We start from the raw sequence: 144,179 nt of genomic DNA on the forward strand, positions 1-144,179 counted from the left end.
AGGAATGGCCTCCACATTCTCTGTCGCTTCAATCAGACAAAGTAGCGTTGTGCGCTTCACTGAAGTATTTAAATTTGATATCTCATTTTTACATTTGTGCCACTATCGACTGTCAAGAGGTAACAGAGGTAACTTCTGCAGCGACGGAGGCCTTTTTTATGGACACACTTTTATGTACTCTTTATAATTACTAACTCAAGATATTCATGATTTTGATTTGATTTTTTTAGTTGGTTTTGATTGATCAATATCAATTCACTCTTTATTTTAACAAATCAGGTTTTATTTAGTCATTTTTGACTAAATATTTCACATTTAAACACTGTTAGAGTGGTTTAAGATTTTGTCTTAATTTATTTGAGCTGTAGAAGGCACTTTACATGATATGAAACTTAAAAGTTATCATCGTAAATGTTGTATGTCACATATAGATATATATAACATATGCCATTATATATGTTATATATACGATGGTGTACATTATACACATAACATATATAAATATGTTACTTGTTATATATAAACAATACAAATGTAATATGTATATAATATATATAAATATATATATATATAAATTTTTCCCTCACTCATGTTGTGCCAAGTGAGTAGTAATATCTACTCACACTCTGCTCTCTTACCCAAGACCTTGGAATTTGAGCACTCGCCTCAAATCTAAGACGTTCCAATTTGCGCAACTTTCTACCACTTACTCATGTTGACATGTATGTATATAAAAACCCAAATAAATGTATATATCTGCTTTTGTTTTGAATTAAGTTATTGTATAATTTGTGAAAGCGTTCGCCAGCAAAGATTGATATGATCTGTTCCCTTATTCCCAGATCAACTGCACAGTCCATTTCGCTGGCACAGATGTTTATATGCACATTGCTGCATCTCATCAAATTTAAAGCAAAGTTAGGATTATTACAGCAAAACCTAAATCAATAAATTGCCCAATTACAGATTTTGGAAAAATTATTTCAAAAGGAATGGTTAAGCTGCGAGGTAGCCAGCACCAAGGAACATATCATAGTAACTGCTATTTAACCATCGGCTCGCTTCTACAGAAGCCAACTTTTGTGTTTAAATCCAGAATTTGCTCTATTTTTGCATTTTTATCAAGCCAAAAGCTCCAATCTCTACACTGTACAAAATCAAACAAACATTCAAAAGTTGGAAATCAATCAGTAATGCTCCCAATCTGTCGGGCTGTTGACAGCTTGATGTCTGTGGTTTTTGGTTAAGTGCTGTTTTAATGGCTTTTCAAAACCTCAATTGTCCTTGAAATCTAAACTATCTCAAGTAACACAGTAATAAACTGCTCACAATAAATCGTAATGGGCACTTATCCAAATATGGGCACAAGCCAAATGAATACGCAAACTTTAGAGACATATTATGTAGTATTATAGATACATATTATGTAGTATTATAAATACATATTATGTAGTGTTATAGATACATATTATGTAGCATTTGGTTAAACCTCAAATCTGATTCCCAACATGGAACCTTCTTGAGATTTCACTCTTACAAATTAGTAGCCGCGCACACAGCTCTCATTTGCATAGTTTGCTTCTACTGTGAATAATATTGAACAAGGCTCCTTGCCTCTTATTATTTTAAACTAAACAGCCAACAATACTAATTACATTAATGATGAAAAACAAAAAGGTAATGCTTTTGAATATCTGAAAGAAATAAGGGATTGAAAGAAAAACACAGCACTTATTTAAATATTTTCTTCACTATATGGTAGCATTGACATCTGAAGGAAAGATAGTATACTCAACTTGTGTCCGTCACTATAGAGTTGGCAATCATACTCTTGTCCTGAATAGCAACTCTGACACAATCTAAAAGCTAATATTGTAACAAGACACAACGCCCACTCTGATTGCCTGTTTCATTCTTGACCAAAGGCTGTTGCAGAATTTTAAAAGGTTCCTTCAAATGTCACGTTTGTTATGCATATTATAGTATATATTATATTGCTATCATAGCATCAAAAACTAAAAAACAAAACATGTTAGCTGTCTATTTTGCTGCTCTCTCGCTGGCAGCTGGCATCGAGGTTATTACAGCGACGTTAAGTGCATTACCACATGATACGCCGTATGACGGAAACTGTAATCATGAATTGAATTGATGCGACTACCAAATATTTTACCACAAAATGCCGATCAATTAGCTGTGATATCTGGCAATGCCTTGTCTTGCCAACTTCCGCAGGCATCCTCAATACGTATCAATCAAAATCAATCAATCAAGTAGTCAATCGAAGTTTGTGTGTATGTGTGCACTTCAATTGGTGTAACTATAGCTATTAAAAATATTGGAATGAAAACTGTATCACAGAAGATCTGATCTCAAAACCTCCCATACCCTAGATGATACAGTTAACTATTGAGCTCTGCAAGATGCTTTGAGTGCAGAGGAGATTTGAACGTTATGAATCACGTTACGCAACGCGATGTGACTAAAGCTGTCTCTCACGGCTCATATTATTAGGATCCTAAGGCTAGTTCATATTAGACCGCCATTTGTTGTCAGCGCTTTCCTTTCCATATATGTGAACCATGAACCGATGGCATTTACGAAGCAACACGGACACGTCGGAAAAGTTTGCAGCTGTCAAACTTTCCCGATATTTCGCCAATCATCGACGACCGCCTTTTAAATGTGAACCATTTCGGCAATAGTAATTCACAGTCCCGGTTAGCATGATTTATTTATATCCGTTTACGGTAGTTGCTGCGGGACCATTATTTAATTCCAGCACATGAAACCAATAAGATTTCTTCGCAAAAATTTAAAAAGAAAAATGAAAACACTCAGCCGCGGAGTATTTCCTGATGGAAATGGGATAGGTTTGTGATAGTGTGAACATCTTCATCATTGACAATCACCAAAGTATTGTGGCATCAACGCCGCGATACGGCGATATAGTGTGAACCAGCCTTAACAAATAGTACTTAGTAAGCTTATTAGCAGTCAAATTAGCCATTGGCAACGTGCCAGGCTAATGGCAAGTGGTTAGCAACTATATTAGCTGTCACTGTTTATAAGTTGATTTTTAATACCTGTGCAATGCCAGGCATTCCGCTAGTCTTTACTATAAAAAGAGCCGTGTCCATTCGCCCATCTAAAGCCACACTAAGGTCATTAAAAAAAGATTGAAATATTTTGTATTAGGCCTTCATTACTTCCAAGGTGTCAAGATCTGGTTGCATATGGCATCTAAAACCTTCTACAAGGACAACTTGACAATAGTTGAACAAGTTGACAATAGTTGAACAGCTTTACAAAAACCCAGCATTAATAATTTTTATGTGTTTATCTTAACAGTTTGCAGCCGGAGTATGAGATAACTTAGAAAACGTTTGTTCCTACGCCTGAGTAAACTCAGATTTGTAGTTTCGCTTTGTTTTTCTTCACTTTCAGTTTACATTGGATTATGATGTTTGTGCAGTATAGGTTTTCAGTGTAATTATGAAGTCTCCAATCAATTGAGTGAATAGTTCTTAGGATATCGCCAAAATATCAAGGGCACGTCTAGCTTATCGAGAAATGAAAAATGGCTACCAACAGAAAATTAGTTTTTAAAGACACTAGTTAAAATTCTTAGTAATGATTATACAAACAAACAAACTTAGAATGTTTCTTCTTAGCAACAAGAGCTTAACACTGAAACTATATAGGTCTCCTTAGCTACAAGAGCTTAACACTGAAACTATATAGGTCTCTTTAGCAACAAGAGCTTAACACTGAAACTATATAGGTCTCCTTAGCAACAAGAGCTTAACACTGAAACTATATAGGTCTCCTTAGCAACAAGAGCTTAACACTGAAACTATATAGGTCTCCTTAGCAACAAGAGCTTAACACTGAAACTATATAGGTCTCCTTAGCAACAAGAGCTTAACACTGAAACTATATAGGTCTCCTTAGCAACAAGAGCTTAACACTGAAACTATATAGGTCTACACACTCTATCAGACTCAGTGCACCACTATCATGTTTCTACTGTTACCTATAAAACATCAAATCTTTTAAAGAGTAGGAAAAAACTATTTGGTATATTTGACTTTTGTTTTTTTAATCGAGCTCTAAGTTTGAAGAAGTCACTCAGTTCAGAAGGAATTGTGCAATTCAACATTATTAGAATCGATGTAAAGTTGGTAATACTGTCTAGGATCAAGGGACCTGCTTGTATGCATACAATATTAGTTTTAAAGTGTAAATTTGTATATATATACATGTATATATATATATAAAAAATTGTTTCCTCACCCCGGATACCCTGTATGGGTGGTAATTTCTGCTCTAACTCGGGTCTCCTACCAGAGACCTGGGAGTTTGAGCACTCGCCTCAAGATCTTAGCTGTTCCCAATAGCGCACTTTTCTGCAACTCACCTGAGTTGATTGCTGTTGGTATTTGGGCAAGCCACATTTTATGCGCCGGTGTTATTGCGCCCAGTGCCCCAATGACTACTGAAATTACAGTCGTTCTTACATTCCAGCATTTTTCTATTTCTTCTCCAAGAGGGAGATATTTCTCTACCTTTTCTTTTTCTTTGCTGGCTATATTGTAGTCATTAGGTACTGCTATATCTATTATAATAGCTCTCTTGTTCTCCTTGTCCACCACCACTATATCTGGTTGGTTTCCTAGGACATGCTTGTCAGTCCGGGTGTAGAAGTCCCAGAGGATCTTAGCGCGGTCATTTTCATTGACCTTACCAGGAGCTTCCCACCAGTGTTGTGGTTTATTAAGGCCATACTCATCACATAGACTTCTATACACAACACCTGCGACATGATTATGCCGCTCAGTGTATGCATTTCCTGCTAGCTGCTTGCATCCACTGATGATTTGTTGGATGGTCTCAGGTGCATCTTTGCACAGTCTGCGTCTAGGATCGTCTCTAGTGTGATAGATTTTTGTTTGGAGCTGCCTTGTTGGGAGCACTTGCTCCTGGGCTGCCATGATTAGCGAATCTGTATTGGCCGTTAGGTTTCCTTTGTTCAGCCACATATATGTCTGGTGAAGACCGCCAACCTTAGATATTTGTCGGTGGTAAGCACCATATATATATATATATATATATATATATATATATATATATATATATATATATATATATATATATATATATATATATATATATATATATATAGCCTTTGTGCAAAGCTCATCACTTTTGTGATTTGAGCACTCTGGTGCCAGCACATTGACTTTCTTAAAGTCTGTGAGGCAACTTAGTTGTTTCATGGCAGGAAGTCAACTCTCATTGGTAATGGGATTTGTGTCCCTTGCCTAAGCTCTGAGCTGCACTGATGAGGCTTAATAGCCGAAACAGTACTGTCTGTAGCATGAGTATATATATATATATATATATATATATATATATATATATATATATATATATACAGTCAAACATGGATAACTCGAACTTCAAGGGACCGAGCAAAAGTGTTCGAATTATCAGAGCGTTCTAGTTATCAGAGCACTGTCACAAGTCCATATATTTACTTATTTATTAGTAGATACATGTACATCTACAAACTGTAATATAAATCAAAAGCACAAATGGCTTGTTTCAAATTAAATGCTTCTAATGTAAAGTTTAAAACGTTTTCATGAAAAAGTATAGAGATTTTTCTATCACTTGAGATTGGTTTGTTGTTTGAGGTGATGTTATTGCCAGGACGTTTTTCAGATTGACATTGGCAAAACTTGATCGTTGTTGAAATGCTCAAAAGAAAAGACATTTTTTTCTTTTGGGGTTTTACCCACGATCAATTTTGCCGTTTTTTCTTGAAGTTTATGCAGATTACCTTACTTTACCTGGGATTCGTTCAGAGCAACACTCCGAGGCAGTTCAATTAGAAGTTTTACGAGGTTTTACGATACATTCTATATCACTCACGCTTTTTTAATAGATACTTATTGAATGTACACACGTATTCTGTGTTTAGGTCAAACGATGAATAGTTTCTTCTAGCCGGGTCACGCACTCAAGGATTTTCGCCATGCACATACAAAACAACATGCTGTTTTTGTTTTGTATGTGCGTGGCGAAAATCCTTGCGCGCGTGACCTGGCGAGCCCGTGCTATTCATCGTATCGCAGTATAAATCAAATTTCACCAAACTTTTAGAAAAATCGTTGACAAAAATATTTTGCCGATGGTGGTAATAACGACGCTTATGAATTACGAAAAGATGAAGTTTACCTCTATGGCTTTGAATAAAGTGATTTTCTAAAGCGATAACAACCGTTTCGGTACCGTTGGGCAAAAAAACAGTTCGAATTAACAGTGTTGAGTTCGAGTTATCTATAGCAATTTATCATTACGTGGGAACGGACCAAAGGAAATGTTTGAATTAACCATGTGTTCGAGCTATCCGTGGACGAGTTATCCATGCTTGACTGTATATATATATATATATATATATATATATATATATGATATACGAGACAGATGGTGCAGTTGGTAAGGTATTGAAACAGTGATCATTTGGTCCTAGGTTCAAACCGCAACAACTACACCCTTCTGGCAGGTCCTTAAACAAGACCTTGCCTGTATATTGTCTACAACCTCTATTAAGAGTGCAATAACCAAAGCCAAGCCGGCTTGAAAATCGCCTGACTAAAACAAGGTCTGCATTGCCTGTAGCTGAACCAGAACAAGGCAGTGACAAATGGGCTACTGGTTCAAAATGGTTGAGTGCTCAAACTCCCAGGTCTCTGGTAGGAGACTCGAACTAGAACAAAAATTACCACCCAAACGGGTTAACCGGGGTGAGGAAACAATTTTATATATATATAGTACTTTATTGGCAATAATTTCATTTCACAAATAGAAATGTTTTTCAAATTAGGCCATACAACAATAATAAAACAAAAGAAAGGGGAAAAAAGCAACAGTTAGCCATTAAACTTGAATAAATAATCTGACAAATAGTGTTTAAAATGTCCTTGTAAAGTAGTATGCTTTATGACTTCACAAGTCAATGCCCATGTAGTAGTCTTGTAAACATACTAGACTACTATATGGCACTTGAATAGTTTAACACATGAATATTTTTCTCTTTTCTAGCTCATCTGCTTCTGTGCGATTGTCTAGGAAGGTGTTTAAAAAGCACAAGTATAAAATGTTTAAAAAGCACAAGTATAAAATGTTTAAAAAGCACAAGTATAAAATGTTTAAAAAGCACAAGTATAAAATGTTTAAAAAGCACAAGTATAAAATGTTTTCTGCTCGTAAAAACCATTAAATATGAACTAATATGAAGTTTTACTAGCTTTTATCAAAACTTATGTTTATACTTTTATTATTTGCGTTTGCTTTTGATGTTACGACTTTCAGGATGTTTCAAGGTTAAAATCGACAAAACTTGATCAGGGTATTAAAATGCTCAGATGTGGTGGGTACGAGTAATGAAATAATAAAACCAGTTGAACCCGCGGGTTTATCTTCTCTCGAGTCTCGGGTAATAGAGATTTTGATCTGGCGGGTTCGGATTTTGACTTGTGAGTTTGGGCTTTGGTACATGAAACCGTCGAGTAGAGTGAACAAAAACTCGGTCTAATGGGCCCTGCTTTCTAAGCACTGTTTAATAACCCGCCTGTTAACGCTGCGAGCACGAATATCGATCGATAGAACATAGTAAAGGATAATAAATAAATTGAATAGAATTCTAATAGAATTATTAGAATTTATAATTGCGTTATAAATTTTAAGATATGTCTGATGTTTGGAAATTTTAGACATGAAACCCGTATCAACAAACCCGATACCCAGAAAACCTGTTGGCCAAGAAGAACTCGTGCCAAGCACTACCATATACCCGATACTCGAAAACTCAAACGGAAGGGGCGAGTCTAAACTCGTTGGCCAAGAAGTACTCGTGCCCTGTACTACAATACAGTACATCAGGGTATAAATGACATACCAGTTAGGGTCCAAGGTCATAAATAGCCAGTTGCTAATTGGTTACTGCACTTCACGGATGGCTGCATGGGCACGTATAAGCACACTTTTAGCCCGATGCAGTGTTCATCTACATTGGACTTTGAAGTGTGTGCTTCTTACAAGGTAAGGGCAAGTTTTATCAGAGTTTGAGGCTCTAAAATAGATAAGTAATATTGAATATATTGTCTTTATTTATTGGCTATACGACAAAGTAAATTACCACAAAGCATACATTTGATAGCAACTTGAAATATATATGAAAAATCATAGCGCTTCCTGATTAGAAGTGATCACACTCTTGAAGAGCTGAGGTTCGCGCGGGTTCAGGAATCAATTTTTGTCTCTTCCGTACATAAAAAATAAATATTGATATAATAGATTTTCGCATTTCACTCACTCACAAAAACCACGCATTCCTAAGAAATAATCAGTGTAGAAGCAGGAAAAAAGTCAAAAACTATCATGCTGTCCTTCGTTTTTTTTGTGGCGTCATTCTATCGTTGTCGGCCATCTTTATAGACAACTTTTATCGTTGAAAATACCAAGCTTTTGCCATGAATTTTTGAAAACGATGCTTTTGTTTGCAATTTTTTTATTATAGTGTCAAAAAACGCCAAAAGATACTCTTAAATAAAGGAATGACAATCATTTTCTACAAATATGGCAGCATTTTCATGAACGAGCGCATGTGAAAACAGCTTGATGACGTTAAAAAAAATGAATAAGTTGCTGCTGCGTGAAAACATTAGACTCTCCTTAGAACGACCTTTCAATAACATATTATTTTCATATATTCCAAATATAGGTCTGTTTTTCATTCATCCTTTTTGGTTTTGTTCCAAACACGAGAGTGCGAGGTTGCCGTTGCCAGCCATAAGGGTTCAGTGGTGCAAACAGATCAGGAAGCCCTGGACATTGACATCTCTTTGGAAAAAAATGGCTCAACTTTTAAATACAGTCTCAAAAATTTCAAAAACCGATTACGCCTTGACTTCCTTTTATAATATAAATGTTATTAGTAATCTTGCTTTGTCAACTGATATAAGTAATTACATGTATCTGTACTTTCTACATTATAGCTTCTACATTGACCTTTAACCTTTTAGCTTGCCAATTAAGCTAAATTCATTTAAGTCAGATTCAGCATTAAGTTAGCTTTCAGCTTAAGTGAGATTTAGCCATTACTTGCTAATGATTTCACATTTTCACATTTTTAAACATCTTAACATTTAAACACCTTTACAGTTTTATTTTTCCTCTTAATTTATTTCAACCAAACACTTCTTTTATGATAGGAAATTTAAAATTTACAAACATTTTCAAACCGGTCGAACAGTTTGAAAACCTTTGTTTGTTTTATTTTTTCTCCTAATTCCTTTGAACTGCACAAAAAACACTTTTCTGGTGATATGAAGTTAGAATGGTAAATGTTGCTTATGTTAACCGGAAATAAATTTTCTGTTCAAAAACCTTTTTATTAACCCGGCAATGCCAGGCATTCATCTAGTCTTTATTATGATAAGAGGCTGTCTGTCTGTCTGTCTAAAACTTTGTTCAGAGGTGAGAAAAACATTGCTACCCCCTGCACCAATCATGAGCATGTTTGAGATTTATTGTGCACATTCTTATTCTCTGTGCTTTATCGGCACACATGACAATCTCTCACAGCACAGTTGACAGCCATCATTGACAGCCACACAGCTACTGATGACAGCCACACAGCTACTGATGACAGCCACACAGCTACTGATGACAGCCACGCAGCTACTGATGTTACTAACTAATAATAGGCCTACTAGTAATAATAATATTTAAAGCATTTTGGACTCTTACAATAATTTCTTTAATTTTTCTAACTCCAATATTGAATTTAATTGTCATTCACAATATCTTCCATGTTTGTTCTAAGGTAGCTATCAATATTGAGATATTTCTTTATAGTATAAGGTTCTTTGAATTTATTGGTAGCTTAATAAAACAGGACTCATACAATCATTTTTTTTAACATTTCGAAAGAGCCGCACCAGAATATATTGTGATATCAGTTAATTTATGGCAGCAGAGGTAAGCATCAAAAACTGTGTGATCTGTAAAGTTGATGTGAGTCGCTTGTCTCTTTTTCAGGAAGATGAAACTTCTAAGCCTCCTTGTGCTAGCTTGTTGTGGACTTGGCCTCGGTAAACCATCAACACCTAACAGCTTCTCTAATTGGCTGTCGCTTGACCCACATGATAAATTCAATGTCAGCTGGACCGTTGAAGGGGAGACAATCACCTTCACAGTACGTGTTTTATGAATTCCTTCATTTACGGTTTTTCTTGCACAACTGTCGAATGAAACAACAACAATGCAATCTTACAGTTTAATAATCTATCTATATATCAATTTTAAAGTTTGTCGTCTGTCATCCGTACAGTTACCGCAATAAAGTTTTAGCAACAAAAAAATCACATTTAGACTGGATTTGAACTCGGGATATTCATAACGCAAGTTAGCCAACAAGAGCGCGCAACCACAAAACTAAGCCGTTCTTAACACTCTGTTGATCTTACCATACACTGTGTATCTTTTTTGTGATTGCACATGCTAAATGTGTACTTTTTACTATTAATTAATTTTACATTCTGTTTTTAATTTTTAGTTTAAAAAAGCTAGTTTTGTTACCGATACCTACTTTTTTAATTTGTAATTTTCAAATGTGCTTTTCAAATTATAATTGTGCCTCTGCACTCATATTTCTGGTTTTAGTAAATCTGTAAAAGCTAACTGCTTTTCATGTGAACAATTGTATTTTCTGAAATAGAAGTTGCCTCTACATTTTCTCTCTGTTCGGTCAGACAAAGAACCAGACAAAAAAGTCCGCTACCTCAGTTGTATGTTTGTACCAGTATTGAGGGGTACCAATAATTATTGTCTATCAAAACTTTGAATAGAGCGAGCTTCTACTGCAGCAGCAACTTTTTTATACACACACTTCCGGGGATTCATTGTTTATTTTTTTCTTAATTTATTTAAACTGCACATAAACACTTTTCTTAAGATATAAAATTTAAAAGCTAAAGCTGTGAATGTTTTATGCGTTTGATAAAGCTGAATTCTTTGTGCAACGCCGAGAATTCAGCTAGTCATTACCAAAAAAGAGCTGTGTTCCTCTGTTCTCTCCAATGCCATGCTAAAAGCATTAGAAAAAATTGCCTTGCTCAGGAATCGAACTCAGATTTTCAGTTTAGTCAACGGGCATGCTATCAACTGCATATAGTTATTACATCTGATGTTCTCTCACGGCATACTACTAAGGATACTAAGTGATTTAATACATGTAATCTACATAGCAATTAATATAATAGTGATATTACTATAGGCCTAATTTTATTTCTGAACACTAATTAAAATTTATCTTCTATTATTTAACAATTGTAATAGATTTATTTTTAATAACTTGTTCTAAAATTTTTAAAGAATTTCAAGCTGCACGCTAAGTCTCAACTCACATTTCAATGTCAGCTTACACTGTGAATCCCAGCTACAGGCAAGAATATACATCCTTGTGTCCTTTTAACGTGAAGATTCAATGTGAACTGTAAACACAGCTGGAGGCTGAATTCTTGAAGTGTTGAGGTTTAACTACTTTGTGAAGCTGCAGGCAAAATGATTGCTATTGTTGTGTGAAAATCTTCTCAGAGTTGTCTTTGGATCTCAGGTAAAAAGGACCATCAGGCAATCAGGGCTTAAATGAAGCACTAGCCAATTAAAAAGGAACATACAAAATGTGTTAATTTGATTGTAATGAGCGGCCTTTGCTAATAATTGTGACAGGCCGTATCATTTTCAATACAAAGGAACCATTTCATGAAATGCACACCGAGCTCCGAAAATGAAACTTGCCCTTGTGGTTTATTTGGCTTCTGCGAAGCCAAATAATTCCCAAAATTCATGAAAATGTAATGTTTGTAGCGTGTGGGTGCTATGGCCTTCCTCAACGTCAACAAATAATATTGTTATATAATCCAATCCATCCTCTTTGAAGACAAACTTTTCAGTTTGTTGTGTTGAACATATTGATCAAAACCACCTTCGATGAAAAGCTGTACATGTACCTTCTTAAAATGTTTCGATTTTAATTCTGAAAACAGTTTTGAAAAGCTGAGAATTTTTTCTATTACATAGTGTTAAAACTATTTTTTGATTCAATCTCAATTGTATTGAACATGATACGAACTGTCGCATTATTATTTTTTCAAATATGAGCTACTGCAGGAAAAAACACTGAAACTTTATAAATGGAATCTTTAGATATTTTTGGTGACAACTGATTTAAAGAAACATCAACAAATGTAGTCAGATAAATGGTAGAATTACTAATACTTTTACTTCCCTAATTTGATGATGAATTCACACAAAACTTTAGTAATTATTATCAGAAAGTATCGGTATATGTTCATCATTTTCGACTGTTTTGGTGTTTGAGATGATATGACAGCCCGGATGCTTCAAGTTTAAAATCTACAAAACTTAACAATATTAAAATGCTCACATCAAGTGAAAGTTAGATTATGACATCTATAGTTGCAAAGGGGCCAATAGAATAGAGACACGTAAGGCTGCAACTTAAACCATAACTGTCACGTACAACTTTTATCGTAATTACTGGGTAAATCAGACACACTGATTCCGATTTTGTACTCAAAATAAAGATTAGTTGACTAACTTTAAGAGTAATGAAGGCTTTTTACAGCATTTTAATATCAGTCTTGAAAACAACACGATCGGCGCAACAAGCTCCGCCCATAAATACGTGAAGTAACCTAGCTTTTTAGGAACAGCAGTTACGTAGGGATGTTTAGACCGATTTAGAATAATAGAGATGGGTGTTTTAAAATGTATTATTACCTAAATTCAGCCTTAAAAATAATATCAGTCTTTTCTGAAAGGTAGATAAGCTATTTAACATTGCATATTTAAAAAAGCGCGATAACAACGCTAGCTTGTGATAAAACCGTGCTTTTTGAGCTCATTTTTCTCAGCGTTCAGCCTATTTAAACATCATGTAACAAGCTACGAGCATTTTTAAATAGTTCATATACCTTTCATAAAATACTGAGATTATTTTACAAGCTGGATATAAATAATAATAGGTTTTAAGACACCCATCTCTATTATTCTAAATTGGACTAAACATTCCTAACTTTCGTTCCTGAAAAAGCTAGGTTTCGTCACATATTTATGGGCGGAGCATGTAATGCCGATTGTGTTGTTTTCGAAACGGATATTGAAACGCTTTAAAAAAGCCTAAATTACTTTGAAGGTTAGTGGACCAATCTTTATTTTGAGTACAAAATCAGAATCAGTGTGGCTGATTTACCTAAAATATACAATAAAAGTTGTACGTTACAGTTATGGTTTAAAAACGCAATGGCTGATATCAATTATTGCAACAATAGATATGGAATCAATTTACACGAATTCGTTTTCTGAGCTTTTTAACCCGATGAAGTTTTGTCCATTTTAATCTTGACACACCCTGGCAGGCAGATCTTCTCAAGCATAAAGATTTTTCAACTCATAGAGAAATATAAGTATTACTATATATATAAGTATATATACTTATATAGTATATATACTTATATAAGTATTTACAGAGAAAAATAAGTACTTTCTAATAAGTTATACTGCAATTTTATATGAGCTCATCTTTAAAGATGGTTTCTAGTTTTTTGTTGACAAACATTTAATGTGGAAGTGTTCACAACACTAATAACAAAAACCAACATCACGGAGCCACCTGTCAGGATGCAAAATTGGCTATAAGCAAGTCGATTAACTTAAGTCCATAAAATTTTATACATACATACACAGATATATACGTACATAAATACATACATACTTACATACATATGTCCGTATGTACATATGTATGTATTTATGTACGTACATACATACATACATACACACATACATACATACTTTTGTATGTTCATACTAGCATACGTACGTATGTACGTACATAGGTACATATGTGTGTGTGTATGTTTGTACATACAAGCGTATGTATCTGTGTATGTACATACATGCATACTTACATACGTATGTACAGATGTACATACATATGTATGTACAAACATACATATGCACAGACGCACATATGTACATCAGACGTACATACGTACATTCATAGACAAAAGTAAGCACGCATTGTCAGAATTTTACAGCAACAAAACACTTATGTTCAATGAGCAAAACATTGCGGAGCAAAACATTGCGGTGCAAAACATTGCGGTGCTAAACATTGCGGTGCTAGGGCTCGGAGACTCGTATAAAGTTGCTCCACTGATTATCGCATAAAAATGGCCGCTCACACCAGTGCTTACGACGTATTTGGGAATAAATATTTTTACAGTTTATGAAGCTTTGAACTGGTCTGTTTTGATCATAGAGACAATTAAACCATTTAATGTTATCAAGCGCCACAGACTACCCATGGTTGTGACCATTATGAAAAAAACATTAATGGTCATTGATAAGCACCACTCACTGATGCCTAGATGTAAAATGCATCAAAGTTTGTCTGGATATTCATGCAGTTGCATTAGCAGTGCAGTAAGCATATCACAAGCATGCAGATATAATCGCACTACATACTTTTACTGTTGCTCAGTACACAGTCTACTTGCAGTACCACTATTTTCTAATGCGCAGTAAGCGGTATTGGGGCAGTGGTAGTGTTGTCTGATGCAGGGTGTCCAGTGCTAGATGCAGCAGGGGGAGGGGGGGGGGGTGTTGCTAGAGCACATTTTGCAGTGGTAGATGCAGTAGGAACCACTGCATTACACTGTACATACATCCAAGCATGTTTACGTAAAATTTCATTACAGAATAAAATATGGAGTTGACTGATGCAACCACAACAGAACTGCAAGGTGTGAATGCTGCTCAAACTTGCCTATGGGTTTGCGATGAAATTGATCACAATGAGTGTGTTGCAAATGGTTAAAATGAGAATATATTATAGTTTTAATGGGGTTTTAATGGGAATGACAATACAAAGACCCCCATTTCATCGGAATGGTGATAGTGCTTAACTCTCTATTTTGAAATGATATGGGTGTTAGAGTGCAAGTTCATAAACTTGCTGAACACAGCACCAAATAACTTTGTGCAATGCAAATGCTTGCAAAGTCAGCAGTGTCAATTGATCAGCAGTTGCTGCCTCCGTGCAGTTTCCAGATGCAATGAATGCGCATTCGCAGTACGCATGGATTGCTGGGTTTCAGCTAGTCGAAGTAAATGCACAGTACATCGTAGTAGGAAATTTGTAGTAGGATCCCGACTGCAGTGGCAATAAATTAGAAACATTAGAGATTAGAAAGTTGTAATGCGCTACAACATTATACTGCGTATGGTACTGGAATGATGCAATGCAGTTCTAATCTGTTACAACCCTGGTAGATTTCTATGTTCTGCTTATATCTTATAAATATACAGCTTTCCTAATATCTTGGTATGATATTATATAGTATGTAATACTTGAAAAATATTATATAATTTATATTTATTGATGTGTTATTTTATTGTATAGCGGTAACCGAACCAACTGTGACCTACAGTACTGTTACCTACTGGTTTAGCACGTCGATCTGCAGACCTGTAGATTCTTAGTTCAAATCCTGTACAAAGTGCATTTTTCGTTTTTATAACTTTATAGTTATAACTGGACATCTACATGACAAACAACACACATTAAAGTTTATATATATATAGATAGAATAGTTTTGTTATTTCATGTGCCAAAGGCAACAAAAACATTTGGTTACTGCAAGGGTTCCAAACCAGGGAGGAAACCCCCCTAGGGAAGAATTTTGAGTATACAAGAGGGAACAGAGAGATGTCTGATTTGATAAATTTTTAATTTATGTCCTGCAGTGCCATGTGAGCTTAGGTTTCATCCCTTAACATTTTGGTTTTATATATAACACTATAGTTGCTGATAATGAGCTACTAGCCAGAACCCAGATATATGTGATCATATCTATCCAGATTTCGATTGGATAGTGAGTTAAGCTAGTCATAAACCAATTCACCCTCATGCCGAAGGTCGTGTATTGTTGTGTGTTGTATGTGTGCTGTAAAAAATTAATAATATATTGTGATATGTTTAGATATGTACAATAAAATGGGATTATAATTTGTATCAGTTGTTTTTGGTCATGTGAGTTAAAGGTGCGAGGGAATCAAATTCATGAAAAGGCAAAAGGGGAGAATTGAAAGAAAAAGGTTGGAAACCCCTGGGTTACTGCAAAGATATACAGCCCCCAAGGATAGGCGACAGCTATCATATGGGCGGGGTTTAATGATTGTGCTCTGTTAGGATTGTGCTAGCTTGGGTTTCGATGTTAACACAATTCTCGCAGGGCAGCTGCGTTGCCTTGTTAGATTTTGATTTTGGAAAACAGGACTCGCTATTATCATGTCATTAGCTCATTCAGTCAGTATGCCCCCGCGGTTTGCAATAGCAAACTTTGAATTTCTACAATGTAAGAGTAACATCTAACTAAAAAAATGGATTCAAAGAAAATAAAACATCTCAAATTATCTACTTTTACCAATTTTGAAATTGGTAGGTGTCGTAGTATATGCTTAAAGTTAAATATAATTTACCCAAACTCATCCGAACATTAATCAATTACGATTAATGTTTTGCCACCCCTAATATAAAATGACAAAGTTTTTTTGTCATTATCACATTGTTTTACCTGGCCAATAAGATGGGACAGCAAGCAAAGCTGTGCAGTGTAGTTTTCATACTCAAAATCTAAATATAAAACCGAATTTGGGCTATTTTACTATTGCGACTATTAATATCATGAATGCTTGTGAATGGCAACTGACTGATCATAATGGTGACACTATTGGGCAACTATATTTTTTTGACAACAAAATGACACCAACAGATTAGTAAAATAACCACTATTGTTCATAATATTTGTAAATTTACAAGAAGCTTTATTCAGCATAATTAATTGTTCGGGTTCATCCCAATAGAGCTTGGTCATTGGGCCCCGCCCACATAATGCCGCGCCTATCCTTGTGGGAGCTGTATATCATCGGTTACTGTGGACCTTGACATTTTGTATATCAATCACAATGGAACAACTTGTTTTAGTTGTGAAAGAATCTGGTTCAGATAAACCTGCACAAGATTTAATAAAACCAGTTGTAATCATAAGCATCAACTTATCAAATTGTAAAGGTGTAAACACACTAGGCGATTTTATCGCGAGCGTCATGAGGAGGGCGGAGATATCGCTAGCGTGTGCATAAACACACTTGAGCGATTCACTAGCAAGCGATATAATGGGCACGCCCACAAACTGCCAATAAAATTCCGTATCATTAGTTTCTTCGGAGTTGTTAATAAATTTAGGTCAGTCAATATGGCGCCGTCTAGGCGACAACGCAAACAATTTACGCATTTGTTATTAAACCTATCTCACTTTCGCGGATTGTACACTGCCTACACTACAAGGAGACATAAGAAAAACGATTATTGCATTTTTAACTGTAATATTTTTTACTATATTTAAACATGTTTTATTTTGTAGTGGTTTTTTTTTATATTTAGGCCTAATGTATTAAATATTTACCGTTCTCAAGATGGTCAACCTGCGCAACGATTGACTCCAAATGTTGGTTTTCAACTTGGATTTTTTGTAATTTTTGTTTGTTATGGTGCACATGACTGGGAGTGCTATTATTAAATTTATGAATAATTCAGTGCTCGTTCTGAAGATGTTTCAATATTAACAAAATAGCAAATTGTCGCTGCTGTACGTTGGTTAACATTGATAAGAAATAATTACCTGCCATAAAATTACATTCTGGTAAAATCCAACCAATCGAAATGCATCTCGCTAGCGATAAAGTTGTGCAGAGAAAGTCTAACTTTATCGCTCTGGATGAGCACGCTGGGTGAATTCTAGCGCAGATTAGCGCCACGCAGCACGATGTCGCTCTAAATATCGCCTAGTGTGTTTATACCTTTAGTCTCTCCCATCTACACTGAGGTCTTTGATTGCATGACTACTCTGTGCTTTTATAGTTAATAATCTGTCACAACTTTTGGAAGGGGCTTTCTATATACCTGATATTGTCGTATGATTGTTTAAGTATCGCTCTGTATACCTGCAACACTGCAATAACTTCAAGTTAGAAGTTCATAAAAAGTGTCCAGAGGTAAAACCTGCATTTGAGATTACTCAAGGTCATGAGATAAAATTCTGGCTGGTTGACTTTACATTTTTAGCGAGCTGCCAATATGACTCCAATTAAAATTGCCATGACATGTAAACTACAATCTGGTTTGTATTCTGGTTACGCAAATTCTGTTTGATGCTGCGGGAGTCCTCTAAAATATTTAGTACCAGACATCTGAACAAGTTTTACAAAGACGCAGACACTAGAAACTCATTTATCACATGGCCTTGGTGAGTAGAGACTATATAAATATTCACCAAGTACAGATGCAGTTAATATGTCTGTAGGTGACATGTGAGACTACCGGCTGGGTTGGACTTGGATTTTCTCCTTCTGGCAGCATGGCGGGTGCCGACCTTATAGTAGCATGGGCAGCAGATGATGGTACATCACACTTGTTGGTAAGCTGCTTTCATTAAAACTGACACCAATATCATTAGTAAAAATAATAGTAATGTTTGCTGTCACATTGCTCCACACGTAGCTCTCTCTTTCATATGCTTTATATAATGATATGAAAGAGCACTTGTTTTCACTTATATCCTAAAGCAAAACTGTAAAAAGTACCTGTTGACACTTGCAAATTATGTATGATGCTATAAAAGAGCATATGTTGACACTTGCATTCTAACACAAAACAACAAAAAAGTACCTGTTCTCACTTGTAGGATATGTATGCTGCCAGCAACACTTTACCTACAGAAGATACCTCACAAGATGTCACACTGATATCAGCTTCAGAAGCTAATGGAGTTACTAGAGTTCAGTTTAGGAGAAAGCTTGACACGTGTGACAAAGCTGGTGACAACATCATTACAGTAAGAAGAACTTAATAATGTTTAAACTGCTCTCGAACCCTGACAGTTTTGATTAATTTAGACAGTTGGATAATTTCAAAAGTTTAAACTCACAGAGAGCAAACTGAGACTAGTTTAGCAGCAGATACCATATTTAATTGTTCTGTATTAGTGCTGCTTTCACAATAAAAAAGTTCTATAAATACAGTAAGTTTTTATTTTTAACAAAGAAAGTGTCTGAGCAAAAAGCTTGTATCATTTTTGCTTCATAAAAAGCTTGTCTGTGGAGAAAACATTACAAAACAAGCCAAATTGTTTTATACAGTTGCCACACGTTACATGGCTGATAAGCTACTATAGGCCAAGGCAAAATAAAATGCTCAAACTTTGTTATAGAAAGTTGCGTAAAAAAGTATGGCTTATTTGAAAATGATCCATTGTATGTTTTAAAAAATCACAGTTGAATAAACGTCTATTTAAAACCATATATATCTGTCGCTCAGTTTTTCAAGTTTTGACTGCAAGAAGTAGACAGATGTCTTGAATGGCCCTGGTCTACTGTAACAGTTATAACAATACCAGACTGAGATTCAATACCTTTTTATATAAATGAACATCCATTAAACAACAACTTTGTAAGTTAAACTAATTTAAACATCTGACTCAAATCATGTTTGGCTTGTGTTTTCTTTTATAAAACTTAAAAACGAACTTGTTTGAAGTTTTTAGCAAATTTCATCAGAACGTATCGATTTTTTTTATCATTTGTGATAGTTTCTGCTGTTGGAGGTGATCTGATAGGTAATATGTTTTTTTCGATCAAAACCCATAAAAGTTAATCGCGAAAAAAATGCTCAGATCAGGTGAAAAACAATCACAGACAATAAAAAAGTACTGATACTTTCTGATAAAATTTACTAAAATTTGTGTAAATTCATCTTTAACCTTTAACCTTTTACTTTAAGACTTCTACTACCCGCCTCCTCTATGCCTACCAACTCTGGGATCCAGAAGACAACAAGCTCACCAGTGCCGACTATCACGGAGCAACAAAAAAGGGGTCCAAGAATATCTACCTACTTGACTCTAAAACTGGAAAAAGGGTCGCGCCCCTACCAGATGATGTTCAAACCTTTGATATTACTGTCAAGAATGTGAGTTCCTTACAATTGCTAAGCCAGCACTTTCTTAAAGAAATATGTTGAATAATGTATATGTAATATGAATGTATGAATAATATTAATAATAATAATATATAAAGTAATAAATCTAAAAGTAAAGTATAGTAAATATTTATAAAGTAGATATTTACTTTTTATTCTTATTACTTATACTTTATTATTATCAATACATGCTGCATTTTAATTTTTTTTAAAGTTTTTCAAAAACCATTTTCAAATGTATTACCTATTTTTTAGGTTCGTAATTTTCAATTGCGCCGTTTCAATTTCAATGTGCGGTTACACTCCCAATTCCGGTTCTTTACGTTTGTCCCAGTATCAAGAGGTGCCAGTGTCATTTATTCAATATTTTGATAGATAGCCTCTGCTGCAGCAATGGCCTTTTTATACTGTACAGACACTTCTATGTACTCATTGTTATTAATTATTCAACATATTTATGATTTTCATTATTTTCTCTGTTCGTAATAATTACATCAGTATCAAATCACTTTTCAATGTACAAAAACCGACTTTATCTAGCCATTACTTGCTAATTATTTTACATTTAAATACGTTTACGGTTGTTTCATTTTTGCTCTAAATTTATTTGAACTGCAAAAAACAATTTTCTTATGATATGAAATTTAATAGTTAGAAGGGTAAATGTTGTAAATGGTAAATTAGAATAGAATTTATGTGCAAAGATTTATTGATTACTCGGGCTATGCCGGAATTACTGAAAATTCAATAGTTTAAACAATGTCAGGCTAGTAGACAATCGTTATTGTGGTGCAAGCAAATTTTGAAATTGAAAATATTTCTGAAATACAATCAGGTCTTTTTGGTTGATACTAACAAGAATAGAAACTATGTGATGGCACCCTATAAAATTCAAAAAATTTCAGATAACTTTCGCTGTTAGTCTGATTTGCAAGACTGTATATTTTATGACTTTAAAATGATTTTTAAAGTAATGCAAATCAGGTTTTGTCACGTGTTTATTGTTGGCTTGTATTATTTATAGAAAAATATAAAGCAGAGAATTCATTTAATTTGGTGTTATATCATTTTACCAAGTCAATCAATATGCGGCACTTTTATGAAAAGTTCTGCCATTTCAAAACTTTTTTCCGTCTCCATATAATTTAAAATAGATTTTAAAGAGATTATATCTTGAATTTTTCTGTATTGACAAAAGCCTTTCATAAAAGATGCCTTTTTTACTTGCACATCTGCTTTCTTTTCTAGTGTATAATAAAAACTATTTTAATTTGACGTTATTAAATAAAACTTGAAAATTAAAAACTTAAAAAAATATTGGAACACAGAACTTTGTTTATTTTTAAATTCTAATCAATTTTTTATTGTAGTTCAGGGCAAGACTACGTTTACTGCAGATTTACCTCTTGAAACCGCTCTTTATTGGACAGTATATCAGAATACTGCTGCCTACACATGTTGCTGTAGCTTAATAATCCATACAAAACAAAAACACTGAACTCTATTAGTTTAACAACAACACATTAACAACGTTGTATTTCTGTTAATTATAGATTGAATAGCACAATGCAGGCTTAATTTTAATAGCATTTGGTTCGTGAAAAAATATCTTCATTAAAAATACATCGGAAGTCATTTCAAAGAATTTTGTATTCATAGTTTCAGCGGCTACTCATTGTTTTTATTTTATTTTTAAATTCATCAAATGTCTATCTCATTGCGTTGAGGTTTTACAAGACTATATCTTTACCACAGGCCATAGCTGGTGTTGCCATCGCATTAAGCTGTCAAGGTCACTGACATTTGCTTTCGGGTGATTTATGTTTTGATTCGTGGAGCATATGGCGCATATGGCGCCATTATTTTTGTGGCTTACCAGCTTTTGATAGCTTCTAGTGTTGGCTACTGAGTGCATAATAGTGGATTTTTACTCATTAGTAAAAAGGAAGTCAATCATTTAATTTCCCATGTGACCTTGATTTCTTTTTAAAGCAAGCTCAGAGGTTTTCAGAGTTAATTAATCATTTTGTGTCTTGCGAGAAAACTCGCCAAACAAAAATATGCGAGTAAGTATATTAATATTGTCCTCGTTGAAATTTTTTTTTAAGTTTCCAACTAAAAAGTTTCTAATTATACATTTCCTCAAAGTATATACAGTTGTACTCCCTCGTGTTTTATTTCCGTAAATACCCACGTATGAGACGCACTTCTTTTTTAAGAAACTGACCTAAAAACCCAAGTGCATCTTATCCATGGATACATTCATTATAAAAATTACGCATTTATCGTAATATCGAAAGTTTATTATGAAAATTTTAATCTGACAATATTTATCCTCGTGGTCACCATTGGCAGATCGTAGGCATTTCGACTTTCCTCATGTTGCCGCCCTTGGTGAAGGTATGAAATACTAGCTAGAATACTGTTCACGCTGCCGGTCGCTAGAATACTGGTCACGCTGCCGGTCGCTAGAATACTGGTCACGCTGCCGGTCGCTAGAATACTGGTCATGCTGCCGGGGATAAAGATGAGGTCTGTATTGTGCTGCTTTAATTTTGGTTTAACATTGTTAGTTGTACGGCACCGGAAAGCCTCTAACATAAGCACTGATCGCTGTCACCAATCATGACGAATGTCAAATGATTTCACGGAAATTTACATGAAACACCCCCGCCTCTATAAAAACTAATATAAATTTAGGGCTAAAAATAGGATGCATCTTATACACAGGTACACAGGTTTTTCATTGTTGTTTTAGGTCAAACATTCACTGCATCCTATCACCGGGTATTTACGGCTAATCTAAATATTATAGATAAATACTATTTAACTAAGAAAGCTTGTAGCACTAGACATCAGTGAACTCTTCAACTCTAAATAGTTAAATAAAAACTGCTTTACTATATTGATACCTCCATAGTTGACTCTCATAAGCGCTTGATTGCAAACACAACAGCTGAGCATAGGTATATATTCATCTATCGATATGCTACTCCTGATCAAAATGGAGTTATCTGTCCTCTGACCCTTTTCTCAAATTTTCTGCCTAGCCTTTGCTACTGTCCAACTTTACTAATAACAGTACATGTATACTTGTTAGTCACCAAAGAATAGTGCATTCTTGTCACGCGATTTTATCGACTGTTGGTAAAAAAACTGTTTGTTATAACAAGTCGATTTTAAAAACCGATGCTAGGCAGCACATTGTTTATATAACGATGTTGATGTAGTGTCAAGAAAAAATTTAGGACAACCTTAATATTACAAGTTTGAATAGCTTTCTCTTTAAAACAGTCCCAGATCCTTATAAACGTAGATTTTTAACATTGGACACATTGATATTTTATATTTAAAATAGGATTCCTGCACTGATGATATTTTATCAGTTGTTAAAAACTAGACGAACGAATGAAGCCTAATTTTTCTGTCAATATTTTTAGTTTTATTTTCTATTATTTGTGTAGAATTTTATGTTGTTCAAACATAAATTTTGAACAACAAACCGTTCAATTTTTATGTTTCTGTTTACCAAAATCTTTGCTCAGGTTCAGTAGCAGCTCATGTTATACAAAAGAGGGTTTGTTTCCTTATCTCATATTTGTACTTATTGATGAAAATATTAATAGTTTAGGTTTCTGATTTCTTGTCCCTAAGGGAGTATCTTGTATGAAATTTATGACTTCAAAGGAAAAATTGAAAAGAGCTTGTGGGTTCAGTTTAGAAATATTTCAGTTCATGAATAAAATAGAAGAATATGAACTGTATCTTAGTTTATTTTATTTTATAGAATCTATATAGGTCTTTATGAATTTGATATTGTCAGTGGTTATTGTCTGCCCATGAAGTAAGAATGCTCAACTTGTTTATCCATATTATCAGTTTAATGTTTCTGGTCTGGAGCTGTCTATATTTCATATGTCTATTTGTTTGTATCTATGTTACACTTGTCTAATGCTATCGATGTTAAGTCTTTCTATTTATTTTTGTCTATGTCCCATGATAATATCGACATGTATTGCTATCGCTATTTAAATTGTCTGTATGTAGCCGGCTACATCCCCTCTCTCTACTGATCGTTATCTATATTTTCATTACCCAGTTGCTGTTACCTTTTTCATTCATCCATTCATATATCTATTGCTACCTATATATTTATTCATGTTATATGAGTATATTTATATCATGGTCCTATTTAAATAGCTCTTCCTATCAATAGTCTACTTGTCTAAGAATATGAATTGCACTCAGCACTCCATATGCCTCTAAATCTTTACTTATATTCCAACCATTTTTCTATAGCTATCTATACTCCACTTATTCATCTTCAGCTATCTAGATTTCACCATCCACTGTAATCTAAAACTAGTCTAATGCTTCAGAGTTCTAATATTTAACAGGGTGTTTTATTGGTGCTTTATTGATTACAGAGACTGAGTATGCTTGCTGGAGTTATCTTCTTTTGCTTTAAACATTAATAATAATTATGGTAAACTTTCAATGAAGTAGTCGGTCTAATCACATCTGTTACTTGTAAAAGCAATAATTGCGCTTGTCTAGAACTTGCCTGCAAAAAGCATTTTAAAGAACAACACAGAAGTATTTTTGTAAGGCTAATCACACACAAATACTGAACACTATCGGTCAGTGCTAGCCCACAACTGTCTACTTTGCTTCAACTCTCCAGACTTAATGTATAGCAATAATTCACTTACTCAGACCTAGTGTATAGCATTTATTAATTCAATTTACTATATTACAGTACACAGTAGCTGCTCAGCGCACCACTTACTATTGTGGCTTCACACGTCCTCTGGCATTGGATGATCTGCACCACATCATTGCTGTAAGCTCAACTCCTTCTGTAAATGTTTGTCATGTTGCCAAATGTTTCATCTGTTTTAGTTTTTAAAATTAATTAACACTTTAAAACCAGAGTCCAAGATAATTCTGGGAGTTGTTTTCTCATTAGATCTTTTTCCCGAGACAACTCAGTTAAAGATTTCGCTAGCTTATATTTGGTTTAGCTAAAAGAAAATTTGTCCACTTTGTGTGTGATACACTCTCAGTGTAATTCCAAAGTTTTAAACTAGTAGAACTATTAATTCTTGGAATATTGCCAAAATACTGAGAAAACTTTGAACTAGTCTACAAATTAAAAATGGCTGCTGAGAGGACACTAGCTTTTAAGGGCACATGTATTACGGACATAAGAATTGAAGGTCTTTGTAATGAATGCTCAGATATAACCAAAGTCAGAAAACTTCTCAGCAACAAGAGATTTACAATATAACTATTAGTCTTTCTATTCATAACAGACATACAGACATACAGACATACAGACATACAGACATACAGACATACAGACATACAGACATACAGACATACAGACATACAGACATACAGACATACAGACATACAGACATACAGACATACAGACATACAGACATACAGACATACAGACATACAGACATACAGACATACAGACATACAGACATACAGACATACAAACATACAGACATACAGACATACAGACATACAGACATACAGACATACAGACATACAGACATACACACTCTATCAGACTCAGTGTACATAACAGACATACACACTCCATCAGACTCAGTGTACATTACAGACATACACACTCTATCAGACTCAGTGTACATAACAGACATACATACTCTATCAGACTCAGTGTACATAACAGACATACACCCTCTATCAGACTCAGTGTACATAACAGACATACACACTCTATCAGACTCGGTGTACATAACAAATATACACACTCTATCAGACTCAGTGTACATAACAAATATACACACTCTATCAGACTCAGTGTACATAACAGACATACACACACTATCAGACTCAGTGTACATAACAGACATACACTATCAGACTCAGTGTACATAACAAATATACACACTCCATCAGACTCAGTGTACATAACAAATATACACACTCTATCAGACTCAGTGTACATAACAGACATACACACTCTATCAGACTCAGTGTACATAACAGACATACACACTCTATCAGACTCAGTGTACATAACAGACATACACACTCTATCAGACCCAGTGTACATAACAGACATACACACTCTATCAGACTCAGTGTACATAACAGACATACACACTCTATCAGACTCAGTGTACATAACAGACATACACACTCTATCAGACTCAGTGTACATAACAGACATACACACTCTATCAGACTCAGTGTACATAACAGACATACACACTCTATCAGACCCAGTGTACATAACAGACATACACACTCTATCAGACTCAGTGTACATAACAGACATACACACTCTATCAGACTCAGTGTACATAACAGACATACACACTCTATCAGACCCAGTGTACATAACAGACATACACACTCTATCATACTCAGTGTACATAACAGACATACACACTCTATCAGACTCAGTGTACATAACAGACATACACACTCTATCAGACTCAGTGTACATAACAGACATACACACTCTATCAGACTCAGTGTACATAACAGACATACACACTCTATCAGACTCAGTGTACATAACAGACATACACACTCTATCAGACTCAGTGTACATAACAGACATACACACTCTATCAGACCCAGTGTACATAACAGACATACACACTCTATCAGACTCAGTGTACATAACAGACATACACACTCTATCAGACTCAGTGTACATAACAGACATACACACTCTATCAGACTCAGTGTACATAACAGACATACACACTCTATCAGACCCAGTGTACATAACAGACATACACACTCTATCAGACTCAGTGTACATAACAGACATACACACTCTATCAGACTCAGTGTACATAACAGACATACACACTCTATCAGACTCAGTGTACATAACAGACATACACACTCTATCAGACCCAGTGTACATAACAGACATACACACTCTATCAGACTCCTTCAGTATGATATTATATTATTTACCGCAGAAATATTGAAGTTATTTTAAGTACTTTTACAGTCGATGTAAAGTTGTTAATATTGTCTAAGATCAGGGGACCCACTTGTATTACCAAAACTAGACTTAAAACGGTCAAAGATGCCTTAATAGAAATACAATCAACCTGGGTGATCAGATCTTAAGGATAGGTATAATTTTATCAATTTGTTTCAAAATAAAAATATTTACATATTAATCTAAAAGCACCTCTACAATCCATAACTTTAACTATAAAACATTATTTTCTCATGTTAATATCTGCACATAGACTGATTTCATACAAAATGTTTAGCCTTCTTTCAAACACAGCAGCTGTCTAAAATTATGTTTATTCATAAAATTTAATAAAGTATATTCCTGAATTGAAATTGTGTTGTGTACGCTCTAAGTTCAAGGTTGATTTTATCTACAGATTGAACCCCTAGTAACTAAAGGAAATGAGGGATTAGCACATCACATGGCACTATTTGGTTGCTATGGAGTTAGTGAAGAACAAATTGATAATAATAACATAACTGAAGGAGCTTGCTATGCCGACAAGATGCCTGAGTTTATTAGCTCTTGTTCTCACATGATACAGGGATGGGCAGTCGGAGGAGGGGTAAGTGATCCTGACACATTAAACTATCTGCATACCTTTTCTTCAATTTACTAGACGTTTTTTCTTTGATTGCAGCTTATTTGGAGTTGATTTCTTCTTTGTTTTACAAAAAAGAGTAGCTTTATTTTTGTCATATCTCTACCGGTAACTCGTAAAGTTTTGTAAGTTGCCTGCCCTCTCTGTCACTACTAAATAAAGTGTCACCCTATCATGGGCTAACTGTTATGTGTACATGGTTTTAGAAATTCTACTTTCCTGAGAACACTGGTTACCCCTTTGGAGGAACTAGTGGAGGGGCTCCAAACTATTTCAAGGTGCTCATTCACTATGACAATCCCGATATGCTAAATAGTGAGTCAAATATAACATTTTTTGCATTTCTAATTTAAATAGAGCTGATATTGGTCAATGGTTTTCTCAATTTTTACCCAAAGCTAACAATAATAACATCTCTGTTATATCTCTAAAATCTCATCGAACCTTTTAAAATTAAATTTGAATTAGAGTCTTTTAATATATCTTGTTTGTAATAAAATAAATTTTTTAGATTTTGTGGACTCCTCTGGATTTCGACTAACTTACACCCATACTATACAAGATCAAGAGGCATCCGTGTTTCGGGTTGGTGCGATTAATGGAATTGCCATACCTCCAACAGCCAACAGCTTTAAGACTGTATCCTATTGTGACAGCAAGTGCAGCAGTGAGGTATGTTCATTCAATCTAGCTTCAAGATATGTCACAAATAATTTATTATAATTATAATTTTAATTATTTAATTATTAATTATAATTTATTTGTGCAGCAAAAAAGAGCATTTCACCTAATTGCAAATTTAAATAATCTTCAGCATATCTTATTCTTAAGAACGATCTGTCAAATTTTTTGCATCTTTCTTTTTTACTAAAAAGAAAGATGCTAAATATTTATTTTATGCCAATTAAAGGTTTCAAAATTTTTCATGGTGTACATATTTGTTTTTTACGAGACGAATTTTCAATGCATTTCACCTTTCGTGGTATTGCATACAAGAATTGAATAATAAATTACATACAAGCTCTATCAATTATTTTGACAGTATCATTTCTAGCTGCTTGAACACTCTCGCACCTAATATCTGCTCTCTTATTAAAAAAAGTTTATTTAACGATATATGTCAAACCATTTATCTGATTTGATTGGCTAACTGATGTCCTTTTTATGATTCCTGAATGGCATAATTTGAAAAATAATTCTGTTTGAAGCTAAATTATTGCCAATAAAGTAATCTACATGCTCATATGGAAGCTAGTAGGGCAGTAAAATTGCTCAAACTTTTGATTTTCACTTTGCAGCAGCTCTTCAAACTCTATTCTAATGTAACGCAAGCTGGAAAGACTCCATTACGATGGACTACAACATTTTCGATAAACTGCACAGCTGTAGTCAAAAATAATATAAATGTATTTGCAACTAGTAAAGGCTGGTTCACAATATATCACCATTAGTCAACATTTTCCCTTTCGGTGTTCATTGTCGATTATGTGAACCATGAACAGATGGCATCGGCGAAAGTTTGCAGCTGTCAAACATTCCCAATACTTCGTCGAACATTGACGGCCGCCTTTTAAATGTGAACCATTTCGGCAATGGTAATTCACGGTTGCGGATAGCGCGATTTATTCATATCTATTGATGATAGTTGCTGCGGGACTAGTTTTTTATTCCAGCACGCAAAAACAAAGAGATTTCTTAGCGAAAGTTTAAAAAAATCAAGAACACTACGTCACAAAGAATTTCCTGATGCAAATGCAGATGGGTTTGTGATAGTGTGCGCATCATTATCATCGATGATCACCGAAGTATTGTGGCATCAACGTTGAAATATGGCGGTGTAGCGTGAAGCAGCCTTTATGAATAACAGCAAAGCTCGTAGACATAAGGTTCTCTGCTTGGTATGCGCTATTGGTTTCTTTGTATATGTGTCTTCGTCAGGTAGGCTTCATCCCTTTCTGAGTCCGGCTCTTTGTTGGCAGCTTGGGCGAGTTGAGCCGAATCGATATGTTGACCCAGATGCAGGGTCAGCTGGTTTCTACCACACTACTATGAAAATTTTTGTTTCATAATCAAACAGCCTAGCTGCACTCTTTCTCATCTTGTGTTTTAAAGATTAATAAGGTTCTAGCTGAAGTGCTCGAAATGTTGCAATTACTTACTTGTTTGTAATTACATTTTCCAAACCTGTGTCTATGATGTTTTACCTTAGTGTAAGAACTTTTGTGTCATTATGATCGGCAGAAATTTACTTCTAAATTGACTAGAAGTTTATATCAAAGTTGAATTAGTTTAAGTAATGAAAGTTTAGCTAGTAGTGAAATTAGGTCAGTAGTGAAATTAGGTCAGTAGTGAAATTAGGTCAGTAGTGAAATTAGGCCAGTAGTGAAATTAGGCCAGTAGTGAAATTAGGTCAGTAGTGAAATTAGGCTAGTAGTGAAATTAGGCCAGTAGTGAAATTAGGCCAGTAGGGAAATTAGGCCAGTAGTGAAATTAGGTCAGTAGTGAAATTAGGCTAGTAGTGAAATTAGGCCAGTAGTGAAATTAGGCCAGTAGGGAAATTCTATAAATGCAAAACTTTGTACATATTTGCTTGAAAAAAACCAAGTAACTGATCGAGGTTTGGAGAAATAGAGCTTAAAATGTAGAAATGATGGCCATAGAACATCTACTATTCACATGAAATTAACCATCATTAAAAATAGTCTCTCTTTACATCACTTTCACGATAACGATCATCGTACTCTGTTATTGAGGGTAATATTGTCCGTACTATATGCAAAATTTTAGAGTTTTCAATTAGCTAAGTTGTTGTGCAATTATGTGAAAAACCAAATTTCCAAAATGGCAGGTTGAACCCAGCGTTGCTCAAGCTGGGCCTGCTTTTACATGCTAAATAAGCATTAGAAAACGTGTGAAGCTCTAGCAGTCAGCCCTTGTAATTTTCCCTCAAGCAATAACTTTTTTATTTTGTAGTGGATACCAGAAGAGGGTATCGAGGTCTATGGCTATCTACTTCACACACATCTCTTAGGCAGAGCCATACATCTTGAATGGTACAGAGATGGTAAGAACATGGGTCTGCTTGCATTCGATGACACATACGACTTCAATTTTCAAGAAACAAGAAATTTTGAGAAAAACATAAAAATGCTACCGGTTAGTACAATGTAGTTGATCACGACGTCCACAATCACGACTCACTCACTTTTTCTAAGATGCTTAGTCACATTGACTGTGAAAATGTGATGTTAAAACATTGCAAATTTATACTGATAATAAATTTACACTAAATAAAAATACATACTAAATATAAGTGTATACTAAGTATAAATATATGCTAATTATTATTTTTCAATTAAATTTTAATAAACTTGTTATTTAAACTACTTTTTTAATTTGATTCTCCAACCATTTTTATTTGCAGGGAGATTCACTAAAGATCACCTGTACTTATGACAGCACTGCTAGAGACTTTGTTACCTACGTGAGTACTTCATTTTAGTGTTACCTTGAATATTTTTATTTGTCCACCTTTAAAGAGTACTCTACCCAAGGTTACAATGTTCCTGTTTTACTTTCTTTTTTGCTTTACACTGTGAAACACGATGTTTTGTTGTCGCCTACTTTTGAAATTTTTTTCATCATAAAAAATAAACAAAAACGTCGTTCGAAACTCAAATTTGGCAGGCGGTATGCTGATTACGCCAGAATAACAAAGATACCAATATGCTACACTATGAAATTCCTCCCACAACACCTGAAAGAAGTATGATGCTCGCTCTTTCTCTCAGTTCAGCATTCAACGCGTTCCGTAAATGCTTGATATTGCGTGAGTGAAATCAAAATTAGGGAAAAGTATGCGAAAGGGAAAATCTACTGCACATTTTAGCGTTTAATTTAGTATTTACTATAAACTTTAATTCATTATGTGTCTATAACTATATAACTACATATATAACTTTAACTCATTAGCCATGGTTTCTAAGATTGATAACGATATTAAAGGAAAAGGTAAGAATCAACCAAGTTGATAAGCAGGTCATAACCACTGAATACACTGAAGTAATCATAGGTAACTTTAGTCAGTATTCAGTGGTTATGGTAAGTTATGGCATAACTTACCATAACCTTACTTTAGTTAATAAAGTTACCTATGGCATAAAGTTACTTTATGCCATAGGTAACTTTAGTAGCTAAACTTACCATAGGTAACTTTAGCAACTAAACTTACCATAGGTAACTTTAGCTACTAAGGTTAATATACTATTTTATTACTAATTTTTACTATGTAAAGTAAGTATATAAAATTCCAACGTTTTCGTTAATGAGGTATGCTTGCATTAAATAATTACTATAGGTTTCTACACTCCTCTGACATTTTTGCCTTAGGATGTCAACACTGGAATGAATTAACGTTGTGTGGTGGGGGTCCAAGTGGTAAAGGGTTGGTTAATCATGCATTTCAGGGTGTCATGAGTTCAAGACTTGTAGAAAACAGCATTTAAAGAAGCACCTCAATTACCACCTTTATCATTTTATTTATGTTCTTCACGCAAGTTGCTTGAATTCAAGATGCTAAAGCTATGTAAGCATTTAGAAAAAGTAATCGAGTTCTTCAAGCAAGATTTAAAAGTCGAAGTTTTATGATATCGTAAATCTAGTCTTTTCTGCATGTAACTTGTACACTTGTCAGTCCTGCGCACTGTGAGAGATTGTCATGAAAAATCACTATATGGGGAATTATCCCACAAAGTCTAAAGTCTCAAGTAGTGTAGTACTAGTGCGCTTGCTTACGAATTGGATGCCCTGGGTTTGATTCTCATGTGAGGATTTATTTTTTCTATTCCTATTACTGTTAATGTGGCTCCAGACAGACATACATACAATATTAAAAATTGCTTACATAGCTTTAAGTAAGTAATTTTAATGCTATGGGAAATTACTACCAGTATCTGTTAAAGTTTTATGCTATGTTTCTGTGCTGTAATTAGAAGTGAATTACAACAAAGTTTCAAAGAAATAGTAACTTTAATGTAATAATTTTTAACACAGCAAGCAAATTTTGTATGTACCTATTGCTATCTAACCAGTTTTTTATTAATTAATACCACTATAATAGTGTTATAACAAATGATGAGCAGTTGTGTCTGGGTGAAAGAGTAGTGAATCAGTCTAGGAACATAACAAAACTGGAGCTACATGTATTATAGTGAGGAAGTAGCTAAAGAATTCAATCTACTTATTCCCGCTATGCATGCTGCCACCCAAAGGAGTGGCATGCATAGCACCCTCAAAACTTTCAAGTGCAACTTTTTGCTAAAACGTTCAAAAAACTTACAAGATTTTGTTTTTATAATATATTTTACTGTGTTTTATTTTAAAAACTGTATTTTTTAAATATTGTTGCTTTAGAAAACTGTTTAATTTTATTATATAACTAACTATATAGCTGTCTGAAAGATAATCATGACAAGAAAATAATCCAAAAATATTGACAGCATTTAGTTTGTTTGTCACTAATAATTTACTTTGGCCATATAATTGCACAAAATTGATCACAGATCAACTCTCTCGTAAATTATAGTCTTTGCATAAAACAAACTGAAAATAAATGATACGTTGAATTTTTTTACCTTGACTTTCTATTAGCGACACCTTTCGACAGCCCGAACATTTTCTACTAAAACCTCTTCCAACTCTGGTTCTACCGTATCTTTTTTTTTATAGGGAGGCAGCGGTACGTTGGAAGAAATGTGTTTAGCCTATTTGTTCTACTACCCAAGACAGAACTTCGGCCAATGTGGAACAGTTTCAAATTTATACGCTGATGGAAATGATCCAGTGTATGGGGCTCTTTCTGTCAACGCGTCATCGTAAGTCATGGGTGAACAACTCATAAATATGATCTTTATTCATGCAAGTTACAGTAACACGTGAGTTGTCTTTAGTAAATCTTATTAAAAGACCAGTGTAATAACCATAGAGTTATATAACACTAGAGCCGTGTATTTTTGTAGTATCAAATTTAATTTTCTTGCTCTTACGTATGTCTAAGCATTCTTGATAATCAGAATGGTTCCACAAAGTTATTTTTGGGCTATTTTATCATTTGGCATGGAAAGCACATTTAAATCAACAACTGCAACCACTTAAATAATGTTTTGTTTTTTTATTATCTGGAACCCTGATTGTTTTACTTTCACTTCAAGATGAGCTTTCTTTAAAACGATAAGGTTTCACATTCTACATGGGAAACATTGTGTTAATACTAAATTTTTGCCGTTTATAGTTTCTGCAACGGTCTCGGTCTTGATCTACTACTAAAAAGCTTTCAATCTTCCATTTTAGTCTACCTCTCAACATCATTGCTATTTCTCTTGAGCTCCAAATTATTATTAGCGATCAATATTGTTATATTAAACAATCTCAGTTTGTGCAAGTAATAAGACTTGCATAGAGGGTACCTACCTTATTATGTTGCCCGATCTCACAAAGACAATTTGTTAAATGGTGCTCAGTACTTCTTGGTCAGTTTGGAGTATTTTTTAGACAGTAGAAGATCTCAATCATTTTAAACTGTCATCTGTGAGTATTGTAAGAGTATTAGCTAGTTCCTCCAGTTCCCTCTAAAAATTTTCTGTTCTTTTCTCTTGTAAGCAAGGTATGCTTGCAGTAAGCTCAGTTGTTAAAACTTTTGGGAAAAATTTCACATTGGTGCAGTATCTTCTGGAACACTTCTAGTTGTAGCGAAACATTCTGCTGTCTTTATATTGTTCTTTTCATGTTATGCGCCTTTATATTTTTAATCTTTGCTTGCTGCTTTTGGTTCTCCTCTATCACTTACTTTTTGATTCTAAACCTACATGTATGTTCTCTCTAAAGTTTGTCTTACATCAGGCCTCTCTCTTCCTCTTTCTTCCTCTCTTTTTTTCTCTCTTTCTCTCTCTTTCTGTCTCTTTATCTCTCTTTCTGTCTCTTTATCTCTCTTTCTTTCTCTTTCTCTCTTTTTCTCTCTTCCTCTCTCTCTTCTTCTCTCTTTTCCTCTCTCTTCCTCTTTCTTCCTCTCTCTTCCTCTCTCTTCCTCTCTCTTTACATGCTTTAGGTTTACTGAAGTTTTCTCTCATCTCTATTATTTCCTTTTACACCATTTCTTTCCTGAAGCTTAAGATTGTTTGCTGTTTTTAATCGGTGTTTTTGGCTTTTGCTCAATTTTTATAAGTACATGCGCAATGAATTTATTAGTCACCTCAGTTGTGTTATCTACTTACACACAGTGATTATTCTGTCGTTTTCCTCAATCTGATTATTTAACTTGATCTTGTTTTACTTTTTACAATGATTCCTAGGTGGCTGCTGACAGCTCACAGCTTTAACTCTTTTTCGTTACCCTTCATGGCACATTATGTATCTTACTTTTTGTCTGTCTCTGGCTCTCTTATCACATGCTCTTCACTATCACATGCCTTCTCATGCCGCTATATATACAGTTGTTTTAATAGCAATAATTATAAGTCTCTCTTAATGAAAAAACCACCTCCAGAAAACACAAACTAGGAATGCGAGAGATAAAACTGGTTTTCTTTGGAGAAATGTCTCTGACAAGTTGCTTGTCTTTATAAGCAACCAGCTCAAATCAGAATAAATTGACTACAATATCTTCAACAATTTGTGTTTCATCTGAATGCAAACGCAAGTTAATCAATGTCTTCGCCACAATTTTGGTAAATTTGTAAGATACTATTTGGAAGATTTTTAACGTATAATTCGTTTTGATACTTTCAAATTATGCTATTGAACTCTGATTTTGTGTGAATCCAATTTTTTTTCATACATTTTGTAAAAATTTATTTTGCAGTTAATAGGAACATGATACAGTGTTCTTTGTTTACATCTAATAACTATATACTCCTATAGTGCTACAAAGTTCTTTGAGGTCTGCATCTTTTATATATTTATTTTAGTGGAATTCCCATACAAGCACTTAATCAAGTCACTGATTGGACGAAGGGTGCTGTGGACGCTCTTCAGCAAGGCTTTGATGAAATGGTTCAATACTCCTATTGTGACAAAAAAACTGTCTCTATTAAATTTGATGTAAGATTGTTATATTGTTAAAACGGTTGTTATTATTGCTAATTGTTAATTAAGGGAAGCAGCTAATTAAACAAGCAAATTTATGTGAAATGGCTAAGCGGTTTTTAAAAAGTAAAACTCTGTAAATAATTTATCCTTATGTTAATCTTAAAACATAAAATTAAAAATCTAATAGTATTTAAACACATTTTCTTTAATGGAACGTAATATTTGCTTTATAAACAAGCATTTTAGATTTTATTACTAAACTTATGAGATCTCAGACAATAAAATTGATAAAATGATATATGGAACTTTGAGAAGTTTTATTAAGTTAGTGTAACTATGATTATAATAATCATAATCATTCTGATTGTATTGCTATAGAAAAGGAGTGATTAAACATGCAATCATTACAGCCTTTGGGGCATTTAAAACTTAACCAATATGGAGATGAAATAACATATTGAAAACACTCAACTTTTTACACATTAAATGGTTGATAAGCTCAGACATGCAAGAAGCTGACAGATTAGAGTATATTTGAGGAACAAACTAATAATGATGATTTTGTTAGAGTGCTAAATAAACTAAAATAATTTCAGTTTTTAGGCCAAAATTTGATCAATTTTACAATTAAACTTTACGTTATTTCTAGTGAAGTAGAATTATTAAACCTTCATTGTCACTATTGTTATTATTACCGTATTTTAGGTTATTTTAATCAGCGTGTGATGACGTTTAGATCATATTGTAAAACAGGTAAAGGTTTCTGAACTGATTACTAAGCTGTTTTTACTGTAAAAGTGCCAGTCATAGTGCCGGTCATGGTGCCGGTCATAGTGCCGGTCATAGTGCCGGTCATAGTGCCGGTCATAGTGCCGGTCATAGTGCCGGTCATAGTGCCGGTCATAGTGCCGGTCATAGTGCCGGTCATAGTGCCGGTCATAGTGCCGGTCATAGTGCCGGTCATAGTGCCGGTCATAGTGCCGGTCATAGTGCCGGTCATAGTGCCGGTCATAGTGCCGGTCATGGTGCCGGTCATAGTGCCGGTCATGGTGCCGGTCATAGTGCCGGTCATAGTGCCGGTCATAGTGCCGGTCATAGTGCCAGTCATAGTGCCGGTCATAGTGCCAGCCATAGTGCCAGACAGCAACTTATATACATAAATGTTATGAAGTGAATACTTCCTCTATTGCTTTTAATATTTGCTGTAGTAATATGTCAGCATTTTGTTGCAGGACACGTTTCCCGTAATTGACAAATCTAACTTTCCTGAGCTAGAGAGGAAGGAAGAAGAACCATGTAGTAAAGATACAAAGGGACACAAATCAGAGGCACTCAAAAGCTCAAATTCTGCTGTTTCTACCACATTTTCGTGTTTTTCCTTTTTGTTCCAATTTATACTCATGTTATTTTAAACGTGAGATAGGAAATTATAGGCTCCTAAAACATTTTTACATGTGCGCTGTATGTATATGTACGTATGTACGTACACCTGTGCAACGTACATGTATGTGTACACTGCGCAATTCCTATCTAAAGGAAATCCCCCACCCAAGTTTTTGTTGCTTAAATTTAAGATTCTGGTAAAGGATTTTCTTATGTTTTATGTGCCACTTCCTTTTTAATAAGTTTAGATGTTCAGTTTAGAGTTTAGTACATCATTCAGTTTCGGTTTGAAATAAAATAATCAAAAACTGATGCGTTCTCTCAAAATGAAACTTATAAACATTAGGTAATATTAGTATATATGCTTAGTAGCTGTTTTAGATAGAACTTGAAACTATTTTCTTCTAGCAAACATTTTAGTGTTGGCTGTTAGTTACGCTAAAACTCCTCAATCCTAATTCGTACAAAAAATTTATCATAATAAACTTTGCTTCTTATTAACCCTTATTATTTTACCAAATTATATTACATATATTATTATTTATCAACAAAGCAGTGCAAGCTTTTCATTGCCTTATAAATGTATAAAGCTAGCAAAACACCCCAGAGGTGAACGTACCTGTCTAAAAATATTCTAAACAAACAAATAATACTATACTAGAAATTCCCCTGTCATACAGCCCACTACCAAAGTGATGATGGAAAAAACAAAGGGTACTGCAGGTTGTTGAAAAAGTAGTTACAAAAGGTCAGAACTCTACAAAAGTAGAATTTTTTAGTTAGATGTTGTAGACTTCGCCTACAACATCTACTAAAGAATTCTCTGAATCAGATGAGTTGTTATTATTATTTTGAGTAGCGTGTTGTTGAACATTAGCATTTGGTGTTGATGGTTGCTGTGAGGACCTTCTATTTCTCTTCCTCCGTAATAATTGGGAGACACGTGGACAGCCAGTGCGATGACGTGGTGTTCTGGGAAGTTGTATGTCCATGGTAGTTGTCAAGTTGTTTTGAAATGAAATTCAAAAGGTCAATTATGCATAACAAAAGGTTGTATAAAAATCAGATCTAATCTACTACTATCTCAAACCTATGTTTTACAATAAAATAAATATTAATTCAAGCCGTAGGCCTAACCTACTGTACGTAATTTAACTAACAACAGCAATAATGAAATATGTTTATTATATCTCTGAAATGCAATATTAAAAGTAAAATGGCAAGCTGCCGTGTTATATACACAGTTTGAAAAATGTGTAGGAAAGTTAAAAGTTGGTTGTGTTGAATGTAGAATGGTTTTGACAGCGATATGTAACAGAAAGCAAGCATTAGCATTAACACGTCTGGAAGTTTTCTGCAAACTGGAGTGAAGTAAAGAAATATTCTTGTCACAAAGGGCATTGTAGTTCAGCCCTAACTTGTAGATAAGACGTAAAGAAATCTGGCTAATTTTCTAGATAATTTAATGAAACCTTCAGTAATTGGACCAAAAACATATGCTGATAAACTGTGTACCAAGTTTTCGCATCTGCAAATCGGTCTACGCCTCAAACGGTCTACGCTAATTAAAGAAACCTTCGGCAATAAGACAATGCAATCATTACATACTTCGATGTTGTAAATTCTAATGATTATTCTTCTAATTACAAAATTTTAATAATTTTTTTATAAAATCAAATAATTAATTCGAATAATAAAATTGACATAAAAGAAACGATCACTTTTCAGTACTTCTAAGTTAATTACAGAAACCTTCGGCAATTGACCAATTTCATAGGCTGGTGAAATGTGCACGTTTTTCTCGTGAAATTTGGACGACTTAATGGTTATACTATCTGTCGCACGGCTTTATTGGCGTTTTGTTGGCCGGTCTTAATTTTGATTAAAAAAGGCTTCTCAAGTTTCTATTTTGATTTTAGGCCGAATTAATCTGTCTATTTATGTATCATCCGATCAGATGGGTTAGTTTTAAGATATTGTGGTAACATTTCAAAGACTTGGTAACATATTTAAATAGGTTTATATGTGTTTTGTATCATTATTATACTTGAACGACTCTACACAAAAGTGGTTAAATTTGTTGAAGAGATTTTGGTACAAGGGTTTGGTCACAGCCGTTAACGGATAATCTTTCGGGAGTTGTGTGCACATGTGCACTTATCATAAATCTCTCAAACCATCGTTTTGCTTGTGTTTGGTCCTGGGATAATACCATTAACTTACAGTTAGATGGATTTGTAGTTTGTAGTTAAGCAATTATAGTATATAGATTTGAACAATTATAGTTTCATAGATTTATGGAATTATAGTTAGATGAATTTATAGTTATGTAGTTATATAGACTTATTGAATTACAGTTAGATGGGTTTATAGTTATGCAAATGTTTAGATTTATAGAATTATGGTTAGATGGATTTATAGTTATGTAGCTATATAAATGTATAGAATTATAGTTATATTTTATAGTTAGATGAATTTGTGGTAAGGCAAGTATACAGATTTAAAAAACTATAGTTATATCAATGTATAGAACTATAGTTAGATGAATTTATAGTTATGTAGGTATATAGATTTATGAAACTATAGTTATATAGATTTATAGAACTATAGTTATATGCATGCGGTTATAACTATAATGCCTGCAAATCAAACACCAAATCAACAAAAAAAGTTCATAAAAATAAACACTCCATTGTGTAGAGTGTAGACTGCTTGCTTTATTAGTGGTAAATCCCGGAGAAGGGAGCAACATTTATCACTAAAGGTGCGTCTACAGCAAGATGCTTTGTTAGTGTTGTGTTTACGCTGAGACAGTTGGCGTTGAGAGGTTGATGATTGGAAAAAAGTTTTTTGTAACTACTTTACACCAAACTAACTCAGACTCTGACTAGACAAAGTTGGTCACCTTTTTAGCCAATGAAATACAACATCGACATCCGTTGCATTTTGACTATGAGTCTGAGCACATGGTGGAATGCAAGAGGAAAGAGATCGCATTACAGAGGTTTTGACCCTAGACATTCAGCTTAGTAGTCAAGCAGACTGTCATCTGCACAACTCATCCTTCTCGCTACCTTATGGGATAATTGTGCACATACTTGCTACACATAGTGATCTCTCACAGTGCATAAGACTGTCAGAGTAATATTTAGTTATAATAATACTAGAAATTCCAATGTCATACAGCTCACGACCAAAGAGATATTGGAAAAAAAGAAAGGGTACTGATGATTGAAAAATGCAATATTAGCAGTCAAATGGTACTGCAGTGCAATAGGATAACTGCAATGGTGACTGTAATGTACTAGGTGTTATTATATACAACAAATAGCAATAATGAAAGGAAAAGATTATATGTTTATATCTCTCCCCCTGCAATAGGAAAAATGCAATATTGGCCAATATTAGAAGTAAAATGCACTGATATTATTAGAATAACCAATATTATTAATATAGTAATAATATAAAACCAATGCACAATTTTGTTTACATTTTAAAACGTCATAGCTAGCAATATCAAGAAGTTGTGATATTTATATAGATTTTTAGAAAATCTGTATTACGTAGTCATTGTTCTGTAGTCATCCAAACTTATAATTAAATGTTGTAACAACCTCATAAGGATCGTTAGAAAAAAAATCATCGTCATTTCCTTAACTTACACTGCGTTGGACATCAGTTAAAAACCAAAGCACTCAAGAGTGTCTAAAATGTCAGTTACTTTGAAATCGGCAAAATGAAACGATTTCAGTACTCCTACGTTAATTACAGAAACCTTCGGCAATTCGACAATGCTATAGACTGGTGAAATATGCACGTTATTTTTTCGTGAAATGCGCACGACTTAATCGTTCTATTCTCTGTCGCTCGACGTCTCAATTTCAGGTCTTAACTTTTATTAAACCAAGCTTTTCAAGAGTTTTGTGAAGAACTTCAGCCAAATTAATTTGTCTATTTGTGTATAATCCGTTCAGATGGGTAAGTTTTAAGATAATTTCGACAATTTACAAAGACTTGGTAATATAATTGAATAGGTTTATATGTGTTTTGTATCGTTATTATACTTTAATGACTCTACAAAGCGATGATTAAATTTGTTGATGAGATTTTGAAACAAGGGTTCGTCTCATTGTTAATGAATAATTTTCGTAAGTTGTGTGCACATGCATTTATCATAAAAACTCTCAAACTTCGCATCCGCTCGTTTGGTCGTGGGAACAGTGATAATAATAACAGTGATAATAATAACAGTAATAATAATAGTAACAATAATATAAATCATGAATACCAACAGTGAAGATAGAAGACAAGAGTATAGAAACCATCATAAAACTGAACGAAAGCAAAACTGGGATGATAAGCCAATGAACGAACAACATCCGAGACAGACAGAAAATCAAACAGCAAAGGAGACATGGCAATAGTTGAAGAGGGGATGTCTCAAATGAGAGACTGAAAGCCTGATCATTGCTGCCCAGGATCAAGCATTAATAACCATCTATAAGAAGGCCAAGATAGAAAAGTCAACAAATGACCCAAAATGCAGATTGTGCAAGCAGAAAGATGAAACAATGTCCCACATAGTCAGCGAATGCAGTAAAATCGCACAGACAGAATATAAAGGGCGGCATGACAAATTGGTAAGTGCAGTGCACTGGAGCATTTGCAAGAAACATGAGTTGCCCCACACAGAAAAATGGTACGACCACCGTACAGCAGCTGTATTGGAGAATGAGAAAGCGAAGCTGCCATGGGACTTCAATGTGCAGACAGACAAGGTTATTGAAGCTGGAAGACCGAACCTGATACTAATAAATGAACAAACCAAATAATGTCGGGTCATAGATATAGCAATACCTGGAGACACAATGGTAGAACAGAAGGAAGATGAGAAGATTGGTAAATAAAAAGAGTTTATATAGGTTCGAGATAAACAGACTGTGGGAGGTGAAGATAGAAGTGATACCAATAGTAATTGGCGCACTTGGAACAATATCAAGGAGACATATAGCATACCTGGCCGAGGTAAGAGTAAACATGTCTTTTGAGACTATACAGAAGACAGCCATCTTAGGAACAGCTCACATTTTGAGGAAGGTCCTCTCTTAGCGGAATTGAGAAAGATGTTGGATCCTTTGGCCTTTTGTTAAGACCTGGACTCAACATGGACTAAAACCAGTCACCTACCACCACACAACTGTGAAGAAAAACTCTACTATTAATAATATTAATAATAATAATAATAATGTATGAAGTAATAAATCTAAAAATATGGTCTTGAAAAATTCTTCATTGTTTAAAAACGAACGAAAGCAAGTTTCCAATGTAAACCAACCTTCTTCAATGCAAACTAACCTTGTTCAATGTAAACCAACCTTGTTCACTGTAAACCAACCTTGTTCAATGTAAACTAACCTTGTTCAATGTAAACCAACCTGGTTCAATGTAAACTAACCTTGTTCAATGTAAACCAACCTTCTTCAATGTAAACCAACCTTCTTCAATTTAAACCAATCTTGTTCAATGCAAACTAACCTTGTTCAATACAAACCAACCTTGTTCAATGTAAACCAACCTTGTTCAATGTAAACTAACCTTGTTCAATGTAAACCAACCTTAATTGTTCAATGTAAACCAACCTTGTTCAATGTAAACCAACCTTGTTCAATGTAAACTAACCTTGTTCAATACAAACCAACCTTGTTCAATGTAAACCAACCTTGTTCAATGTAAACTAACCTTGTTCAATGTAAACTAACCTTGTTCAATTTAAACCAACCTTGTTCAATGTAAACCAACCTTCTTCAATTTAAACCAATCTTGTTCAATTCAAACTAACCTTGTTCAATACAAACCAACCTTGTTCAATGTAAACCAACCTTGTTCAATGTAAACTAACCTTGTTCAATGTAAACCAACCTTGTTCAATGTAAACCAACCTTGTTCAATGTAAACCAACCTTGTTCAATGTAAACTAACCTTGTTCAATACAAACCAACCTTGTTCAATGTAAACCAACCTTGTTCAATGTAAACTCACCTTGTTCAATTTAAACCAACCTTGTTCAATGCAAACTAACCTTGTTCAATGCAAACTAACCTTGTTCAATGTAAACCAACCTTGTTCAATGTAAACCAACCTTGTTCAATGTAAACCAACCTTGTTCAATGTAAACTAACCTTCTTCAATGCAAACTAACCTTGTTCAATACAAACCAACCTTGTTCAATGCAAACTAACCTTGTTCAATGTAAACTAACTTAATTCAACTCGAACCAACCGAGGCAAATTTTCAGGTGTAAAGCCTTTAAACAACATAGTTTTGATTAATTACACGGATTATCCACGCTTGATTTACCATCAATGGTAAAATGATTCCATATCTACTTCTAACACACCTCTGCTCACTCCACTTAAACACCGACTAGGAAAGGGTAAGTCAGAGAATTTCTAAAAATCTGTAAACTTACGTTTTTATAGCAGCAAAAGACAAACACTAATTTATCAAAACATAAGTTTGCTAGTTAATTCAATGTTTACTACAATAAGACTTGTGTCTATCCGTCGGTCTCTTAAAAACCATGCTAAAAGTGATAGGAAAAGATTGCCTCACAAACAAATATTATGAATTGAAAATTATTAATTATAATTACGCAATATTCCATTATGCAGCCAAACCCACTACCAACTACGGCACTTCACCACCTTTACACGTCTAAGAATAACTGTGCATAAGGTGCATTATTACCCATGATAATTTCTCATGGTTCACAATGGCTGCCAACAAACTATTATACTATAATATAATGTTATTTTTACACATTAGTTCCAAAAAGGAGTCAGGTAAAAATATTAGAATTGCTTGTAGGTAATTATGTTCAATACTGTTAACAATAAAAAATCAAGGTAAACATTTTATAAGAGATCCTTGAATAATAAAAGAATTATTTATGAGAGTAATTGCTAAAAAGCTACGATTATTTTTTGATGCAAAGTGTGAAATTTTGCAAAAACTAAATTTTGGGCATTCATTCAAAACGTTCATCAAAAACCTAAAAAGGCTGAAGCTTGTCATAAAACTTTGTTCTTCACCTCAGAATCACATCTACGGCAGCCTATCTATATACTTCCGTAGAGTAGAGCAGAAATGGAGATTTGGATGTCTCTGCTACTAGCTTGTTGTGGACTCACTCTTGGAGATCGAACTTCTGCTAGCAGCGCTTACAATGAACTTACTCTTGACCCTCATGAAAAGTTCAATGTCAGCTGGACATTAGACCAGGATTCCATCACTTTTACGGTACGTACTTGGGCTGGAATGAAATTGATTTTTTGCTAACAGTCTTCTTTGTACAATGCCTAAGAAGTGTTTTTGTAACCTGTACAAATTATAGATTCAATACAGTACAACAACAAAGGCAAAAAGTGTTAAACATTCAAACACATAAGCGTAAAACATGAAAAAAACATTTACTTACAACTAGTGATAGAAGCGGTAACACCCATCTAGCAATTGACAGACAATCGTGTAAGCTGTGCTTATAAGAAATATAACTTCTATATAGACAGCCGCATGATGACTGAATGTGTTGTCTCTGACGATGTCTGTATACTCTTCAAATATTTATTATTTGGAACCATTGATTTATATACTGTCTATCTTTATCTATCTCATCGTACCTCAGGCCTGGCTCACACTGTATTGCCGTATCTGGGCATTGACGACACAATATTTCAGTGATCCTCGATGATACATACCCTATCACAAACCCATCCGAATTTGGACCAACAAATACATTATGATGTGGTGCTCTCATTTTCCTTCATAATTTTTTTGCAAATAAACCACTTTGTTTTCACGTGCTTGAATCAAGTCAAAATACTTGATAGATATTATATTCGAGATACGGCCGAGGTATAGCGATATGGTGTGAACCAGTCTTCAATGCACCCTGAGCAGTCATTTACCATGTTGAACTTTAAACTCTTATGCCTATCTAGTAATTGGTCAATGAGCCTGTCTGTGCTACTGCTACAAACTAAATCTATACATGTAGTAGTGCGATACAATGTGCTTGTAATACTGTTCCTAAGTTTTTTAGTGTTTCAGCCAGGTTACTTAAAAAGCTTTGAATATTCTCACTACTGAGGTGCAAGAGAACCTTTAAAATAAAAGAATAAATTTCATCCTGTTTTTTATTTTGATGGGTATTTTAACCTGATGAAAGCCAAATTTGACAAATAGTAACATTTATGTTTTTAACCAAAGAAAGATTGTTCTACAGGTGAAGTTAGAATACACTTTTGGTTTTTCACCAAGCTCCAGCTAGACAATTTCTCGTCAAACAGCAGGCTAATCTGTAAGAGTGATTTTTAATTCAGAATTGGATGATTTCTCTGTTATCACTGGTGGTGTTTCTTGAAGCTGAATCCCAGCATGTTGTTCACAGGTGCTTTAAACCATTAGACCAGAACGGATCCAAATAAACTCCAACTAACTTAATTTATATATTAATTTTATTTATGAAGTAATAAGAAACAATAAAAAGGTTTGTGTCATGACTTTGCTGCAAAAAAATAAATTGAAGGTGTGTTAACTGCAATGCATAAATTAGAAAATAGAGGTGGTCATATAACTAAGCAGAGAATCTTATGGTTAGTTTGGCTTGGCAAACTCCAGTCAGTTGATTGCCTTTCAGCGTACAGATTGATCTGTGGTGATGATTGACAGAAACAGCAAGCTAGAGATGAACCTAGACAAAGTTTTAATATATTCTATCAAAAAGTATCCATATCGCTCTATCATTTGGGATTTTTTTTAATGTTTGAAGTGATCTGGCTGCCAGGGTGTTTTAAGATTAAAATCATCAAAATTTCATCACAGTTAAAACGCTCAAAATAAAAAGGTATTCCCGGACTCAGAAAAAAATTAAAGTCCCTATAGATGTCATAATCATACTTTCAAACAAACGTTCAAAAACAATTGCAAATGATAGAAAAATACAAATCCTTTTTGATTAAAATCTACTTGAACTTTGTGTAAGTTTGTCTTTAAGGTGAAATGATCTTCCTGTCAGCACCGGTCAGCACCGGTCAGCACCGGTCAGCACCGGTCAGCACCGGTCAGCACCGGTCAGCACCGGTCAGCACCGGTCAGCACCGGTCAGCACCGGTCAGCACCGGTGGTGTTTCTGAAATTCAAACCACCGCTTTTTACAGGTCAGACGCTTCGACCATTAATCTATAAACCAAAATTTAACAAAGCTTTTTGAATGAATGCTAACTTTAGCATAAGTTTCTGCATGCGTGACAAGACCTTTAGATTTCTATTTTAATGAGAAAAGACTAAGAGCTATTCAGTTACTTAGTTCAGTTTTGTTCTTTCTTGAGAAGACAGTTCTGCTGTTGGGTTCCGCAACAGCACTGCTCCTTGAGAAAACAATTCACTTCTTTTAATAGCTTTTTACTAAGCGGAAAGGCGTTTTCTTTTTGTTTAATCACTCTTGCATTATGTCTTTAGAGGTTTATAATCTATGATTTATGCCCTTATTGGATCATAGATCACAAACTAACATATAAAGGTTGTCTGGACTCAAAGAAAGAAACTGCCGGCTAAACAGGATACACTATCAAAACGTTTTAAACTGTAGCTTTCTCTCACAAATGTTATCAATTCTCAAGCAAAAAGAGGTCTTGTCAAGATTTCATCTTAATGATTTATATTTAAACAATTTATAGCCAGATTCAAGCTCAAGTTATGTGTACCAAATATACAGTAAAAGTTGAACTTAGAGGTATTCGGTAGAACTTCAATAAATTGTGATTCTTTGTAATGTTTGGAGTCGTCTGACTGCCAGGATGTTTCGAGATTAAAATTGAATAAAACTTCATTGACAAAACTTTAGGCAGTTTGAATGCTCAAATCAAGTGAAAGTGTGATTATGATGTCGATAGTTGCAAAGAGATTGACGGAATAGCGATGCGTAACGCTGCAACTTGGATGCAGTAACTGATGTCAACTATTGCGATGATAACAATGAGTAACTTCATTGCACATGTATTTTCCTTCTGAGTGTTTTAACCGCAATCAAGTTTTTGTTTATTATAATCTTAAAACACTCTGACAGTCAGATCACCTCAAACATCGCAAACAATCGCAAATAACAGAAAACTACCGATAATTTCAGATAAAATCATCTAAAGCTTTGTGTAAGGCTATATTTAATTGATAACAAAGATAGGGTTGTATCTACAAGTATAAGGGTTATGTCTTGACAAGCTGTAGTACTTCAAATGGGTTAAACTCTGACCTATATTTTACAAAGCACTTACATATTATTGGCTAATATTGTAAATAAAGTAGACCAACTCTTTTATAGCATCAGACCAATCTCAAAATAACCCTCAATAGAAGTTAATTGATATATACAGTATTTGTATATGTGAAATACACAACGACATAGATGTACATGTACATGTACATAAATATATTTCATTTACTTTAATTGATACATATTTGTATATGTGAAATACACAACAATTTAGGTGTACATGTACATGTACATAAATTTTGCTATATGTACATCCATGTATACATTTCAAAGTTTGCTGTTCATCTGTCCAGCTTTAGCAATTTATTTCTGCGTGGCAGAAGACTTGATCTTGAAACCTCCCATTTACAAGGGGAGAAGCTAACGAATTAATCTACACAAGAAACAATGTATTTATTGGGTGATATGAGTAACTATCTGAACAAAAATACACATAGTAACTCTGTATTAGGCGCCACGTCACTAAAGCTTGCCCTCACTGATCTTATTAGTAAGCTTAGCAATACAGATGATAGCTTACTCAAATTAACCAATGGTAACTACATTGCTTGCCACTGTTTATAATCTGTTTTAATGCCCGTGCAATGCTGGGCATTCGGCATTGTGGTGCATTCGGCTAGTATATATATATATACAGTATGTATATCTATACACATATATATATATATATGTACATGTATATATATAATATATATTTATACTTAAACTTTCATCTCACCTAATTTTATATATATAACATTAGGTGAGATGAAAGTTTAAGTTCAGTTTAAAACAATTTTATTTCTAATAGTTTCATATTGCCAAGCAATAATCATCAGATAAAATGATTATTATCTGATGATTATTGCTTGGCAATATGGAACTATATATATATATATATATATATATATATATAAATATATATAAATATATATATAAATATATATATAAATATATATATAAATATATATAAATATATATATATATTTATATATATATTTATATATATATGTATATATATATATGTATATATACAGCCATATGAAAAAACAAAGTTAGTAATCCGTTTGGTACACACCTCTAGTCATCTCTTTAATGTATCTCAGTGCAATCCTGTGATTAGAGGTGGTTTATCTAGCTAAAATAAGTCATTCTTAGCCACAAATATTACATAAAAAGATACCAAACACCGTGACGAGAGCACTTGCTAACATAACATGTTAGCATATATGTGGTATATTAAACCATTTACCATGATTAAAAAGGTTTAAAGTTGGCAAACACTCCTTGCTAAACCATTCTAAGCTAGCAAAGTAATTATCTGTATTAAATGTTAAAGGGTTGACTATCTCTTGTTGGTATAACCCCAACTAATGCTCTCAGCAGCAGTACACTCATGTTAAAGGGTTGACTATCTCGGATTGGTATAACCCCAACTAATGCTCTCAGCAGCAGTACACTCATGTTAAAGGGTTGACTATCTCTGATTGGTATAACCCTAACTAATGCTCTCAGCAGCAGTACACTCATGTTAAAGGGTTGACTATCTCTGATTGGTATAACCCTAACTAATGCTCTCAGCAGCAGTACACTCATGTTAAAGGGTTGACTATCTCTGATTGGTATAACCTTAACTACTGCTCTCAGCAGAAATACACTCATGTTAAAGTGTTGACTATATCTGATTGGTATAACCCCAACTAATGCTCTCAGCAGCAGAACACTCATATTAAAGGGTTGATTATGTCTGATTCATTGCTGACTTGTATGTGACAAAATCTTTCTATGAAGTAACTTAGTCTAGTCTAGCACAGCAAACAGTCAAGAAGCTCCCTGTGCACTTCTAATGATAATTAATGTATAAATGAATACATTAGAGTAGAGGTATATGTATTTGTGTGAATATATTTTGTAAGGTCTTGTAAATATATTTTTGTAAATATGTTTTTTGATATATTTTTGTAAATGCATTGTTTTAGATATAGATGTTTTAATCATTTTATATTCTAATTATATAATATTGTATTGTTAAAAAGCACTGCAACATGACATATCATGTCACAACTTTTAAAAGCATGATATAGGTTTAATCCAATTTTAAAATTTAATTTATAGCTCAATTTTTAAACTTAAGATTGTGTTAAACTTAAGACTTGAGAGATTTACGGTTTGAGAGATTTACTTTCAAGCAAAGATATAGAAAACAGAAACACTAAAGTCGGTAGGGGCAACAAAGACAGCAGGAACACAATAGGCAGCAGGAATACTGCAGACAGAAGGTACACTATAGCCAACAAGGATGCTATTATAGGCAGCATGAACACTATTGACAGCAGAGACACTGTAGACAGTAGACAGTAAGAACACGATTGATTTTCTTTACAACAACAAATGATAATTGGTACCTGCTTATATCGTTCTAAAACTGTAAAAAAAATATCTGCAGGTTACATGTGAGACTACTGGCTGGGTTGGACTTGGATTTTCTCCTTCTGGCAGCATGGTAGATGCCGATATTATTGTAGCCTGGGTTGCAGATGATGGTGATTCATATTTGTTGGTGAGTTAATATGACAGTATCTCTATGTGTGAAGTTTGGTTCATATGTTAAATACCAAAACTGGTGATATATTGGCTTATAGGTAAAGAGCAACACAAGGAGAGCTGTCAGATAAGTTTATAAAAGTTCAGCATGGCTGCTTATAAACGAATAAATGTACTTTCTAAAATCACTACTGGCACACTCAGTCTTCCAGTTTAAGCAGATCAAGGCTTATTAAAAAATAGTTACAAACTTTTTTGTGCTCGCTATCTAGTCGCTACGACCCAAAACAATTATCTAAAAAGACATTAATATAAAAACTACCCTTTTTTATTTACTATACGGTAGACCTATGCTTAATTTAAAGCATTTTTTTATGTAAAGAGGCTATGAGAAAAGGTAAGTGAAGAGATGGCGTAGCACTTCAATAATTCTAAACACTTCACTTCACTTCTAAACAATTCGAACACTTCTAAATTACTTTTTCTCTAAATTCAATTTAATCAACAGAGTTGAAAATTGACTGTGTTCACTTTTGACTAATATTTCCAACAATATATTAAAGGTGCAATATAATATTTAAGCTGAGAAGTGTGAAAGGGATGTCTAACAAGGTCCATCTACACATAGTGCATTACGCTCGAGTTAATGCCTCTAAGTTAATTTATCACTTCTAAAAAATTAACTTGTTTTGTTGAGTTTTAGTGGGTTAGCCAGCATGCTAATAGTAATTCCATAGCCTTCAGAGTTCAGTTTCTGTTGTTTTCATATAGAGAATCTGTCAAACTACATAAACTTAAGCAGTTTAATGTATTTTAATGGTGTAAAGGATGCCTGCAGGGCCCCTTCTCTAGCACCACATCCGAACTCTATAACCTTGATGTGTTTGAGTGTCAGGGTATCTATTTGCTTAGCTCAATAAATTGTACAAAGCATTAAAAGCACAAAAAGTGAGCAGGCCCAATAAGCTGGCAATTTGTGCTACGTTATATATCAGTTTGACTGTAGACTCCACCCTCCTACCAAACCAAGTCAACTCGGCTTGATGCTGACTCAGACACAAAACTTGCTACCTGATATTTATATAGATATGCAAAATATGTAATCACAATATTGTTAAACTTATATGATATAAGATGTTTTTGCAAAAACATTATTTTGCAAACTTGAAATTTGCTCTAGTTAAATTTACAACACATGTACAAACAATCTGCTCAAGATAAAACCCAAATTGACAGCATTTCTTCTTCATCTTTTTGGTAAGGTCAACATCACTATGGCATTCCTTTGCTTTGTTTTCATTTCAGGTTAGATATCCAGATTCTACCACAAGTTTCTTTGCTTTTATAAAAGTACATTTTACTCAAACCACATTCTCAGCTTAATGATAATAATACAATTTGCATTTCAATAAATATTGATAAGACATACACATAAATACAAAAATGTTTTGTTTGTATGATTTGTTAGTAACAGATGCGACGGATCAAGTTATTGCTAAAGTAGCAGTAGTATAGATTTTGCAGTTTTTTAGAGAACCTCAGTAGTTCTGCGTTGAAGTTAAAAATATTTTAGCTGTCTTATTCTAGAGGATTTTGCAAGACCACCCCAACTTCAAATGGTTTTAACAGATTGTTGCATGAGTTTAGTGCTTTTTGGTGCAACCATTTTGGTGCCGATGTTTTGAGTCTTATTTTTATGGTGCCAATGCTTTTGACAGTTTTGGAACAAAATAAAAGGACCATTTTAGCATTGAAAAAAAGCAAGCATTATATTTATTTTAAATATTATTATATATTATTTTATTACCATATATGAATTTGATTAAACTAGGAAAGTAGTCAAATCTTTATTTTTTCAATACTGCAAACTGCAATGCAATATTTAAAATCCTATCATCAGTAAATTTCATAACCTTGTTACTAATTTTGTCAAACCCAAATAAATATCCGTTGTGACAGAATTTTGATTTATCTTTATTGCTCAAGGTTGTTTTTCTATATTTACAGATGGGTAAAAAAGTTAACATTCCTAAAGTACAGATTAAAAAACTCTTAAAGTTATTTCAACGCTGAGTAGTAAGTATAGTCAGCAAGTAATAACAATAATACTAATAAAAGTCGTGGGAGCAAGCATAAAATGACGTTGCACCGTAACGGAAAGCGGTATGCGTATTTTCACCTACATAGCGACATATATCGCCCAATGAATCAGTCAATCTTGCGTAGCTTAATTGTTTAGCATGTTGTTTGGAGAACAGGAGGTTCCTAAACTAAATGTTCTGTGATACAGATTCTTCCTTCCAAGATTTTAATAGCAATAGTTTGACAAACCGAATCACATGCAAACTTTGAGGTTTATATATATATGTAAAATAGCAAGCATTGCCATGTAGACTGCTACATAAAACATATGCCACTCTTTTCCTTCCCTATTTTTCTCCTGTAGAGATCAATGCATCATCCTGCCAGCAATTTGAATAAATTTTGATGCAAAGAAATAAGTTTATTTCATTTTTGGTTTATTTAGTATTAAGATGCAGAATATGTAATAAATATTTTGTATTAAACAGTTATTTTTAGATACTTGTGAGATACTCTGTTTAGTTACAGATTTTTAGTGAATTTTTTGGCAAGTTTTCAATGCTTAATTTTTATAATAAAAAAACTTTGCAGTGCCAACTTTAAAAAAATTACACTTCGGACTATGCTATATTTTCATACAATTAATTTTTGAAGCTTTCACAATTACTTTTGCTTATTTTTCTAAAAAAGTGTTTATAAATTTACTACTTAAAAATTGACTGACTTTATGTTTAGTTTTTAGGAATGTGTGAGAAGTTCAACTGAACATTCCTTTAAAACCTAATTTTGAAAGTTATCTATCATTTATTTGATTTGATTGACTAGCTGTTGCCCTTCTCAGGATTCTTGTATGGCATATTTGAAAAACATTTTGGTTCGAAATGAAATTGTTGCTAATAAAGTAATAAAAAATAAATAAAAATAAATCAACTACCAATATTCCATCTTTTAACAATTAGCACACTTTATTTGGTTATTTAAGCATTGCTATAAAAACTTAAATTCATAAAATAAAACTCAAAATAGAATATACTCTTATATAACTGAAGTAGAATTTTTTTGGGCCAACATTATGTTTCCTAAATCTTAAAAAACACGGAAAAAATTCTTGGTGAACTGAATAGTGAGTTTTAATAGTGAAAAAGTAAAATTTGACTTATTTTTACAGAAAATATAGTCTTGCAGTTATGCACAACTTGCATCTCTTTTCTATTTCTTATCTATGCATATGATAGCCCATAATTACTCTACTTGGAGGGATTTTAAATACACTCACAAGAAAGAGACATTATGGATATCATCTAGGTATTAGTGGATTCCTCCAAATCACAAGACATCATAAATTAACCTGAGTAATTACTGGTTGCCTAGCAATACTAAGCTACAGATTAATACAGTTTATGCTTATGTTGTTTGTAACATTTGACATTTATTTAATTCCATGATTTCACACCGAAGAAGGAATGCTTGCCGCTGATGATAGTTGCAAAGCTTTTTAAAAATAGTATTTTTGGACTTAATATTTGTTTCACATGCAAAAACTTGAGTTTCAATTTATGGTCTAAAATAAAACTTTAAGTTTCTGAATTCATCGCCAGATGTAAACAAACGTATATTACCATAACCATATTACCATGAGCTGGTTGTCTTCTGTTTCACATGACACTGGCTTAAAACAATTAGAGGAATAGAAAATATAAATATAAATAAAATGTAATAAAATATAGATATATAGAAAAATAGGAATTTTCCTTGAATATTGTATGACTACATAAACCTTGAGGCAAAGTTTCATGATAGAACTTTGGATCAAAGTGAAACGGTTCATTCATAAACATCAGTCTGTCAATTCCCAACTACTGGTCAATTGTGAGACGTGATCTAGCCGATCACAGATGCATCCACTCGCAAATCTGCCACCCCACATCTATGCGTACATCAACATCGAATATCGCAATACTGTTTTCATTGATGACACATAGCGGTGTAAAATTCAAAAACTGCCATATAAAAACATTTGACACCGATCTTAAGACATTTCAGCTATTATAACCAAAGACCTAGCCATTCGAAAGAAATGCATTCCACATTGACTGAGAACTTGCTGGCACCTGCATCCTACCGCAAAACCATGACAAAGCACCTGTTGTCACTTGTAGGATATGTACGCTACTGGCAACACTTTACCTACAGAAGATACTTTAAAAGATGTCACACTGATATCAGCTTCAGAAGCTAATGGAGTCACTAAAGTTGAATTCCGAAGAAAGCTTGACACCTGTGACGAGAGTGGTGACAACATTATTACAGTAAGTTCCGTGTTAGTCTTTACTGTTATCTTTACTATAATATTCACTATAATAAATGTTGTTGATAATATTTTAACTCTTTTAAAACACACAGATACCCAACAGTCTGTCAGAAGAAAGGGTTTTTGCTATACTTTTATTTGTCAAGATACAGGCTGCTTGCGCACTCATTTTAGATTTCCCGACCTTTCATGGTTTGTGTCCTCATTTTAGATTTCCCAATCTTTCATGGTTTGTGTCCTCATTTTAGATTCCCCGATTTTTCATGGTTTGTGTCCTCATTTTAGATTTTCCAATCTTTCATGGTTTGTGTCCTCATTTTAGATTTCCCGATCTTTCATGGTTTGTGTCCTCATTTTAGATTCCCCGATCTTTCATGGTTGTGTCCTAATTTTAGATTCCCGATCTTTCATGGTTTGTGTCCATATTTCCATTGTAACATTCACAGGTTCTCAACTTATTTCAACTCGCATGATATGAACTAATTGCACAGAACCTCTAACAACTGTTTTGAAACTATTATTGCTAGCTGTTTTATCAATCTTCCATCTACATAGTATTTGATCTCTTGTATGTGGAACCAAATTATTTGATTTTATTGTCCAACTGTTGCTTTTTTTAGGTTTTTTTTGTATAGTATAATGCGGAAAACATTTCTGCTAGAAATAATTTTATTGCCATTAAAGTAAAAAAAATAGACACAGCTTCTAGCCTATATTCAGGTGGCACACAGCCCTGTCTTATCGTTCTCAATGTAATTGTGTCATTTTCCATAGCTACCACTCACTAATAACCTTTGTAGCTCATGCAGTAATGTCATGCATTTGATGAATTAGGTAGTTTATATGTATTTGCTATGATTACTGTGTGATTAAATGGCTGTGAAATGACTCAAGTTTCAGAACATGGATACAGTGATGCGTATTGATGCTTCATTCCCAAATATGTTTACACACTAAATATTATTCAATAGTCTAGCATGTGATTTGTTGGTCAATATGGCTAACCATTCATTATAGCTACTGTATTATTCTTAAGGATTCGCTAAACTCAGCTATTTCTAATAGCTCCATGCATCAAGCTATCCTGGGATTAGCGTAGTAATATGCAAGCCAGCTTTTATGGAAAGCCAATAGAACACTGTATATAAGGATATGTAAAGCAGTATAGAACAGGATGTATAAGAATAGGTATTGAAGGAAGATACACTAGTGAGACAGAAGAACAAGGAGCATGAGATCCTGTCTACAAGCGAAGAAACTATATATAGACATTTGTGGATTATTTGAATGTTAACACATCTCTGTGCAGCCTTAGCTTGCGGAATAAAGAGCCATACTCATTCACCAGTCATCTTGCTTGCAACAATTATAGTTGTGCGTGAGAGCTAATACTCATTCAGTATAAGACGACTTGTAACCAGAACCCTCTTAGTAGTGATTGCAAGTGCCGAAAGTCGATATATTAGTGAGATGCAGGCGCAAAAATTCACTACATAATTGCTTACATATTTGCAAAACATGAAAAATATTAAAATGGATGTGTTTTTTTGTTTTGGCAACTTCAAAATGAAAAGAAATTGGTTCATTGATGAAGAAAGAACCAATGGTTTCATCAAGCAAGCTAATCAAAAACCCTCAAAAACGGCAAACTTTGTGTTGATACCATAAGAATCCTGAACCATGCCCAATAACGACCACATCTATGTTTATTCCTTGTCCACATATTTCCTTGTTTATAGTGTCCATATAGGGTCTACATATATGCAGTTCAACACTTAAGTGGATACCTAAGTGGAGCCTGTGTGGACACATATGTAGACACCTATGTGGATATTTATGTGAAAACCTATGTAGATGCTTGTATGGACACCTGTAAAGGAACTTAGGCGGACAATCAAGTGTTTAAAGGTGTATCTACAAATATATACATATATATGTAACATCATAAGTGTTTATACTCAGCATAAATTTCAAAATATACATGTGCATCACTCATAATCATGATAGACAGCTAAATACACAACCCTAATTGTAATGCCATTTGAGATATTATGTGTAAGCACTGCAGCATTCTTGCATCATATTTGATCAAATAGTTATTCAATTTAGTTTATACAAAAGAAGGCTTTTAATTCTACTCTAGCCCGCTAACTTACTGTCGTTAATATTCGGAACATAAAATAATTCTCCTATTCTGTTTGATAATGAAGGTAGCTAATACAGGTTTATCAGATAGAGCAGTCATGTACAATGTACTTCCTTTTCATATCATAGTTTCATAATTTGTTTTTCGAAGGCTTGTTTGTGTTTATCAAAACATAAGTTATAGACTGCAGGTGTCACAATAACACCACTTTATTCCGTAAAACATTTATATTTTCTCAAGTTGTACAATAAACTATCATTGCCGATGCAATCACATTATTCATAGATAACTTATTTCCTGTACCGAGAATTGGCGGGCATCTTATTAAGGTATTTGGAATTCAAATGGCCTCTGAAGCTTTTATCTTCTAATATATTATCCACGGTTTTGCTTGGTTGTGCTATGGCTGTTTTTTAAGTTGCTCTTCACAAAATGAAATTTTTCTCACACAGTGACACACATAAATGATTACTTATACTGCAACATCGAAACATTGGCAATAAAATGAGTCTCAAATACCTTACGAAAACATCAGCCAATTTTAGGTAAAGGAATTGTGCTATTTATGGCTGAGTGCAACTGTACCAGCAACAAGCGGTTTTTAAAACAAGCAAAGAAGCTAACCTTATCGAGTAAAGTTGTATGATGAAATGATGATTATAGCTAGAATGCTATAGTCATTAAAATAAAAAAAGTCTTTAGTAACACCAGAAGTCTTTGGTAACACCGGAAGTCTTTGGTAACATCGAAAGTCTTTAGTAACACCAGAAGTATTTGGTAACACCGGAAGTCTTTGGTAACACCAGAAGTCTTTGGTAACACCGAAAGTCTTTGGTAACACCAGAAGTCTTTGGTAACACCAGAAGTCTTTGGTAACACCAGAAGTCTTTGGTAACACCAGAAGTCTTTGGTAACACCAGAAGTCTTTGGTAACACCAGGCTTAATGCTAGTTTTATAGTAGAATATCCTCTTCTTCCTCTTCTTCCTCTTTGACCTTTCTTTTGTTCAAGGCTCACCACTGCTGAGGGTCCTACCACACAAAGTTGTTATCAGAATAGTCACTTTTAAAATCATTGTCGTCACCTTATTCAAGTTGGTAACCAAAACAACTTCTTTCTTCACATTCGTTATTTTGATACAAATATCCATTTTGGTGGCACTAGGTTGGGTTGAAAACTTGAAACTTGCTCTGCCTGAACTTTTGCTCATCAATAGCATAGCTCAACTACCGACCTTCACAAATTTTATGAGTGATGTTTGAGAGCGTTGCTGATTACTCCGCGAAGAGTGACAGGTGTCTTAGGTTTTTAGGGCTACACTTCCCGTACTGAAAATAGCTGTGATTGTCTTCAATAATCTCTGACAGTCGGAGACTTGGAAACGGATGTGCTGTCAGTGTATCGTGGCATTTTATAGTTGTTTACATAAATTACCTGTCAGTCTATGAATGCTGAGCCAGATGCTTCAAACCGAAACTAATGAAGTTTCGTTTGCTCATTTACGGACAAATAATAAGGCAGCTAGTAATCCTACTTGCGCAATCATCACCTGTCAATGTCACCTACAGTGATAAATGGTCATCTCGTCTGTCACTTTTCAATTATCCTAGTCGTCGGGTCATCAAAATCGTCATAAAACATGGTAGGACCCCCACTGCAAATAGTATTTTTTCATTTCTATTTTTTGCATTCTCATGTGTGACTCTTAAGTCTCTCATGTCCTCCTTCGCCACGCCTATAAACCTTCTCTAAAGCCTTCCCTGTCTCTTTATCCCTGATAATTCCATGCCCACTACCCATTTTCCCACATATTTTTCATCCCTCCTCAACACATATTTATACCGCCTTAGCCTCCACTCCCTCAACTTCTTTCCAGCACTCTCAACGTCATCATTTTCTTGTAGCACTCATTTCTGATCTTAATCTTATCCATTCTAGTTACTCCCATACCAAATCTTAGCATTCTCACCTATCTAGTTTTAGTATAATATGCAATATTACAAATAATTCTACTATATTACATTTTGTTATATAATAGAATATATCTAATGTGATATAATGTAAAGTAGCATAACTCAATACGCTAGTAAATGACATAATGGAGTATACTATTTTATGCAACTTTATACTCTGTTATATATATTTTATCATAATATGCTATATTATTTTAGTTTGTGCTATAAAATATTATACTACAATATTCTTTTTATCTTTTCTCATATTATGTTTGGTTGTATTATGTTACCTTATTATAGGGCAGAGCATTGTGCCTCATCATATCACAGATCAGCATTAGGATAGCAATAGTTTTACCTAACAAGGCCATGATAGATCACTATGTACTGTAAAACCTCTATTTGAACGCCATGGCAACCTATTTTTTAATCCTTCACCTAGAGCGGCGCTATATTAGAGGTGAAGTTTAAATAGATATAAGTAAATAGATATTTAGATGTAAATAACTGTACTTTTCAACTCGTTCATCTAAATTTTGGAAAGATCAAGTTAACCTTTTTACTTGTGAAGTGAATGTCGCCTATATTTTGCACGCTCCTTCGGGTGAGTGACATTACCCCTTTTAGATGCAATAGCTCTGCTAACTTACCTCCAATTTGTCACAAATCTCTAAACGAATATGTATTAAGAAGCTGAGTAATATCTCAACCAGTTGACATTTATAGGTTTCAATTAAATTAATCCTGTAGTCTTGCAACTTGTTGGCACTTTCAACTATTTATTTTATTCTAAATTTGAAGGCATGTTTTTAATTTATAATTATGTTTTAAAATGTTGCGTAAAAGCTCATAAAGCACTAATTGATATGTTTGCTACAATTTTTAGCTGCGCATAGCTTTTTATGTGCAATAGAAGAGGAGTTGGAAGCGTCAATCAACTATAAGATCGGATTACCACAATGATGCTATCGACTAATTGCCTATAAATCTGCAAACTTTTTAAATTACATAATAATAGGTAAAATCCATCAAATGCTACAAATATGTAATCACAAACAAGTGACATAAACAAACTATATTTATAATACATACAAAAACAAAAATTAACATTTTTGATACAAAAATATATGCATCGCTTGCTCGGCCATTTGCGTTCTGATTGTTGTTTTCGTTTGGAACTATTTCAACTTCTGGTTGTCCAATACTTCCCACAGTGTCTGCTGACCTCAATATTTTTTTGCACTGCTGAACTACTCAATATTAGCATTAAAACAATTTTTTGAGCGAAACAAAACTTTTACATGTTGCAATATAACATCATTTTCACTGAAATTATGATAAAACTTTAGGAGCATGCTCGCTTAGCCCAGTATTCAATACCTTAGCCTAGTATTCAATACCTTAGCCCAGTATTCAATACCTTAGCCCAGTATTCAATACCTTCAAATTCCTTCATAAATATTAAATGGTTTGTCATATACGCTGAAGTATCAAAACCATATTAAATAAGGAGCTACTATTAGCCTGATACAGTTATTAAGTATTTATATCATGTTGCTGGCAAAGCTTTGAAGTTAGAAAATGGACTTCGATACACACAGCAACAACTAAAGAATAAAATGTTATTGATGTAGCCAAATCATTATTAGTGCCATTTTGTGGACAATTTTTTACTGATCACTTGTAGATTTGTAAAAATTAAAGAATATCAAAATGGCGGTCAAATACAGGTGGCATTCAATCAAAGGGTGGTGCTTTATATTTTAACCCTTCTCTTAGATTTGCGCTCAAACAAAGGTGGCGCTCAAATAAAGGTTTTACGGTATTCCTATTCTGCTGGTTTGCATGTTTGGGCATAAAACCCACCACTTCTATTATTTATATGAAGATGCGTGTAAACCAGCTGTAACAATGTTAACAAGCTTTTGTAGAGTTGTCCCGCCTCTGTTTTAGTCTTCCACCACTCATCTGATCTATGCTTACCGAACCTCGGACCCAGAAAACAACTTGTTTTCTAGTAGAGATTATCATGAATTTACTAACAGAGGAACAAAGAGTGTCTACTTGCTTGACTCAAAAACTAGAAGCAAGCCGTCCCTACCAGATGACATTCAAACATTTGATATAACAGCACGCAATGTGAGTTTTGTAAACCGCTGTGTATAACATGAAGACCAATCCATTACTGCTAAACTAGTTCAATTTCCTATGTATAAGTGAAATTTAATTTTTTCTCATGATTTTGTATAGTTTAATTTTTTTACAAATGATTTTGTATAGTTTAATTTTTTTACAAATGATTTTGTATAATGCGTTTGTACATATATACTTTTCTTGGGCAGTCCATAATTATTATTATAGAAAAAATAATTTACATATGGTGCCACCAAAAATAAATAAATAAAAAGTTAGTGCCGTGCTGTGTCATAAATACAAAAAAACAAAAATTGATGTAAGGATGACTTGAATCTACAAAGCTTAGATATACATCTTATACATTTTGAAAAAAGATTAAATGTTTACCAACACAAATGTGCAATATAATACAATAACAATACAACTGTTTAGTGCATATTTGGTTAGTACAAAATTAAATCTTTTTACTTGTTTTGTTTTTAGAAGTTGTTTGCTTTTAAGTTTGATGTAACAGTAGAAATTAATTATTAAGTTTGCTAGAAAGTGGAATAAATTAGATGAAACGCTATGTAATCTTATGGTAACTGCTCCAATAATTGCTCCAACATACAGTTTAAACAATTTTTTGAATCCAAACTTTCTATAAAAGTTGAAAAACTATAGGTTTCAGTCTTTTACTACCAATGCATGTTTCCTTCTCACAGATGTTGTTATAACTCAAGTTTGTGTTATAGTGCAGACAAATCCAAATATTTTTTATGATTTTTGTTCATAGTTTAGTGTACCTGCGGAAGACACCATCTACTATTGTGACTTCCAAGCTCCTCCAGATCTAGATGAAGTTCATCATGTAGTTGGTGTAAGTTGTTACAGTACATCTTGTTGTCTATTTTCAGAGGATATTTGCAACTGTTTGTAAAGAGAAGATAACTCTTAAAAGTTTATTTATATTATTAGGGCAATTGTACTTGTCCTAATAATACATACCCTATGACACTTATACTCTGCTAGTATTTAGTTTCGTGAGTAGCATACAGAGTAAAATTTCGATGCAACTTAATTTCGCAGCTCTGATGAGTGCGAAAATATAGTGATGTGAAACTAAATGCAGTGGAACAAGCATAATTAGATTCCTCAATTTGGTTCAACGGTAAGAAAAAATTTTTCAATTTGGGACTAGTTTGTAATTGTAAACCGCAGGTAGAATTGTGTGGCCGAGATCGATAATGCAATTTGATTGCTTGCTGCCATTTGTTTCTTGGACTATCAATGAACAAAGCTATTTAATTTCACATTTTCGCACGTTCGTTATGATAGTATAGTTTTGCTCATGAAATTTTCACGAGTGGATGATTCCGCGAAAACGCGAAAGTTAGATGAGGCGAATACATAAGTGTCCTAGGGTATACTGAGTTTAACTTTGGCACCAGTGATTATCTATAAAACCTACATGCCTCTATGCAGAGAACGTTCTTCAGGCAAAAGTATAAAGACAAAACAGCGTTTGCATAGGCATGATATCAGATTAAATGTTATGATATTCAAGTTATTTGTTTGTTTTAGTTTGTTTATTTGTTTTGGTATACTGTGACTCTAATCATAATACAGTAGTTACCCTACAACATAAATAATCTATTCTGAGAATGTTTCTGTTATAAAGATTTTACATTATGCGAAGCGTAAAAATCATTTAAGTTGGTTAATCCGTTCCGGCATCTCAAACTCAATCGTTTTTTAAATAAAAAATTACACATAGCTTTTGAATTTAATGACAGCACAGTAGCTGTGGTGTTATTAGTTTGTATCTACAGATTTTTTATTTTTTATTACTTACTCTTGGTTTAGTGTCCATGATTATAGTAATTTCACGTTGAGTGACGCTCACACCTTCAGTGGCAATTTAAATCAATTCTTTTCATTTTTGTCTCTACAGTAATGTCTATGCTGCAAAGCCAAAAAACAATATTGCATAAGATAAAATAAGTAAAAAAGATATATATATACATGTTAATACAATAGGTATTCCAAATACCCCTATACATCATTTTCTCTCTCAAGTGTGGCAAAAGAGAAAACTGTAGTTCTAAGGCTGACTATGAGAGTCTCCTTATTCTAACTAAATTTGAGAACTTGCACCAATTTGACACTTTGCGTTATGTAGAATTTCTTAGGCAACACAGTGCAAAAGCTTTAAATAAAAACTGTACATCCAGTAGAATTTGCATAAAAGGAGGTTTACTTCATATAAGCATCTGCTGCATTTATTTTATTCATCACTAGAACGATTGCTGATGCAAAAATTGAGCAACACATAATTATTAAAGTAATTCCATTTCTTTTGTCTATAAATCTCAGTGTTTGTCTATAAATCTCAGTGTTTGTCTATAAATCTCAGTGTTTGTCTATAAATCTCAGTGTTTGTCTATAAATCTCAGTGTTTGTCTATAAATCTCAGTGTTTGGCTATAAATCTCAGTGTTTGTCTATAAATCTCAGTGTTTGTCTATAAATCTCAGTGTTTGTCTGAAAATCTCAGTGTTTGTCTATAAATCTCAGTGTTTGTCTATAAATCTCAGTGTTTGTCTATAAATCTCAGTGTTTGTCTATAAATCTCAGTGTTTGTCTATAAATCTCAGTGTTTGTCTATAAATCTCAGTGTTTGTCTATAAATCTCAGTGTTTGTCTATAAATCTCAGTGTTTGTCTATAAATCTCAGTGTTTGTCTATCATTTGCTGTTTGCCTGTCAAGTCATAGCAACAAAAAATCGCCTTCATTCTAGATTTGAACTTGTGACATTCAACTCGCAAGTCTACTAACAAATGCATATAACCACAAGGCTAAGCCGTTTTTATTATTCCCATCACTCCTACATCTCTATACATGCTCTATATCCATTTTGCAATTGCACACTCTAAATGTGCACTTTTTATAATTAATTAATATTACCTGTTGCATTTGTTATTTTATTTAATTTTTTTAAAAGCTGATTTTTTCAATTTTTCAATTTGCATTTTTCAAATGTGTCATTGAAAAGTTTAACTTGCCGTTGCACAGCTATTTCTGGTTTATCCTAAGGTTCAGTTGATAAATCTGTAAAGGCTGAATACTGTTCACGTGGGCAAATGTATTATATTAAGTAGAAATTACCTCTACATTCTCTCTCCGTTTGGTCAGACAAAGCACCAGACAAATACAGTCAGATATCTCATTTTTACGTTTGTAGCAGTATTGAGAGGTACCATTATCATCGCATTCAAAATTTTGATGGATAGCTCCTGCTGCAACAGCAACCTTTTTTATGCACATACTTCTATGCATTAATTGTTATTATTCATTCAAAATATCCAAAGTTTTATTTCATTGTCTCAGTTCATATTAATTATATCGTTACCGAATCATCTTTTATTGTAATCGTAGCAAAACAGACTTAATTTAGCCATTACTTGCTAACTATTTCACATTCAAACTTAAATACCTTTACGGTTGTTTTATTTTTTCTCTTAATTTATTTGAACTGCACAAAACACTTTTCTCAAGATATAAATTTGAAAGTTAGAATGGTAACTGTTGTTATATGTTGAAAAAAATAATCTTTTGTGCATAGACCTTTTTTATTACCCGGGCAACACTGGGCATTCACCTAGTCTATCTATAAGTGCTGACTTATAGATTGAAAAGACAATAGGTTTATCTAAAAAAATGAACATCGAAAATGACCTGAAATCCATCAAAATGAAATTTGAACAGGCAGATAAAATTAGTAAGGATAGAAAGGAATGGCGTAACAAGATAGGGGAGGTTGCCTGAGCTGGAGGGACAGCAACAGTGATGAAATCATTATGTTGCTGGTTATGATGATCTATAAGTCAATATCAACTCTGCATGTTGAGTAAACTTGGATGAATATGGTATGGATATCCTGTGCCAATTTGTAATTTCAGTTTGAACCAGTAATAACAGAAGGGAATGAAGGGTTAGTACACCACATCATAATGTACGCTTGTTATGGACTCACTGAAGAACTCGTTGGAAACTATTCTAAAATTGGAAGTCTTTGTACCGCTGCAGAGATGCCTGAGTTTTCAAGCTTCTGTAACGCTATAGTGATGGGCTGGGCAGTGGGAGGTGGGGTAAGTGACTGACCTTGCCATATTACTAAGGCTAGAGTGAAATGTTCTATGTACATCACTATGGTGAAGCGAGGTGAGTTTGTGTGAGAAATCTCTGGAAGATTACGTACAATGTCTGCTTACTGTAGCTTCCCGCAAGCAATTAGAGGGTGTGTACGAGCTTTTTTAAGAACACTATTGCATGGAAAATGTATCTCTGATCATAGATGGACTTGTTTAACTCCAGTGACAAAGAAAGCTTAACAACCAGAGACATGCTCAGTTGCAAAAGACAGTTTACGGTTGGATTTCATTCCTGTCACCACCAGAGGCTTTTTTGGGAACTGAACCCTAGCCTGTTGTTAGTAGGTCAGTCATTTTAAACCACTAGGCATGGTGAGCATACAGATAGAGTTAACAAAAAGAACTCTATATCTATGGCTGGAGTAGGAGACATGTGGGGTTGTGTTCTATTTTATCATGCTAAATAATTAATTTTTCTAAATGCTTTCAAAATACCATAATAAAATTTTTGAATGCTTATGAAGTTGATAAAGGTTTTTTGCCATCATATTGCTTTTTTCCACAAGTTTTAAATTTAAATATAAATTTAAAAATAGATTTAAATTCAAACATAGATTTAAATTTAAACCTAAACATAAATTTAAATTCAAACATAAATTTAAATTTAAATTTAAATTTAAACATAAATTTGAATTTGACATAAGACACTTTTATTCAAGACTTAAATGCTATATTATATATATATACAATTATAGATTTATAAATGCTTCAATTATAATAAATTAGAACTCAAACTGTTAGCATGTTAGATCAGAATGTTGAAAAAGAAATTCAAAATCTAGATACTCAGTGTGTTTAGAGTATGACACAAACTGCATTTATAGCAAGCATAATGCAATTTTAATAAAAACATTATTTCACCATGTCTTATTTGACTTTTATTTGTAATTGTTAATATAAATTTGCTATGAGATTTTCAAAAGTGTTTTTAATATACGACTTAGTATGAAGAGCATAATTTTGGTGTCCAGATTTACTAATAATCGACACCCAAAATAAATTAAAAATATATTAAGAGTTTTTAAACCTACAGGTTTCCTGCTGCCTATGTTAGCAGATATAGATTTTTATCAAAAACAATTTTATTCTGCAGTATTCATAGAAGCCGTTAGTAAAGATAAAAAGTGGAAAGTTATAAAACCATAATTTTAGACGAGGTAATAACATCAAAAGAAGATTGTAATTTACTTTTTTTCACTCTGTAGCCAAAGATATCCTGAAGGAGAACATAATTCGTTAGGCAATACGCTTGCCAATTTAAAATGTTAATATAACTGTCGATATGTTGACAACCAAATTGCTGGTTTTGTTGTTAAACAGGCTGCTAATTTTGTAAATTTTTGTTGCCTAGAAGCCAAAGTAGGTACACAAGCTAGTTAGCTATTATACACATTTAATATGGTTTCTAAATTATACCGTTGCTTATCTCAACTGATTTGCAATGTCAGCAGTCGTATTTAGTAAAGTTTGGTAAAAATCAAATTTTAAATTATTTGATTTTAATTTATATCATGCAAAGCTGTTTCTCTGTATCACAAACCAATATAAATAACCTTGGTAAAAGTCATTACAATTAAATCTCATACAGAGATTTTGTACGTAAAGTAGAGTTTGTTTTAAGCAGTTGATATCTTTATAGATTATGTTTCTTTTCAATTGGACCATTTTTCAAAAAAATATTTTTGAGAAAGTTTTTGCTGATAAAATAAATGCTTATAATTGTGTACAGTTTTTTTATTAAAAAATTCTGCAAAACAAATCTTACAACAGTAAAGAGACAGTAAATCTAAAATAGCCCAGGATTCTACAATTAAAATAAAACACTGTAATAGGGACAAACTGCAACAGAACAATAACTTTTAATAATGGTAGTGGTTCTGTACAAAGTATAAATACAACGTACTGGTTACAGCTAGTTTAACATACAATAAGGATAGCTGAGCAGAGACAATTGATTTACAAGTTACCTAGTATTTTAATAATATAATGAAACAAAAATTCTACAAAAAAGAAATAGATGTAAAATGAATAAAGTTCAGATTAAACATAATAAATTGCTGATACTACTCATACGCTAAGTAACAATGCTTGTTTGAAGTCCTGTATTTTAGTTTGAAACTCAGATTTATGTTTTTCAGACTGTGTACTATCCAGAAGAGGTTGGCCTTCCAATAGGAGGCAGAAATGGATCTGCAGCCAGCTACTTTCAAATAGAGATACACTATGATAACCCTGGCTTGCTAGACAGTGAGTTATTGTCCACTTCTAACTGAAGGTTTTATACGATTGTGCTCAAGCAAGGAGTTAATGATCAACTTACACACATTTTTTTGTAGATTTTATCAGAAATTATCCATGATTTTTCTATGATTTGCAATTCTTTTATGTTCAAGGGAATTTGATTGTCAGGATGTCTCTAGATTAAAATTGATGAAACTTGATCGCGACTAAAATGCTCAGATCAATCGAAAGTGCAATTATAACATCCATAGTTGTAAAGAGATTGACAGCATTGAGACGCATAATGCTACAACATGAAGGCAATAGCTGATAGCATCTATAGCAATGATAGCAACTAGTAATGTCATCCCAAACGTATTTTTCTTTTGAGTGTTTCGATTGCATTCAAGTTTTATCGATTTAAATTTAGAAACATTTTGACAAGCAGATCACCTCAAACATCCAAAACAATCGCAAATGATAGAAAGATGCTGCTACTTTCTGATAAAATATATAGTTCTGTGTAAGTTCATTTTTAAGCAATGTATAGAATTTAATTTAACATGGTATTTTTCTGACTACTCAAGTAAACGATTGTAAAATAGTTCAGTTTAAAACTATCTAAAAAACTTGAAATATTCAAATGTGTCGGGTTGTTGATTTTTATACTGAAGCTCGACCTAGCCTTTCAGACACATCAGACCCTGAATAAATGAATGTCAAACAGAATTTTTCAGATTTCACTTTTAATGCTGACCAAAATTTTTAATTTCAACCTCCATAAAACTTTTTACATTGCGAGCAGCACAAAGATTTAAAAGATTTTAAACTTGAACACTCCTTTCACCGAAAGCTCAGCAGAGATGATGTAACAATGCAGCTTGGTTACCAACTATTGCATTGTTTCATTATAGTTAATATTCAGCCATCATCTGCCGGCGCGTTTGTCGTGAATTACTAAATGCTCTGTTTAGTACCTTGCGTAGCATATCACTGAGATATTTTATTTTTAATAGAATAAAATGGTCAAGTTAGTTCTAAACTTTTTTGCAAAAACCTAAATAAACACGGCCGTAGTAAGGGCCATAGAGCTAAAACAGCTATATAGCAGTTTTTGAATAGTTGTGACACATTTGTTGTCATAGCAACCAGGCGCACGTCATGTCACAGGCAAGCAACCAGGCGCATAGCAACCAGGCGCGTATGTCACACTAAAAGTATACAAATTAATCAAATGGGAGAAGTGTGATATACGTCTGTAAAGCAAAGTATATGTACATGGCAAGAATTACTTTCTCTTGCTGATTGTTTCTGTTAATTATCACCGCCTGTATTACCGTAGCTCATCCTAGTAGTGAGAGCAGTTCCTGGAAAACAGCGTATGATGTCTGCTTAGCTTTCAGCAAGTCGAAGCTGTACATGTTTTTAAACACCATTGTTGTACAAAGACTCTATGACTCTATGATGGATCTATGGCCTTGACTAGACATGCCTGAGTCCAGTGGTCAGAGAACCTTGACGACTGCAGACATGCTTAGTTTAACTTCGATGTCATTCCTGTATCAACAGAAGTCATTTTTTGGGAATTGAACCCGGCCTTATGTTAGCAGGTTCAGCGTGCTAGACCACTAGTCCACGCCTACTCTCAGATTGCGTCCTCTACGAAAAGCAGTGTGTATAAAGGTGTCCGAATTTTTAGCTTTTGTAGACGCATCAGGTCTGCGATTTTTCTACACACGCACTTTAAGAGAGAATGAACTCGGAGTTATACCTCTTGGCCTTATTCATGGAATTGCAGTGCCACCAGGTGTTGAAAAGTTTAGATCTGAAGCATATTGTGATGAGTCTTGTACAAATCAGGTAAAATAATTTTGGCTAGTTATAAGTTATTGCTCTCTCGTTAGCAATTAAAGTTAGCATCGCTATCTTTTAGTGGCTATGCAAATTTGCTAATTCTTGGTCACTAACTGCTAATTTTTGTTTGCTAGTTGCTGTGTGCTAGTTATTGTTTGCTAGTTGCTGTTTGTTAGTTGCTGTGTGCTCGTTATTGTTTGCTAGTTGCTGTTTGCTAGTTGATGTTTGCTTGTTTCTGTTGGCTATTTGCTAGTTGCTAATAGTTGTGTGGTAGCCTTGCTTTGCTAATTGCTGTGTGCTAGTTACCGTTTGCTAATTGTGGTTTGCTAGTTTCTGTTTGCTAGGTGATGTTTGCTAGTTGTCATTTGATAATTGTTGTTTGCTAGTTGTCATTTGATAATTGTCATTTGCTAGTTGTCATTTGATAATTGTTGTTTGCTAGTTGTCATTTGATAATTGTCGTTTGCTAGTTGTCCGTTGATAATTGCTGTTTGCTAGTTGCTGTTTGCTAGTTGCCATTTTCTGATTGCTTTTTTATAGTTGCTGTTTTTAATTGTTTTTTGCTAATTGTTGTTTATCAGTTTTTGATTGCTCTGTTGCTGCACATGCAACATGTATATTTGCTATTTGCCATACAGTAAGCATTTTATTCTATCGTGTTCTAACAAGTATAAAAACTATAAGTTTTTAGTAATGCACACGGTGCTATAGTTGGTAACGGTGCGTCTTAAATCGGTACAACGCGCATGCAATGCACATGCCACAACGTGACACTGTTAACACATTAAAACTATTAATGATATTAATGTGTAATAATAATAGTTGTAATAATATTATATTATTGTTCAATATTCTATTTATATTTATAGTCTGTTAATAAAACAGGTCTAAAACATTACACAAAGTATTCTATTAATGTTCTATTGACCGTTGTATGTGGGTTGTAATGATAGTGTATGCACATTGTATCCGCAATGTTTGTGTGTTGCAAGTGCCTTGTATGTGCATTGCGCATGTGTTGTATGCCCGTTGTACCGACCTAAGATGCGCTGTTACCCGATAGTTAGTAATGTACATATATTCACCTTTTTATGGTAATGTATGACTCTGGGTTTTATTATGTAAAGTACAAATAGCTCTTACTGCTAATTATGTTTTCTGTCATCAACTGCCAAGATTAAAGTTCAACTAAAAAAGGAAGCAAGCTAAAAATTATTTTCCACTTTATTATTTGACATTTTGCAAAATGATTTTTGCTAATTGCTTTTTGCTAATGCTCGTTGCGGATTTCTGGCCGTAGTTTGCTAATTACCAATTTTAAACTAAACAAAATAATTGTACCGTTGCAGTGGATACCAGAAGAGGGGATCAATGTCTTCAGCTTTTTCCTGCACACTCATCTTATCGGCAGAGCTATTCATGTTGAATGGTACAGAGATGGACAAAACATGGGCCTCCTTGCATTTGATGACTCCTATGACTTCAACTTTCAGGAAATGCGTATGATGGAGAACACCCACAAATTGCTGCCGGTCAGTTAATCTTGACATATATATTGACCATTAGCTTAAGCGCTTAGCTAATATGTTCATGGACTAAAATGTTGGACTTTGCATTGTTTACAGAAATAACTCATTTATTTAATATTAATTGTTTTGTACATAAACATCGATTTTTCTTTTTTTTATAATTTTTTTTCACTGGCATTGTAGAAAAAATGACCTAATAACTTTCATATTTGATTTAAATAGACCAGTTTCATAATATTCACCTGAGTGCCTGTCATACCATCACTTATTCAAATAGTCAGTTAGAAAACTGGTCTGTTGATAGTAAATGTCAGGCTTATTGGGTTGTCTTGCCAACAGTTGGCAATCGGTTGATTGAGTGTCCACTATCTCCAGTAGCACCCATTTTAGTGATGAACTCACACAAAGTGTGTGTAGATTTTATCAGAAAGTATCGGTGTTTTTTATCATTTGCGATTATTTTTGATGTTTGAAGTGATCTGACTGCCAGGATGTTTTAAGACTAAAATTGATAACACTTGCTTGCGGTTAAAACTGATAAATCAGAGTTTTGTATTATGGCATTTATAGTAGTAAATGCTATCTGAAAGTATCAGTATTTTTATATCGCTAGCGATTGTTTTCGCTGTTTGAGATGATCTGACTGCCAGGATGTTTCAAGATTAGTATGACAAACCTTGATCATGATTAAAACACTCAAATCAAGCCAAAGTGCAATTATGACATCTATAGCTGCAAAGAGACCAACAGAATAGAGATGCATAACCTTGTAACTTGAAACTTCAACACAATAACTGATATTAACTATAGCAACGATAGCAACTAGGGACATCATTTTACGCATATTTTCCTTCTGAGCATTTTAATTGCGATAAGGTTTTCATTGATTTTAGTCAAGAAACATCCTGACATTCAGATCAATTCAAACATCAACAACAATTGCAAATGCTGGTAACATTTCTATAATTTCTGATAAAATCTACAAAATAGGTGTATAAGTTCATTTTTAAATTGATTATAGTTTTTGCTATCAGCATCTATGGTTAGTAAAGCACTTCATATCTACCTAATCAGCAGGTTTCATGCATTCTAGTAAATTCTTCTTTAGATTAGGAGACAATATCCTTTTTTTCCATCAGTTTTGTTCAACTCTTAGCTTTATTTTCACTTCAACTTGTTTCTCAGATCGCAATCCTAACTATTTAAGTTTGCTAGAATTTTACCAGCTGTCAGTTGCTCATTGTAAATCATCAGCAACTAATAGCAAATTGTCAGCTGTCAGTTTGTAGTTGCCAATTGCCAGCTGGCAGTTGCCAGTTGTCAATTGACAGTCTTTAGTTGCTACTTGCCAGCTGTCAGTTTCCAATTGCCAGCTGCCAGTTTTCAGTCGCCAATTGTCAGTTGCTACTTGCCAGCTCTCAGTTTCCAATTGCCAGCTGTCAGTTTTCAGTTGCCAATTGTCAGTTGCTACTTTGCCAGCTGTCAGTTTCCAATTGCCAGCTGTCAGTTTTCAGTCGCCAATTGTCAGTTGCTACTTGCCAGCTGTCAGTTTCCAATTGCCAGCTGTCAGTTTTCAGTTGCCAATTGTCAGTTGCTATCTTAGCATCTATCAGTTGTCAATTGTCAGCTGTCAGTTTTCAGTCATCAATTGTCAGTCGTCAGTTGCTACTTGCCAGCTGTCAGTTTCCAATTGCCAGCTGCCAGTTTTCAGTCGCCAATTGTCAGTTGCTACTTGCCAGCTGTCAGTTTCCAATTGCCAGCTGTCAGTTTTCAGTCGCCAATTGTCAGTTGCTACTTTGCCAGCTGTCAGTTTCCAATTGCCAGCTGCCAGTTTTCAGTCGCCAACTGTCAGTTGCTACTTGCCAGCTGTCAGTTTCCAATTGCCAGCTGTCAGTTTTCAGTCGCCAATTGTCAGTTGCTACTTGCCAGCTGTCAGTTTCCAATTGCCAGCTGTCAGTTTCCAGTTGCCAATTGTCAGTTGCTACTTTGCCAGTTGTCAGTTTTCAATTGCCAGCTGTTAGTTTTCAGTGGTCAAATAGACTTTTTAGTGAACCACAAGTTAAGATAAAACAAATATGTCGCTATCACACCAAATTGTTGTTCCAGATTTTGACATCCGTGCCTAACTTACACCTTAGACCTTTTTCTTAAGGCCTCATCTATTATAGTTGGAGCACTTCGTCATCACTTTTCTATATTTATTTTGATACTTTTTATATATTTTCATATTTATATTTAAAATTTTATATTATATATTATTTTATATTATTAACTAATTATCTTTTGTTGCAAGTTTTAATACTTTGATACTATACTATTTCTCTTTTCAGGGAGACTCACTAAAGATCACCTGCTACTATTCTTCCGACACGAGAGACAACGTTACATTGGTAAACCCGTTACCGGCACCTTAGACTAAGTTATCATTGTGACTGACCAAATTTTATTGTTTCTCACTAGACTAGTAAATTAGCTAGCCAAGAATCTTAATTATATAAGAGTTCAGGTTAGCGTGTTACCTAGTTATATCAACTAGGTAAAAGCGGCCAGGCTGCGTTTTTTTCAAAACTTACTTCATAAACCTAAAATACCATTATGAATATGCCCAAGTTAATTTTATGCTAAAAGTTTTGATGTTCATTATTAACTTTTAATATAGATATTTTGAGTTGAGTTTAGCATGGTGGTCGAATTATTGACCTCAATTGTTGAAGAACACAATTTGGTACTGTTAGCATAGGGCTATCCAGTTCTTGCGTAGATCATGTTATCTACACATACGGTAAGTCACCCGGCTTCATATATCCAATGTTTTTGAGTACTTTATTGGTTATAATTTCATTTTAAATAGAAACGTTTTCTAAATTATGCCAAATAAAAAGCACAAACTATCACTGCTAGTCAACAAAAGGAAATAAGTGGTTTGTCATATAGCTATTAAAATACATTTCTCTGTTAAAAGATGAGAGATTCGACGGCATATTGCCCAAAGGAGCTAGCATAGCAATATCTCTTATAGACAGGTTTAGTGAAAAAACCAATTATATGAGAATGTTGAAGGCAAATAACCGTATATTCTGTTGGTCTTTTAGTTCATCCAATCATATATTTTATATAGTTCGTGATTCAATGACCTCTCTCCCTCCCTCAGTGATGTGTTTATAAACTCTGTTGTTCCATTTCTCATGACAACCTTAAGATAGTTGAACCATCATAGATTAGAATAAACCAAAGAACTAGCTATTGCCATGGGGAAATAGTATTCTGTGTGCTCATAGTACACTCATATGTCATAACGGATTATATCAGCTTGACTGTCTATGATTCAGGGAGGCTATAGTACACTCTCGGAGATGTGTTTGGCCTTTCTCAGTTACTACCCAAGACAAGATCTTGCCTACTGCACGTCGTTTCCTGGAATCGTATTTCCTAGCGATCCTGTTTACGATGCTCTAAATCTCAATACATCGGGGTAAGTGGTGGCAGTAAACAGAGGGTAAAGTAATAGTTAACAGAGGGTAAAGTAGTAGTTAACAGAAGGTAAGTTAGCAGTTAACAGAGAGTAAATTAGTAGTTAACAGAGGGTGGAGTAGTAGTTAACAGAGGGTAAAGTAGTAGTCTAATCAATGACTACTAAAAACATGGTTTTAGTTTTGGCATGTTCAGCCAATCTTTAGCAAAAATTACAAAAAATATATATGTATGCTAAAAGATGTCTCACTAAAAACCGTTATTGTATAGCTACATGGTCTTTAAGCACTGAGAAAACACCAAGGTCATGATTAGTTGCATTCAGTTTGCTAGTTCTGTAGACTATTGTTTGAACAGTTTCAGCATAATGTGTTTGCTGGAAGAAAATTCTTGCCGGTGTTAGTCGCACGTTTGCTTTTGCAACCTTGTTATTGAACACAGCGATGATAGCTTGCTCAATTGTTTCCTCTGCTCAGCTGTCACCTTTGGCAGCAAGATATGTATATTGCAGTAGCAACATATTAACTAGACTGAACTTACAGATATTCCAAATAAATTTTAACATTACCGTTACCCTAGCTACTAATAAACAATAAAAGTTACCGCCGTGCTTAACAGAAGAGACATTAAGGATTTTCGAGACATTTCATTGACTTGAAATTATTAATGCAATATTTGTAATTGTGAACAAATTATAATTAAAATAACACCATAAAATTTATAATTTTTTGCAAGATTTGTCCTACCTTCTTACTGCAACTCTTGTTTCATTCAAATAAAGCAAATTTTGTTATCTTTTTATGAACAACAATTATTTTCAGTTTAAACAATCTAATTTAAACCATGAACAGTTTATACGATAATAAATATTAGTGCTTGTAGAACAGGTATATGATACCAAATAAACAAAATCATTTTAGTAAAATGATTAATAAAAAACAAAAATATAAACTTGAACCACTGTTTAACGCTATCTGTAAAAATGGTAGTAAATAATAAAATTACAAAAAAAATAATTCTTTTCCTATGTATAAATTTTATATATTCCATATTTGCATTGCAAGTCCTCATTAGTTGATCATTCAATTAACTGTAGTGTAATAAGTACTACTGTAGTACTACCTTAGTACTACAGTAGTACTAAGGTAGAGTGAACAAAGATAACAAAAAATTTGAAATAATACTGTATTAATTCAATATTTAATTAGAACTGAAGATTGACAAATGCAGATGTTCAACAGCTAAAATATTGTTTCAACGTGGCTATGCAAGATTAGGTTATAATTTAAGAAACTGTCAAAAATGTTGTGATATCATCTGTCGTCTGTTTGTCTGTCAACTTTTCTTGCTAACTATCTATAGAACTGGAGGACTAGCAGGACTTCGTAAAATATCTAATTGGACGAGTGAACTTGTGAGCACCCTTCAGGATGGAATTGATCAGACGTTTCACTTTTCTAAATGCACCAGAGAAAATGGAACTCCTTACAACGTAAGAGTGCTATTCTGTCATGAAAGCTTGTCTTTTATGATAACAAGCCTAAAGGACAAATGACAGCAGGTAGCAGGTAGTGCAGGACTTAGGTGATAAGCTCCAACGGGTAGCTGGTAGTCCGGGGCTTAAATGACAACCTCCAGTAGGTAGCAAAGAGTAGTGGGCCTAGATAACAAACTCCGACAGGTGGCAGGTAGTGCAGAACCTAGATGATGCCCTAAAAATGAGCTGTTAAAATTATTAAAACCATTATGTTCATATAGATATAAAGGACAATTTCAATTGATTCAACTGTGAGATCATAAAACTAACAACATGTCATAGTTAGGTCTGCATTTTTAAAATGCAACCATTGCGAGAATGCATGACCGTTTGTTCTGGCTGCCGTAAGATGCATAGCTCCATAATTACCCAAGCGGCTCATAACTGCTTAAAAATAGCTTTAAATAGGAAATGCGTACTTAGAACAACTCCACAAGAATTTTATTTGTTTTTGTAGTAGCCTACGTAAATATTTTTTCTCAGATTAGCTCCCATTCTAGAGCACAAGATGTTGTCTGCCCAAAAGACTTGGCACATGTATTGAAAAAAGATGAAGTAGAGGTGCTCAATTTTTGACTTCGTGTTGTTTTACTGTTTTGGTTTTTATAACGAACATAAAAAATAATAACTAACTCAAAATACTTTTGTTAGCTTTATTTGTTTATTATAGTTACTTTTTTATTAATTAAATAAATAAAAAAATTTAAATAAATTTGTCTGTTTTCTATGTTCAGTTACCAAAAAAAATTTGATCAAATTTTACGGCCTCCTACTTCATGCATTAAGTATTTCTTCATTATTTGATTGTTGAAACAATTTTATTTTACAAACCAGATCATATAGAGACATGATTTGTTTATATAAATGCTACTAAGTCACACACAGTTTAGATTAGCATACGTTCAACTTTATGTTCCCACTTAAGATTGTTTTTATAATTAAAAGGAAATAACTCAAAACAAAAAGTATTGTATATATTATTTACTGTTTACTGAAAACATGCAAATTTTGCAGTCAAAATGCAAACAAAAATGTTGAAAGTTATCTTAGCATCTTAAATTATATAAACATTGCGGAGATAGACAAATGACTATACATGCAACAAGCAAAAGTACTGTTTCTTGCTTTAGTAGACTATAAAAAATGGAGTTGAGATTGATTTATGTGAGTCAACCATTGTTAAATCGTCTGAGATGCTAAAAGTAACTGTTTATTGCAGCTATCAAGTCATTTGATCAACCCAATTGGCTACCCTGCAGGAGAAAGAGTTGAAGAAAGACACTGTCCTAGTGATATGATTAAAGACCACCAAAAGGCTGCTGAGAATGACGTGGAAAAAAGCAAACCAGCTGAAACGGTCGAGCAACAAAACAAAAATTCAGCGACTTTTAATGGTCTCTGTTTCTTCTCAGTCCTACCACTGGCCTTTGTCATGTTGTATTAGCTCTATGTTTCGTAGATCTATCACTGGCCTACTATTAGTCAGCTTTATGTATATTTCATAACAGTCATAACAAACACTTTGTGGTTCCATATCATATCATTTGAACTAGGTAGTGACACTTGTCATTCAATTTAGTTAAACGTGACAGCTACATGCAGGTGCTTGGAAAACCCAACACTTTTTGAGTAATGCCGAAGCTCAGGTAGCAAAATGTCTTACTGCCATCATTGAGCTTGCAGAGATAGTAAATGATGACATCTACACTAATCTCTGAATCCATATGTATGTCACTGTAGCTGTAATTGAAATGGTAAGCTAAAATTCTGTAAATTGAAGCCTTTCAGAATGTGACCAGATGTAGGCAGTAAGGTTGCAGTTCAAATATTTTTCAAGTCAAATTTGGTCTCATGCAAAGAGATACAAGCTATAAATTTTCATGCAAAACTATTTATAACTCAATGTATGTTTTGAAACATGAAAACATAAAATAAGCGTGTCAATTATTTTGGTTTGAAACAAGAACCTCGACAAAAACACGAGCTGTCATCCTTTGCGTTCTTTTTGTCTGCGCTTTGAGTAGTTGTTGTTGCTAGGTAACACTTTTACTTGATTTTACCATTATGCTTTTGTGGATATGATTATGATATAATATTATATGATATAATTATCCATCTTGTAACAATTATTCTTGCATGTTGTTTCCAGCTTATTTTATGGTTTCTCTTATTTAGATAAAATATATTTGTTGTGATACAAACATAATATGCCACAAAAGTGTTTCACTAAATTCAAACTGAAATTGTAAATTTAAGATGTAATAAAATTATTTTGGCCTGAGCTGCCGAGGATTGACTGGCTGACCTTAGCACATTGTTGCTCAAGTTGCTAAACACCATGAATGTTATTTAAATTTTCTACAGCAAAGGTTATAAAAAACTAGTACCCAGGCAGTTCCGTGCTCTGTGAGAGATCATCACATGTAATAACTATGTACACAGCTATTCCTAGATGAGGTAAGGTGGTTCAGTGGTGCAGTGGTGCAGTGGCGATGAGCTTGGCTCAGAACTAGAATATTCTGGTTTTATACCTGTGTGGTGCAATCTTGTTTCCTAACGCTGGTAGTGCGACTTTGATGTTTAATGTTTGAGGTGATCTGACTGTCAGAATGTTTCAAGATTGAAAATGTAAAAACTTGATCATGGTTGAAACGCTAAGAAGAAAAATAGCTGCCAAAATGACATCACTAGTTTTGCAGCTTGATGTCTCTTTTGTTATTGCTGCTGGCTAGTACATTTGCCATTGCATCAGGATTAATCAGTATATGGAGAATTATCTCTTGCAACGGGAAGGCTCTGCAGGGGTATAGCGATAGTGTGAGTTTTTTTTAATCTGATGCGCCGTGTTCGATTCCCATGCAAAAAGTTTTTTTTCTTTTGTTCGTAGCACGGCTTCAAACAAACGGACACGGATATTATTATAGTAAAGATTTAAAACAACAGTTCGTCACAAATCAAAACAAAATCTAAAGAATTATATAGATTTTTTTAAGATTTAACACAAAGTAGGTAGGAAGGTTTCTACCTATTTTGTGCTAAACCTACATGGCAGCTAGATGCAGTTCAGCAACAGCTTTACTTACTATAAACTAAATCTCTACTTGTTCAGTACATATCATCATCGGTGGTCTCTCACGGTGCACAGGACTGCCAGGGTACCAGTAATAATAATAACAATATAATTAATAATTATAATAAAATTTAGTTTTTAGCAATCTAATAAAAATTACAGAATGATTTCTCTAGTTCACATGTATTAATGAAAGTCAAATTATTTGTAGTTGACTCCGTTTAGAAATTATTATGTGAACATTCGAGGGTTTCCTGTGATTAGCCAGCAATGCACAAACTGGCATTTATAGAAAGACAGACAGGAGATGGGTTTCTAGGACTTGTTGTATTATTGTTGCAGCTTGGTGCTGCGTCAAAACATTGTTGTGGTTTGCTCACAGATTAATCAAAAGAACAAAACTATTTTAAAGAAAACGTCATTTTACATTAGTATTTATTTAAAATTTGCATGGTTTTTGCATTTGACTTTCTTTATGTGTTATATATACATTATTTATTTATATTTGTTTATTTGATCGTGTGTAAAGTTTTTATTTATTTATTTGTTTATTAAGTTTTCACAGCTGCTACATACAAATGCAATTTAATTTTTTTACTTTTTAAAAAGGTTATCTGTTTCAATTGTTATTTTTCATATTTTTTAGTATCTCCACTTACTTAAAACTTGTTACATGTCAAGTAACTAAAAAAAGAGGAGGATCTTCGAAAAGTAGAGACTATGTCCTCCTTAGTCATAATTTCAGCAAACATAGCCTTAGCTCTATCACCTATGAAAAATGTCTTCCTTATTTCATTCTATTCAGTCAAAATATGTCATTCTAAAAACTCTGACTGATGCAGCCGTTACTCACTTAATCATTACTAATCAATAGTAATCAATAGTAATCAATATGATGAATGCACTTACCTGTGATACTACTCTGTGAATGCTCATTATTAAGTTAAAACGTAATCAAAGCTAGTAAATTAATATGTGTATTTTATTTTATTAATTTGTGTATCTCTTGATGGAAAATATGATTTGATAGCGCTGGTCATTTGCACAGCTTCTATGATTGGGTGACTCGCGGCAACTGATTACATCATTTGTTTTCTTCTGCTGTGGCACTGAAGAAAGTCTTGCATCAAAAGCAACATGCCAAATATTTATCTATATAAAACTCTTGTATGAGTATTTCTCTATCCAGTTTGAAACATATTAAACTTACCCGAATACATAGCTTTCTCTATGCCTGCTCAAAATAACACTTAATCTGCATGCATCTTTTGCACTTATTAGTTATCTACCCTCCATTCTTTTCCTGAAGAAGAGGGCAACTCGAAACTCAACAGTTCTATTTCTCAGAAACATGTGTTTTTGGACCTGATAGGAAGAAATAACTAAAAGCAGCCAGCCAAGCAGTAAGGTGCATTTAATGCCTCTGCCTAGTAGAATCATCGACCGGTGCAAAATTTTCAGATACATATGTTTCTTCTGGACCTGATAGGAAGAAATAATTAATGCCAGCGGGCTAAGCAGTAAGGTGCAACTAATGCCCTTTATCAGTAGAATCATTGACTGGTGCAAAATTGACTGGTGGAGCAAAAGGAGCTGGTTGATGCAGTTAGCTATGATCTGAGCAAACTGCTAGAGAGCTGAAAAACAAGCTGATAACTATTGGTATAATTCAGTGGTGGGACATTACTGATATGTTGGTCTAATATTACACACTGTATAGATTGACTATGTATTCTGAATGCTGTTGGTGTAAAAATGCTTGTAGTATTAGGTGTAAAAGATATGAGCTAGTAGAGAGTTCTGTGCTTGTATTGCAAAATATGAACATAAAGAAGTGTGTTAGCTGAAGCCTGACAGCATCTTATATAGGGATTGAGCCGGCAAAACACAGACAGTAATTGTAAGTGCTTTAACTATTGATGAGATTGTAGCAAAGATGACAATTGGAGAAATATCTAGGAGTAATAAAGAGTTCAACTCAACTAGTTTATGCAGATAGAAACATGTTTATAGAAGCTAATACATACAGTATATGTAGAGGCTATATACATGTAGGTACTAACTAAAAATACACACAGTTCCTGAATACATGAATAAGTAAATGAGTAGACAACTCATAAATCTCTCTACACACTAAAAGCAAGCAGAACTTAATCGCTGTAAGGACAGAAAATTATGTCATACCTGACTATTATTGAGGTTACTACCTGCGCAAATTTTGACACATTCCAGGGCAATAACTAACAAGCCTTTCTCAGTAACGTAAGCTAATAATTAGACAGTAAATAGTGATAATCTCTCTGTCTAATAGATGCAGCACTGAAAGGGAACGTTTCAGCTAAATTTAAGCAAGGAAGAAAAATAACACTACAGAATCTTTGGCTATATCTGCAGTGATCATTTTTCATCTTCAAAGTTTAGAGGGAGTTTTTAAAACACCAGGTGCCTTGAGAGTTTTCCTTACTTAGGGAGTTAGAAAGAGGGCAGGTCTGATCTCGGGAGGGTCTCCCTAAACAAAGAATTGTCAACTATGTGTTCACTAGTTTCAACGAGCTGCATACTTGGTATACATTGTATGTACAGTCGGCACTCGTTTCTTTGGATTTCCCTTCTTCAAACTTTCAATTGTTCAGACATTGTCTGGTTTCTGAACAATTTTTCAATGTGGCCATGTCTATTAAAATCACAGCTTTGACCGATCGGTGACTCTCGTGACAGACGATGCATGGCCATAAGTTTCGCAAGTGCCAGAGTGTGGTACTGTAATTTTCGTTTGTCATTATTACTGCTATAAATATTATACTCAACATTCCTATTATTAGGTATAACCATATTTTACTCTCTTATAATAATAATGGCATGCTTCTGTCATGTATTGACAATGCTTAGTAGTGTTCTCATGATGCAGAGAAACACACCGCCAGGACTAGTTTTTTATGAGCTACCTTGGGTGGTCCTAACGCTAATCAAGGGCTTCTTCTGGAACTGTCAGATTTACCCGAAGGGATGCCTTTTTTGCAACACGTCCAGTCTGACAGAGCCAGGTAGCCATTTCACTTGCCCAATGTGCGAAGGACAGAGGTAGGTGGATCTTTGACGTGCCGATGTTGTCAATGTGATACACGGGGCCTCCAAGTTATGGTCTAGATCCGAAAGACCCAGCAATTTAGGGGTGAAAGCTTGCTGAGAGCTTTTTGTCAGACTGTCATTAAGTAAGACTCGAACCACCAACCCTACACCCAACACCAACCCCATGGTTGACAATCAAAGGTGCTACCACTAGGCCAATCTGACACCCTACTCTCTTATATATACCGTATATACCTTATATGCGTATTGTACCATACTGCATTTAAGGAGTATATGTGTGAGACAATTTAGGATGGTCAGTGTACAGTATTCCATTTTTAATGGTCTATTCTGTATAATTCTGAACAAATGAGAGTTGCATGTACGCAAAAACAAATTGCTTTCATAGCAATAAAAGCTCTTGTTTTTTTTCTGATACATGGATTATAAACTGTCATGTCATGTCTCAAAACCTGTATGCTTTGCAGAAAAATAATGTAATTTTTAATTAATTAGTGTCAAGTTTAAAAGGTTATCACTCAACTTATTTATATGTCGGATAAATTGTGAAAACTCATTATTGTTGCCTACTTTTAACCTGCCCATTACAAGTGATCGCATTCACCTTTGCACATTAACTAAGAGTTGTGAGCTACTAAGCAGACAACTCCTGTTTTCTAAATAAATTTCATGCTAGTATTTGTATGATTTCATGGCTAATAAAAACATAATTTTTTCTAGATACAGTAAATTGTGTATCAGAACACCGCCTGTCTGAGTTCAATATGCCTAGCATTCGTTGTTAAAGGAGGCATATACACAATATATTCTATAGACATATCATATTATAGACACAATATATGCTATAGACATATCATATTATAGACACAATATATGCCATAGACATATCATATCATAGACACAATATATTCTATAGACATATCATATTATAGACACAATATATGCTATAGACATATCATATTATAGACACAATATATGCTATAGACATATCATATCATAGACACAATATATGCTATAGAGCTATGCTATATGCTACATGCTATGATCACAATGTAGCTAAACTTGGACTAAATGCAGAAATCTATTTAATGATTTTTAGAATATCTTAATTAAAATTTAACATACGTTTATCATAATAATCTTTACGTGCTGTTATCTATTTTTTCCAATGAAATTTCTTTTTTCCCACGCCGGTAGTTGGTCAGAACGCTACTCCATGAGCCAATTATCTCATTGTTTTGTATTGCTAATTGCTTCAACTGTAAAACAGTCCTTGAATCGGAGAAGTTTCAAAACATCCGCCATTTAAGGGAAGCGCTATTGTTGTTATCAGATACCTAGCACTTGAGTAGTGATGTCAGCCAAAGCTTCTTTGTTATACCTTACGGCGGTGAACTGAAATGATCCATTTGTTAACAATTAGTCGCACCTATGATTTGCCTTTGAGGATGGGCACGATTGTCTCTCAGCTTTCTAGTTTTACAATAACTTCTATTGTTGTCCACGGGTGACATCATCTGGACGGATTCTCAAGAAAGTGTTTGTTTGTATACACCATGATTGCGTGTCTATACCTACAGCTAACTGCATTACAACCTGCTTCAATACATTATGTGAGTCACAAGGTTTAATCGAGTTGTTTTTCTTATTATCACAACTCTGGTACTCAGAGCATGACATATTCTGGCAAAGAAGCAATTCACCAGATAGTTATCCTAAAGTTAAGTGATTCTCTTTACATATTTTACAGGATTCCCTGGCGTAGGGCCAATTGGAAGATTCCTCTTTGAAAACTCACAATATTACAGTAAGATAACCACGGTCACGGCTGCCTGTCTAACAACTGCAGCCATGACCTAATTTTTCTAAAATGCCAGACCTGCAAACAATCCCCATAAATGGCTACTGTTGGTGACAGGAATGGCAGGACTACTCTCTGCAACTTGACATGCCTTCAGTCATTGAGGTTCCCTTGCCACAGGACTCAGGCATGTCTGGCAAAAAGCACAAAGACATGGTGCCAAAATGCTCTCAAAAATACGCAAAGTCTCTGCTTCCAGTAAGCTAAGCTGACATCACACTCTATCTCTGAGGGACTGCTCACATGCAGTCTTACATGTTCCGTGAGTTGTGTAAAGGAACTAATGCTATCTTGTTTGTAAATACTACGCCTCGCAGTTTGATGTGTTCAATCAAATAGTATGTCTCAATTTGCTGTGTTGTAGGTGCAAAATATGTGGGAATGTGATTACAAGCTTTTAAAAGCTAAAAAGCGAACAGTTAATCGCAGCCACACGAGACTGCTGTAGTTTGGATTCTCTTTCCAAAACGGCTCAAATGGGACGTAGTTGTACAAGATGGCTTATGTTTACACTTTCACGCAACCTCATTCGTCGAAATATTTTCACAAATATACTTCATGCAATCAATAAAACCATGTCTATTGCTCTTACGTGTCTATTTTATCGTCTTTGTAATGCTGTCACTTTCAACACTGATATCCTATAACCTACCATAAAAATTCATTTAAATTTTTAACCTTAGCTCAATGGAGTACATATCATTGTCTGATAAACATGACGAGCCTGTTAGTCACATGTGATAATCGATAAATGCTGCAGAAATTATTCGTGAAGTATGGGTCACATGATCAGATTACGACTAGACGATTAAACCAAGCCGAAACAAAACTGTAAAGTAGCGAGCATCTATATTTGATATGGGGTCTTCAGTAAAACCCGAAGTGTTAGTCATAAATTAGTGCTATGAGAAGTTTTATATCGAGCCTTTTAATGGCCTTTCAATTTACGTGAGAACATCACGTGACAAGACAATAACCAAATGCAATGACTACGTCAGAGAAATAAACTGATTCCAATCTGCGGCGGCTTTTCGTTTTTGAGCTTTAAGGAGCTTGCAATCACATTTCTACATATTTTGCACCTACAACACAGCAGAGTAAAACATGGTGAATCTTTTGATACCAAATAACTGTAAAGTGAATTTTGTTGCAAGTCAACCTTTAAGGTAAAGCAGGTGGAACTGCAAAAATCACCACAGGAATGACTGAAAAGTGGGTAATGTTTACAGTAGAATAGCTTATATAACATTCTTTCCTGTGTCATTAGCAAGTGCCGTTGCCAAGCGTGAAACAAGCATGAAGCATTTGCTAAAAATTGGTGAGTAGCAAAATCTGCTTGACTGCAGGGTTTGTGCCGTCTCCGTCTTGCGGATGGTGTAAACTTGCGAATTAACCACATTTTGGAAACATAGAGACAGATGCAGCAGTGAATGACAACAAATGTAGAAGTATTAGGATTGTTTGATATGTATATAGGCTTTGCTATTGCGATTAGCTCACTGATTGCTTGCAAAACTGGCATTAGCTGTATTATTTTGCAATGCTGACACAGTAACAGCATCGAAACTTTCGTTGATGGGAGCACATGAAGGGACTTTTCAAAAAGATTTCAACTGTACAACTTCAGTCATGCTCAGTTTGACTCAGGAAGATAGGTGCAATCAATACTCATTTCTGATTGGACAACTTATATTAAAACATTAAATATTCCTTTTGTTCTTTTACCAATGTTTGGTTCAATCGAAGTGCAAAAGACACAATAGAAATCTTTAGACAGAAAAGGCTCAAACACACTAGGTGATATGTAGCACGATTATGCGCGGAACTCATCCAGCAAGGTGATGCTGTGCGATAACGCTAGACTTTCTCTATCAGAACTTAAACACATGCGAGATGCATTTTGATTGGTTGGTTTTTCCCTAGAATTTAATGCTCTATCAGCTAATCTTTTGTGTCAATGTTCGCCAGCATAAAACAAATATATTTTGCTATTTGGTTATAATTGAAACATCATCAAAATGAACACTGAATTGTTCATAGATTTAATAAGAGCAAACATAGTCCTGTATGACACAACACATAAAAAGTACAAGCAGTTGAAAACCAACATTTGGGAGTCAATCGTTGCACAGGTTGACTATCTTGAAAATGGTAAATATTTATTATATTAAAACTAAAAAATTACTATTAAGTAAACTATAAATACAAATCATAAAATATGGCCATTAAAAATAGCAAAACCGTTTTTTTTCCTTGTCTTCTTGTAGTGTAAAGTTCAAGAAAATGAGATAGGCTTAATAACAAAAGCAGAAGTTGTTTACGTCGTTGTCTAGAAGGGGCCATATTGACTTACCTAAATTTATTAATAACTCCAAAGAAGCTGATGATACGGAATTTTAATGGCAGTTTGTGAGCGTGCTCGCGTTATCGTTTGCTGGTGAATCGCTCAAGTGGGTTTAGGCACACGCCGGCGAAATCTCCGCGCTCTACGCGATAAAAATGTCTAGTCTGTTTGCACATTAAAGCAGAAAACCACTACAACAACATCTACTTCCTGTGTTTGTTTAGAACTCCTGCGACTAAACTTCGCAAACTTCAGTTGTTCTGCTGCGTACTTCAGAATCTTTTGTTGGGCTTTCATGCGGCTGCCCTTTTATTGCATCCTCAAGTGTGCTCCAGATTTTGGATTATCCTAACTACCTCTACACATAACCCACTAACTCGCGTTTTAGGAAGCCTAAAGTCTTATCAGACCTGTGACCAAGGTTTCAATTTTTCTATATTTTGCAGACTGGAAAGCGTAGAAAACGTGTTCACATTTGCATGACCTACATTTAGTTTCGGCCAGTTTGAGGCCGTTTATTCCAAACACGCTCATTTCTAAGTGCGTGTTAAATTTTTGCTAATGTTTAAAATCTAATGAATTTTTATGCTTAAAAAATTTGTATTTATTCTCTCATACATATTACAAATATTTTTTTTATTTTGTGACACCAACATACTACAACCACCATTTTATGTTTCAGTACATGAACTTTCTATTATTACAACCTACAATTTACTACTCCAACTCCTCTACAATACAATTAGGTTAGCAACTTTTAAAGCACTTTTGCTGAAATCACTCAACAATTTCTGATTGCTGTCATTTCATGTTTTTATTTGACATTTAACGAATAACTTCATTTTGTTAATAATGATTGCTAAGATCAATAAAAAGCTATAGGCCCTACGTACAAACTGGATTGAAGAAACAAGTAAGCAGGCAGCACTAAGTGTATTTTATTGCGTTATTGTTGCCTGTTTGCAAGTTGCTGCCCACTATGATTGCCGAGCCTATTGTCAGGTCATAGAAAACATTGTTTAGTTGTGCTATATAGAAGCATGTAACCTAAGAATAAAGATTTTAGGTTCAATAGACTTAGAGTTTATCATGCTAACAAACAGACGTAACTTATACAATATAACATCATATTACCTACCGATCAGGTACCGTACTGGCCTAGCCTTTTGTAGCATGTTTTCTCAACAAACTAAAATTTTTATTATAACAAGAGCCGTTTTCCTCCATCTGTCCGTCTGCCTGTTTTTGTGCCTTCGTCCGTCCGTCTGTTTGTTCGTCTGTCTGTCCGTCTGTTTGTCCGTCCGTCTCAAGCCATGCTAAGAGCATTAAAGAAAAAATATTGTACCACACAGGAGTTGGTTCTTGATTTTCAGATTCTCAACCAAACACACTGGTCACCAACTGCACTACTTCATTACCTTTTTATGTCATAGAATAATTGTGCACATAGTTACTACACATGATGATTTCTCACGACACCGTTGGCAGCTCAATATGATACTCTGTGCAAGTGACCTGGCAGTTGAGTTTGCAGTTTGAGTTCTGAGAGATTGTCAGATGTAATAAATATGTGCACAACTATTCCAATATGTAGGAAGGTAATCGATTGGCACAAGTGTTAGTGTTGTGGTCTACAAAACTGAAGGTTATGAGTTCAAGCTCTCTATGATGCCATATTTTCCCTAACATCTAACTGTGGCTTCGAACAGACAGACAGACTAACAAACAGACAGACACAGCTTGAATTATAGTAACGGTTTGACTTCAGTAGTGAATGACAACAAATTGAGGTCTACTAGAAAAGTGCCTACCAATGATTACAACTAACTATTGAGGTCAAGTGCTTGCTACGAATTGAGTTTAAAGATACACATTGAGGGGGATCACATTGTAAACTGGAGTTGACAAACAATGGTCTCCACTCGGCAAACAGAGACAAGTAGGTTACTTCCTTTGTTACTGTAGAGAAAACTCTAGTGAGTAGCTTGGTCTGTTTTACTTACCTGTACTTTTAAAAAGATAAAATAATATTTTATAAACATAAACATTTTGTTATATTTTATAAACATATTATTTTTCTCATTTCTTTCTGGCAAAACCTCGAAGTTCAAACAAATTTCTGGTATAACCTATGTTAAAATTTCTAGACTCTAAAAAATTGCTAGTTGAAGTCAATTTTTTAAGCTTTATAATACTTAACTTTAAGTTTCTAATTGAAGGTAACGGTAAATAGATTTTTTTATTAGATGTTTGCCAGGCTGATGTAAACAAAGACTTTATATAATATTTCAAATTAGTTTCCGTTTTTTTGGTAAACAATTTAAAAATTTACGATTCGTTTTGATTTTTTAAATGTAGAGGGTATCCCATTACAAAAATAGGAAAAATATGAAAGAATAAGGTAGTGTTCGCTGTTTAGGTTTACACGATCTCTCTCCTTCTCTCTTTCTCTCTCTCCTTTCTCTCCCTCCTTTCTCTCCCTCTTTCCCTCTCTCTCTCTTTCTCTTCCTCTCTCTCTCTCCTTCTCTTTCCCTCTCTCTCTCTTTCTCTCTTCCTTTCTCTCCTTCTCTCCTTCTCTCCCTCTCTCCCTCTCTCCCTCTCTCCCTCTCGCAGTCTCTCTCACTCTCTCCCTTTCTCTCTCTTTTTCTCTCTTTCTCTCTCTCCCTCTCTCCCTCTCTCCCTCTCTTTCTCTCTTTCTCCCTCTCTCCCTCTCTCCCTCTCTCCCTCTCTCCCTCTCTCTTTCTCTTTCTCTCTTTCTCTCTCTCCCTCTCTCCCTCTCTCCCTCTCTCTCTTTCTCTCTCTCCCTTTCTCTCTTTCTCTCTTTCTCTCTGTCCTTCTTTCTCTCCCTCTTTCCCTCTCTCACTTTCTCTTCCTCTCTCTCCTTCTCTCTCCCTCTCTCTCCCTCTCTCTTCCTATCTCTCTCTCCCTCTTCTTTCCTTTTTCTCTCTCTCTCTCCCTCTCTCTCCCCCTCAGTCTCTTCCTCTCCCTCCCTCTCCCTCCCTCTCTTTTCCTCTCTTTCTCCCTGTCTCTCTTCCTCTCTCTCCCTCTCCTTTCCTCTTTCTCTCTCTCTCTCTCTCTCTCTCTCTCTCTCTCTCTCTCTCTCACTCTCTCTCTCTCTCTCTCTCTCTCTCTCTCTCTCTCTCTCTCTCTCTCTCTCTCTCTTTCTCTCTCCCTCAGTCTCTCTCTCCCTCTCTCTCTCTTCCTCTCTTTCTCCCTGTCTCTCTTTCTCTCTCTTTCTCTCTCTCTCAGCTTGATGACTAGAGGTCATTGGCCAATAGGTAATATTGACCTCTGCTCATTTCAAATTCGTTTTAGCTACATCTGTATAGCAAAATTTAGGCCTTTCTAGATTTTGTTTACCAACGTATAGTTGCGAGTATAACAGTTGACATGAGAGCCAGCCCTGTTTTATTCTTTGGATAGAATGGACCTAATCAATAAATGCACATGCACCGAGCATGTACATGTACATGCTCGTGCGCATGTACCTTCACAGTACGTTAATAATAAACCTAAGCTGAGATCTTTGTTAATTTTTAATGCTTATAAAATAAAAAAGCTAATCACATGCTATATGAAAAGTCTGCTAGTCATTTAATGAACGAAATTATTGCCAAAACAATTTAATTTCATTAAAAGTGACCGATAGAAGATAACTCCAAGTTTATGAGCGTACTTAATTCAACTCCGCTGAATATAGCATGTATATTTTATGTAGCAATTTATGTAAAAGCGACATATTTAAAAACTCTTAGCTTTGGTTTGGCAATTATTTCAGCCATTACTACTCGTGATTATTATTTGCTGAGTATTATTTTTTTTTAAATATGAAATACTATATCTTTGTCATGTTTGTAACAACACAGAGAGTTTCACAGTGTTATCATTCTTAGTTTTAAAACTTGATCCCAGGTTACATGACTTACTGTGAACCAACCAAATTTCGTATCTTTGCATAGGTAAAAAATTACTCGTTCTGACCTGAATGGAAGTTTTCCACTTAAATGCTTGTTTATGGTAAGACAACTCTACAACACTTTTATTGTATATATGCTAAATTTTTGCACTTATCTTACTAATAAAAGCTTATGAATTCTTATATATTATGTTTCACTAATTTAGAATAGTTCACATTAATACTACTGTTAGTATGCAATATTAGCAGTAGTATTAATATTATAATATATTAATATTAGGAGACATCTAGCCTATTTCAATTTGATGTTGAGCAGCTGTTCTTATCTATAGTTGCTTCAAAAACTCTTTTCAAATTTCAAACCAAATTAAACTACATGAGCAAGTACAGGATAATCCAACATTCCCAAGGTCAAATTTAATACATCTTTTAATCAATCACACTGGAAATTGTCTTCTCTTGTTTAGAAAACTAGCTTCCTATGAAATGCATACAAATCATAAGTTTTCCAAAAGCTCTTTTCAAATTACAGACCAAATTAAACTACATAATCAAGCACACAATGATCCAACTTTCCAAAGTCAGATTTAATAAATCTCCTAACCAATAATTTTGGAAATTGCCTTTTCTTGTTTAGAAAACTAGCTTCAGTTGAAATGCATATAACTGTTTGTCGCTAAACTATGCGTATGTCAACATGTTTGTTGTGTTCAATTCCACATGCTGCCTAAAACATCATTTGCTTCTGTTCATACGCAGTCATCAGCGTATTAAGTATATTATCCCTTCAACGGTTCAAGCAAGTTGAATAGAGCTTTTGTTTGGTTACTTCTGCAGCGTTACATCAAAAACAAAAGACTGTGGGAGGTATTACGCCACACAAGTAATAAAAGGCGTGCATACTCAATCTTTTCATCCAGAAATGTTTTCATTGGCTATTATATCAGACTCGCATGTACAATGTGACCGCGGTGATTGGAGTCATCGAGGCGACAAGAATTGACTGCAGCTGGTCATAAGTTCTCCGCTCTTTGTTGATAGTGTGCATAGGGGTCTCGACTTGATCGTAAACTTCTTCAAAGACAAAAGTTACGGATATTAAAATCGGCTGCTTCCTGTCGGTAAGTTGGCAGTTTTGTGAAGTGATTAGATTTATAGCCAACTGATCCATCAAATGTTGGTTAAAGATAAATTTACACAGAATTTTAATAGATTTATCAAAAAGTGTCAACATATTTTCTATCGCTTGCAATTGTTTTTAATATTGAAGTGATTTGACTGCCAGGATGTTTTAAGATTGAAATCGACAATACTTGATCGTGGTTAAAACGCTCAGAAGAAAAATACGCGCTGAAATGACATCACTAGCTGCCTGTCTCTCCCATCTTTACATCGGCTATTGTATTCAAGTTGCAGAGTTGGGCATTTCTATTCTGTCTGTATTCTGTCCTAGCGATCAGATCACCTCAAACGGCAAAAACAATTGCAAATAATAGAAAAATACTGATATATTCTGATTTAATCTACTAAGATGTTGTTCAGGTTCATCTGTAATGCACCTGCACAGCAAAGCTCTGTGTCAGCTGTACCTTGCCAGTCTATTTATAGAAACAGCTGAATACCTACTTTGCCCGTTTTGGCATCAAAGTAAATTTGAGTGCAATATTTTGCAAAGGTACAGAAATTGTCATTTGAAAAATGAGACTTGCTATATGTGCTGTACTATAATAGTGGAGATGCAAGTAAGGAAACTTTCTTGAGGGTAATTAAGTTTTATCTTGGTAAGACATTGATTGAAGACAAAAGTACCACTCTTGAGGGCAATCCTAAAGGGTAAAGAGATCCTTGTCCACTTGCTCAAGTATCAAATCCTGTTTGCACTCATTGTTAAATCTACTCACAGACATGGATGTACATACATATAAACTTAGGCATGTAGATGAAAATGCATGTACGGGCAGAAATTTAGATATATATGTATATACATTTACATGTAGACATGTAACTGTAGATTTACTATGTAAATACACCTACATGTAGATGTGTAGGCATGTACACATAGACATAGATGGAGATACATGTACGCAGATCTACATGCACTTGTATCTTAACCTATTTCTACATATCTATGTAGACATGCACATATATGTGAATTAATAATAAAACAAAGGTTATTAAGTCTATGAGTGTGCTGACAAATATGAACTAAAATTAGTTTTATGGATCTACTTAAGGTTGACTTGCAACAACTTGATCTACTTAAACAAGCTTCGAGTTTCTGGTCAATCGTAGAGAGAGAAATCAAACTTTAAATGCAAATGGATTATAGCTTTTAAAATCAAAATCTTTCAATTCTCGTTAATACTCATTATTTTTCTGATAACACCATTTAATCTTTTGTTGTCGCAATAACAGCCATTTATAAAGAGAATATGCTTCTGATACACAAAAAGGTTTTCAATAGCAGAGAGACGAACCTTTTTCGAATTGCCGGAACATTTCAGCTCAGTTATATGGTTCAGCTAATAAGTTGCCGTAAAACTTCCTAGGAGAAGTGCCACGACTGACATCGTAAAGTTGGCACTGGAAAGTTAGACATAGCTAGTCGGTCTATTGCTGACAGCGTAGTCAGAAAGGTTTCAAATGGTTCAGCTGTATATTTAAACCAAGGTCATACGCAAGAGTTTTCTACTTCTGTATGTGTCATACCACTACAGAGTACAAAGTCCATATACACTATCTGTTCTATCAGTTTCAAAAAGAATCTGCTGATAAGGAAGTTAGTTTTTATGAGTCATTATGACCTTATGACCTTTTATCTGGTGCCAGGTAAATAAGACTGGTTGATCTTAGAGGAGCATCAGCGTATTATGCAATCATAATACGCTGATGCTCTTCTAAACTTATCAGGAACTTTAGCTTTATGCTCGATAAACAGCATAAAGGTATTATGCTGTATTTGACCAAGTTTTCTAAACAAGAGAAGATATTTACTAGCACGGTTGGTAATAAGATTTTTCGAATCTGACTTTAACAAATAGGAACATCTTGTACTTGTTCAAGGTGTCTACTAACAAATCTTAGATGATACACTAATCTGAAACATTTTGCTTCCAGCAAGTTTTGTAAACGGTATAAATATTTACTGACAGTAAATGTTGGAAGTTGTGAGTTAATTTCCCTTAACTTGTACTCTACTGTAATCCCATAGCATCAATATTTTTATAGTTTTTCTAACTACCAGCAATTAGGTCATTTAATTAAGGGTCATCAAGGTCGTTTAATGGTGATTACGAATAAAAGTATCACAGGGTAGGCCTAATCAATAAACTGGTTATAAGTGAAGAAGCAGTGGCACCCATCACTTTCCTTGGCCATATACACGTAATAGGGGTCCAGCGCACCCCCCACCCTCCCGGTGAATGAGCCAGATTGCAGCTTGTTCGAAGTGCGTTTATGACAACAACTTCTCACTTGTCATACTCAGTGAGTTACAAAATATATAACAATGGTCAGTGCTAGAATTTTTTTAATTATTTGGTTGCAGCAACATATTAAAGTTTTTATTTAAAGCCCTTGGTTTATTAGTTTATTCAAAGTTTTGCAAATTTAAACCCGATTCTCTGTTAAATAGTTTCTTTCGCCTTAGCAACATATTCAGCTCAGGAAATAGCAAATAATTGTGACTCTTCAGCTTATTCATCTTATGAGCGGCTAAAAGTTAAATATTTTGTTTCCATTTTTAGAGTTTTTGCGAACAATTCATAAATATTGTATTAGAATTGTCCTCCTGGCTGGTTTACACTCTATCGACGTACATTGGCGCCAATCCCACAATACTTCGACGATCATATCAAATAACAACGCTCACTCTATCAAAAGCCCATCTACATTCACATTAGCCAATAGTCCATGGCATAAGGCTTTCATTCAGCAACGGTCCTGGAAAAAACGCAGATCAAGCAATCCGCAACAGCGAATCATCATCATCGCTAAGTGGTGCGCATCGTACAGACGGTCGTGTATGTTCGGCGAACAGTTTGAAAGCTTGACAGCTGCAACGATAGCACCAGTTATGGTGACCGTAGTCGACAAATAATTTGTGAGAAGACAGACAACTCCAACATATGAAAAATTGCCTCGACGATGCCTTTGGTTTACAGTGTTCATAGTTGACAAACAATCGCTGAGAGGACAACTCCGGCATACCGCGACATATTATGAACTAAGTTTTACTTAAAATGACATTTACAGAAGAGGATTTTATGAGTGAATTTACAGGCTTAAATTCCGACTGCCCTTGTAATATTTGTGGGTAATCCATCTGTGATGAATTTATTTGACTCTCCACTAGCATTAGACTAAGGGGGCAAGTTTGTTTTTCAACTGCTCAGAAAAGCCCCTGGTATAAGCAGATAAACTTTTCACAATAAATTTTATTCCAACTTTTAAAATGTTTTAAAAACTTTTAACTGAACATGAAATACATTTGTAGCTATATGCTATTTTGGCTGAAAAATCTCTAGAGGATTTTCCGTTGCACACATCACTTAATTTCAAAGTACTGGCAGTAAGCCTCATATAGGAGAAACTCCTCTGATCTGTTGGGATTAAATAATTTGAAGGAGTGGTTCAGAAGGTTTACACAAACCTGCAAGGAAATATATTGTTGGCAAGCCAAACACTCCTTCAGCCAATTGTATAGAATGTAATTTCCCTTTCAGTTCCATCTAATGAAATACTCCAAAATTCTTAATGAGTTGGCGACGAAGTGCACCAGGCGTAACCAATGATTTCATTATATTCAAATTTACTTAATTATTACTGGAAGCTTTGAGTTCACTCGATCAATTACATCATTAATTCTTCTTCATCCATCTTGGGAGGTGTCACGGCCAGCCGGTACTTTTCAGTATAATAGTTATTCATTATCTTATGTCATTCGGTTTACGCGAAATCACAACCACCTAGACTCCATTAGTTGTGCGTTTGTGGGAGCAATCCCTGGAAGATAGTGTATGATGTCTGTTCAACTTACTACAAGCAAAAGCTCTGTGTTTTTTAAGAGAATTGGCGTACAAACATTGGCTCTGTGATCTTGCCTGGACATGTCTGACTCTAGTGCCAAAGGAACCTCGACGGCTAGAGACATGCCCAGTTACAGAGAGCAATTTAAGTTTGGATGTCATTTTTGTCACCACCATAGACCGATTTTGAGAGTTGAACCTCAACCTGTTTCACTCACTTCACTAGTTTGCAGTGTAATTGATTCTCTCAAACCTGCTGATATATGAGTCAGGGTTATAGCTACAAGTGTTTATGTCTCAAGTTGAGATTCAAAAGTTGTTTTCTAATGGGTGGGACTGTTATTTGCCGTTACCGATTGTCAAAGGCAATCATGTTTGTCCAAAAACATTTTCTGTTGATTCGTCAAGCTTACACTTTTTGTATAGGAGATATAATTAGGCCTCTTATTACAATAGTAACTCAACACTGATGCGTGGTGTGACTCGCCACCGAGTCACCCACACCGAATTTTCACAAAAGTAGTATTAGGTTCGCTTTGAAGCTATGAGAGTTTTAGAAGCAGCTGAGCGTTACGTCTCACCTCTTTAAGGAAATCGCGCATCAAGTGCAAAATATTTTAAACCTAACGAGCATGTCTCGGCATAAAAATAGGCTAGCTGTCTACTGACATGCCAGCAGCTGTATCAACGTGAACTATTTTAACAAGGGGAAAATAATATATAAAAATGATTATGTCTTTCCGGTTGTAAAATTAGCGCGAAAATTTAACATAATGTAACAAAAGATTTGTAGAGTTGCCCTACCATAAATAAGCATTTCAGTGGAAAACTCTGAATTAGGCTAAAATAAGTAATCTTTTAGCTACACAATGCTGCGAAAGTTGATTGGTTCACAGCAAGTCATGTGACCTAAAAGCCATTTGTTTAGTTCTCTCTAAATTAGGAGTAACTTTTCAAGCACACCAGAACTATCAAACTGAAAAACAATATGTCAATATGTCACATTATAACAAACTAGTGTGATAATATAAAAATGCAATTTTGGTTTTTATATTATAAAATATGAAGTGAAACATTGAGTGTTCTATTTAATGTTCATAGTCCGGGTATTGGGGGGGGTTAAATTTCATCAACCGAGTTGAATAAGCAACTGAGCCTTATAATCTGATCCACATTGATCAATTGATTCTTTCATCAACTCGCCTTCTAAAGAGGTGAACAAAAGACTGACAGGAATGCTTCAAGAGTTCACTAAGCACTGCAGGTTAAACACACAAATGCATTTTACTGACGCGATGGCAGCAGCTGATATGCAATTTCCAATAACAAATATCTGATCAAATATTTTTCCTTCTGCTCTTCTGTCCTTGGTAGACGAACAAAGCTAAACCCAAGCTCTCAATTTATATGCAAGTCATTGATAAGAGCGAGTAAGCTCCCAGCTTTTTGTTTAGAATTGCTAGCCAGAGTTCCTGTTACACAAATAGCTAGCTTTTTATGTTTTTATGTCGAGTCATGGGAATAAAAGTGCTGCTCGATGTTATTTGTTAATTTTAATGCCAGTTGTCATACTTACAACCAAAAGACTAGATTTATAAACATAAAAAATGGCAAATTATGTAAGTGTGACAAAAAGAGTACTAAAGGGCAGCCTTGAAGGTTTGTTTTAAAAGCGCTCTTGTGTTAGAAGCGTTCTAATCTATCTATTTGGTCCTTATCCCTTAAAGGTACAACCTTGACATAAGGAATCGCTCAACCATCGCTCTACTATTATATAGCACTCAATGAAAACATGATCTGCTTGTCGGCCCAGTGTAGCCATTCGACACTGGCACACCCAGGTGTTGCTGCACCATCTATATATAGAAGCTGATCAGCGGCGCTAATAAGACAAGAGAACTCCTGACCAGCGCTACCCTCAACAAACTGTGGTCATTAGACAGCCTCCTAACAAAGTTGTAGCTAAACATGCTAGTGTTTTGGAGCATCAATGTTAGACAAAAGGCTGAGCAGCTATACAGGTGAAATATGCCCATTGAAGAGTCCTTAGAGTGCTTGTTTGCTCTTTCTATTGTCAAAAACACTCAGGCTACATTGTCTGACGAGGTCACTCGTTCAAGGCTGTTCTCTTATGTGGCTGTGATTTGCTACCTTTAGCGCTGTTCAAGTTTCGCAAAAGGCCGCAGGCAAAACCTTCTCAAAATGCACTGTACAGATGAAGATCACCGTTATAGAAACAGCATGGCAAGCGAACATTTTATTTGATTCCGCGATTATGTTTAGTGATGTAGCTTATATGTGAACAGATGCTGCCGAGCCTAGCATCGCAAGCGCTTTGCTGCGCAAGTTACCGCCGGGGTTTCGCAATCGATATGGGAACCAGGCTTTAAATCGTGAAAAGAGTTGACGTAACAAAGGGCTCATCATTTCTGGTCCATTTTAAAAATGTCAAAATGGGTTTGCTGATAACAGAACTAACCAATGAATTATGAGGAATGGATAAGAAGTGTTTTAAAACTTGGCGCTGGTGTCATTGGAGGTGGGCGCTTAACGTAGGCATCTGTAGCCACGACTTAGAGCTCAGGATCTTAAACAACAGCGTCATAAATCTCAGGTCATTAGGCACACCCCCAGCAGTACTGAAGTCCTTAGGTATCACTCTAATAAGAAATAATCAACATTTTTTGCATGTATATAAACTGTGAATATGAAATCAAATTGTAACTGTTTGTAGATACTAAAATCGGTCTACTAAAAGTCTTTATGTTTTACTACTAACAATTAACAGTTCAAGTCTAACCTTTTACATACCGGTGCATGGACTTGTACAAACAGCCCCCCTAATCTCACATAGAATTAACAACTTTCCATCTACTGTGAAAGCACTTAGGGTAGCACAACTCCTTTTGAACTAAACACCGTATTAAAGTTTCAAGCATGTAGAATCCAATGACAAACTGAAACAAATTAACTAAACAGTTTTTTTCCACATTCTTTCAAAGAAGGTTTTTTTTAAAGGTAACTGTAGAAACATAATGATTGCAGTACACAGAGTCTGATGGAGTGTTTATATTTGTTATGATTAGAAAACTAATAGTTTTACTATAAAGCTTTTGTTGTTGAAGAGAAGAAGCTTTTTAGCTTCGTCTATATCTTTCATTATGAAAAAAATTCCACCAATGTGTCACTAGAAACTGATGTTCTGGCAGCCATTTCTTAGTTCTCGATGAGTTAGAAGTGCCATCTGTATTTTAACAATATCTCAAGAACTAATTGACCAATCAATTTTAAACTTTGGAATTACGCTTAAAACATATTATGCCCAAAGCTGCTGAAATTTTGTAATTTTACTTGAATGGAAAGAGAAGAAAAACAAAGCCAAACTATGTAGCCGAGTTTACCCAGGCGTAAGACCAGGTGAGGAAACAACTCCTCAAATTATCTTGGGGTGAGATTCCAAAGTGCTAATAACTACTGCTAGATTTTTACTGCTACTAGTAGCTACAGTACTAGTAGTAGAGATGATCTTTTGATCAGATTAGGTAATATTACTATTCTACAATTGCAGCTATTATTCTCATCATCATTACTATTTTCACTAGTATTAGTTGTACTAGAATATTAAAGGCATGTGTCAGCAGTCAGCAGGGCTTCACATGCTATGGTAGGGCTGTACTGTATTTGCTTGTTTCACTGATAATTAGGGAAGTTTTTTAAATCTATCGCTGTTGATTATAGGAAGAGCTCACTCTCATATGCCCACTTATAGTTCAGTAGCAGAATGTTACTAAACAAAATTATGGTTTGTTCTAAAGCGACAACAAGTTTTATACATTAGTGAAAGACGAACGTATCGGTGTTTCTAACTAGACTGTCATCTGATTGGCCAAACTAGAGCTTTGATTCAGGTTTTTTTGTCAACATACAGCAGTAACTCTTATTGGTTGGTGCAAAGCACAACAAAATGAATCGCTAGGCAAGAAAGATACGAACTAAGATATTTTGCTGATTGATCTCATTTCACAAACTTTTGATATTTTATTTACATATCAAGGCAACATAACTCCAAATGCGCTGTATTTAGACAAAACAATTTTGATCGTGCCGTGTTGGAATGTAAAATTTTTGAACCCAGAAGAGATAAAAAAGATTCAAATGTAAGCAGTGGACTTTCCTCATCTCCTATCTTTAAATTTCTAAGCACCAGGAGTTGTGCTTTCATAAATAATACAGAAGACAACTTCTAATCATATTTTGTGTGGCCATTCACTGAGCACTAAGAGAAACAAGCTTGTGAAATGACTTCAGTAAGCACTCTTATCAGTTTTCAATTATCTGGGGCATTTCATTTGGTTTGATCAGAAAGTTGTCTTCTTCCACGTTATAGAGGAGCATGACTCCTTGTTGTTTTTATTATCTTAATCAATGTAAATTCTATCACAATCTTTGCTATAATAATAGCCGGGTCAGTTTATCCATATGTACAAAGCCACGAATTAAGATTAAAAAAAAAGATTGCAACAAACGTGACTTGAACTCACAACATTTGCATTAAATAATATATTACAATATTATACAATATATTATATGATATCTTACATCTTACATATATGTCTCATATATAGTTATATTTTTATATTATATATATAAATATAATACAGTATTATAATGTGTTATTATACAAACTATATATTACTATATAGTGATATATTATTATAAAATATCATTTAATATATTTATATGTAATAATATATTATTGTAAAAACAGTAGCAGCAGCTCCCATTAGCAATTCACAGCATGTCAGGAATAAAAAGAGAGTTGAGCGCTCATGTAAATTTTTAAAAGCTGAAAATTATAATGCATACAAATCTAGAATATATAGAGGTGTGTAGCTACTAAACAACTAAACCCAGCAGAATATGATGACTTGACTGATGTAATTTGATGACACAATTTGATGTACTGTGGGAAATCGCCTCTGCTTCCAAAAAGCTTTTCAATCATACATGAAAGTACTTTATGCGGTATTTTAGTTTGGTAAGTAAAGAGTTGCTCCAGTATCTTTTAAGAGGAGTCACGTTCCATTAATTATCCCTTCAACAACTCCCAAAACTAACAGGTAAATGTTTACATTAAAATACAATGCGGTTTATGTTAAGTGATAACATTTTTAAATATTTATTTTATACAAAGAAATTTAGATTGTATCATTTTTCTACATTTATCGGGCAGACTGCATACTTGTAGCGTGTCAACACTTTCACTGCACTGGTCAACTCTGCATAGTAACACAAAGATTTTCATTTGGCAAAGCTGCATATAAAATGACCATTTTGGAATATCAGTCACTTGAAGGCTGGTATGCATTGGCCTTTCTTCTCTGACCGCTTATTGCTGTTATCATTCATTCAATAACATTCAGTTCTAATATACGGCAATAATTAATTAGCTTTAAATATTTACCCAAGATAAAGTTAATTAAGAATAGGGTGGTGTGAAGTTACACCCTCCCGTCAGAACTATCTGTTATTATATCAAGGTATCAAGGGTGGATCAGTAAATATGCTCATTTAATTGGTTTATTAAAATTAATAGGTCAAATATCTTTACTATGGTAAAAACCGAGTCTGTCTGTTCAAAGCCATGGTTGGAATTTGAGGAAAAAAAGGCTCCTGATAGGATTTGAACTCGTGACCTTCAGCTCTGTAGCCCAACATTTCACTAACTACACCAATCACTCACCTAGCCATGCCTCTGCATGTTTTCTTTGCTGATAGTTTTTCTTAGCGCATTGGACTGCCTAGGTACTAGTTTTAATACCTGACCTTCCATACCCAAATCATATACAGTGTATGTAGTGATTTGCATGCTTCATACACAGTCAGAACTTCATAAACTAGGCCATTTTGGCTTTAGTTAGGCAAACTTCAGAAGAACTCATGTTTTCAATAAACAAGAAACTACTAAAAAAACAGAGTTCACTGTCACAATATTCTATGGTTGCTCAACAAATATGGCACAAGTCAATCTTGTCAAAACTAAAACACAAAGATATTTAGTTAAACTTTTAAAAATACAAACATTGAAAAAGCATATCTTTCTTCTCTCTTTCTGAGATGTTCTAGCAAAAGTGTCTAAAAAGGGGTTGTCCGTACTTGACATATTTCGACACTAGTCCATGCTGATCGTCTTACGCATATTAGCTCTGCTAGTGGCTGTCCAAATTGTGAGAAGTTAAGTGAGAGAGAAAGAGTTTCCAGCTGGTTGACAATTTTAATGAGGAGTACCTTTTGTATGATATATTATATAACATATAGACATATAATATGTTATGTGATTTTAGCATTATAACATAGTGCATTTTATTATGTTATTTTGCATAGCTCCATATTTTATTATAGGCCCCTATTGTTTATTTTATGTTAAATTACGTTAAATAATATGATAATGTTTTTCAGTTAATTGTAATGTATTATATGGTACCTATTTTATTATATCATACTGTATTACAGTGAATTATGTTATTTTGTACTATATTAGCCTATGTTGTTTTTCATTATAATTTAGAGCATTTTAATATTGCACATCAAACTATATTATATATCATAAAATTGCAACAGAACAGCTCATTTTTACTTTGCATAACTTTGAACTCACTTCATTAGAGGTGCCATTCGTCTCTTTTGCTGAAGTTATAGATATTGCCTTTACTATATGCAGGTTTAATGCCTGCATCTCTAATTGGCTGCGATCTCACATCCTGTTTAAGCAAGCAATAAATTCTGTTTTGTTCTCTATAGTTGATGAAGTGCACACTATGTTTCCATGACGCAGGTAATCATGAGTTTTGTGTCCGCAAGACGAAAAAAGTTTTATTGAATGTTTCAAGCTTGAGAAAAATGGAAACGGCACATGAAGATGATACGTAAGAGAATTCAATGCAAGTTATTCTATTTTAGTCATAGTTCAGTCATTCCTGTTTCGATAGCGCGCTGCTAAGTGAGACAAGAGTGAGCCGCTATGATTTCCGACCTAGAGTTCCATAGTATTTTCTTTAACAAGACGCCAACATTAATGCGTAATCTGCAAATGCCCATTAAAACAACGCGGTGAGTCAACGTGCGGACAATTTCAAATCGCGCCGGCCTCGGAATGAAAAGGCAGTGACAGTAAACCCCTGCTTCCTTATATTATAGAAAGGCTTGCCCGGCACAGAATCTCACTGCGTCACGAGCTGCCATCCCGACCTCCCAAGCAATAATCTTTCTTTGTTTATTGAAACAACATCCAATAACAGAATTCCTCCTAGCATTACTGGTCCCTGATTGGATGAGTAGATTACTATAGCCCCACCAGTGCAAAGGTTGTTTGTATGTACAAGAGGGTAGCGTTGTCAACACTCAGATGAGATACAATACTAGCGCACTCAGAAGGGTCTAGTCGAGTACAATTCACTCACTTATCTTGATGCGGCTGTTTGGCTCAACATATCTGTTACACGAAAATCAAAGAATGATTTGTATCACGGTGTAGAACTTGTTTAGTTGCTGTCGACTATTTGTGCCTAAATGGCATCTGGACTAGAAACAGAGAAAAGTGAAACGGGCGGTACTATATCACCGCCTCCTGTAGTCATAGTTACTCCACCGCCACCAAGCAGCGCAGAAAATGATGCTGGGGGTAAGTAGGAAATGTTTTCTAGCTACGAGCTCAATCTGTAGAAACAGGGATAAGAATAAGATACCATGGAACCATAGTGTTAACTTTCTAACTTGGTTTATAGTCATTCATGAGTTTGTCTGTCTGTTCATGGTCTTTGTGGAACTAAGAGAGCTCACTCGGTTTCTCATACTTGGAAAGTCTGAGAAATATCAAAAAATCCAAAAGATTCTGTAAAGATGACAATGCTTTTTGCAGCGCGAATAGATCTTTAGAGAAACTTTGAATCTGTTTTCATTAAAAAAAACAGAATATTGTATTATTGTATAGGATTTAACTGCTTCATATATGGCAGCGAAATTTAAGTTTAATGTTAAACAGAATAACAGTTGTCTTCTAAACCGCAAACATCCAAAGAAGCAGCTTTTTTGGTTTTCATATCTTCATACTGCCATAAAAGTTGTCAGTAACTATAGCAACAATAGTTTGCAAAACAAAAATTACTGTTACTCAATAAATATCTGAATTTAGTTTCTGATACGCTGTAAAATAAGTCTCCTTATTTAGCTGACTCGGTATATTCAATGGCAGTGAAAAGGAATGACATCCAAACTAGCGAGTCATAAATAGTAACACCTAAGATCTAAATAAAATGTAAATATATGGTAAATATGCATAAGGAGGAGTGAACAGTTATACCAACATCGGGGTGAATTGCAAAAATGGAGGTTTCCAAAGAATTTTGACGCGATTTGATTAATTCATGACATTCTAGGAAGTAATTGGTTTGATGACTTCAGGATAACATTGGTGTTGACTAAACCTCCGAAACTACCAGACAACTGGTTGGAAGAGATTCTGAACTGAAATTATCATCATAGCTTTAAACTATAGTTTAGGTATAACAGGTAACAAAAACACAGGATACAGAACAGACATTTACATACAATGTATATCTGTCTGTGCAGGCCTGTATCTATAAATAGATGTCTACAGATATTTATAAATAGACATCTATAGATATCTATAAATAGATATCTATAGATATTTATAAATATATGTGTAGGCTATAGATGTTTATAAATATATATCTATAGATATCTATAAATATATATTTAGATATATAGATAACTATAGATATTTATAAATAGATATCTATAAATATCTATATATATATATATATATCTATAAATAACTGTATATATATATATATCTATATATAGACGTCTATCTAGATATATATAGATATCTATAAAAATTTATATATAGATATCTACATATGAATATCATATATAATATATGTAGGCCTAGATATGTATATATGTTATATATATACATATCTATATGTGTATATGTAGATATCTACAGATATCTATCAATATCTATATCTATCACAGTACGCGAAAGTTTTCTTCAATCCAAAAATTATCGGTTGTTCTGTGAGTAAAAAATCATGAAAAATTAGTTGTTTCTAAAACAAAAACAAAATGACCAGAGTCCAGTCTCAAGAGTCGTGAGGGTAGCTAATTGTTTCTGAGAGATATTGTAGCTATCTGCTAAAGCTAATATGAAATCAAAATCTGGAAGTGACAAGCGTGTTTTGCTAGAGTAGACAGTATCTAGTTTCTAAGTAAAGAAGACATAACGCCGTCAACTGTTGTAAGGAATGTGGCAACATCTGAAGAACAAAGGCTAGGAAGTGGTCTTTTACACAGTTGGTAGGACATTGAGAAGCTTTGAGCAAACTGTTATACAGCCATTTCTAGGGCAGCCTTTGAACTCTGCGGTCAAGTGATGCTGGTTCTTTGATGACTGCCCTGCCTCAATCTTTAGATGCTAGCAAACTCTCTGTCTCCCTAGCTAAAGCCTCTAAGCCGTGTCCAAAGCTGTCTAAACATGTCTTTTGCTTCACCTTATTGGGCCCATTGCAGCAGCAGTACTTCTTCTGGTAGCAGATGACATAGTTAACTCTCCAAAAACCTTTTTATGCATTTAGTAAAACGAGGTATGAAATAGTCTTTACTATAACAGAAGCGGTTTCATTTGTTTATCCAAAGACACGGTTTTAGGTTGGAAAAAAGATTGCTTCACGCAGGGTTTGCACCTACAGACAGAGCACAACTTTCAACCTCCTACCACCCGCACCAATCATACATCATACCAAATATCAAGATTATTGTGCATTTGCTTATTTTCTGAGCTTTATGCTGCCTGATCTCTCCAGGGTACTAGTATATATAATTAATAGTAATTTTGTGTTATTCATCTTTAATTACCGCAACAAACTTTCTGACATGGTAAAAGTAACGCAAAATTGCTTTAAAAAATTTTTAAACTTCAAGCTAAAGAAAACTTACAAAGGAAGGCTATGTCTATTATACCGGTCAATGTATTACAGAATCAATTGTCCATATCGGGCATCGTGTCATGGCTTTATTGCCACCTCAGATTAGGCATGCAATTTAAATGTTTCTTCAAAATGCATTATCTTTATTCTATGTTAGTAGGCATGGTGTTCAAAATAACTTTTGAAATTATTCTTTCATTTTTGCCTTGGAAAATGGGGTTATCACCACAATGAGCATATTACTTCTTGTTTATTATCCAATAAAATCAGTAGTTCCGAACATTTCAACGAACATTTTTACTTTTTTGTTTCTCACAAAAGTTTTGTCATGCTACATGGTCTTGTAGGGTCTGGTACCTTTCAAAACATCTTCAGAATGGAAAACTATACTCATGGTAACTAATTTAACCAATGAGAAGCAAGCTCTATGATATCACACAAATTACCATTTCATACTGTCAGTACATGACTGGGAATCATTTTAAAAATTTAGAAAGTCTCAGAAAGTTTTATCAGAAAGTATCAGCATTTTTCCAACATTTTTGATTGTTTTGTTACGTTTGAAGTGATCTGACTGCCAGGATGTATCAAGATTACAATCAAGAAAGCTTAATCACGGTTAAAGCATTCATATAAAATACATACGACATGATGTCACTTGTTGCTGTCATTGCGGTAGTTGATGTCGTCTATTGCGTTCAATTCACAGCATCACATGTTTTTATTCCGTTGATGTCCTTGCGACTATAAGCGTAATAATTGTACTTTCCCCTGATCTGAGTGTTTTAACTGTTATCAAGTTTTGTCGATTTTAATCTTGAAACATTCTGGCTGTCAGATCACTTCAAATATCAAAAACAATCACAAATGATAGGAAAATACCGATATTTTCTGATTAAATCTACAAAAGGTTTGTGTAGGTTCACTTTAAGAATCAACTAAGCTACGCAGAAGATAGCCTAAGAGTTGAACTGCTTGGTAAAAATACAAAACAAATACCTCTAAGCTTACGTGTTCGGCTTCCTTTTACATTGAATTCTATTCACTAGACTTCTTCATTTAATTAGCTCATTGTGATCACTCACTAAGCTTTTGAGTCAACTGAAAAGCTCTAATTTGAAGAAAACGGAGTCTAAAAGCTCTGCTGTCTGGCCTTTCGAATCTATTATATAACAAATACTACGCGTGACAAATTGACTGGGCTATCCGCTAGCTAAACAGATGCATCTCATGCTTTTTTCATCCATAATCTCTCAAACAATTGAAGTGATATGGTGCGTTCATTGAAACCCTGTAAGGTTGTTCACACAAGCTAATGCCTTTTGTGGTTGCATGAGACTCCTCTCAAACCAGCTGATGCACTCGTACTATGGCCTCTATCATAATATAGATAGCTTTCCAAGTTTAGTGTATGGGTAGTAAACTGACAAACTGCTACTAGTGACCTATTGTCTAGCTTTTTCGCATTACAAAGAAGGTCATATAAAGGTCATTTTTACATAATTTAACTACTCATGTTGATGGTAAAAGCTCCATCATTTTTTATCAATTATCAAATGGTCTGTCACAAATCATAAAATGAACGTTTTCAACTGAATCCAAGACATCACACACTAAGTTTGATGAATTCCAAAGTTATATTGACTGTTAGAGCTGTGTCAAGGTCATGTAAAGGTCATTTCAACGTTGCAAAGTTGCAAAAAAATTAAAAAAAAAAAATTGATTAATGATGAGATTTACTTGACCTATAGCATATAGCAATATCAAAAATTGTTTGTTATTTGAAGTTTTTAACCAGCGTAATTTTTGATTATTATTATGGTTATTCTAAGGCACCATTTAGACAATCACTCAAGGCCAATGTTTTTCTACAGACAACATCTCAACAGCATAAATCTATATAATCATATCGAAACAATTGTGTCGACCTATTTGTTACCAATTTTTGCCGGTACAATGTTGATCTATGATATGTTCACACTATCTACGATAGTGTGAACAATGTTATCATTGACGATCACCAAAGTATTGTAAAATTAACACTGACATACGGAGGCACTATAATATGAGCCGGCCTATAGAAGCAGCCAGTTGTAAAACAATATCATTATTACTTTCGTGTCTAAAAAGAGAATGTAGTCACTTAGATGAGTACAAATACTATGTTAGCAAGACTTGAGTCACCGATTACTAGTTTACAACTAACTGATTTTACAATTTCGTGTCCTGAAAAAGAACATAAACTTGAATTGCGGTAGGTATATCTACTTGACATAGAGATGATCCGTTAGAAGAGTGTCACAAATACAAATGTAGCCTTAGATCGTCAACGATAACAATGTTCAGGCTATCACAAACCCATCCAGTTTACATCAGTGAACAGTGAACAACATAGCGTTTTCATTATACATGTACAAAGCTGTAGCGAAATTGATGAAATGCTAGTCTGGCAGCGACTGTCATAAAAGTAAGTGTAGATCAAGCAATCCGAAACAGCCAATCACCATCTCCGAAGTGGTGCACATTGGTGGATGGTTGGCTAACTATTGGGAAAGTTTGACAGCTGCAATCTTTTCCAGAGCATTCTCGTTGCCTCTACGATGTCATCAGTTTATGGTGAACAGCCAACGAATAATCGCCTAAAGGACATTGTCGAAATATGGCAATTTAGTGTGAACCAGCTTTAAAAATTCTATAGTTAGATTTTGGAAAACTTTACACAAATTGCTTTGACTGTTTCTGCCTATAACGATGTGCGTCGGAGTATCTAGTTTTATAAACTGAAATGTTTGCTGAGTAGTAACAGATATCTTTGTCTGCCCTGCGGTTGTTAATGGGTCACTCAATCTTTGTTTGTTTATGAAAGAGTAGAGTGTAGATACAATGGCTAAACATTAGCCTAGTCAATTGCTTTATTCAGTTAATATAAATGAAAGCACAAATCTGGTAAAACATGATCAAATAGTTCAAGAGGTCGTTGTGAAGGTCATTCATCTGTCACTGTTGCTGACAGCGAGGTATGCTCTAGTGAAGTGACAGGTAACTTCTTTACGGCTAAAGAAGATAAAACTGAGAAATGTTTTGATGCAAGATTCAAAACTCTTTTTTAACCAAAATATTTTGTGAAAAACTGGTGAAATAATTGCATTTTTGAAAATATAGCCTCATCGAATAGGAAAATATTCTGGCCATATACAGGAGGCTATATGAGTAACTTGAGTGGCTTTAGTAAAAAATTCTCTGACAGATTTTTGAATAAACAAGTATCCCTGCAGTCTAGTGTGCCATGGAAGGTCGGCAGATGTAATAACCAGCCACACAATTATACCATGCGATGGCCAAGCAGTCGATTGGTGCAGCCAGCAGAGAGTTAGTCTACAAAGATGAAAGTTGAGGTTCAAATCCCGTTGAAAGCAATATTTTTCCTCACCTCATAGAGTGGCTCTTTGGACAGATGAACAGACAGACACAACTTTTATTATAGTAAAAATTATGATGAATGAAAATAAAATTCGTCTTGAGTTGCTTCGACTAAAAACTTGATACAACTTCATAAAAAATTTCTTTAACTCTTTTACCATGCTTAGCGAGTACTTCAGAAAAAATAGTTTGAGATTACCAGATTTATGACCTTTAGTCAGACTTCCAACTAAAGGTCATAAATCAGTCTCGAATGCTCAAGAACGCAAACTATCTGTTAAAGAATAGAGAAAGCATAATATTATTATGCTTTATTATTCATCTTGAGGTGTTGACTGATGTTCTAAAAAAAGAATCAAGGAGATTGACCAACCAGAAGCTGAGATATAGCCAGCCAAACACAGGTCTACCAAAAAACATAAGTGTTTTAGTAATCATCAATATATGACGTATGAAATCGACTTGTGTGCCATTGGTCAATTAAGCCAACTAATGCGCTCTCCTATAACAATCACGGCGTTTTAATTGGTTTAATCCCTGGAAGTATAGAACAATCAAATTGGGCCTAACAATCATCGCTCCTAGAATTCCGAACCAGTCCCTCTGATGTGTAGATTAGTTTTAGCATAAAATAATTACACGCATCTATTATTTCGCAACATTTCGCTATCTTGCTAGTTCAGCTCAGTTTTGTTGTTCTCCTACTTAGCTTCCTTATTCAGACTCATCTTTAGCGTTGTTCAGATTTTTTAACTATAGCTAATAAATGGAATCAATTAAATCAATCATCAATCTCGGTTATCATTTGGAATTTTCTACAAATTATATTAGTTACATCATTTATTCTATTCGCAGTTATATTATTATTTTGTATAATATGCATTATGAATATTATATAAATCATAAAAAATAATCATAGATAAGATAATAGATCAATAGAAAAATCAAAGCAAAAGTTATCGTTTTCTTTTCTTATAGCAAGAGCAGCACGGTCAAGTTAGTCTTTTTAATATTATGGCTGTAGTGAACTTCCAGTCTGTTAATAGTGACGATAATCATGAAAATCAACTGAATGCTGCAGTAGATACACAGTAGAAGAATGCTACAGTAGATACACAGTAGAAAAATGATGAAGGAACAAAAAGTCCCATTCCTATTTCTTATTCTAAACAAACTGCAACTCGCGGATATCGCATATAGACTATACACGCGCCGTTCGTTGAACAGATGATCTTCGGAGCATATCTGTGGAGATCGAGTTAAAGTTTGAAGCACAATAGTCAAAATCTGCTCTTCTGCTTTGAAAAATCATGGCGAGGGGTTGTGGGCAAATGCCTTTACCACACAATGTTTGGATGATTTTCCTGAGAAACCAGAGCTAGTATGTAAATTATTTACTATCGCGAGAAGCGTTTCACATCTCGTAGCCAAAACAATCATTATACATAACGGCGGTAAGGGTGCGCAACTCCGGCACATGACCATTAAGTCGATTTTATACGTCACAGTTTTCGGGATTTTCGAAGGGTTTTCCTCTGATTCTTTATTAGGTAGACCTGTGTTTGGCTGTCTATATCTCAGCTTCTAGTAGGTCAATCTCCTTGATTCTTTTTTTAGAACATCAGTCAACACCTCAAGATAACTATTAAAGCATAATAATATTATGCTTTCTCTATTCTTTAAATTCAAACTGAAAAGCGCTTTAGACTTCTCTCTGATATGTAAAGCAACAGTTGATATATGCCATGTGTGAGTACACAATCCAGTGTTGCACAGGCCTGATGGTTTCCTAAGGGCACTGGATCTGTACTTGGTAGCTACACAAGACAAAAATGACCACTAATGTTTTATATAAACTTCTTTTAACAATTATCGCATTAAATGTACGGTGTACATTGGCCAATGAAATTATAGACTAGATGTACATTGGCCAATGAAATCATGGATTAGATATACATTGGCCAATTAAATTATATACTTACAGGTTTTTTAATTAACTTTGTTATGTTGACTTAGTTAACTCCACTGCCGTTAAAAAACCAACAGTTGTCAATAAGCAATGCCCTATCACTTCGGATGAGACTATCACGTTGAAGTCTGATGACATCAGGAGCATATGTTGAAGATTTTAGTACCCATGTGACTTGCATGCTGTCTTCTGCTTTATGCTGTCAGGGCAATAAATGCACAAGTTACTTTATCTATGAATACTTTCTATTGTGCTGTTTTATCATTCGGTGAGATATTACATTTGCTTTATGACTTGTAAACCAATAAACCTGATTGAGGCAAGTAATAATGGTACCACCTCGTGGGAAGGTAAAATGTTTTTATTTACCTACTTGCAACAATAGGCTGTTAGCTGCCCTTTAGGTCAATAGCCTAACTCTGAATATATGCCACACAGGTATGACGCCTTAGCGCCTCAGAGCATGGACCTGAGGTAATTTGGGAGTTGTTTTATCATAAATTCCTAAGCCTGGGAAAACTCGGTTTTGGTAGTTTTGCTGTTTTTCTCTTTTTCCAATTCAGCTAAAATTATGAAACTCTGGCCATTTTTTGCGTGAGATGTATTGAGTATAATTCTAAAGTTAAAAATCGATTAAAATGTAAATTTTAGGAATATCGCCAAAAACCCAAGGACACTAAGAAATGAAAAATGGCTGCTGACAGAGCATCAGTATCTAATGACACACTGATTAAAATGTTTAGTAGTGAAAGCTCAGAAATGCTACTGCAATGCTTATTGGCCTTGTTACATGTCAGCATTTTGTAGCCAAACAACGAATAGTACAGCTACAGAAAGAAATATTTTGAATCCACTAAAACATTTGCTGTTATTCAACTCCAAGTATTTTTGGTCTGCGGTTTTTCTCATCATTTGCTGTTCGGCCAAACACTCTACATCCTATGGGGTACATTTACTGCTTTTAAAAACAACAAGAAAGCTTTTAAAACCCGTTGTTGCCAGTCGTATGTGTAGATTTTGCTGGAAGATAGGTTTAAACGTCGACAAATTAGTGTTTAGATACATGGTCATTAATTTCTCTTCTATGTTAATGTGATGGCTTTGGCGAAGGAAACAAACGGCTGAGCTGCAAACTTGAATAGTGCGCGTTTACTTTGGCCAGTAAATATGTCGGGTAAAACCACTTTAAAAACCACAGGCTTGCTTATTCCTTGGTATGGTCTGACCATGTAGACTGACATCCGTCGTACCACTTCAAAACTATGAAAGAAAGTTGATAGAGTTCCAAAGGTTTATCACTTCTCTAGAGTACTTTTGAATGCCCTGTGTTAGCACCCTAGAGAGCATGGTGACTAAGTGGAAAGATTTTTGAGAGTTGAAAAAAACAATTTGAAAATTTGAGAATTTTTTTTAAAAGTTGAATTTAAAAAATGTCTAATTTGGAATTGGGTACGTGATGACCATTTATCTAATAATAGTCGTCTTCATGACATTGTCTTCTATACGCAGCTTTTAGCAATATGTTTGACTCATGTGAACAAATCCAATAACATTTTTAGCATTATCTGAAAGCCTTTTTTGAATGCAAAAGTTCAGTTTTGTAGCCTGAAAACAGTAAAACACTAATAAAGAGGTTGATGCATTGTACTTATCCACCACCATTCAGAGCAACCATGATGTAGACTTGTAGAGCATATCTTCCCGATTAGAGAGGATGTTGCTTACAGAGGTGCAAAAAACATTTTCCATCTCTTCTATACATCAAAAATAAATATCACATCCTGAAAAGGTTTTTTTTATTTGACCTATCTATAAGGAAACACGTTTCGATCAGATAGTTGTAGAGAAGAGGCAAAAAGACAGTCGAAGATCATAACGGTAGTTGTTTCATAATAAAATGATCTATACATCTCGCTTACCTATATGAAAACACATTTTGATCAGATAATGCCATAGAAAAGGCATGAAAAAAGTCAAAGATAAAAAAAAGTTGATTTTTATGCTGCTACGTGAAAACGTTAGACTTTTCTTAGAAAGACCTAATAACATATTGTTTTTATATATTCCGAATATGTCAATGCAGTTTTGAGCTTTTTTTGATTCATTTTAAACAAGAAGTTTTGAGATTGCCTTCATCAGCCCCTCGTCAGCCCTTCATCAGCCCTTTGTCAGCCCCACGTCAGCCCTTCGTCAGCCCTAGGAGTTTGGGCGATGCTACATTTAGGGGAATGCTGGTAGGGCGGTTAACACTAAGGACTTTTGAGCAGTAGTCTGCAGTTCAAATCCTGCTAAATACCATCAAAAAGAGCATCTGGTTTTAGTTGCATCTGGGCATCAGGTTGTTCCTGTGCTTCAATCCAGCACTTAAGCGTGGCAGTGTAGTTGTGAAATAACATGCCAATTTGTTAACAATGGTACATACAACAAAAAGAAACCTTGCTTGACTCAGCTATTATATGCTATCGTGTGTCTGCACCAAGGCTAAAACAATATATTTTGTCAAAAAATTGTGGCCGCCGGCTTAAATTGGAATAAAAAATCACAATTGCGCAGACTTCGCACAAGGTGTTTGAAAGCATCCAGTGAGAGTGAAGAAAGTGATTGAGCCTTGGTATGAGCTTTGTCAAGTTTGACCTGAAGTCATTCAGAGATCAGACATTCTCTCAGGTGCATGAATACTGACTCACTGTAACATCTAATACATATGTGATAACATGGATGAAGGTAGACTTTAGAATAGGTTTGCTAGATAAGATCTGATTTGTATTGTCTAGGTCCGATTGCTCAGTGATTGCCCCCTCCATTAGTAGGTAAGCCTATTGTGAAAAGCCAACCAGCTCAAACAATGCTCCTTTGAAATGAAACATCTGTATTCCATTCAAATACCACAGGTATTGTGGTTGCATGAGTTCATTCGGAGTTATCTTCTCAGAGGTGATAGTCTCTGTGATAGTCTCCGCTGAATATTCACTTTATAAGACTTGACACTATCACTGTGCTTTCATACATCGAATGGGTTCGGAGTTGCCCTCTGCTGACAAACTCGCACTCTACTGTTTCAGCGATTCGGAGTTGCTATATTACTCTTTCCAAAATTCCCGATGTATCCCTCAAAACACAACTTGTTAAAGTAGACTCGCTTTCGGGTCACCTTCACTTTTCAGTTTTTGTGTAGTTAACAAGTTGCCCTAAAAATAAATTATTTTGCTATCTTCATATGATAGCACATAGCTCAGATCATAGCTATATTATAGATATATCATAGACATCATAGATACCATAGCTCAGATCATGCATCATATGATCAACCCGTTCTTGGCATGTAAATGTTAATTTAAAGGTAGAACGTCAAGCAAAAACAGTAGTGGAGAGCTGTTGAACGTTTTCCTAAAAGAGATCCACGTGGTTGTGCGCTGAAATCTTTTTACCTCTTATGGAAAGAGCTTGACAGAGTACTATCGATTCAAATCCATCAGCAGTAAGCGCTTCTCTGATGTCGAAGTACTCTCACAGAGAATGTTTTCACACCAATTTAGCAAAGCGAACTGATGCCGATTGCATTTAGATTTTACGGTTTCTTTGATTCGAAGTGGAAGCAACTCCGATCCCATTAGAAGTTGGAAACATCCTGATTGAGTGCTTCATTGCTCAACTCATAATATGTAAAATGTGCTGCTTATGACTTAAAAGTATAAGTTACCTAGTTGTACTAGTTACATAAGTTACCTAGTTGTAGTAGTTACATAAGTTACCTAGTTGTACTAGTTACATAAGTTACCTAGTTGTACTAGTTACATAAGTTACCTAGTTGTACTAGTTACATAAGTTACCTAGTTGTACTAGTTACATAAGTTACCTAGTTGTACTAGTTACATAAGTTACCTAGTTGTACTAGTTACATAAGTTACCTAGTTGTACTAGTTACATAAGTTACCTAGTTGTACTAGTTACATAAGTTACCTAGTTGTACTAGTTACATAAGTTACCTAGTTGTACTAGTTACATAAGTTACCTAGTTGTACTAGTTACATAAGTTACCTAGTTGTACTAGTTACATAAGTTACCTAGTTGTAGTAGTTACTAGGAAATAGAGCAGTCGTGTTTCAGTAGTCAGAGCACTGACCTATAATCTGTAGTGGGCAGTTGAGTCATTAACTACATGTATGTTTCCACTGTGCTGATGATGCAGATTTGGGATTGTGAGCAAGTTGACTCACCGCGTCGTCGTAATGGGCATTCGCAGGTTAAGCATTAATGTTGATGTCTTGTTAAAAAAGATGAGGAACTCTACTCTGGAAATCATAGCAGCTCACTTCTGCCGCCGCTTAGCAGCGCTATCGAAACAGCAATGACTGAAGTGTGACTAGAATAGAATAGATTGCGTCGCATTCTCTTAGGTAGATTTTCTTACGTATCATACGCAAGTGCCTTTTCCGTTTTTCGCAAGCAGGAAACATTTGGTAGAAATTTGTGAGTAACAAAACACGCTTGGCTAGACGGTTTTTGCTGTTATAATAGCATCCAACCAACATGGGAAGACACAGCTATCCCAACACCTAATCCATCCCCCTCTCCCCCCCCCCTCCTCGTTTGTGCCACATCAGTCCAGTCTCTAGAGCTGCTCAAAATAAGCTCCAAGTGGCTTTTTCACAAGAGGTCAGACAATAATCACTCCATGGAGTTTTTTGTTTTTACTAGTCACTAAGAAATTTTAAACATCACCACTGCTAAGATATATGTCAACAACCTCAAGCTATGCGTGCTGTAAATGGGAGGCATTGCTGCTAGATTCCTCTGTCACAATAACAGTAGCAGCATTGTTATAACTATTCATTTTGGCTACCAGACATCCGGTCTAGTGATCATAGTCTGAATAAAACATGATGCACTGCCTTTTACGAAGCTGCCTCTTCTCCCAACGAGTAATAGCAGTACTACTTCACTTATTTTGCCAGTAGCCATGCATATTCTATCATAAGTTTGATAAGTAGGGGAAACCACGGCATTGCAGAGAAAGAAATATTGTTTCTCACTTTGCAATTTAGGATATCCAGTGCAATCACTATAATCATACTGATAGCCTTGCCTTGCTCATTTGACAGTTGGTTGTGAAAAAAAGTTGCTTTGCAGACTTTAGATCTTGGTGAGAAATTGTGTTAACAAATTTTATTGGTAGGCAGATGCACGGAAATTTAATTGGTTAAGCTATAGCATAGATTAAGTTTATATTGGCCATTTTATATAGGTCACACTTTTATTGATTGGCGAAAAGCACAGGCAGATAAAATTGTATATAAAAAAGACATGATATCTATTGCTGTTTGTTCTCACCAACTTTTTTCCTTTTATGTATCAAGGCAAGATAACTCCTAGTGTGTTGTATTAAGAAGAGATAACTTCAAGTGTGTTGTTTTGGAATTGGAAATTGTTGAGGATGAAAAATGGAAACTGTTCAAATGTAAGCAATTAACTTTCTCATTTTCTGTTTTAAATGCTAAGGTTGAGTTAAACGCAACAGAGATTGATGCTTTAATACAGGGAGCAGGTGCATGTCAAAGGTGTTTGCAATATCTCAATTTTCAATGTTCGAACTTTTTCCATCTATTTTTCCATCTCACTCTATATTAGCCTGAACAAACTAGGATTGTCTGTACTAACTAACTGAAGCAGTCACTTCTCAATGGAAACTATCACTTAACAGTTATTCTCAATTTCATTACATAACACGTATTTATACATTTTAAATATTAGCTTTGAATGCGATTAGTCTGCTTTGAAAAGCAAATGAAATAGTACCTGCTTTTGTTAAGGTCCCAGTGCAGCAACAAAGAGTTTCTCTCTCTAAATTAGCCTTAAGTACGCCTCTATGTACGCCTCTATTAATGTTTTCTTTTGATCCTCAACTTGAAGTCCTGCACCTGTTCTATTTAACATGTAAGATTAGGAGTGAGTTCAAACAAATTTTAAACAATTGAAAGCAATAAATCACCTTTTCTCTCTTACATCATATGCGTCTATCGAATGTACAGGAAACTAGCTGTGCAACCGAGTCATTAATATACCTTTGTAATTTTTCCACTGCATCTTAATGTGATTGGTTTTTAATGAATTTGCAGCGTTTTTTTTAGTGATGCAATGAAACTAAATCAGCTTTTTGCTAAAATTATTTGATAACATAGGAAGTTCGAGAAGCTACTACTAGTGTGCCATTTTGGTTATGGTCTTAGCTTATCTCTCAGGATATATACTATATTATGAAATTTTAATTGCTGGAAACTACCGCTCTGTAGAAATATTAAATATGGTACTTTAAGTGCATTTCATTGAATCGCTTTCCTCAGGACTTGAACTCATGACCAGCGGATCCGTAAACCAACACCCTACCAACTGTGCTAAACAACCACCTGCAGCTTTTTCAGAAAATTAGTGGTAATAATATAGCAAGAACAATGTTCTGTGATGCTTAAAAATTTGCCTGGCAGGGAAAAGCGATAAGAGCAGACACACTGATAAGAGCTTATTTAATGTGTAAAATCAGGTCCACTTTAAGCAATTCCAGGGCTTATTTGGCAATTTTAGAACTTTAATTTTTCATGTAAAATAACCATGATTTATCAGATTAAAAACTCAAGAATGCACCTTTGCAAGCATTAGGGACAACTTCACTCAATGACTGCCTTCATGAATTGTTTTCAGTTTCAATTCATTGACTTATATTGCTAAATGCAACATGTTACTATAATACATCCCCTCGTTGTGCTGACAACTCCTATCTGATAGCATCTAAAAAGCCATGTTTTATTGCTTTTGCTTGCATATACACAAAAGTTGGTGATCCTGCTAGGTGATGAGATAAATACTTCCAATTTTAACATATAAAAATAATTTCCTTGATTTCAAAATAATTGATTCTCAATGGTAAGTAGATTTAAATAATCTATGATGTGTTTGGAGCCATCGATGGCATCTACCTTCTTTTCAATAATCAATAATCATCTGACATCTTCTAAAAAGAAAACAAGCATGAAATAGTTTTTCAGGAACAAAAGGCATTTTTAAGAAACTAAAACAATCTAGTACACTACTGACTCTGATAGGAATTAAAAAGAGGGCAAGCATGACCACTGATAATATTATCAACGATCAAATTAATTAGCCATTGCCCGAGACACATATTTGGTCACCCTTCAGAAAGATTGACCTTGTAAAAATGTGATGTTGCAATATATGTTACACGGTCTATGACACTGTAAGATCGACCTCTTTTGAATTCAATCGATAACAGGTAATATCTGTAGCAGCCATGCAAACACTATGTCAATGTCGATAGCGACAATAGAGTGCTCAGTTTCATGTGCCTGCAAGTTGGCAGTCATAGTTTTTACCTTGTGACATTCCAGCTACTGTTTGGTTTAATTTGGCAATTTTTGAGCTCTATTGGGTGTTTTTACCGTATTTAATGTTATTTTAATAAGTTAAACCTTTTAAATTCTGTCAATCTAATATCTGTCAAGCACTGCCTATCCCATGTCAGTTTATGGTGGTATTTTTATTGATATTCTGATGAATCCATTTTTTTCGATCAAATATTCTGATTATAAACAATGATTATTGTGATAGCCAATCAGTGTGCAGCTTACAAAGTAGCAAGCGCAGTAACGTTTGTTTGCTATACATGCGTACATTAGGAGCCTGTTAAGATTATTTTTAGATTGAAAGGGCATAGTTTTTACCAGAACTCGCAGCCTCCCGCTTATTAGTTGAGGAGATCCGATTTGTGTTGCTGATATGGTATTTTCAAAATGCCAGGTTAATCAACTCAGTATAAAAACTCATTCATTGATTATGGCTCAGCTTTTAGTATTTCAAATAAAAAAGAAAATTCACTAAAATGAAATAGACACACCCCCTAACTCCGTTTTAACTGTAAAGCTATGGGTATGCTCACTAATAATCGGTTAATAGCTTTTAGCCAGTTTAAAACTGCAAAGTTGCTTCAAAAATAAGCTCATCCACTGATCTATCGTATTCGCTATGTTTTCACGAAACGGTTGATCTGCAAGTTTGCATCGTCTGACAGTCATCTAAAAGATAGACACGTCAAAACACGGCAGTCAAGTTAGTTTTGTTACTCACAAATTTTTTTTCAATGTTTCATGTTTGCGAAAGGTGGAATTGGCACTTGCGAATGATGCTCAAAAAAACCACGCAAGCTATTCCATTTTAAACACTTTTCACCATCGCGTCAAAAAAGCGCGTTGCTAAGCAAGACAGAAGTGCGTCGCTGGTGTAGAATTCCTCATCTCTTTTAAGAAAGTGCCCGAGTTAATATGCAAGATGTGAATGTTTATTGAAACACCTATCAAACTTTAACTCCATGTGCGGACAACTCCAAATCTGTGTCAATGGAAACATAGTAACAGGCTATAAGATACAGTAGAATGGTCGAGGTATCAACTGCTTATGCATTTTGAGAACCAACAAGTTGGTAGGCTTTAAGGATTTGTAAAAAGTAGATATCAAAGCTTGCGTATGCTAAATAAAACAATTAATTCGCTCAAACGTAAACCGATTTCATCTACGAAGCAATGCAGACACGTCAGTAAAGTTTGCAGCAGTCAAACTTCTTCGATATTTCGCTGAGCATCGACGACCACCTTTCAAATGTGAACCATTTTGGCGATGGTAAGTCGCGATTGTCGATAGTGTGATTTATTTCCATTTTTTTACCACTGCTGTGGGACTAGTGTTTGATTTCAATCACGTAATAACAAAAAGGTTTCTTCGCGAAAATTTGAAAAAAATGAGAAAACTACATCGCTGATGCAAAGGTGGATGGGTTTGTGATAGTGTGAAAATCGTTATCATCAACAATCACCAAAGTATTGTGGAGTCAACGCTGAGATACGGCAATATAGTGGGAACCAACCTTTAGCCATGCAAAACATTTACCATATGACTAACACGGATAAGATATAGCAAGGGCCTTCCATGAGTGATCAACTAATGCTATAATTAGATTCTTCACAGCCATTTTTATCAGCAATTTGTTGACAGATTATATCTGGTTTAACAGTGTTGACATCTTTTTGCTAGCATTGATTGCTGATCCAATTTGTCGGAAAGGTTTTGGCCTCAGCTCAGTTGAAGCCGTCTGCTAGCGGATTTCAAGCTATTGCAAAACGTAACGTCTGCGAGTGTAAAAGATTTTTGGTGTTATTAGCTCAACTTTGCTTGCCTTCAAAACTAGCATAATTTATAACGATTCAATTCTGGAGGATTATTCAGACTTGCCGGCTATCTTGTTAAGTTTTCACATTACCAAAGAGCTAACACAGGTAGGTGGAACACAAAAATCTATTACAAATCCTTTTGACAGCATTTTTTTTACGAATGACTATTATATTGCAGATTAATGCTTATAAAAAATTCATAAAACAACTCAGTTGTAACGTCTTATTTTATGCCGGATGAAGCCTTGTCTATTTATGAAATATTTAGAAAATGCTTGGCCTATGAATAACTATTACATGAGATATTGGACATGCTGAGAAAGTTACTAGCAAAAGTTAGTTTGGTTTAGTTAGGAGAGCCTGTTCGGGCTTGCGGGCTGTTGTTTGGAGACCCGTGGTGTAAAAAATTTTGCAATAGATGTTTTTTAATAATATATCATGCATATTTTTCTGGAGAAGGCATAAGGAGTACAAAAGCACTTCAACGTTTTGTCAGATAGAATCATAAAAAGGCGAGACAAATTAGCTGAAAAAATAATGACCTCAAATCGTGCGTTACATTTTTCTTTCTAATTATATTCTTTACAGTCCTTGTCATCTATAATACAAGCTGTAAGCCCGAGAATGCCCACAATTTCTTTCATCCTTAATCAGATAGCACGTTGAGTTGGTGGATGTTTAACAGGCTGGCTCTCAAGAACCAGACAGAGTTTTAAAACTAAATATTTTTAGCGAAGAAGGCCTGCAGCATATGTGTGTGAAGTTTAGACAGAGTCGGTCAAAAGATGTTGAAACACAGCATTTATGCATACTAACAGACACACATACATACATATCGTACATGCACCTACACACACACGCACACACACACACACGCACGCACACACATCCATACACACGCACACGCACGCACACACACACACACATGCATACACACGTACACATGCACACACAGGCACACATGCACACACGTATTCACATGAGCACACACACACACACGCGCACGCGCACACACACACATGTACGACGCATTGCGAAGATTGATTTATTAACATAGGCTGTGTTAAGATTTCATTGTAAACAGGATCACCCATGCTGAAAGTTGAACCAAGTGTCAGGGTTTTCCCTTATAACATAATCACCATCATGATGCAATTTCATGTTGACATATCATCCATGAAAATGCGGTCAATAAGTTGCTGCCAACGTGCTTTATCAGTATGTGGAGAGGGTTAGCGCTGACAGAATGTCACAATAGCATATATCAGCTTTGTAGACTCGTAGCTGCATACCGGCCTATGCGTTACAATAACCCAACAGTATGCATATATAATCTGTAAGAGTTTCCAAAGGTGTACCCTCTCAAGGTGTCGGAGTTGTGTTTCCACTGAGAGAGTTGGAATGGGAATTGCTTCTAGTCTACTTTATGATTTAGGTTTTTACAAAGTCTTCACACTAAATCAACTCAGACTCTGACTATATAAAATGTGTCACCTTTTAGCCAATGAAGTACAACATCGACATCCATTCCATTCGCTTGTATTTTCAGCGCTATTGCGGGATACGATTGGTCAATTCCATGTTGTAGGGGGCCTACTCCATTAATGCCGGCCATCAAAAATGGACAAATATAAAGTATGCAGTATTTCACAGACTTTGTGTTAGCAACTGGGACAGAGGCATTATTAAAAGGGCTTTTCATTTTCTACCAAACAGACTGTCTGCTTGGAAGCAGCTGCGATAAATCGTCCTGGTGTAAAGGCACCAGGACGATTTATTAGCTTTTAGCAATTTTAGCAGCTTTCACAACTGATATAGTCGAAGACACCGTATCACGACACACAATGAAAGTACTAATGCAATCCAACATAGTAAATACGATGCAACTGCCTAAATTGCGCTATTGTTGGTTCTTCATCGTTCGGACACTATGACTACAAATCGTTAGTTTTTAATAGGATAATATCAATTTCTTTTTAGCAGTAAAAGTTCTGTTTTAAAAAGCGTTGCCATCTTTACCCCAATCAAGTCGATTGCACCATATTTACAATGGCGAATTGCATTAGTATTTTGTCTTGCATGTCACGGCATGCGCTTCGGACTATATATATTGCGAAAGCTGGTAGAATCGTACTTGCTAAAAAAGCGTTTCGTTGAGAATTTCGGTAAGCATGCATGCACAGCTCTGACAATTCTGGAAATTTTTGCCAAATAGTTCTATGTTTTTTCGTCCATTTGGTGATTTCGGTCAGAACCAACGAAAAAATCGGCACGTGTGGCCGTACCTTTAGTGCTGATGTCTAGCAAACACTGTTGTATAAAGTTGATAGCGCTGCTTTCGAGGAAGCTCTGCTGCCAAAACTAAGCTGCTGAATAGAAAGATTTTAGTCTGCTTGTGTGAAATGGTTTACATTTTGCAAGTACAACAACAGGCTTGTGGTTTGCCAGAAACTGGCAGAATAGAAACAAAAGTCAATTATATGCTGCGTGGCATGTTATGTTATCGTCTCAGATAAATGGTGACCTTAATAGAATGTTTGCAGCATTTTCTGAGTTGCTCAGTAACGAGTAAAATGGGTTTAGAAAGCCTAAAACTTCGGAGCAATTCAGCTTGTTATATGGTAACCAGCAGAAGTCAAGTAGATATAGTAATCCTAGCACGCTTTGAGGTGTCATTGCTTAAAGATGAACAAAGTTTTAACCGATTTTATCAGAAAGTATCGGCATTTTTCTATATTGATATAGAAAAATATATAGGCAACATGTCTCTAGCTGCCAATATATTTTTATCTCTCTGGGGAGCCTATGATCAATAAGCATTCTGTCAGAGCAGGCGCCATGTGTTTAGCTCCAATTTGCCAGATTAATGGTTGTTTGATAAGTTCCTTGTCAACTCATGTGAAGGAAGCACTGATAGTATTTCTCTTTTCTTGTTTTGGTCATAGATCTAGGCACTCTGATTGCTTGTGGACCAAACCACAACATCCATTGGCAGATCTTTTAATTGCTAGTTGACAGATATCTATGGGCCCTGACTGCTTACCAAATTATCGTTAGGTGACAGTGCTTGGAATTTCTGGTGTGTCGGCTAGACTAGTGTAACAATCTTTTCCTCTCTAATGTTGGTCAGTCAAGATAGCGTAGATACAATTTGCTTAGGTTACACACCATTTCGATGAATAATGGAACACTATAAAAATAATAGCAATTTTATAAAATGTAAATCATAATATAGCTCTTGCTATATAGACAATGTGATGTTGCCTCCATACTGGTAGCCACTACAATGATAGCTTACGGAAACATTAAAACAAACAGTTGAAGGAATCTTCGTCAATATGTCTAGCAACAACACAAGAATATTATTAATAGGACATTTGAAGACATTCAGTATGCTGGAATAAGTACCCTCTCTAAATACAAAGGAGCAGTAAAACAAGTCTGTGGAATAATATGAATGGGAGGGCATAACCTGTAAGATGCCGACTATCAGTTGGGAGGTTCGCTGGAATACAGCATTAAATACTTTTAGATTGCCCACATGTACCCTCTGGGATACACAACACCAGTGTTTCTACAAATCTGTAGTTGTCCTCTCCACATATGGCTTTCAACAATATGTGATTGACAATGATAGTAATTACTCTTACAGGTGGAGACACTGCCAGCACACCGACTAAATCATTTTAATATTTATCAAACACATTTCTTGTTGGACACATGAATACATGATCTCGTCATAAAGATCTCAGGCTACAGCGTTAATGACACACGGGGAGGTATATGCAAACCCATCGCTGATAAACCCTACTTGACTTGTATTACTTGCTAACATTTATCCTCTGGGCTACACTTTAAAGTAGCCAGAAACTATTATTTAGTAAACAATCTTTAACTCTTTTACTGCTGCACGAAATCGGCTATTCTGATTAAATTAATTCAAATGGATTTTCAAAAAATCAATATACCGCTAGTATTTATGCAATATCTCGAGAATCAAAGCAGATATTGTTTTATTGTAAGATTGATCGTAATCAAAACAAAATTTTCTACAAGATAAGTCTAAAATTGTGTAGTGAATTTTACTCTCGCAACATTTTTTAGGTTTCATTTGCATTGAACGAACGCAATGAATTTTTTATTGCCACGACGATAGTGATTTGGTTTTCTCATTTTGAAGAATAATTAGAAATTAAATTGCTTAGCAAAGATTTTTTCGATTAATTGCACGTGATTTTCAAAAAGGTTGTTTAATTGGCGACAAAATTTGGTTAGTCTAGCTAATGTGTAGGCTTGGTAATGAAAAGAAAAATAAAACCCTATTGATAAGCCGATACATCGGCTTATCAATAGGGTTATCATAGCCGATACATCGGCTCACGGTAGCGAAAGAGTTAACGAACATAGACATAGGTTGAACAATAGTTACATAGACAATGATAGATAGCATTAGATTTATACAAGTATGATAGGATTTAGCTTAATCTAGTAATAAATTATGAATCATTTTCTCATTTCTCATTGCTGTCTATAAGGTCAGTGATAGCTTTCCAAGAATTTAGAGAAACGTACAATTGCACACAGAGTGTAGTAATGACTTATTAAGTTTTCATAGAAGGAATCTCTGCTATAAAGTAACTTTGTTAACTTATAGATATTATTCAGTGAGGTAGAAGACAATTCATCGCTGTGCTACTGTTTTTCTACCAGAGACCATCGAAGTGCTGGGCTCACCAATGTATTATAGATGTAGTCTCTATACAGAGTAACATATTTTTCTCTAACTCTTTGATCAGAGGAACAAAATAGATATCAAACAGAAAGTATTTTAACTACTAGTTCACTGGCAGTCATGGCCGTGATAAATCATCAGGTGTAATAACAATACAAATAATTATTACCAAGTGTGGCAAGATGGTGGAGTTGTTGGAGGATGTTTACATCACTCTGAAATCTTGAGTTTGAGTCTTGCGTGATGTGATTTTTTCTCAACCTTCAACCATGGCTACAGACAGATAGTAAAGAGTAAAGACCAAAACCCTGGCTGTTCGGTGTGACATGGCAGATTGCCATGTGTAATAGTTATTCACACAATTATTCCGGAATGTAGCAAAACGCTCGAGAGGTGCCAGTAGTACTATGCCGAGTGGTAAAGCTAGATGATGTGGGTTTGAATCCTATGCGACGCAATCCTTTTTCTCAACATCTAACCGTGGCTTCAGATAGACAAACACGGCTCTTATTATAGTAAATACGATCAGTGTAATTATCTTAAAGAGTTATGTTTACAAACTCAGTTTTTTCCTACAAAACCATTATGCCAGTCTTGACCAACAGTGACAAGGTGTGCCAGGTTTATATAGCTAAGACATCAGTGTCAGATGCCTCTCTGTCTTGGCTACAGCTGTCGCTCGCACCTATTGTATATTTGCTGGTTCGTGACAGATAGAGCAAGAAGGAGCAAGAGTTCATTATCTTGTATTAAGAAATATCCTAAGGTCATTCAAAGATGCCTGGCAAGCTAACAGCATCGATGCCAGGAAGAGCAGATTTATTTATAAAAGAGTGAAAGTGTTGCTTTAGAAGAACTGTCCAAGTGTAAGACAACAACTCACTGTGTCACAACCTGAGGCACCTTCAACACACTCTCGGCTTTACTAAGTTACCCGTACAAAGTACAGTTTTTGTCATAGCACTGAGTTTTTTCAGCTGCATTTCCTCTGTTAAAGATCCTTTAAAAAGTTGTTTTACCAAGCTAGACATCAGCTGTATAACCCTTTTCTATTTACCTTGATGAAGCAAATCCACACTTTTTTTAACATAAATGTAGAGCACTGCTACTTCATGTCTCATGCTGATCTATAGAAGCGTATATGTAAAGCGTATGTTTACCCAGTTTCTTCCCCTTTCCCAACATATTTCCTAATTGTCGGGAGAACAACTCCAACAAACGGTGATACGGTGTGAACCAGCCTTGAGTGCTACGAAATGTTGACTATTTTCTTCAGCTAGTTGAGCAACAAGTTGTGCTTAATTTAATCAAAGAATGATTGTAACTTTCAAAGCATTTTGTTATGAGACGTACACAGTTTAGTCAGCTAGTTCTAAGGCTAATGTGCCCTTGTATCTTTACTAACTTGTTCATTTTGGTAATTGCATTTCTACTCGTAAGGTTTCCTTGATGCGTTTAATCCGCAAGTTTGCATCGTCTGTGAGTTTGGGTCATCCGTAAGATAAATATGGCAATAATCTGCAAGTCAAGCTAGTTTTGTAACTTGGAAATTTAAAACTTGGGAATTTAAACAAATTTAAAAATTTGTTTAAATTTGAAATTTAAACAAATTTAAAAAAATTTAAGTTTAGGAATTTTGAATGATTGGTAAATGCTCTTAAAGGATAGAAGAGGCACAAGAAAAAGATTGCAAGCTATTCTCCTTTAAACACTCCCAACATCTGAGACGCTTTTATTTCGATTTGAGCAATTCAGAATGCACTGCTATGACCTCTGGAGTAGTTCAGAATGCACTACTATGACCTCTGGAGTAGTTCAGAATGCACTGCTATGACCTCTGGAGTAGTTCAGAATGCACTGCTATGACCTCTGGAGCAATTCAGAATGCACTGCTATGACCTCTGGAGTAGTTCAGAATGCACTGCTATGACCTCTGGAGCAATTCAGAATGCACTGCTATGACCTCTGGAGTAGTTCAGAATGCACTGCTATGACCTCTGGAGTAGTTCAGAATGCACTGCTATGACCTCTGGAGTAGTTCAGAATGCACTGCTATGACCTCTGGAGTAGTTCAGAATGCACTGCTATGACCTCTGGAGTAAAAATTCTTATCTTTTTTAACAAAGCACCATCATTAATCAGCATCACGTGAGTGTCCACGGAAACACTTACAGCATGTTAATTCAACGTGCACACAACTCCTAATCTACATCGTCCGCACAATGGAAACATATTGGCTCAGAACTACAATTGTCAATAATAAAAAATTTTGAGATTTGCTATAACTGGAGAGCTTCAGCTTTTATGTGGGAGTTTTTTTCTTGTTTTGCAGAATTTGATCCAGATTTGAACTCAGCTGACACTGAGGTTGAACTGCTGACAGCATTTAAAAGAGGAAGCTGCAGCGAATTACAAAATTCTAGTTGTGATGCAATTGATGGAACCAGTGTACTAACTCCACCTTCACCCACGTGGCGGAGCTCCAGTCTACCAAATCAGCCAAGGGGAGGGGTAAGCTATAGTTTATCTTCTTCAACTCTACATGTAGTAATCAATATTTTTTGCTCATGTGATGTTTTTTGTAGTTTGCAGTATGTATAGTTACTATATCCATTTTTATTAGTGGTTAAGTTTTGCCACTGTGGCTATGCATAGCTAACCTTCAAGATTTCGATTCTTCAAAAAACTTCCTTGACAATGTTGAGCCTGAAAACAATGCCAAGTTTTAAGATTATGCATGAAGTAGGTTGTGTAGCTCCATAAAAGCATCTAGTTGCTTTTTCATTTTGCACAAAATTGTTTTTTACTTTGAAAACTGCTGCCAAACCAACGAAATAAAATCTTGGTACTATAGTTTGTCACGCAAAATAAATTGCCCTTCGTTATAATTGCTCCCAAAAACATTTTGAACTCTAAACACTTTCCTATTTAAAACTTTTTCTAAATATTCCTAACGTTACATCAATGCTAAATTCTAGACATGTGGTATTATTTCTAGTAGGCCTACTATCACAAAATGTATCAGAGGTTGTTTTACTTTGTATATGAGAGAAGATAACTCCTAACTTTTAATAAGCTGTAAATTTAAAACAGCTCATATCTATTACATACCATTATGTATTGTGTTAGTTTTTTGTATGCTAATATGTGCTGACTTTAAGTAATTTTACAAAACTGAAAGACGGATTTTAATTAACCTACTAATGCTGACAGCTGACTTTAATAGAGTTTTTTTAGTTTCAATCAACTAGCAAAGCTGATCAGAGTGAAACTGTTCTGGAAAACTAGACTAACTTTCTTAAAAGCTCTAATCTTAGACCTTATCTCACTCAGCAAGATGGTATTTCACATACGAAGCCATATCAGTAGTCATATGATAATTCTGTTGCGCAAAAAAGAGTGCAAAAGGTCAAGGTTATGGTAATATATGCTGATGTAATTATTTCATTTCAAGAAATGCTATTGATAAGCACAGGCTGCTTTATGATGCAAGGTGAAAAAAGATTACAGCCATACTCTAACTGACCGGTAGCTCTATTTGAGAGTAGCTCTATTTGAGAGTAGCTCTATTTGAGAGTAGCTCTATTTGAGAGTAGCTCTATTTGAGAGTAGCTCTATTTGAGAGTAGCTCTATTTGAGAGTAGCTTTATTTGAGAGTAGCTCTATTTGAGAGACGCTCTATTTGAGGGTAGCTCTATTTGAGAGTAGCTCTATTTGAAGGTAGCTCTATTTGAGAGTAGCTCTATTTGAGAGTAGCTCTATTTGAGAGTAGCTCTATTTGAGAGTAGCTTTATTTGAGAGTAGCTCTATTTGAGAGTAGCTCTATTTGAAGGTAGCTCTATTTGAGAGTAGCTCTATTTGAGAGTAGCTCTATTTGAGAGTAGCTCTATTTGAGAGTAGCTCTATTTGAGAGTAGCTTTATTTGAGAGTAGCTCTATTTGAGAGACGCTCTATTTGAGGGTAGCTCTATTTGAGAGTAGCTCTATTTGAAGGTAGCTCTATTTGAGAGTAGCTCTATTTGAGAGTAGCTCTATTTGAGAGTAGCTCTATTTGAGAGTAGCTTTATTTGAGAGTAGCTCTATTTGAGAGTAGCTCTATTTGAAGGTAGCTCTATTTGAGAGTAGCTCTATTTGAGACTAGCTCTATTTGAGAGTAGCTCTATTTGAGAGTAGCTCTATTTGAAGGCAGCTGGTGTAGTTGAAACAGAAAAGACTTGAAACCAACTGATTTAGTTGGATTAGATATTTGAAATGTTTGTTAGTGTAGCTGACATTTTATTTTGTCGCAATCTGATTCTACCCAATTTTTGTTTTGTAAAGCAGAATTATACTGAAGAGAAATTATAAATTCCAGAAACATTACTTTAGCGAAAGTGAAATGGCAGCAGAGTACTTAATCTTCAGTGTTAGATTAATTTGCTAAACAAAATCCGTCAATTCCGATTCTTTACTCATTGTAAGCTTCTGGTAGTTTGGTTCTTTACTCCTGTAGTTACCATGATGTGCAATAGTTAAGTCTGGTAGAGTTTATCAGTGGTAAGTGTGCACGTAACTTCCTGGTGCATCATGAAATACTGTAGCCTGAGATCTTCATGACTAGTCCATGTATTCAGGCTAGGATAACCCAGCGCTTGTCTAATTAAAAACGTGTTTGATAAATATTAAAACGATTTAGTCGATGCGCTAGAAGGTCTTTCTCTGTCTGTGAAAGTAATTACTATATTGATCTGATATTGTTGAATGCCATATGTAGAGAGGATAACTTCGAATTTATAGAAACACTGTGGTGTTGTGTTTTCCAGAGGGTACATGTGGACAATCTAAAAGTATTTAATGCTGTATTCCAGTGAACCTACCAACTGATAGTCAGCATGTTACAGACTATGCCTGACTCAGCAATATTATTTCACAGGCATATATACTGCTCTTTTGAATTTAGAGGCTCTTTTTGTTCCAGCACACTGAATTTCTTCAAATGTATAAATAAAATCTTTGTTGCTAGACATATTGATGAAACTATCTTCAACTGTTTGTTTTGATGTTTCGGTAAGCTATCATTGTAGTGGCTACCAGTATGGAGGCAACATCACATTGTCTATATAGCAAAAGCTATATTATGATTTACATTTTATAAAATTGCTATTATTTTTATAGCGCTCTATTATTCCACCAAAATGGTGTGTAACCTAAGCAAACCGTGTCTACACTGGTTAATAATTGCTACTGATGTAGGTACGTATGGGATTGGTAGAAACTCCAGAACAATGGCATGTTTGTAGTTTTTTCCATTGCCTGCATTTAATTGATTGACCATGTTATTACTGAAAGTAGTCATGATTTTGTAAATTTATCGGACAGCGCATATAGGCAGTTGCATCGTATGTATCAAGTCATATCGCGGTGATACTTTTATTGTGTGTCGTCGTACGTGTCTTGGACTATACCACTTGTCAAAGCTACTAGAATCGTGCTCGCTAAAAAAATTGGTTAGCCAATTAAAAGCGTTTCGTTGACGAATTCGGTGTGCAAAGCACAGCTCAGACGATTCTGTGATATTCGGCCGAATAAATCTGTGAATTCTGCGAAATTCGTGAATTCGGTCAAATTGAACGAATAATTTGTTATGTGTGGCCGGACCTTAAGGATTCCCAGCAACATTTATATATACATTTTATTCCTACAGCTTGTAGTTGTGGTCGTAAAACTTCAATTATTTTCATCGCTTTTGAACATCTTTCTATTTTCTCAAGCCAGTGAGTCAAAGCGATGAAAAATAATTTATATATCTTATTATAGATTAACTGGTTTCCTCCAAAAGTCAGTTGAAAGTCATTTAAGAATATTAAACTATTAGCAAAGTTAGGTCATTACCACAAGCTGTGGTTTGGACTAGACAGAATGCTACTATGGCCTACTAAATGAGTTATTTCTCACCACCCATAACTCATTCCCATTCTCAGCTGATTAGCGAATGCTCACATGAGTAATAAGAATAATGCGTTACAAGTAATAAGCATTAAGAATATCGAGCACCCGTCACAACTTGTCAAAATACCTAGTAGCGCCTGCCTCAACTAGGAAAGCTGTGTGGTCTACCACACTTCCTTTCGTTAATAGTCTCTTCAACTCTTGGCTACTATTTGTCTTTATCTCATTATCTGCTCTCCTTGAGCGCGGCTGCACCCAAGCACCTTCTTTAACGTGTCACAAAACTTCAACACATGTTTTATTATCATCGTTTTGATATCGTGGCTGTGCAGTTGTACTGAGGTAAATGTGGAGTAGTCATCAATGGCTAGAGCGAAGAACCTTGAGGTAAGAGGTAGCTAAGTGAATTAGTCTGGCATGCTTTGCGCTTTTAGTACCTGATGTTTTTCATATTTGAATAATCTTACAAATGGTAACAAAAAACCTCTGGTCCGACAGAGTTTTATATTAATTCTTATTATAATAAAGGCCGTGTCTGTTAGGTCTGTCCATCTTTTTGAGCCCGTGTTTAGATGTTCTTCGAGCAGCAAGAGAAGGCAAATGCCTTGCTGAGGAAAAGTTAACTCTTTGGGTCAGAATCTTTTTATGATTTCAGAAAGCTTTAAATAATTCATTGCAAAAATCTTTAAAATCTAAATATTTATTAATCTAAAAATCAATCATGTTTTCAAAATTTTTAGTGCTTGTAAAATGTTTTACACTTGAAAGCAATTTTGCAGCAATAGATATATTTTATTTCTATTCGGTACTTTTAAATGCAGCGCATTAAAAGTTAAACTCTATAGTTGTTAGAGACCTGGCAATACTTTAACTGCAGCGCCTTAAAAGTATTGCCACTCTACATTTAGCTCAGTACAATTGCAATACTTTTAAGGCGCTGCAATTAAAGTATTGCCAGGTCTCTAACAACTATAGAGTTTAACTTTCAAGGCGCTGCATTTAAAAGTACCGAATAGAAATAAAATATATCTATTGCTGCAAAAATGCAGTGCCTTAAAAGTATTGCCAGGTTCCTAACAACTATAGAGGTACTGCAGTTTGAAGCATCGTAGCTGTCATATGAACTAGTCATTAAGTGTTAAGAAAGCCGTCTGCATATTTTATTGAAGTTGTCTTTCCTTTTATTTACTCTAACATTAGAATATAAAATCTTGTATCGTAGATATGTGTATGCATTATACACTTACATTCTTAGAGAAACTTAGCAGCGTGAGATTTCATGCATAATAGGCCAAAGCTGACACTTCTCATTGTGAGCTGACTATTAGATAACAGCTTGATGACAAACACCAACAGGTGACTAATAACTCTAAATGTTGATGACAAGCTTTAACAGGTGCTTTGCGATTTAATGTTTCATGACAAGCTATAGCAAGCGGCAGGTACATGTAGCTCAATAAAATTAACAATTCTACCGGCAACTCTAGTGGCATATTCATTGTCATACAAAATCAAGTATCACTAGATTATGGAGTCCACCAGTGGATGGAGCCCACTGGTGGATGGAGTCCACTAGTAGATAGAGTCTACTGGTAGATGAAGTCTACTGGTAGATGAGGTCCACTGGTAGATAGAGTCCACTGGTAGATGGAGTCCACTGGTAGATAGAGTCCATTGGTAGGTGAAGTCCACTGGTAGATGGAGTCCACTGGTAGATGGAGTCTACTGGTAGATGAAGTCCACTGGTAGACGGAGTCCACTGGTAGATGGAGTCCACTGGTAGATGAAGTCCACCGGTAGATGGAGTTCACTGGTAGATAGAGTCCACTGGTGGATGGAATCCTCTGGTGGATGGAGTCTACTGGTGGTCCATGTGGTGGTCCACATGGCTACTAGTAAAAAATCTACACACCACGAGTCGCTGGTTAGTTATAAGCAATAAGCTTATAAGCCCATTGCTTTTAAGCAAGTTATAAGTTAGTTGCTTGGTTAAGTTATAATAACTTGCATAGTTATAAGCAAGTTATACATAGCATACAGCAATTCTTATTGCAAACACTTGGTGTACCATAGCTTGTTTGCTATTGTGTTGCACAGCTAACCTTGCAACTTATTTTGCCTAAAGCTCGCGCTCTTAGTGATTCTTTTCCGAAATGGCATAAAAGCTTCGTTAAGACTGTTTTACAACCTAAAAAATAAATTTACATAATCCTATAGAGGTATCACCATTTTGTCACAAGTGATACAATAAGTTTGAGTCAAAATCTTTTTATTTGCTTTGCTCTCTTCAGCATTTGGTAGTTTAAAACTAACATTTAAATTAAAAAGAGCTTTCACTCCATATGGGTATTGAACTCAAAACTTCAAGCTCAGTAGATCAACAGTAAAGTAGATGAAACTTAACATTAAAAAAGTCAAAATGTAGGAAATATAAAAACTGATAAAACAATATACAAGTATATGTTAAATTAGTTCAAATTTCACCTTTAGTGTAATTTACACTGTATATCTCTGTTACCATCTCATCTCAGAGACTACATGATACCAAACCTATACATTCATTTGTGTCTCTATAATAAAGTACAACCTATTATCAGTATTGCTCTTGTGTTAATTTATCTGTTACATCTCTCTTGTTTTACTGCCATCTGCGATCATCTACAGCGTTAATTAAATGAATACAATAGTATTTTTGGACTGTGGACTAAATTAAGTGAAATAAAGTATATTCTTATAAGAGTGTTTGATACAAAATACAACGGTTCCATACTGATTTGACAGTGTGTGTAAAGGTTCTACTGTATGACATCAAGGAGTCGGTAGTCTATTTGAAATGAGTGCTGATAGCAGGTGTAACCTGACTAGCATAGTCTGTCACAGTACTTAGTGTTGATGTTTTTTCAATCTTTGCTATCCAAATCCAAATATTTTCTATCTATATTTGCTGTCCGAAATCGCCGTTCGGGGTTTGAGTAAAAGACTGTTGCACACAGGATTCAAACACGCCACCTACCATTTGGGTGGCTGACACTAATACCTGCGCTAATCGTCAATTTTTCACTGTTAGAATAGCTGTGCACATACCTATTCTCTGTACTTATACTATATTCTTCATTGGCACTTATGAGGATCTCTCCACAGCAAACAAGACTGCTGGGTGCTTTTTTTACTATAATTATAGCCATGTATGTCCGAAAACATTCTTTTAGATTAAGGAAAAAAACTGCTTTTAACAAGATTTAAACTCACGGCTTTGCTATGGTACCACAACATTTTACCACCTGCACCAATTGTCCACCTCGCAACATTTAGGAATTATTGTACACATAGTTGTTACACCTTACTGCCAGGGTACTAGTACATGTAATTCATAATGTATTAACAGATTCTGAATCTAGTCACTTTGGTTCCATGCTTTGAAGATTGGCCATAGTCAGCATATTTATCCTGTTAAAAGTTCTCTAAGCTATCAAAGTTAAATCCTATGAAAAGAGCTGTTTTTACGAATAGCATATTCTTCAAATAATGAATCTTAACCAGGGTGTTTAAAAAAACTAAAAGCTAATATTTTAAGAATTCAACAGCTGTGGACAAAATTAAGCCTGAACAAAAACTATATGTAGCAATTTTTTAACAAAGCTTTTCATCAATTTTCTGTAATAAAAAATTAATTTCATATTGTTTTAACTTGAATCAAAATTCCCCAACATTTTTTTTAATTTAATTTTTAAAAATTTTGGCATATTTATTTTTAATTTAAAAAAAGAATCAATGATATATTAATATGGATATAGCAATTTTGTTTGAACTTTTAAAATTGCTAGGACTTTTGGCATAGAACTTTACTGATGATGATGCAGTTACTGGACATATCTTTATTACTTTACTTTATTACATTGACAAATACCAGCACCAACACCGTGAAGTCTAAAAACATAAAATTACTATGCTAAGTACTAAATATAAGCAGCAATATTATGCAATGAGTAATTGGTTATAACAAGTCATCAAGCCGAGACATTACACAGGCATTCTTCTAGCATATTACATCAATCAAGTGGTTGATACGTGTGAAAGCATTCATGGCGAAGCGCAGTTCAATGATCACCAGTTTGTAAGAAAAAGACAGAAGAAATAAAATACACATACCTTTTGCCTTCTTTCTAACACTTTGTCAAAACTACTTGATAAATACAACAGTGTATAAAAATCTTAAATGAAGTTTGTAAGAACATATGTGTTCAAAATGGCTAGCAAAACCAGACTGAATAGGGTGAGTGCAGGTAAAATATATATAGGACAAAACAAAGATATTTATTTAGTTGTTACTCTTCTATTGGTCCCACCAGACTTGGAACCATACTCCGGTCCAATGACAGTATAGGCTACCCGGAAGAAACGCGACAATAACGAGGTCAGCAAAGCAGCTTTAGTTTGAACAACAGGAAACTGTTTGACCACTAGATATGTATGTTTTATTGCTGAAATGACCATACAAACGAATTAAATCATTTCTTTGTCTGGTAAATGTTTTTATGAGTGAGATAGTCTATGTGCAGCATACGTCTACAGTTGTGTTAAAAGTATACAAATCTTTACAATGGATAACAATATTAATAATTGTAATAATAAAAAATAATCAGAAAAAATTATGTTAAATGTACTGATCAACTGTGAACTTCTGAATTTGATTGCATAAAATAATTTCAGACTGGAGAAATTAGTTTAAGCGGTTTAAAAAAATATTAACTCCTAACAATGATATCTTTGAAATCTGAGAGTGTATTTATAAGGGAAAGCACTGAATGGATATGTATAGAACTCGCTGTAACTGCTGTTGGTCATTACAGTAGATTACTAATGCGAACCTGAGTCAGGTATTGACAACCCGAGTATCATGGAAGTTTCCAGAAACATTATTTCCCTATAGATAAGGACTTAAGTCTCAAGGATACACAGGAGGGTTGCTAAAATTAAACACACCAACTCCGATAAGTTGATTAACTGCCAACCCAAAAGTTTTTATGACTCATGTATGCGCTATGCTGGAACCATGACAAGTATTTAAGAGCTATGTAACCCTGCAAAATAAAATTTGTCAATATATTTTGTAATCGTGACTTTGATAAAGTATAAATGGTTTTGAGTTTAAAATTATAATTCTCCATGGTTACCATGGTTATCTAGTTGTGCTATAGTTTACCACGCTTAATGATTAGAGAGAATTTAATATAAATTTGACTGATTTAAAATAAGCATTTATTTTCTCAAACAAAATGATGCACATAATTGTTTGAAACATTGTTTTAAGGTCCGGCCACACGTAACGAATTATTCGTTCAATCTGACCGAATCCACGAATTTCACAGAATTCACAGATCTATTCTGCCGAATATCATAGATTCGTCTGAGCTGTGCATGCACACCGAATTCGTTACCGAAACGCGTTTAATTGGCTAACCAATTTTTTTAGCGAGCACGATTCTATTAGCTTTGACAAGTGATATAGTCCAAGACACGTACGACGACACACAATAAAAGTATCACCGCGATATGACTTGATACATACGATGCAACTGCCTATATGCGCTAGAGATAGCGACTGTTTTTGCGACGGAGCTTTTGCTGCATAAAAAGAAATTATTATTATTGAAAAAGAAATAATTCATAACTTTTAAAATATCTAAAAAAAAATTCTGAATACACGATGAGAAGTTCCTGTCATGGTGAACCAACGAGAGAGAACCAACAATAGCGCATATAGGCAGTTGCATCGTACGTATCAAGTCATATCGCGGTGAAACTTTTATTGTGGGTCGTCGTACGTGTCTTGGACTATATCACTTGTCAAAGCTAATAGAATCGTGCTCGCTAAAAAAATTGGTTAGCCAATTAAACGCGTTTCGGTAACGAATTCGGTGTGCATGCACAGCTCAGACGAATCTATGATATTCGGCAGAATAGATCTGTGAATTCTGTGAAATTCGTGGATTCGGTCAGATTGAACGAATAATTCGTTACGTGTGGCCGGACCTTTAAGCTGTTTCCCATTTGAAGGTTGTCTCCACAAATGGTATATCCTGGTCCAGAGTGCATTGTGACCATTTGGCACTGGGGTGATTGTGTCTGTATGCCCTTCCTAACACCGCCGATGTTCTCGCTGCGACTCGATCCACTGATCCACTGATCCACTGATTGGATGCCGGCGCATTAATCACTGTACCACAGCTGCTCCCTGCTTCGTTAAAACTTACAAACTGAGTAACCTTGTAGAACCTGCCAAGATAGTTTACTATTTTAGTTTTTGTGACAAATTCCTCTATTTTGGTCGCGGCAGTACTCAGTACTGATTAATGAGACAAATGAGTATGATGTAATCATACACGTGTGCCTGAGGTTGAAAAGAAGGAGAGCATAACTCTTACGTTCTGAGATAAGACCTGTTTATAGGAACTAAGCTACCCTGTCCCAATCTATCAAAACATATCAGCTTCGCGTTAGCTATGGAAAAACAGCAAGTAATGGCTTTCGTCTGTAGTGGTAAAACTTTGACGGAGAGCCTCTTGAGTCGACCAATCAAGTACAAGCTCTCAAGCGCTATTGTTGACATTTCAAGGAGAGAATGGCAACACACTAGGTTAAGTATAAGTGGTTTATTGACTAGCGAGAAGAGAAACTGAAAGGTTTATCGGCCATGTAGGGGTATCAGACAACTTGTGAAATTTTGTTTTACTTTTGGAAATTAACTGAAGTTGAAGTGTATAATTATTGAGTTCACTGGAGTCAAACGGATAGAGGGTCATGAGTTATAATTGTATGACCTAAAGAGAGACAACATAACCCTTCATTATTAAGGTCTTAGCGGATACGAAGGGAAGAGTTTAGCTCATTTCGTCCGTAAAATGGCTCTCGATCTGCTCGCTAGCAAATCGTCTTTAGCCTGGTTGAGGATATGTGAGCTCATTCCATTTGAGGTTTGTTTATTATTTTACTAACAACGAGCAACAATAAGACACAAAAAATAAAATAAAATGGCTTCAGTATTGACATAAAAAACCTTTTTAAAATGGTTCAACATTTTTAAAAAGTTTTGTAGCATAATAAAAACAAATATTTGAATTGATTTGTGCAGTGGAAGCGTTAGAGTGTCTGGAAGTTAGCAAAACTGACATGCTCTATTGTTTTAAAGTTAACCTTTTGGCAGTCTAGGCTGGCATTGTGTGAGCAGTCCAAGGAATATCTGTTTAGCTTACTGCAAGCAGACGCTGTACGCATATTTTCAAGTGCGTTGTTTCACGTTTCTTGGCTGTACATGTCTGAGTCCATGTCTGATAGCAAGGGTACCTCAACAATTGGATGCATGCCCAGTTGCGAGAAGCAAGTTAAGGTTGGATATCATTTCTGTCACCATCAGCAGCCTTTGTTGGGGATTGAACCTCTGCCTGCTCTTTGCAAGTCGGGCGTTCTAGACCACTGTGCCATACCTACTCGTATAAAGTTACATAATAAAAATTGCAAGAATTTTTCTGCCTTTATTAAAAAAACTTTGTCTTTTTTAATAATAAAGTCACTGCAAAAAGATGAAGCCTTTTTAATAGTTGAAAGAATTGAATCTCTATATTATTTCATTTATAATAATCTATATATATAAATTTCTCTGTTTTTTTGTCTGCTGGTAGTCCAATTACAGTAATTAAAACCGATGACTGAAATGCTGATACACACTGGTAACTGAGCTCGGAATTACCAGTTCTATAGGCAGGCGAGTTAACCACTACATTGTCTTGGTCATACTATGCAACAAATGTACACATATTTATGCAGCACTTGTAAAAATACTAATTGCCAGCTTGACCTCACATGTATTATCAAGCAGGTTAAGCAGCTCTTATATAGTAAAGATTTAGACTAGCTGTCGTTACTAACTTGAGTTACTAGCTTGAGTTACTAGCTGTAGTTACTAGCTTGAGTTACTCAAGTTCACTGGGCCATTATTCTATTATTCATGCAACACAGGACATTCAGTCCTATATCAATATACTAGCATTTTTTGTTTGATTTTATAGTAAATGTGTAAAAATGTTTTGGTTTTTTAGAGCTTAAAAGTTTAGTGCCCAGCTTGCAACCACTAAAATGTGGTTCATACATGTATATCAACATATCATTGGGCAACTAAAAAAAGCACCCGCTCTGAATTTAAACTGTTATGAACTTTGCATCTCTTACCAAAAATTAACAGAAGTAGGTAAAAATCACTCGGGTTATTCTTATTAAAGATGCAGGGTTTTTGCTGGCATTCTGTAAAAGCTATTTTACATTGATTAATGGTGCTGCTCATAATTGAAATAACCCTACAACCCTAATAACCCTACAACCCTAATAACCCTACAACCCTAAAAACCCTACAACCCTAATAACCCTACAACCCTAATAACCCTACAACCCTAATAACCCTACAACCCTAATAACCCTACAACCCTAATAACCCTACAACCCTAATAACCCTACAACCCTAATAACCCTACAACCCTAATAACCCTACAACCCTAATAACCCTACAACCCTAATAACCCTACAACCCTAATAACCCTACAACCCTAAAAACCCTACAACCCTAATAACCCTACAACCCTAATAACCCTACAACCCTAATAACCCTACAACCCTAATAACCCTACAACCCTAATAACCCTACAACCCTAATAACCCTACAACCCTAATAACCCTACAACCCTAATAACCCTACAACCCTAATAACCCTACAACCCTAAAAAGCCTACAACCCTAAAAAGCGCAGATGCTAAACCTCGAGTAACGTGAATTCTTTCCAAACCTCCATCAATAGTAAATCAACTAAACCGCGCGGAAAACTTCATCATCTTCAAATCCACCAGTTTGCCATATAACCTAATTAATTACAGGGAATTTATGACAACGGTGCTGAGCTGCCAGCCTTTCATTGCATAGTTTATCAGGTGAAAAGGTCATCTCAAAATCATGCCTTAAATTTATACTCGTGTCATCCGATAGGCATGCAAGCCATTGTGTAAACCCGTACGACTCACATACAGTCAGTTGAGAAGTGTGAGCTGAGGTCGCAGTATGCGTAGTGAATTCGCACCAGCACTGACTTCTAGCTATACTCAGCTGTACTCGCACAGTGTAAGTCTCCGTTTTTAAGCATTGTATTTTCATGTGATGTTTGATACCTCTTGAGGCAGCTGGACTTTATAGGTCAAAGTTTGTGGTTGTTGAAGTGGTTATTTTAAGTGTGACATTGTTTGTTTTCTAGTCCACTGTTGTAGCATTTTATTAGAAGCGTGCATTCTATAGCAGTATAGAAAATGACGGCGGTCTTAGAAATAATTTTTATAACTTCTTATTTTGTCATTAAATACTTTTTATAAATTTTTAAAAAATAATCCAATTTGTGTCCGGCTATCCGAAGCCCAAGTTGTATGTCACAAAAATGCATTGCATTATACAAGATTTGAACACAGACATGCAGTTTAGCAACGAGGCACACTACCATCTGCATCACTCAAACACCTTTGCACATCGAAGAATAACTGTGCACATAGTTATTACACATAACGATCTCTCACAGCGCACGGGACTACCAGGGTACTAGTTTTAATAATAACAACCATCTTATTACACTGTGGAATAACTGTGTACATAGTTATTACATATGATGATCTCCCACAGCACACTAGACTACCAGGGTACTAGTATTAATAATAACAACCATTTTGTTACATTGTGGAATAACTGTGTACATAGTTATTACACATAACGATCTCTGACAGCGCACGAGACTACCAGGGTACTAGTATTAATAATAACAACCATTTTGTTACATTGTGGAATAATTATGCATATAATTATTACAACTGATGATTTCACATGGTGCGATGGACTACCAGAGTACTAGTCTATCCTAAGCCATGCTTGGATGTTGAAAAAAGATTGCATCATGTGGGATCTGAACTCGTGACATTCACCGTGATTGACAACAACTGTGCCAATTGACCACCTTACTAAATTTTAGAATAATTGTACAGATGTTTATTACATCTGATGATCTATTACAACACACTAGACTACCGATTTACTAGTAACTGTAATATTGTGTTAAGCTACATTATGTTTGACTGAATGATTGGTAGCCATAGATGGTGACCTTGACAGCCTTTGCAAACTGCATGTTGTCAGACAACTCTCTGTAGTAGTGCGCCGTGGGTGGGTATCAGGCGTGCCAACAAAGCGCAGAGACTAACTACCAGCACAGTTATTTTTTGACATCAGAATATGGACAATGGCACTGGTGGTAAAGCTAGGGTCTACAAAGCTGAATGGCATAATTTCTAAACCCTCTTATAGCAATATTTTATCTCACACCGCAAAGCTGGCTAAAGAACAGGACACACAAACAACGAACAAACACACACACCATTGCATTAAAGACTGTTTCACAGTAAGTTAGTGTTGATTCCACAATACTTCGGTGATTGTCTGTGATAACAATGTTCACACTACCACAAACCCATCCGCATTTGCAACAGGGAATATTCTGTGGTATAGCATACTCATTATACAATGCGATATAAAATGACAAAATACTCATCCCGCAGCAAAAGTCATGGAAGAAATACATATAGATCAAGACATCCGCAATGTACAATCACTATCACCAAAGTCGTATATATGGTGTAGGCTGCCATGGATGCTCTGCGAACTATTCAGAGAGTTTGATGGCTGCAATCTCTCTTGACGTATCCGTGCTGCCTCAATGATGCCATTGGGTTCCGATTGACCGTAGTCGATGAATAATCGTCAAGAGAACAACACCGACATGCTGCGATATATTGTGAACCAGCCATATAAATGTAACTACGGAAAAGAGGGTGAAATATGAACTTCGGCTATTAGGAGCCGGTTTGGCAGGCGGCTGGCGCTGCACTGTCTAAGGAAGGAGTTCAAAATGTCACAGCTACCTGATGCTTAGCGCCTCCATTCTTAAGAACGATCTATATATAGTCTCGATATAAACTCGTTTGATACGCTTTTTGAGTGCAGCTACAGAGATGAAAAGGAAGCCCAATGCCGATATTGAAAGTAAAAGACATTTCTTTATGTGATTAGGTCATCGAGTTACCAATCTAGTATAGAACCTGCCTTAGATCAAATTCTTGGTGCTATTTAACAGTTTCTAGTCAATATAACTTCTTGTAAAGGAAACCTATTATAGTTTTCTTAACTTATTGGTTTATCAATTTATCGTGTAAATCATTTATCGGTTTTTATGGTGACTATGATGAACGATGAGAATTTTCACGATTTTGTAGCTTGAATGCAACCTTCCAGAATGTTCCTTTACATGAGGCACCAGCTTGCACTGCTCAAATGAAGTCAAATGATATTGAATACCTTTTCAAGCCCTGTCTACCTTGACTTTTGAAAATACAATCATAGAAGTTGGTGCATTTTCTGGAGCACACCTGCGGCTTATCTTTTATATCTAAATTCCACAATCTATATTTGTAGAGTATTACTTAGCTATTATGTTAATGTTGTTCTTGTTCGCAACACTGAATAGCTAAGAGGGTTGAAGTAATGTTATTATATTCGACTTGGGTACAGGAACATGTCAAGGTCATTGATGTAACTCGCTCCCCTTTGATACTCCTTTTAGTACCTTTGTGACAAACTAGATTAAATCCTGGTATATTGCAACATATTGTATGCAACCCTAAATGTACAAAAGCTTTTGCTTAACTCTATTATCAAAATGGCCGTGAATTAAGAATGAGAAAGGCCAAAATATATGGTTGGTTTTAAAATCACTTTTGAACATTTGAGAGACAAATGCTGTTTATTCAGAGGTTTTGCTCTTTCAAACTGATGCTTGCTACTATGTCAACGAAATAACTGTCTATTTTTTGATAATTTCATGAATATCAGAGTGCATATAATCTATTTTAAGGTGTCTACATCATAAAATATACTTTAAAATGTATATATTATTGTTGTGTTGCTTTTTGTTTGATGCACCGCTCAGTAGTAAAAATAAAACTGGCTTCGAAAGGTTTAGAAAATGCTTTATATTTTCCATTTTTGTTTTATGTTCAAATGGTTTCTTTCAGAGGCGTTTATCGTCAAATGCGCCACAAGGAGGCGCTGTACTATTTAACCACAGACGCAAGCAAAAGTCATTTGACATCAGCATGCTGTCGAGGGATTGTGAAGAGTTGTCTTACTTTCCCAGGTAAATATTCCGGCTTGTAGGTGTTTTGTCGAAGATAAATTTTAAAGAATGCTTGTGATCATGCAACATAGTGTCTATATTGTGTTGTCATCACTGGCCTGTCTAGGAATTCAAAATGAATTGAACCAAATAGTTGAAAGTGAAGAATTGTCTCCATTTGCTGATGTTTTATAGCGTTGACATTGTTGGGGCACCCTGCCTATACTCATGCTTGTTTCACAATGTTTTGTGCCATCTAGCTGCCTTAGTTCTATTATTTTGCAATTTTTTGACTAATTATATGATGCAGTCAGCTCAACACTTTTTTTAAAACGATTTCCTAAAGGCTAGTTCACTCTATATCGTCGCATGTCGGTATTGATCACACAATGCTTCGGTGATTGTCTGATATCAATGTTCACACCATGACAAACCCATCCGAAATTACATCTGCAAATAGTCTGTGGTATAGCACTCTCATCACACAATATGGTCATGGAAATGATACATTACTAGTCCGGCAGCAACGGTCATGAAAGAACATATAAATCGAGCAATCCACAATGGTCAATCGCCATCGACGAAGTAATGCATATTGTACATCCTGTTGTAGATGCTTGGCAAACTATCGAGAAAGTTTGGCAGCTGCAAACTTTCCCGATGTATCCCCGTTGTCTCGACGATAGCACCAGTTACGGTGCATATAATCGACAAATAATTGCCGAGAAGACAACTCCAACATATGCCGATATAGTGAGAGCCAGCCTTTAGTTTTATTTGTCGGAAATGAGCGACCATGAGAGTAGGTTGTTGTTTTCTAACCCGTAACTGGTTAACAGAATAGTAAACAAGTTGAAAACGATCTAGAGATTGATACAAGGTGTTCCAGGAACCTTGATATCTTGTTGAACCCACTCAAGCCTAATGTGTCGTCATACGTTTAATCAGCAGTTTGGATAGCGAAGTGCTAAGTCCGAACAGGCTGTAGGAAAATTAACATACCAAACTTCTTTGCACAAGGTTTTACATCGCCGCTTCAACTCTATGAATGGTTTTTTACTTTTCACTCATCCTTGTTAGAGTGATTAACCGCTAATTACTAGAAAATAAAAATATGAACGAATATGTGTGTATTGCTTAGCTAGATGAGACTGATAAATCTATATTGTATTCAATTATTTATATAACAAACTACCTCTTTGTCTTGGTCTTTAAGTCTTGTTCACACTATATCGGCATATGTTGGAGTTGTCTTCTCGGCGATTAATCGTCGACTATGTGCACCGTAAACCGGTGGCATCGTTGAGGTAACACGGAGATGTCAGAAAACAATGCAGCTCTAAAACTTTCTTGATAGTTCGCCGAGCATCCATGACAGTCTGTGCAATATGCATTTCCTCGGCGATAGTGATCGGTCATCGGTGGATCACTTGATCCATATGTTCTTTTATGACAGTTGCTGCGGGACTAGTATTATATCATTTTAATGTGTGCATTGTATAATGAGGCTGCTGTGACGAGACCCTTTTGCTGATGTGAATGCGTATAGATTTATGATAGTGTGAACATTGTTATTACACCATCACTGAAGTATTGTGGGATTAATACTGACATAATGTGAACCAGCCTTTAGGGAGTCCCTAATTTTGTCAGCTTTTATGCTGACAGTTCTATAATATAGAATTTTATATATATTATATCAACTCTATCAATTTTCAAACCCGACAGCCATAAAATCATTGTCTTTATTATAAAATTT

General features: G+C 34.9%; 3 protein-coding genes across 5 annotated transcripts in view; all 3 read left to right on the plus strand.

The window, feature by feature from the left end:
- Positions 1-7,783: 7,783 nt before the first annotated feature.
- LOC137397323 (DBH-like monooxygenase protein 2 homolog) lies at positions 7,784-37,602 on the plus strand. The gene is made up of 14 exons (XM_068083614.1): positions 7,784-7,941; positions 10,111-10,267; positions 18,525-18,638; positions 18,906-19,055; positions 20,000-20,188; positions 24,957-25,040; positions 27,601-27,789; positions 28,032-28,140; positions 28,337-28,497; positions 30,799-30,981; positions 31,250-31,309; positions 33,553-33,698; positions 35,787-35,919; positions 37,140-37,602. Exons 1-14 carry the CDS (start codon positions 7,784-7,786, stop codon positions 37,317-37,319), a joined length of 2,013 nt encoding a protein of 670 aa, XP_067939715.1. The 3' UTR covers positions 37,320-37,602.
- A 6,105-nt stretch (positions 37,603-43,707) lies between these two features.
- Positions 43,708-77,857, plus strand: LOC137396423 (DBH-like monooxygenase protein 1 homolog). The gene is made up of 14 exons (XM_068082699.1): positions 43,708-43,723; positions 44,425-44,589; positions 50,046-50,159; positions 54,385-54,534; positions 60,591-60,776; positions 61,549-61,632; positions 64,715-64,903; positions 67,105-67,213; positions 68,886-69,046; positions 70,390-70,572; positions 72,900-72,959; positions 73,899-74,041; positions 75,403-75,532; positions 76,797-77,857. Exons 2-14 carry the CDS (start codon positions 44,437-44,439, stop codon positions 77,019-77,021), a joined length of 1,887 nt encoding a protein of 628 aa, XP_067938800.1. The 5' UTR covers positions 43,708-43,723; positions 44,425-44,436; the 3' UTR covers positions 77,022-77,857.
- Positions 77,858-102,385: 24,528 nt separating this feature from the next.
- LOC137396208 (uncharacterized) overlaps positions 102,386-144,179 on the plus strand; it is a 66,606-nt gene continuing 24,812 nt past the window's right edge. For 2 of the 3 annotated variants that reach the window (XM_068082379.1, XM_068082381.1), the window contains exons 1-3: positions 102,386-102,566; positions 126,579-126,757; positions 142,320-142,441. In XM_068082379.1, coding sequence (XP_067938480.1) covers positions 102,455-102,566; positions 126,579-126,757; positions 142,320-142,441 — 413 coding nt within the window. In that variant the 5' untranslated portion in view covers positions 102,386-102,454. Of the gene's footprint in view, positions 102,567-126,578; positions 126,758-137,052; positions 137,148-142,319; positions 142,442-144,179 lie in introns of those variants that run through there. The other variant, XM_068082380.1, reaches the window with a different exon arrangement.

The sequence above is a fragment of the Watersipora subatra genome, chromosome 5, assembly GCF_963576615.1.
Source record: "Watersipora subatra chromosome 5, tzWatSuba1.1, whole genome shotgun sequence".
NCBI classification, from domain to species: Eukaryota; Metazoa; Bryozoa; class Gymnolaemata; order Cheilostomatida; family Watersiporidae; genus Watersipora; species Watersipora subatra.

Coding starts and splice junctions, on each gene's coding strand:
- LOC137397323 (XM_068083614.1), top strand. CDS start 7,784: ATGAAACCCGTATCAACAAACCCGATACCCAGAAAACCTGTTGGCCAA. Junction 7,942..10,110: donor GTGCCCTGTACTACAATACA/GTACATCAGGGT, acceptor TCTCTTTTTCAG/GAAGATGAAACTTCTAAGCC. Junction 35,920..37,139: donor CTGTCTCTATTAAATTTGAT/GTAAGATTGTTA, acceptor ATTTTGTTGCAG/GACACGTTTCCCGTAATTGA.
- LOC137396423 (XM_068082699.1), top strand. CDS start 44,437: ATGGAGATTTGGATGTCTCTGCTACTAGCTTGTTGTGGACTCACTCTT. Junction 50,160..54,384: donor ATGGTGATTCATATTTGTTG/GTGAGTTAATAT, acceptor TGTCACTTGTAG/GATATGTACGCTACTGGCAA. Junction 54,535..60,590: donor GTGGTGACAACATTATTACA/GTAAGTTCCGTG, acceptor CCTCTGTTTTAG/TCTTCCACCACTCATCTGAT.